Consider the following 144,179-nt stretch of genomic DNA (forward strand, 5'->3'; position numbering starts at 1 on the left):
CTACCTGTTGGTGGTCAGGAATTTCCAAGTGTTGGTGGCTTTTGACCTAGAAGGAACTTCTGTAGAGAAGTGGCAGCCACAAAGGCAAGCACAAGTCAGGCAGAACCAATGTAGGGTCAGGACAGAGTACTGTCTGTCCAGAATTTCATTCTGGACCGTCTAAATGGAGAGTTCAGTAATGGGGTGCAGGGTGCAACTGAAGAACTACAGCGGCCAAGAACAGGGCAGTAGAGATGTCTGGGTGCAGATGGCCTAGGTAGGACTAGAGCAAGGGCCTGAGTTCAGAAAGGGCTGATATGGGATCAGTGAGACGCACGAACTCGGTCCATACCCCTCAATCCCTGGAGTTGGCAAGTCATTTTAATTACTTCCCATTTTCTCCCTCTCTGAGTGTTGTAGGCGAGAGGTAAAAGTTATCTCTTCCCTTTTGGTTAAAGGAATTCTTCCTTTAATAACTGTATTTCATGTTTATGATGTTTGAAATGGTTATATATTTTTAAAAAACAAAACCTAGATGGCCATCTAAAATAAGTTTGTCTGACTATGAATGAGTAAATCAAGTTTATGAAAAGCCAAACCCAACATGAGAGGAAATTTTTCCCAGTCTAGGCTGGGTGAGGGACAGAGTCATCAAGAGAGCATTTGTTATTAATATCAATTTTCCAGAGTGCATTAATATAAGTGCAGCTCATAAGCCAAATCTTTTCCTTTTGAACTTGGAGAGAGAGAAAGGCTTAAAAGAAAGCTGAAAAGTCATGTACTGTGGGGGGATGGTGAAGTTTTTGCCTGAAGGTGTCTTGGCACTAATTTGGCCCTGGCTGCTATTAGCAACACTTGGTGTTGACCCCTGGTACATGCATTTGTAATGTGGCCCCTTTCTCATAAGTCTTAACCCATTCGAGGCATCCTCTACCCCGACCTGGGACTGAAGGAGGCATTCAGTAACCATCCTTTTAATAATAGGTATTAAAATATTGCAAAGATTTGAAATCGAGCTAACTGGCCTATAGTTTATAGGATTCATCCTTCACTCTCTGCAGTGAGGAACTGGAGGATGTATAATGCTAGCCTATTCTTTACATTTTCTGTTCTTTCACAGGTAGTTTTCATTCTCTTACTCCATGAACGCTTGTACATTTGATATTTGCCTGCTGTTGCCTGATTCATTTTCTTAGCACCTGTCTTAACTTTATTTTAAGATATTCTCAGTGCTTCTACTTCTAAGGAAGCTTTGAATTTTACCCTTCTAAAAAAATGACTTTCCTGGAGCCTTTTCTTTGATTGTCTTTCAAGTTTGCATTTTTCCTGTTTCTTTCAAGTTTTATAGTACTGCATGTTGCTCATTCTTTAACTTTTTGGATAGTGTCCAATCCTAGGTTTGCACTGGAAAGAATGCAATTAATATTTTATTAATAAAAGGAGAACTACTTGCCAATTGTGTTGCTTTTTTAAGAAAAAATTATAAAGGACACAATGATAAAGTTAGATTTCCCAAACCCAAGTCATATATAAAATATCTAATGAAGCTGAAATATATAACTGTACATACTATCTTGAACCAAGAGTCTTAGGTTTCTGGAGATGTCATCAGCAAAGCAGAAACTCTTACAGGTTTTATCTAGCTGGAAAGGTTACACATTTTTATTATGAACTAGAGAATCATCAGCAAATATGAACATTTGTATATACAAACAAGGCCAGAAACAGAGGATTGTACATGAAACTATGATTTCTTGAATATAGCTTGTTTTTATACATATGTGTCTATATATGTATATGTAGGCATATATACACCTGTACAGAGGTTGCATTTAACTTGACAACCCAACATTACCTTACTTATCTCTGTTCCCTTCCAAACTTCCTTCTGGTTTCTTGTGTATTTTTAAAATGTTTCATTGATAACAGTTTTATTTCTTACCCTACTATTTTTTGCATCATGGTCCCTTCCTCTCCTCTCCCTTCAGTATCCTCCAAGACAAATAAAAGCCTTCTCTAATAACAAGTATAGTCAAGTAAAACCATTTTGTTTTGTATTGATCTTGTTTGAAAATGTTATTTCACATTCTGCACTGAGAGTATACTACCTTTCTACCAAGAGGTGGAGTCTAGACTTGGCACAGGGAGCCTTTGCAATGTCTTGATGGGTGTTCAACTTAACTAAAGTGCTCCTTTAGGAAGATTAATCTGATGAACATGATTATTAATTGACACTATTAATTAATACTCATTATAATCATAGCTGACATCTATATAGCAACCCTTTCTAAGTTTATAAAATGTTTTTCTCACAATAATCTTTGAGGCAAGTGGCGCAAACACCATTCTACAAATGAGGAACCTTGATCTGAGGGAGGCCATAAAAATCTCCTCACTTAGAAAGAATTTTTACGTTCTTGCAGAAGTAAGAGGTGAGGGGAGGTATCTGGTGACAACTTGACTATAGTTCCAGATGGCTGCAGTATTTTTTCTTTCATGTGGGAGTTCTAAACTCTGGACAAGTCACCTAATCCGTTTGTCTCAGTTTGCTCATCTATAAAGTACAGATCATAACAGCACCTCCCTCCCAGGGTTGTTGTGAGGATCGAATGAGAGAATAATTGTGAAATGCTTAGGATGGTGCTTGGCACACAGTAAGTTATATATAAATGTTAGCTATTATTATTATTTCACAGGTGAGGTAATTAAGTACCAGAGACTGACCTGTTAATGGTCATGTGGACAGCAACTGATTGTTTGAAGCTGTATTAGATCCCAAGTGTCTGGATTCCAATCCTAGTAATCCATCATCATTATGTCATAATTGAAGCTTATGTCCCAGCAGATGATGTAGAGAAATTCTATAGAGAATTTGCCAAAGTAATAATAGCTGACATTTACATAGTGCAAATTTGGCTGTGATGCAAGGGAAAATTTCCTAACAATTAGAGACATCTTGAAGTGGAATGAGCTGCCCAGGGAGGTGGAGGGTCTTCAAGCAAAGGCTTGATGCTACCACTTGTTGGGCATGTTATGGAAGGACTTTGTTATTCAGGACTAGGTCAGCCTTGTCCTCTGCAGTCCTTCCCAAGCTTGAGATTCACACGATTCTTCAAAAGACTCTTTGAACAGGAATATAAAACACACTCTCTTTCTCTCTCTCTATATATATGCATATATATGTATAAAATATATAAATATATATGTGCACAAATACATACACACATGTACATGTATCTTTCCTAATTTTCTGCTTCCCTTCTAATCTCTGTTGCATTGACTTTGTATAAAAACTTTTCAATTTAACATAATCAAAATTATCCATTTTGTGTTTTGTAATGCTATTTCTTGGTTGGTTATCAATTCTTCCCTTCTCTGTCTGACAGGTAAACTATTCCTTGCTCTCCACAATTGCTTAAAGTATCAGTTTTTATACCTAAATTGTGAATCCATTTTGACTTTACTTTAGTATACAGTGTAAGATATTGGTCTATGCACAGTTTCTGCCATACTATTTTCCAGTTTTCCAGAAGTTTTTGTGAAATAGTGAATTCTTAACCCAGAAGCTGGACTTAACCAAGAAGCTGGACTTTGCTATAGTCATTGACACTGTATCTTATGTACCCAACCTATTCCACTGATCCACTACTCTATTCCTTAGCTGGTACCAAGTAGTTTTGATGACTGCTACTTTATAATACAGTTTAATATGGCTAGGCTCCTTTCCCTAGCATTTCTTTCATTAATTCCTTTGATGTTCTGGACCTTTTGTTCTTCCAGATGAATTGTGTTATTTTATCCAGCTCTATAATTTTTTGGTAGTTTGATTGGTATGGCACTGAATAAGTAAATTAATTTAGGTAAAATTGTCATTTTTATCATATTAGCTTGGCCTAACCATGAGTAATTGATGTTTTTCCATTTATTTAGATCTGACTTTATTAGTGTGAAAAGTATTTTGTAATCGTGTTCATATAGATCCTGGGTTTGTCTTGGCATGAGCCCAGAATTCTTAATAAAACTCACATGAGTATGGTGTGTAAAATGACATATCACTGGATACTTTCTCAATCTGAGCCCTCAATATCCACTCTATAGTCCCTGTAAAGAAACCTCTTTATATTTAATTTATTAGTATGTAAACTTGTGTCAGTCTGTCCATCCATTCATATAGACAGCCAAGTATCTCGTAAGAACAGCTAATTTGAGTGAAGCTACAGGGTCGTAATGGAAGGTGAAAGGAATTTATATAGAGATACAAAAATTTCAGGGAATTCTCTTCTCATGGGAACTAACTATGACTATTGGTTTGACTCACAAAAGAGCTAAAATAACTCTGAGATTATAGAACAGGCTCCCCGAAAGGCCTATCAACATTCTCATGTGCAGAAGAGGGAAAATAGAGGCATCAGTTTGCTGGAAAACCAGGATACGGAAACAGCAATTCAGTGGAGAAGTAGTAAAGGGCAAAGCACTGCAGAGGCAGCAACCCAGCCACGGACTTCAGCAGCTCACTGGAGAATGCACCCCAGCAGGTGACAGCAGGAGACATTTAGATGATAGCACAGTGCCTGACAAATCATAGGTGCTTAATCAATGTTTATTTCCTTCTTCTCTTCCTTCCTTCCAGTTCAAGCTCTCCTACTCTATAACCTTGGGACTTTTGGGACCCCCGCTACTGCCCGTAGCAAAGAAGAAAATACTCTCAATAAAACAGCAATAACAAAAATGTTTATATAATGTTTAAAGTTGATAAAGTGTTTCACAGACATCTCATTTTGTTCATCGAACCCTCTGCCATAGTGCTTGGTGTGGTACTTAAAGAAAAAGCAACAAAAAATTCTTCTGGTTTGCTTATCATCTTTTGCTGCACAATTAAGGAAGTGAGCACACATTGCCATGCAGAACACCTGGGCCTGGTCTCAACTTTACTATTAACTGTGTGTCCTTGGGTAAATAACCTGTGGGGAACTCAGTTTGCTCATCTGTAAAGAGCAGGGAATGATCTCTATGTTTCTTCTCTTTCTAAAATATTAATTTAGTTACAGTAAAACATGGAAGGGCTATTCTAGTCTACCTTGAAAAAGAGAACAAAACAGGATGACATTTACCTTATCCTTCCTCTTATTTCCTACTTCCTCTTATCAGTAACCACTGGTCTCTCTCACATATGTACTTCAAATAAAGGGAGGAGGACTTAATAAAATTGGGAAATGGCCCATTTTTGATGCTCAGTCATCCATCCACTTTAACACCCCTACACCACCTCAGTACTCCATCCTATGGGCCATCCCAAGAAATGTGGTAATAGCAACAAGCCAGGTAGGAAGCAGGAAACCTGTGTTGTAGCCCTAATTATGCCATTAACTACCTATGCAACCTTGGACAAGGCAAGGAAATCTGTGGGTCTTTTTTTTTTTACTTGGGTAGTAGCCATTGCCAAGAAGGAAAGTCCCTGAATAGGGAAGATTCTAAAACCATGACAGGAAGTGATGAAGGCATAGCTGCCTTCTAAGGCCATGTCATCAGCATACCAAGCATATGAGATTCTCAGATTTACCTTTCTTGGTGAGTCTTAAAGAGCAAGTGCAGATATACACTATATATAGCACAAAGGGGAAATAATCAACAGAGGGCCCCCCTTCATTCTCTTCTTTTCTTTATAGCTACGAGTGAGGAAGTTCTGCTTTGAGTGGCTCCTCACAGTGAGGTGGGAGAAAGGATGCTGCCCTATATTTACTGAGGCATGGTGGTTGTGGGCACATGAGCATCTCCACCACTTTGGATTTGTTCTTTCTGATCTGAGTTAAACAAATATCTCAAGATGGTAGTGGGCAGGAAGTCATCTGGTCACCTTGGAAAGCTCTGGAAGTCTGCAGCTATGGTGGTGGTAGCAGTATCAACAGGCATGGTGGTGGCTGATTGCAGAATTGTCTGAACTGGGAGTAGCGAGACACCCCAAGGACTGACAGATTCAGGAAGGATGACTCATTGAGGTAGAGAATTGTGGGCTCTAATCTTAAGAAAGGCCTAGGTCCTGGGCGCCTGGCTGAATAACCCATCTTGCCAAGAGGAACGTTCACCTAAGTAGGCCTTCAGGAGGACTCCAAGAAGGGAGAAAAGGACTTCAGGGTAAAGAGTTGGGAGATGCTCCTTTGCCATATGTGTTCTCTCTTCCTCTTCCTCACTCCAGTTTTACTGTGAGGTTGAGCCCACCCTCTCATGGACATTCTCTACGTGGGAGATTGCTCTCTGGACTTTGGGGGGTACGGAGTATGTTTTGTACCAACCATTCTTATTACACTATCTTGGTCTTTTCTAAAAACTAATGGAGGCTGCTACTGGCTGACTATTGATAGGGAGCATACTGGTGGGGACTCTGGAAATATCATGTAAAGAGGATACATAGCACTGGATTATCCCTGGAACCCAAGGCAGCAATTATCTAGCTGAGAACCCAATCTGCCAAGGTGACTGTAGATTTGGGGGAGTGGCCCCAGAGGGAATGCTTTATCAGCAGTGGGAGAACTGAGGTGGGTAACAAGGGAGAGAATATCATCTTAGAGCTAAAGAATGAAATATCCAGCACTTTTTCACAGCACAAGAACTGGTCAATTTAGTCAAACTATTTAAAAAAATCAAACTATTGTAGAAAAGAATCACCAAACTGATACATTTGTGTTCATTAGTATTAACCAAATAAATCTATATTATTAATTATTGTTTTATTAACTAATACCAGATGCTAGGAGTTAGGTCTGGCAGGCAGAAACTTAATCCCTCCCATTACTCAAAGTTACATTGGGAAGGTGACTTTTCAGAATTCTTGCTTTCCTTTGAGGCTCAGAAGCCACCTCCTCTATTGAGACTTCCCTAGACTCTCCAATCCCTTCATCAGCCCTGCTGTGGGTGCTAGGAGAGTTATAACTACCTGAGCGGCTAACGTCTATCAAAAGGGGGAGAGGTTAGAATCTTGCACAGGGCAGGAAAACAGATGATTGGGAGAACATTCAAGGATAAGGGAAAGTGTACTATTGGAAACAAGGATTGTCGATTGCAGGGAGCTTGGCTGACCACACACTGGTTGGGCCATGTACCTCCTTTTGGAGATCCCTGTTCTAAAGTTCTTCTTTGTGAATGACATTATAATGATTTCATCAAGCCCTACAATACTGCAGAGCGTTTCCACTAATATCCAGGATCATCTGTAAATGATCAAAGCAAACGCATCAGTTTCCAATATTTCAGAACACCTAATAAGTTAGTCTGTCAATAAGCATACTTTGGATAGTTTTTCAGATGAATTATGGGTGATCCTATCCATCTTCTCAGGGAAGAGACCTTCTTAATTGTCCCTTTAAAATCACTTTGTAATTACTTTTATAACATTTGAATGCTGGGAGGGGTAGCCTGAAGACCCACAATGCAATGACTTCTGAATGGCTGAGAGACCTGAGCCCATGACATTGCACATCGCATACAGGAAGGAGATGTGAACTACTGATTTGTGCAGTGACTTTAGATTCAGAGGAGAGAGAAACGGAGTTGAGTCCCTGCTCTCAAGGAGGTTACATTCATCCATAGGGAAGAATGTAATGGATATTTGCATTTACAGCTGGGTAGAAATCTTAACTGCTAGGATAATTAACTTATTTGTCTTACCCAATCTTCTCCATGATAGCCTGTTAGGTGGGCTAGAAGGCAAATGAAAACATTGGCACTGAAAAGATGTTGTGGGTATGAGTTTATTAACTATTGTAGCTATCTGACATGAAACAATTACTTACAGTGCTTAAGAATGAGATGCAGTTAGTCATAGCCTGGCTTTTCTGTCAGATGACAGAAATGAAAAATCTGATGACATTAAACAAAATCTGCTATGTAGCTTTCAGGTATGTGCATTTTGTTTTTCTTTTTAACATGGAGCTCTACCTTTGAGGTAAGCTAAGGAGAAATGTGGCAATGGTTTACAGAGAACAGGAAATTTGATTCTGAAGCAATCTGTTTAGATCTGCTATGTGCAAATCCAAACACTGATATTTCTTAGTCTTTCAATCTAGATTGTTGGGAATTGGAGTGCTAATCTTCCTGGGTCAACACTAGTATCATCTGGTAGCCCCAAGAAATCTAAAAGATGAATCCTCAAGTTCAGTACTGGGGAAAAAGAGTCTGTTCCCTTCTCTGTCCTGAGGGTTATTTTCCTCACTCTAATAAGCACACTTCCTTGAAAGAAAGCAAAATATGGTGCAGCTGGGCCTGTGCAGTGATGGACATGATATTCCTTTAGCTCTGGTTAATGATTTGCACCTGCAAAGCATGTTTTATTAATGGAGGGAGGTGAATGCATTTTACACCCAATAATAAAGTTTAAGATTAACTGAAACAAACACAATGAGACCAGCGTGCTAAATAATATCACAATAGAAACTGTGCATTAATCTTCCAAAGCTGACGTCCAAAATGAGCACTGAGAAAGGGGCTTAAACTCATCTGAACTGAATAGCAGTACTATGCCCCTAAAGTGAAATACCGTACATAGGGTAGCGCCTGAAAGAGTTGTTCAGTCAAAAACCAAACAATGAAAAGGAGAAAGAGCCTTGTAACTTTAGACATCCCAATCACAAACGTGTGAAAATGAATTGAAATTGTTTTAATTGGGCCATTCGCATTATACAGTAGGCAGCTTGTTTGTAGTAGTTTGCATGATGTCTCCCCTTTTAGTTTGTAAGCTGAGTGCAGGGCTGTTTCTAGCCTTTCTTTGCATCTTCAGTGCTTAGCACGGCGCCTGGCACACTGTGGGTGCTTAATAAATGCTTCTTGTCTCCAAAGGGAGGCTAGCAGCGCCTTACCTCCAGGATGATCTCGGCTTTAACCTGCCTACATCACCTGTATGTACATAGCTGTTTGCACGGGAGCAGGGGCTGTCTGGCCTGTTTTTACATCCTCAGTGCTTAGAACTGCACCTGGTACACAGTAAGCGCTTAATAAATGCTTCTTGCCTTGGTCTGGTAATCAGGCCACTGCAGCCACTTTAACCCGACATTTAATGGGATTAAAGGGTGGACGGAGGCTGAGGGGGCCGGGCAGACGGGGGCTGCGCATCGACTTTCCCGAACGGTTTAGGATTCGGTCCGCTCACGGGGTGTGCGTAAGTTGAGGGGAGCTCCGTCAGGTAAGCCGACCCTTCCCGCAGCCCATCGCAGCTGCGGCAGCATCTCTCGGACCTGACCCATCTGTGGCCATCAGGGAGGCCGGGGAGCCGTTCTCCTCCACGGCCCTTCCGCCCCAGGCTCGCCTCGGCAGGGACTGCGGTAAACAGTTCGCAGTAAAAATAGATGGCGGGGTGATCTCAGCTCTGCCTCTCCCCCCTCCCTCTCCAGGCGCGCGTACACCCCGCAATGCTTGCAAACAACCGGAAGGTCGGTGTGTGTGGTGGGGCGGGAGGCGGGGTCGGGCCGCCGCTCTGCCTGGCGCGCAGGCGCAGCCCCGCTCTCAGCCCGTGCGCAGGCGCGGCACCGCCCCCGGCCGAGCCACGGGGGCGTGCCCGGTTCCCGCCAGCCCCTCCACGTCAATCAGCCCTCCTTCTCCCACACTCGGCACCTTGTTGTTAATCTCCATCCGCAGCTCGCGCTGGGGTCGCCTCGTCTCTTTCCCCCGGTCTGAGGGCTCGGAACGTGGGCGGCGTGCGAGCGACAGAGAGCACCGGAAGGCGGCGGGCGCCGAGGCCGCGGCCTCAGTGAGCAGGCGAAGCCCAGCACCGCCGGGCCCAGGCCGGAGCCGCGGAGCCGAGCCCCGCGGAGCCGCCTCCGCGAGCCCCTGGAAGCGGGGCCGCCCCGCTGCGGCCTCTGCCTCGGCCCTCCCCACGGCCCGGCCCGGCCCGGCCCGGCCACCCCGCGCCCCCCCCGGCCGGTGCCTGTCCCCGCCGGCGGGCTGCCTGCATGTCTTGGCTGCCCTCAGCCCCGCCGCCCCCGCCGTCCCCGCCGCCACCGCCGCGCCGCCTCCCCCGCTTGCCCCGCCGCCGCCGCCGCTGCCGCCGCCCGGAGCCCGGCGCGCTGAATGCAGGTGAGGCGAGGGCGAGGGCGGGGGAGGGGAGCGGGGCGGGGAGCGCGCGCTCCCGCCCTTCCGTGGCCGGCGCGGGGCTTGGCGCTCCTGGCAGCCAGGGAGGAGGGCGTGAGGTACGACGGGGCCGCGGGGGGCGGGGGAGGGGGAGGTGTGCGGTGTGCGTGCGTGTGTGCGCGGGGGGAGGGGCCGTTTCCCGCGGACCGGCGGGGGAGTGTACGTGTGGGAGGCTCCTCGAGTGTGCGTGGGTGTGTAATGTAGGCGGTGGCCTACTGTCTATTTACACCCCCTGCCCCCGCGTGCGTGCGTGCGGATGTGTGTGGCGCGCGGATGCGCAGGTATCTTCAGCCTGAGGTGCGGACTGCGTCCGTCGTGGTCCCCGTGCGCGCGTGTCAGCGGCCCACGCGCGCCGTGTCCGGACTCCCTCCGCGTCTTGGGGAGTGGGCCGGACCCTGCCGGCAGCGAGGCCCAACCGCCCGCGGGGACGCGGCCCTGGGGTGGGGGCGCCCGGGGCAGACCCCCTGCCCCCAGCTGGGGGGGGCGGTGAAAGGGAGCGGAAAAGCGGGTCCAGTCCCCCATGGACTGCGTGGGGGCGCGGGAGGTGGGTCCGCTCGGGTGGGGGTGCTCCGTGAAGGCCCCGGTGTGGATGCTCAGGAGCCGCCGGCTCCTTCTTCCCTGGCCGGGCTCGGGGGGCGGAGCTGAGGCTGCGGGGGGGTTGGCCCGCACCGACCCTGGGTGATGGAGCTGCTGCCCGAAGGCAGAATATCATAATAGACTTCATATCATAATAGAAGTGTTTTGGGTCTTTAAAGACCCACTCGCGTCCCTGCCTCGCACCTTCCCTGGTGGCTGCCTTTGGCTCCTCGGGGGGAAAGCATTTTTCTAATGACCCGACCTCGGTTTCCCAGATCTGCGGGCAGTTTATCTCCGATGAGCAGAGATCGCACCCCCAGCCTGGCTTTAAAAGTCCTGTGCTCTCTAGAAGGACAGGGAGGGAATCTATTTACTACCGGAGACACCGGGATTGTTCTGAGCCCTGAACTTGTGGACGAAACCGCGTTATTGGGACGGATAGCGAAACGCTTCTGTTAGTGATTTCAGCGTGTGTGGCTCCAGGTTACAAAACCAGGATAGAAGAGCTGTATTCTTAAAAGTCTACCCCCAAAACGGCCTTCTTAACATTTGCTGGTTATATTTATTGAGTCAGGTTGTCTTTATGGGGGGAGGGAGGGAGATATACATTTATATATATAGCACGTACTATATGCCCAGCGCTTTACAGATGCACTCTCATTTGAACCTCCCGATAACCCTTCAAATAGTTGCTGGTATTGTCTTGATTTTACAGTTAAGGTAGTGAGAGGTTAGGGCACTTACCTGGACACGGCCTCCAGCCTCTCTTCCATTATATTATATCGTGTAATGTCAATATTAGTATTAGAGCCTGTTGCATACTAAGTGTTAAAACTTTATATCCGTTTTAATTTATTTGGTTGTGAAGCGGTAGAAATTTTGGGGGGAAACCCCTGGTGTATTGATTGAGTTGTGAAGCAATATGTGAATTAGCATTTATTTTTCTGTGATTTTAACTTTTTTAGAAGGTCTAGTGTAAAGTCTTTAAGTACGGTTTTAGTCTATTGTAACAGTTTTTTCCTGACGAACAACAAAAGTCTGTTTTAAAGATTTATGTATTTTTGGAGCCCTGTTTCTTGGTTTGGTTATTTTTACAATTTTTTTGTGAAGAAGTTGATTTTAACCAGGACTCAGGGGTTCTTGAAACTCTTTCAGGAGGTCCATGATGTCAAAACTTTTCACTGCAATACTGAGGTGTTTATCAATACGTACAACTCGCGTAAACAATAGTTCTTTGTGGGGAAGTTCCTTAATATTTAAGAGAGTAAAGAGGTCTTAGGACCAAAACATTGGAAAACTGCTGCCCTTAAGGTATAGGGACAGAACCTGTGATTTTACCTATGTTGAAAACTCCCAGGTGAAGAAATTCCCTCCTACCAATGCAGATCAGGTGCCTTACCTGCAGCTTACTCTTAGAGCCACAATTGTCTGTCGCTGGGAGAGCTTTAAGTGACTTCTGGGTCGCCTCTAGTTTGTCAGAGGTTGAACTAAGACCAGATCTTCCACTATATAGTGCTGCCTGATTAAAATTTTAAATAATTTATTTTTACATACCCATAATGTACTGGCACCAAGGAAATAGTGTAGGTGATTCCATTATTTCACTTTCACAGTCATTGAGTCAGAAAATCCTTGAAGATTTTGGTTTGTATGAAAATATACTATCATTCAGTTAGGAGAGGCATAGGTGGTGAGGGGTTAGAGTATTGGGCCTAGAATCAGAAGACCCGAGTTCAAATGTGGCCCCAGACACTAGCTGTGTGACCTTGGCCTAGGTCTCTTAACCTCTCTGCCTCAGTTTCCTCATTGTAGAATGGGGATAACAGCAGGGTAGTTGGAAGGAGCTGCAAAGTGGCAAAGTGTGGATAGAGTATCCTGGGCCTGGAGTAGGAAGACTCATTTAGCTGTGTGACTAGCAAGTCACTTAACCCTGTTTGCCTCAGTTTCCTCGTTTGTAAAATGTACTGGAGAAGGAAATGGCAAACCACTACAAACTTTCCACAAGAAAACCCTAAATGCGGTCACGAAGTACATGACTGAAAAACAACTGTACAACACCAAAAGTTGAGATGGAAGTGTGATAATATTCGCAAAAAGTGCTTAGCATGCACAGTACCTGGCACGTGGTAGGTAACTAATAGATGCTTACTCCTTTTCCCTTTCCTGCTCCCCTTTACCTACCTAATCAGCAGTGCTAAAAAGTGACTTGTCCCTTTTGGTTATGTGTACCCTAAGAAATGGTATGGACGTGAATAGTTTATAAATTGTTAGAAGAGCTGAGTTGAATTAGCTGAATTTCAATGGAGGGGAAATGTAAAGAGATTATTGTGGAAGTTTGGAATTGCCAATGATTTTCAAAACAAGGCTAGACCTTAGTAACATTAACATTGAAGGGGCAGCTAGGTGGTGCAGTGAGTAGAGCACCAGCCCTGGAGTCAGGAAGACCTGAGTTCAAGTGTGGCCTCAGACACTTGACATACGACACACTAGCTGTGTGATCTTGGGCAAGTCACTTAGCCCCAACTGCCCTGCCTTCCCCCTCAAAAAAATATTAAAAAAAAATTAACATTGATATTTTTGTCAATCCAGGAAACCATTGAGGTTTCAACTTGTCATTTATGTGTGCACATTGTGACGAGGACTAGAACAGCTTTGTTCGTTACAAAATGCAACAGGCTTCTGTTAGGGACAGAACCTAATTTTTAAAAAATTAACTGGTATACAGGAGATTCTGAATTGAGAATCCTTACTCAAAACCATTAGTGACAAAGGTATAACAATCATTAAAGGAACATAATTTTTTGATCTTAGAATTAATTTTTGATAAGACAAGTCTTTATTAAATAAGCTATTTCAGTTACGTTCTGTAAATGCTTATTTTCCCCCTTACATTTTTGGGTAGCATATTTCATTGTAGTTGCTGTAAATCTAGAAGACAAAAATATTTAAATTTTGGGAAAGGGAAATTCACTACACTTATGATGTTAGTGTTACTGAAGAACCCTGCGGCAACACAAAAAACAGCTATCTATGAGAAAAATGTCTTATAAATGTTTTATAATGCTAATGTGGACATCAGACACTTTTGTTAGAAATTGGCCAGGTGGTGGAGTCCCTCCAAAAACTCTAGCTCTAGTTCTGAATCTTGCCAGTGAACCAGCTGGGTCACCTAAGGCAATCATTTAATCTCTCTGAGCTTTCCTTTTCCTAGAAAATGGGTGTCTGCTCTTCCCTACCTCAAAGGGTTGTTGTAAGGATCAAATGGAGTCCTAAAAATCAGCAGTTCAGCATGATGGGGTGGGGTCCCCCAAATACCATACAAGGGGGTCTGAGGTCAAAATGATTTTTCATGATAGTACTAAAATCTTCTAATTTGGAATATATGTAACCCATATAAAAGCCCTCTCAGTATTTAAGAGGGTAAAGTGATTTCTGAGACCAAAAAGTTTGAGAAATGCTGATCTAGTCTAACCACTTTATTTTGTTGATGATGAAACTGGTCCAGAGAAGGTAAGTAACCAGGGTTCCAGTAAGAGTGAGATTTGCATTTTCTCTGACTTCAAATCTTATTTTTCCCCTATTTCTTTTTTTTTTTTTGAAGATAATGACCTATATTTGAAAAAAGAAACAAACAACCAAATATTTAGTACTAGTCTTAATTATTTCATTTAGAAATGTTTTTCTGTGGAATTTTGATCAGCAAAGAATGAATTTCTTTAGTTCTGAGAGTTTTCAAAGACAAATGGAGTGAAGCTCTTCCTTAGACATGTTTGTTATACAGAATTTTCAGTTATATGTACTGTAGGCTGTTTATTTTCTTGTAATGGAACCTAGGTAAGAATATTTTTTTGCAGTTTCCTGGACCCTGTTATTATTTAAGACTTTGAATTAAGAAAATTTGGAGTTTCAAATGTTAAGGATCAGGAGTTTTTTCCAGAGATCCAAAAGCTTAAATTTTTTTTCTTGCAACACAGCATGAATCTTTGAGTCCAGTGTAAGCCTCTCATTTTGGGTTGACCTTTTCACCTGTTGCTGTTTGCTGTTGCTGTTACCATTCTAAAATAGTAGCCTGTGGGCCTCATGCTAGAAAGGATCATTTTTTAAAAAAGATCAGATAAAATATAACAAACACTACTTTGACTTCTGTCTCTAGTCTCTCTCACTCTCTCCTTCTCCTCCTCCTCATTTACCAGATACTATTATATATAGGACTCTGGGATGGAAGACTAGGAGATGGTTAAAGTCTCGATAATAGTAATACAGTGGTGACAGTACAGTTAGAAAAGGGGGAATGGATGAGAGAGAATTGAATCAATTGGAATCTAGAACTTGATTGGATTTGCCCGGGATCACACAGCCTGATCCCAAGGCCAGTGTTTTCTTTTTTCATTTTTACCATACTAGCTTGTGTCTAGAGTATTTCTGTTGGATGGAACATATACATGCACATGGTATGGTAGTAAGAGTATAGACTAAGATAAACCCTAATTTTTCCAAGCATAGCTCAGGGTGCCGTGTTCCTCCTTACTACTGTCTTTTCCTTGTGAATTTACTTTGTATAATTTTGTGTATACTTTGTATTTGTGTGCATGTCGTATTTCCCTTTCCCCTAGTAGAATGTAAACTCTGAGGACAGACTGGTAGAGTCAGAGGACCTGAGTTCTTTTACCAGTCAGTAAGCATTTTTTAAAATGCCTCCTATGTGGGCAGCTAGGTGGTGCAGTGAATAGAGCACGGGCCCTGGAGTCAGGAGGACCTGAGTTCAAATGTGGCCTCAGACACTTGACACGTACTAGCTGTGTGATCTTGTGCAAGTCACTTAACCCCAATTGCCCTGCCAAAAAGCCAAAAAAAAAATGCCTCCTATGTGCTGGACACTGTGCCAAGTGCAGGAGAATTCAAAGAAAGTTGGAAGACAGTCCCTGCTGTCAAGGAGCTCACAAACTAAGGAAGCAGACAAACATACAAACAAGCGATATACAGGATAAATACAAGATAATGAAAGGGGAGGCACTGGAGGTGAGAGGAGTTGGTAGAAGCTTCCTGTAGAAGGTACCTTTTTAGCTTCGACTTGAAGGAAGCCAGGGAAGCAGGGAGGTGGAGATGAGGAGGGGGAGCACTCTGGCTGTGGGAGACAGCCAGGGAAAATTTCTGCAGCCAAGACTTAGTGTCTTAGTGTTAGGGTGACCTTTGACTTAGGAAAATTACTTTGGTGGCAAATCAAGGATGGCCTGGAGTAGGCCAGGCAGACCAAGCAGCCAAAGGTTGCAGTAGTCCATGTGTGAAGAGACGGGTCTGCACCAGAGTGGTGGCATCATCAGAACAGAAGGTGGCATATTGCAGAGATGCTGCAAAGGTGAAATCCATAGGTCTCAAAACCAGATCAGATGGGGTGGGGGCGAAGAGGATGAGAGAGAATGAGATATTGAGGATGACACTTAGGTTGTGAACCTGAGTGACTGGAAGAATGGTAGTGCTCTCTACCGTAATAGGGAAGTTTGGAAGGGGGAACGATACCAGTTTCAGTTTTGGACGTATTTACAGGGCATCCACTTGGAAATAAGCTATAGGTGGTGGGAGATGTGAGCCTGTGGGTCAGGAATGATGCTTCATAGATCTGTGAATTCTCAGCATTAATACTTGTGAATCCATGGAAACCAGTGAGATGCCAAATGAAGGCCTGGAACAAAAACATTAGTAGGCCTAAGTGTAACTTGTACAGGGAGACTTGTACAGGAGAGATTAATATCCCCCAAAAAAGGGAATATGAAGAACAGCTAGGTGGCACAGTGGAGCACCAGGCCTGAAGTCAGGAAGACTTGTCTTTTTGAGTTCAAATCTGGCCTGAGACACTTCCTAGCTGTGTGACCCTGGGCAAGTCACTAAACCCTGCTTACGTCAGTTTGCTCATCTGTAAATTGAACTGGAGAAGGAAATGGCAAGCCACTCCAGTATCTTTGCCAGGAAAATGTGGAATGGGGACACAGAGTCCGACACCACCGAAAAACAACAGAAACTAGAAGAGGGTGATTTGACGATGTCAAAGGCTGCAGAGAGGACAAGAAGGAAGGATGAGGATTGAGAAAAGGCAGTGTATTTGGCATTTATTACCTTTAACTCTTCTCAGCCTCCATTTCCTTAACTGTAAAATTAGAAATTGGCCAAATGGTGGGTTCTCTTTGAAGCTCTGAATCTAAGGTTCTGTGATTTTTCATTTTCCTGCCTTTGAATCTGTGGCTCCTAGTACAATGTCATGCACACATAGGCATTTAATAGGTGTTTGTTCAGTTGAAATTGTTGGAGAGGAAGATTGGTATTATCTGACAACTGTTTTTAATTGTCAAGTTCAGTGACCTTTAATTAGGAAGTATAGAAGGTGAGAAAATAAAACACATGGGAGGTAATAAGCTCAAAGTAACATAAGCTACTTACATAAATGCAGAGAAGAAAATGTAAAGGAGTGAGTAGAGTGGGGATTGGGTTAGGCAAGGAAGACCTTAAAAAGATGAGCCTTTTAAGTCATGGTCATGGGGTAGAGGTGAGGGCAGGAGGAAACATGTGATGCGTGGATGACAAAAATTAGCTTGTTGCTGTAGAGGGCTAGATTATGGAGTAATTTAGGATGGTGAGCAGGAAAACCTTTGCTGATGAATTCGATCAAACAAGATGTTTTAGCTTCTTATGCTGGGAAAATCAGTGAAAATGATCATTGAGGAGCATCTGATTATAGATGAACAAGACAAGCAACTAACTAGCTGTTAAAGGAGTCCAGGTGAGGAGAGGTTGGGCCCAAGAAATTATGTTCTTAGTCTTTAAAAAAAAATTAAATATCTTACCCAACTAATCTATTCAATGCCATCCCAGTTAAATTACTAAAACATTTTCTGAGTTAGAAAAAATCATAACAAAGTTCATTTGGAAGAACAAAAGGAAAAGAATTTTCAAAGAAACTGGGAGATTGAGCAGTATTGTAAAAAGGATAATATCAATTATTTTAAATTAAAAATTTCTTGTAAAACCAGTATAGCAAAGAATAGAAGGAATGCAGAAAATTTGGAAAAAAACTTTCATGGACAAATCTCTCAGATAGGTTGTGAATATGCTGAAATACTGCTGTGATATAGGAAATGATGAGCTGGTGGATTTAGAAAACCATGGAAACACTGGAATCTGTGAAGGAAGATGCTGTCTACCTTCAGAGAAACATGACAAATGGAAATAATGCATTGTATGGCCTTACATATATGGGTATGAGTATATGTGTATTAGATATCTGTGTATGTATCTATCCATTTTCAATTGTAGCAAAATCTTGGTGGGGAGAAGGAGGGGGAGGGAAAAATAAAGCACACAGCAGAGAAAAAAATTTACAGGAAGCAAAGAAAGGCTGGGTAACTTTGAAAACAACGTAGTATTATTATAGGTTTTTTTAAATGGAAATTTATTGTTTTATATTGTTCTGCTGAGTACATGGAAATGCCCATTTTTTGGTTTTGTATTTAAGTTTAAAATGAATAAAAATTTACAATAACAACAAATTCCTCCCCTTACCCTCCTTTTTAAAGCCCCAGTCATTTTCTGATAAGTAGCTAGGTGGCCTTAGACCATTGTACTTTTTTTTTCCTTTTTAAAATAGTTGTTTTATTTATTTATATTTAATTATTTCAAAATATTTGTATTTATTTTGTTAAATATTTCTCAATTACATTTTAAAATTTTTTTAAATTTTTTTTTTATTTTTAGTTTACCACACACGGTTCTACATAATTTTGAGTTCCAGATTTTCTTCCCTCTCTCCCCCCTCCCTCCCCAAGATGGCGTGGAATCTCATATAACTACCATGTATAACTTCGCATTGAATTAATTTATACACTAGTCAAGTTGTGGAGAATTATGACCAATGGAATGAATCATGAGAAAGAAGAAACAGAACCAAAAAAAAAACCCCAAAAACAAAAACAGAAGAAAAAAGGCGAGCATGTAGTGTGCCTCAACCTGCATTCAAACTTCACAGCTCTTTCTCTGGATGAAGATAGCATTTCTCCATCGTGAGTCCCCTGGAGTTGTCCTTGCACCTTGCGTTGCTGAGAAGAGCGAAGTCTGTCAGGGTTGGTCCTCACGGAATCCATATATCTGTGGTTGTGTACAGTGTTCTCCTGGCTCTGCTCCGCTCACTCAGCATTATGTCATGTAGGTTTTTCCAGGTTGTTACGAAGTCCGTATCATCCCCATTTCTTAGGCACAATAGTATTCCATTAACTTCATATACCACAGCTTGTTCAGCCATTCCCCAATTGCTGGGTATCCCTTTGATTTCCAATTCTTGGCTACCACAAAGAGAGCTGCTATAAATATCTTTGTACATATGGGTCCCTTTCCCTAGACCATTATACTTTGAAACAAGAAAACCAGAGTTTAAATTTCTTAGTTACTAGCCCACCATGACCCTGGGCAAGTCCTGTATGTTCTCAGAGCTTCAGTTTCTTCATCCCATAAAGGAGGGATAATAATAATAGCACCTCACAGTAGATTTTGAGAATTAAATGACATAAACGTGCACATCACTTTGCAAACCTTAAAAATGCTAAATTTTAGAGACTATTAATGGATGATGGGATGCCCTTCACTGAGCCCTCCATTGGAACAAAAGTAGAGAGGGAGTAAACAAATATTTAAGTGCCTGCAATATGCCAGGCAGGTGCTTTGCTGAGCACTATAGGAACATTATCTCTCTTGAGCCTCACAACAGCCAGACTGTTATTCACATTTTACAACCAGAGAAACTGAGGCAAACAGGTTCAGTGACTTGTCCAGGGTCACACTAGAGCTAGCAAGTCTCAGGGCTTATTTGAACTCAGGTTTCTTGACTCCAGACACCCCCCACCCCCATACTTAATCCACCTAACCATATAGTAGCCTCAAAAAAAAACCCGGTTGACAAAGCAACCACATTTGATAACTAACGTTCTCTACCTGTAGTGTCCCACTTTTCCGTAGATAGAGGAGGTACATTTGTATTGTGGCTTTCTACTCTCAACCAGCACTGTTTATGGCCAGTTAGAAAGTTTAGCCTTTTTAGTGTTGTTTTTGTTTACTGAGGCTGCTTTTGGTTCGTATATATCCAGTGCCTGGCTTTTTATTTCTGTAGTCACTTAGCAGATGTTTATTAATTGATAAGAGTGCTCTTTTGGTAACTGTTTTACTGTTTATCATAGCAGAGATTTAAAGATGGAAGGGACTTGGGGATATATATATATATATATATACACACACACACACACATGTATATGGGGTGGGTGCCCCCCATTTTATAGCTGAAGGTATCTTTGCATGTTTCCCAGAGTTTCCCATTCCCAGTGTTTTATTACATATGTAACTTATAATATACATGGATATGGGTGTGTGGATGCATGCACCCACAAAACCTTGTTGATGACATCTTTGAGAAATATACCTTAGAGTGGAATCATAAGGTCAAATGTAGAACACTTTAGTGACTTCATTGGAAAAATTTGAAATTTTTCAGAAAATTTGAATCAATTTGCAGATCTGCCAAAAGTGTTCTTGATTTCTTACAGCCTCTCCAGATTTTCATCTTTTAGCTTCTTTGCTGATTTGAGTGTGAGAGAAGAAATCAAAGTTTTGATTTGCATTTTTAGTGATTTGGAGAATTTTTCTGTGTGTGTGTTGATCATTCCCATGTTTTCTTCTGAAAATTCTCCATCTCCTTTGACCACTTAAATACTGGCAAAATGTTGGCTTATAGAATTCTAAAGGAAGGAACAAAACTGAAATGTTGGGGAAAATTAGTCATAGTGGGGAATTCCATATTAAGTTTAACATTAAGAATCTTTCAGGTGACTGTTTTCTCCTCAAATATCCAAAGCTGTTTTTTTTATAACTTGAGGCTACTAAAAATAAAATTTTCTTTGAATCATCCTGCTAAACAAGAAATTTAGGAAAGGAGATGCCAGTCTTTCTCCTTGTAAATTTTTGTTTGAGCCTTTAATTGTGTTTTGGAACTACACATTTAGGTTCTGAGTCTACTGAGTATTTTTTTTTTTGTTTAGTTTCTTCTCTGACCATCAGGACGGAAGCTTCAGAGGCTAAAATAAAGTTCTGATAATTTAAGAATAGACTTGTTGAAGGCAAATTTGGAAAATGGGAATGAGGTTTTTTGCATGATATTAGCTTTCATAACCTTTTAGAGTCCTGACTGCTTGAGAATTTCATTACAGATTATATTTATAAATTTGTTTGAAGGAGCTAAATCAGTTATTTAATTTGCTTAAGCTTTGCCCATCCTTCAGTAAAAAGAGAAATCTGATTGTTTTATACTATCACAATTTTTTAGTTATATGAGGTTGGCCTACATTATGGCTCTTTATTTTTCCTTTCTTAGAGAGATGGATGTTCACACTATTTTCATTTTCCCAGGCACTGTGCTGAGTTTACTTTGTCACCTCATTGCTTAAGTAGATACCATTTTATATGTTACCTTTAAAAGAAGTTAGAAATCTAAGATTAAAGACCAGTTTTGTTTATTTATATGAAAAGTGCTTGGGTCTAGTCATTTATAATCAAAGCTAATCTCATTGCATTATGACTTAATTTAGAAAATTTATACATTATCATGGGCTCACTAGAGATTTAACTCTAATAGGACCTTACCATTTACCTCTATATTTATTGTCCTGAAGGATAAGAGACACAGTGGGATAAAAAAAAGATCGAATTAAGTAACGAATTGGGTAAGCAATTATTAAGGGTAAGGCCCTATGCTAGGTCCTCTGGGAGAGTCAAAAAGTATAAAACTTCAGTGTCTATTGTATAGTTGGAAGGAGTAAGATGGTAGACTCCAATAGAAGACAGCTTTTATCACATAAATGTTAAATGAGTTTACAGTTGATTGAAGAATTGTGAGTAAGAAGAGATCACTTGTTTACAATTTGGGGTCATTCCTTCTCGGGAGAAATGAGGGATATTCAGTTGCTCCAGGGATAACTAAGCCCACTAAAAAACCCCTTGATGTAGAACAGAATTTCCTGTCTGGAAGATTTTGTGCTTCTGAGGTTGCTGGAATTGTTTCATTGCAGAGATTAGACCAAGGGAAGTTTGTCCTATTGTTTGTGGTTGGTTCCAGGGCTGTATTTTAGGAAAGACAAGGTACATGCTTGAGTTTCCATAGAACAAGATGAGTTGGAGACTGGAGGCTAGTTCTTAGATGAAGGGAATATTCAATCTGGGATGGTAGATTTAGGGCTTACCAAAGTTGTATCTTCTAGTATCTGAAAGATGATGCTGAGGGAAGTTACTGAGAGAGGTGAATTTAGGTTCTGTGTATTGAAACTTATATCTCCCCACCACCACTGTTTTCTTAAACATTGCCCTGTTATAGCTTTGGGTTGGGAGTGGGGGGAGGAACATATACTATTCTCTCCCATTAGAAAGTAATTTCCTGCAGAGACTGTCTTCCTTTTATTTGTATCCCTTGTGCTAAGCATAGCACTTAGATATGGTAAATGCTTAATAAATGATGTTTTTGTCATATATACATTCAATACCTACCCATGTATACGCTCAATATGTTCAAAATATTGCCCAAGTCCCTGTCAGGACTTTATGGAAGAGGTAGAATTTAAGTTGCATTGTGAAACACAGTAGTACAGTGTTAGTACTACTATTGCTTGCCCATCTTTCCTATTTTTTTATAATATCTGGAGCCCAAGGCATTCAATATGTTTTCAGATGTCTCTTTGATAACTAAAATATCTACATTAACCATAAATATCAATTAGCTCTGAGCCCCCAGTTTGTTAAATAGAAACTTTTTCCAATAAGCTTCCACTTATCTACATCAAAACCCCTAATTTCCTAAGCTGTACAATTTATCAGTTTAACAAACGATAAAACACATAAATAATTATATCATCAGCTGTGAGAAAGATCACAGCCAGAATCACCACTATCACTGTCACTGCTGACTTCTCAATTCTGAATACACAGGTCCAGCTCCCTGGGGATGCCACTTAAAGTCTCTTCAAAGTTCTGAGATAAGCTTTTTGTTGTTACAAAGTACTGGAAACAAAACTTGGGGGGAAAAATCCATGGAGGACTAGCTGAATAAATTGTGGCATATGAACACAATGGGATTTTATTTCACCAAAAGAAATGAGGAATATGACAAATTCTGAGAAATATGGAAAGGCTTATATGAATTGATACAGAGTGAAGTGAGCAGAACAATTTGGACTCTGTATATACAGGTCCTATCCTTTCTTCCTGACCTTTCAGATAAAAGGGCATATATATAATTTTAGTTGACCTGACCTTCTTTGGTATAGTTTTAAAATAGTTTTCCAGAACACTTGAACAAATTCTTGGCTCTTTAAATAGGTATAGTTTTAAAATAGTTTTCCAGAACACTTGAACAAATTCTTGGCTCTTTAAATAGTAAACTCAACCACCTGTCTTCCACCAAGTGCTCTAATGGTTATTATTTTTTTTGTCATCTTTGCTTAATATGATAAGTGTAAACTGGAACCTTAGAAGAGTTTTGATCTTATTTGGAACATTTCTTCACCTAAGAAGAAATGCTTGTTTATATTGATCACTAATCTATTGAGGAATGGCTCTTTTTCTTATAAATTTTTTGTGTATCTGGGATATTAGACCCTTGTTTAGATGCTTGTTGAAGATTTTTTCCAAATGGTTTCCCTTGTGATTGTAACTGAATTTAACTTTCTTGTGCAGAAGCTTTTAAATTGTAATTTAAATAGTTCATCTTCTCATTTCTGATCATTTTTTAATCCCCTATTTAGGTATGGGTAGGTCCCTCTACCCATAGTTGCAAAAGGCGGTGCTTTCTTCAGTTCTTTTACTTTTTAAGTGCTGAACACTTAACTCATTTGATCCTTACTACAACCGTATGAGATGAGTGCTATTTTCCTTTTACAGTAGAAGAAGCCAAGGCAATCAGAGGTTAAGTGATTGCCCAGTTCACACAGCTAGAAAGTATTTAAGACAACAAATGTTTTTTGATTAAAGTGTCTTAGTCCAAATTTGGATTTAGATTTACTAATTTCAGGCCCAGATCTCTACTTCATCGCTAGCTAGCTAGCTACCTTGCTACCTTTGGTGCTTATATGACACCAAGTTTTTGAGTCAAGAAATCTGTGAGTTTTTATGAGTTCATTAAAGTTTCACTTAATTTTTAGTTGACTCTGCAGAGTTCCATAGGTTAACCATTATATCATGACTAAATAGTGGTATTTTTGTTTCCTCTGGATTTCTCTTTATTTGTTTAATGCAATAGCTTGTATTTCCAAAACTATTTAGTAATAGCGGTGAGTGGGCAGTCTTTCAAACTCTAATCTTGTGGGAAAGGCCTAGTGTTTTTGCTAATTCTTGGTTTTTATCAGTAGAGATTACTGTTTTGAGGAAAGTTTGCTAGTGTTTTTTATTTTAGAGACATTGTCCCTATCTCAGTCCAGGTTGGAAGTACAGGAGCCACCTATAGGCCCTATTCCAGTACTAATTGACACAGAGAAGTTTTGACCTCCTCTTTCAGCATTGCACCAATTCAGCTCTTAAGTAGCTTGGTGGCCTTCTTCTCAGAGGGTCACCATTTTGGTGCTAGTGTACCAGTTGGCTATTTCAACTTCTAATGCCCAACTCAAGCAAAACATCAGCCTTAGTTTCACCATTAACTGGGGTCAGAAGCATGAGCTACATGCCTGATTTTTTTTTAAACATAAATGAGTATTATATATGTTTTTGTAGCCTCTTGGCTAATATTTTATTCAATATTTTTCCATTAATGTTATTAGATATTGTTCTATAGTTTTCTTTTTCTTCCTTATTGCTCTCTATGGTTTATGAACTGTATTTCAAGAATTTGGAAAGCTCTTTCTGTATTCGCAAAAATTTGGTATAAAAATTTGTTTCTGTATTGACTAGGCTTTTATTTTCACTCCTCAATTCAGTAATTTTTAATAAGATTTAATTATATGTATACTCCAAATCTCCTAGACTTAAACTTGTCAATTCCTTACTATATAATTTATTAACAACGGAAAACGTACTAAAACAAAGACATCAATAATTATTTACAGTACCCTATGAGAAAGATCACTGTCAGAATTATTTTCAACCTTCACTACTACTGTTTCTCAATTCTGAAAATCGGGCCCACCATTCAGCTGTCTCAGGATTCAAATTAAAGCCTCTTCTCAAGAATTTTCTTAATGTTTCTTTGTAATATGAGTTAAAACAGTTCTCATAGGAAAGATGTTCACTTTTTACCCACCACAGTTAAGTATCTTTAGAATGACAGTTAAACAGTCAGTTTTTCGAGATTCTGTTCCCTCTTAAAGGTGGATTAATAGTATCTGTTTCTGTGGGAAAGGCTATTGATAGAAAGATGAAGTATTTATTAAGTGCTTATTATGTGTCAAATATTGCGCTAAGCTCTAGGGATAAAAATAAAAGAGGGACTGTTCAATCTCTGTCTTCTCTAATGTGACAAGGGGAATTGGACTGATCTGGGTCATTGAAGGCAGAATGGTAGTAGCATAGAAGCCTGGAATCAAGGGATGATGTCAAATGTCAGGGTGTTTGTAGGAGTGGAATCCATGGAGTTAAATGGAGACTGAATCATGTATGGGGATGTCTGGGAAGTACTTAAGCTGGTGTTAGTTTTTTTGTTTTTTGGGGGGGGGATCTTCTATCCATTGTTTAGTTAAGGATTCCCTTCCTCCCATCGTTGGCAAACACCCCTTTGTTTTCCCTATTTAACTTGATTTCTATATGATGTAGCCTTCTTTATGTAAATGTACTATGTTTTTAGAATTTATGGTGGCATATGGTGTAAGATGATGGTCTATGCCTGCCTTTTGCCAAAATGATTTCCAGTGTCTCCAGAAATTCTTGTGAAATAGGGAGTCCTTTACCAAGTAATTTTATGTTCTGGGGTCGAATCCTACTTTCTTACTAAGTTACTGAGTTTGATTATTTCTGATTCTTATTTAGTGTGCTCCAGTGATAAACTTTTCCATTTTAACTAGTACTGAGTTACTTTTATGATTATTGCTGTATATGTAACATAGTTTGGTGTTTGGATATTTTATAGTACCACTTTATTTCTACTTGTTTTTCTCTCCCACTCCCCTTCTGAGCCTAGAATTTTCATTTTTCCAAATAAGTTTTTAACTAACTATAAAATAATTATATGGTTATTAATTAGAATAGCATAAAATCTGTAAATTAATGTTATATTGATGTTTTAATTTAGTGTAATTTATAGGTAAAAGATGCATTTGAGAAGATCCCTAAAGAAGTTATTAGTATTGGCTAATTAGTTGGAGAGAGAGGGCTTCATTTATAATAAAAATTTAAAGTAAGTGGTGTCCTGTTTCCATTTCAGAGGGTCCTGAATAAATACCGATGATGAGATAGCATTGCATTTTTTTCTCATTTCTTGGCTCTCTGCTTAAAAGTTATTCAATGGGTTGTTAAAGGAGATGTAGACTCCATTCCTTAAAACTGGGGCAACAGTTACTGTCAGCTTGGAGGCCTGAGAAGAAGCAAATGTGGCAGTTAGCTTGAGACTTTAAGGGGTTTAAGTTTACAAGAAAATCTACTCCTTTGTGGACTTGAAGTTGTTTGTTTGGTAGTTTGGTTAAGGATTGAAATACACATGGGTAGCTATATTTCACAGTTATTGTTTTATGCTTTCGAATGAACCAAAAACATCCTTTTGCTATGGACCAAACTTAGTTTATAGCTTTTTAAATTTTTTATCTTTTTATGCAATTATTATATTTTCAGCCCTATTTTTAGGAGGACAACTTTTCTGCTCAATATATAGCACATCATATTTTTGGTAGTTGAATGCTTGTGTAGAACAGTTAATGTTTCAAGGCCTAATTCATGCCTAAAAGTTAGTCAACTGAATGTGCTCAATGCTGGCCCTTGCTCTTTTTCAAATTCTTTTATAATTCAGCTTTTGGAACTCCCCAACCTTTTCCTAGATGGAGCTCCCTTTCAGATTTGGTCTCTGCTCATTTACTAAGGTTTATCTGATTTCCTTGTGTATTTTACTGAAATAGGAAAGCTTCTAGTTAGCATTTATATAACCCTTAAAGGCTTACAAAGCACTTTACATGCATTATGTCAGTTGATTCTTACAAGCCTGCGTAGAAGATGAGCCACTGAGGCTGAGAGAGGCGAAGTAATTTGCCTAGGATCACACAACTGAGGCCTTCCTGATCCCAAGTTAAACATGCTATTCATAAACTGCCCATGTATGTTTCTAGGTACAATGAATTCTGAACTCTGTAGTTCTTTCACTTGATCTCATCAGCTTCTATGGGTTCCAATTATCACCTCTGTGCTGATTCTCAAATACATTTATGCCACCCTAACCTCTTTGCTGACGACCATACTCACATATTAGACTACCCTTTGGGCATCTTGAACTGGATGTTTCCCGTAGACATCTTAAACTCATCTTTCTCCAAGAGACACTTTCTTCTTCCTAACTTCATGTTATCTTTCAAGGTACTGCCATCCTCCCAATTATCCATTCTCATAAACTAGGTATGTCCCCATCAAGTCTTTATCGTACCTCCTCCTCCCCACATATCTAATATTTTGCCAAGGGCTGTTATTTTATTTTTGTAACATCACCCCTTTGTCTCCTGCCTTAGCCATCACCCTGGTGTAGGCTCTTATCACCTAATGTTTGGACTACTGCAATGATCTGTTGCCGGGTCTGTCTGCTGCAAGTCTGTCCCCATTCCATTCTACCCTCTGTTCATCCTCACTTTCCTTTTCACTTAACTCCAATGGTTCCAGTATGTAATACAAACCCCCCCCTTTTCGAGTTCAAAGCCCTTCATAGTCTAGCTGTTTCCTCCTCCCCACCATCCCATCCTAATGTATGTTATACCCCCATGTACTATGCAGTTCAGTGACTTGCTCCATGCTGTTCCATGAACACTTCCCAACTTCGGTTTTCACTGGCTATTTCCCCTGACTGGAATGTCCTTCCTTATATCCACTTCCTGGCTTTTTTTCAAGTCCCAGATAAAATCCACCTTCTGCAGAAAGTCTTTCCTGATCCCTCTTAATTCTAGGCCTTTTCATCTGTTGATTATTTCCTATTTATTCTGTATATAGCTTGTTTGTATACAACTTCCTGCATTTTGTCCTCCTCACTAGACTGAGCTCCTTGAGGGCAGGGACTGTCTTTTTATCTTAAGCATGTAGTGATTGCTTAATAAATATTTATTGACTGACTCATTAAAACAAAGCTAGTTTACCAAAATTCATCTTATTTACAATTTATTTCATGTGTTTCTCTCTGGTCTCTTGAGCTTTTGCTGTTGGCAGTTTGATTTTAGTTTAGGCTAAAGGGAAGGAAAATATTTATGGCTATTTTAAGATTGTTTTACTTCAAAATTGGTTTTCCTCAGCATAGCATTACATGGTTAGAGGTTATCCTGGAGGTCTTTGGTATAGAAAGTCCTTTGTATTTAACATTTTTATTAATTTATTCACCAAGGAATAGAATAGTTGAGTTTGTCATGGTTGTGATCTTTTTCTTAAAGAATTACTGAAAGTGTTAGTATTCTATAATATATAGAAGAGGGACCAAGCAATATTTGGAACCTTGTTTATATGTTAAATATTGTTAAAATTCATTCTTAGATTTCTACACGTGTGTGATATTTCTGCTCCCTTAAGCAAAGTATAAGCTTTTTATTCTCCAGATTATAAAGCAGATTATATATACAGCGAAGTTTTGAAGTTTAAAGGGGAGAAAAAGGATTTAGGATGGTTATGGGAAATGGTTTCCCCCCCTTAATAGTATTTCATTTTTTTCCAATTACATGTAAAGACTGTTTTCAACATTCATCTTTGTATGATTTTGAGTTTCAAATTTTTCTCCTTCCCTCCCTTCTCTTCCCTCTCCCCAAGACAGCAAGTAATCTGATAGAGGTTATACATGCACAATCATGTTAAACATATTTCCATATTAGTCATGTTGTTTTAGAAGAATCAGAACAAAAGGCAAAAACCATGAGAAAGAACAGAACAAAAATCCAAAAACAAAGTGAAAATAGTATGCTTCAATCTGCATTCTGACTCCATCGTTCTTTCTCTGGATGTAGTTAGCATTTTTCATCAGGAGTGGAGTCTTTTGGAGTTGTCTTGAATCACTGTATTGCAGAGAAGAGCCAAGTCTGTTATAGTTGATCATCTCACAGTGTTGCTGTTACTGTGTACAATGTTCTCTTGGTCCTGCTTACTTCACTCAGCATAAGTTCATGTAAGTCTTTGCAGATTTTTCTGAGATCTGCCTGCTTATCATTTCTTATAGAATGTTAATGTAACATTCCATTACATTCTTAAACCACACATTTCCCCAGTTGATGGGCATTCCCTCAATTCCCAATTTTTTGCCATCACAAAAAGAGCTGCTATAAATATTTTTGTACGTGTGGGTCCTTTTCCCTTTTTTATGATCTCTTTGGGTTACAGACCTACTAGTGGTACACTGGATCAAAGGATATGCACAGTTTTATAGCCCTTTGGACATAGTCCCAGATTGCTCTCCAGAATGGTTGGATCAGTTCACAACTCCCCCAATAATACCTTAGTGTTCCAATTTGGGGTATATTTTTAAAAAGTAACTTAGTTTTTTTCACAGTTTAATTTTAATGCCTATTCCATTTTTTCTAGTGGATTTTTCTTTTTTACTGTTTATGAACTTTCACACTTGATGACTTTTGCTCTAAATCATCTGTGATAATTCTACAGTTGCCCTTGCAACTTGTATCAGTGAGCTTTATTTATTTACTCTCTCTTTAGTTTAGAGCAACAAAAATTTTTCATTTCTGCTTGAAAACATTTGTACTGTATGTTCTTGTTTGCTCACCATTAATACATATTACTTTCATTTGGGAGAAAAGGGGTACCATTTGTCTAAAGTTTTTTCATTTGGCTACAGTTAAGATGTTTGAGAAGGATAATTTCATAAGATTTTGAATATCTTATTAGATTATAGGCAAACATGGGAATAATTTTAACGTTCTTGCTCAAGTTTCTTCCCCTTGACCTGAGGCCTCTCTTTCTGTTGTTGGATACGCTACAATGGGGAAGAAAGAATTTATTTGAGCAGTCAGATGTGACTTTGTGATTAGTGTTTCAAGACAAGTCATGAAGATTTTTTACCTCTTTTTTCCTATAAAAGGTTTTTTTTTTTTTTTTTTACTATTAGGCATTTACCTCAAAGACATGGCTGCTTTGGGGCAGTTCCATAAAAGTTGAAGTGTAGAAAGAAAGAGAAACTGTCCTTGCAGTTTTCTGTCAGCTGGCATTGCTTGGTATAATTTCTGCTCTGAACTAGGCTTGAGTCGAACCTAGGTTCTGAACCTGTGGTAGGTGTGTATTCTCTTTTCTGTGTATTCCAATAAGTAGAGAGAAGAGAGCCTCTAGAGGCAGAGCCAGCTCTGGGAGCTTTTCTGAGTCTTCTTTAATCTTAGTGCCTTCTTGCTAAGATTTTCTACAGTTCATATATCTTGTATATATCTTGTTTGTATAAAGTAGTTGTATTCATGCCTTTCCTTCATTCCTTGTGTTATGCACGCAGTAGGCATTTACTGTAGCCTGTTGACTAGTCGGATGGATTTCCTGGAAACCCCCTCTACTAATTGCTCCCCTTAGTGATTTCTAGCCTTGCAAGGTTCCTGGCTTATCACACTACCTTTGTAATGGGCTCATAATTTTGTAGACTGTATATTTATTGGACTTAATGTGAGGAGGAAGTAAGTCCTTCCCCAACTTTTAAAGTAACTATAACCAGAGAACATATCAAGGTACAGTCCAGGTTTGATAACAGTAAAGCTCAGCTGTCCTCCGCCCTTTCCTCTGATCTCCCAAAAGCCTAAAACTTACCAGTATGGCCTCTATTTGTAAAAACAAAAGACCTAGAGATTAATGTCAAGCGCTTAAAATTTACATTCATCTAAAAATGGGGTTGGTGTAGTTGATCTCAAAGATCTCCAACTGTAAAATTTTACAATCTTCTTTTATCGTGGCAGTATCAAAGCAAAAATCTTAATGTCTTTCAAGTAAATCAAAAATTCCACCTTACTGGATATATGTGGTTTAAACTGTGAACCTGCTATACGAATTTAAGCTCTTCTCCAGCTTCAGGTATATACTCTTGTACATTTGTAAGGTCCAGAATTCCACTGGCTTGGGAACCCTGTACCTCCTTCATAACTTTGGGGTGTTCTTTTTATACCAAAGGAAGAGACCAAGTATTTTTTTTTTTATTGTGGCCTAGTAACAACCAGTTGTTTAATTTCTTAATGTTCTTTTTGGGGGGGAGGCCAATTAAGAGAATTCTTTTTTTTCCTCTGGTACCTGTCACCCATACCTTTTTGCATGTTGTAGTGGAAGGAGCACTGTGCTTAGAAGACCCAGGCCAGCCCAATTACTCTCTGATCCTCAGCGCCCTCATCTGTCAAATTGGGAATGATAATACTTCTGTGAGAAAAGCACATTGTATGTAACCTTATATTAGATTGCTTGCTGTCTTGGGGAGGGGTCAGGGAAGGGAGGGAGAAGAATTTGGAGCTCAAAGTTTTACAGGGGTGAATGTTGAGAGCTGTTCTTTACAAGTAATGAAAAAAAAACACTCTTAAAGAAAAAAAGAGAAGCACATCATAGGGGAGGTGAGCTGTTAATAAGATGCTGAAGTTCACAAACAACGTAGAGTAGGATAGACCTGAGAACTCTAGAACACAGATTCACCAAAAAGGTGTTAGTTGTAAGACACCTATCTTCAGCACTCAGAAATTGAGAATAATATCTTTGTGTTTTAAGAGTAAAATTGAAATTTATCAAGCACTAGTGAATCTTGTTTTGTTTTTCTTTAAGCCTATTTAGGAATCCTAGAAAAATGTAACTGTATTACCATCCCAAAAAGTGGGATCCCATCGATAACTACTGATCTGTAGTCCTACTTTCTTGTCTGTAGTATTTTAATGATAATCTTATGTATCAGGAACATCCCTGGTTAAGGTATTAGATGGTGAACAGGCAAGCTTTCCTAAGCGATATTCCACAGTTATACATCTTTACCATTCTCTGACTGAAATGTATAGAGAATACAAGATCCTCTTGTATTTGAGGATTTTAGAAACAACACTTGATTAGATAGAGCAGTAGTGTAGGTGGGCGAAAATTAGGCCCAGAATTAAACAAGAATTGAATGGCCTTTAGGAAATTGCAAAGTTCTTTCAGTGACCTCAAACCTCTTTGAAAAAGTTGGCTTATTTTTAATATTAAATAGTCTTCTAGTGGTAGCTAGGTAGTGTAGAAGATAGAACATTGGATTTGGACTAACCCTAACTCAACCACAACCTTAATTGTCCCAGAAGATCTGAGTTCAAACCCTGCCTCCAGCACTGAAGTACCCCTTGGTGGGGTACCTGAGGCCTGGTGGCCTTCTAGATCCTTGGGCGTGGCCCTTTGATTGAATAGGAACTTTACTCCAGGAACAAATCACCTTAATAAATGAATTTGTTTGAATCCAAATTTCAGAGAACAAATCCCCTTAATAAAAGGATTTGTTCAGTAAACAAATGGCCATGCTTGGCCTCAAGGTTTGTGGATCAGATAAGATAACCTGTTGTTATCTGCTATTATTTTTACTAGTACTATTAATATTTCTTAATGACTTAAAGTTGAGGCTTACCCCTTGGGCAGTGTAGAGGGGTATGGTGGGTGTGAGCAGCCACCAATAAGGAATTAACAAGGGGAGTGCAAAAAATTATCCTCAAAGAGAAACCATCGTGGGAAAAATGCTGGATTGTTAATGGGCTTGTGATTATCATGATGTCATGAATAAGGCTTGCAGTATGTTGAATGGTTTTCCCCTAAGGTTAAATTTTAAAAGTAAAAAAGTATTACACATGGTCCGGTATGGGTCATTGGAAGGAATACTTAAAAGCTATTACAACATTATCTTTTGGAAAATTGAATGATGGAAAAAGAACAAGTTTTTTTGTATTCTTAGTAAGCATTTAGAGTATGCCAGACAACACTGTACTAAGCTCTAGGGATCCAAGAGAAAAAAGATAGTGTTTTCAAGTAGCTCACACCAATAGAGGGGCCTATAGCACTGAAGGAACAGTCTGGAAGTTCTAAAGATACATGATATTGGGTGAATGGCAAGGGCCAGGGGTCCTTGGGGAATATGTCTTTATACAAAGAATTTTTGTGTCAATCAATGTCATTTCTAAATTTCTACTAATTATAATCAGGATGTAATCATCTGTTTTAACATTTTTCTGAGCTTATTTTAATGTAGCATGTTAATTTTTCTATGAGTAGCTGCTGTCTTGCATGCCACGTGTGTTTGCATTTATTGGTGCATAGAAACCATTTCCTAGTGCTATATTGTAGCTTGTTCATCAGCAGTGTCCTTATGATTTCTTAAGCATTAATATTCTTGTATCCTCTTTAGATTATTTCAGAAGTGATTTACTAAAATTTATGCTATATAGTATTTAGTCAAGTTTATCAATATCCAAAAGGTATTTTTTTCCAGGTTGTAAATCATGAGCTCTTGCCTCTTTTTTCCTCTTAGCTCTTTTATCAGGGTTAGTTAGAAGTGGAATTAGGGTTAGATTGGGATATTTAGCCTGGAAAAATGAAATATAAAGGAATAGAGGAATTCTCAAGATAGACTTGTTTCCTTTGCACAAGAAGGTCAACTAGTCAATAGAAGAAAAATCTTTATTCACGGTAAGGGGGAATTTTCATAGCCAAGGCAGAGTTTTGGAGATAGTAAGAACTATCTCACAGCCCTGGTTGAGTTCAGGTATGATAGCTACATTTTTAGTGATGATTGGAAAGACTGGAGAAGGGGAGGTGCTACAGGATTTGTGAAAAGCAAAGAAAGAAGGAAAGAAACTCAAGCCTGCAAAATCATAGGCTTAGTGCCTTACAGATGGCTAATAAACATTTAGGGGAAGGTAGGTAGCTGTGGTAAATGGCTTTTGATTCATTTCTGTAAAGTAGAAGGTGATATCTGCTTAGAGGGAAGGGAGGAAAGGTGATGTGTAGGTGTCTTGAGGTGATTAGAAATTGTTTGTAATAGTTGATTTGGGAGTGTGATAGTCAATCAGGGTCTAATAAACAAGTTATTGCAGTGAGGATACATCTGAGACTGGAATTAAAATATTTGAAGCAAACCCTGTGGGTACAGTTTTATGTCTTCAGAAGAATAGGAGCCAGAATAGGTGGGAGTAATCCTGGTTTGGTATGATTCAGAAAGTTCTTTGCAATCTCGAGTGTCGGGTTAAATGAAATAAATAATACTTGGTTTTAAAAAAAAAATTAACTTGTACAAGATGTTGGGAGGCATTGTTAGCTCATTGGGAGAAAAACCTAGAAGTTACAGACATCTGTAACCAGTGTGACATGGCAACCACAAAAAGTGAATACAACCTTGAATTGCATTAGAGGGGAATAGCTTATCTACAGTCATGAAAAAGTCCTCTAAATCAACAGTAATTGTTGTTCAGTCATTTGTTATGTCTGACTCTTCGTGACCCCATTTGGAGTTACCTTGATAAGGATACTGGAGTGGTTTGCCACTTCCTTCTCCAGCTCATTTCACAAATGAGGAAATTGAGGCAAAGAAGGTCAAGTGACTTGCCCAGGGTCACAGAGCTCATAAATGTGTCTGAGTCTGTATGATCCCAGGCCTAGCACTCTATCCATTGTGCCACCCTAGCTGCCCTATCACTAATAATTGGAGAAATGCAAATTAAAACAATTCTAAAGTATTCACCTCACACCAATCACAATGACTAACATGTCAGAAAAAGGAAATGACATACTTGAGAGAATGTGGAAAAATTGGGACACTAATGCATTGTTAGTGTAGTTGGTGTCCAGCTGTTTTAGAGAACAGTTTGGACCTGTGTCCAAAGGCTATAAAATTGTACGTGCCCTTTGACCCAGCAATACTACTACTAGGTTTGTATCCTAGAGAGATCAAAGAAAAAGGAAAAGGACCTATATCTACAAAAATATTTATAGCAGCTCATTTAGTGATGGCCAAGAATTAATTGAGGGGATGCCATCAATTGGGGAATGGCTGAACAAGTTGTGGTATATGATTATGATGAAATACTGTTGTTAGAAGAAATAACAAAGGGGCATGGTTTCAGAAAAAACCCCAGAAGACTTACGTGAACTGATGCAAAGCCAGGTGGGTAGAACAAGGAAAACATTGTACAATGTTCTGATTAAATGCAATAATCCCAGTTACTTCTGAAGGACTAATGCTGAAAAATGCTGTCTACTTGTAGAGAGAGAACTGATAAACTGTGAGTGCAGATTAAAATAAAATGTTTTTCACTTTGTCTTTCATCATGGCTTAATAAGGAAATCTGTTTGCGTGATTCCATATGTATAATTGCTATATTGCCTGCCCTTTCGATGGAGAGGGAAGGGGCGGACAAGAGGGAGAGACTTCTGAACTCAATTTAAAACACACTAAAAATAACCAATTTATTTAAAAAGAAAGGGAATAGCTTTTCAGAGCATGGAAATGATTAGTCCTTATGTACTCTGTACCGGTCAGACTTTTGCTCTGGTTCTAATAAATTCGGCGGTTTTCATTTAATATATTTTGAAATAGTGTCTTAGTCTTTTTTTTTTTTTAAATCATTGTTTTTAGGGAGTCCAAATAATCCTTAAATTTATCTCTCCTTGACCTGATTTCTAGTTCATTTCTTATTATATCAAATAGTTACATTTTCTCTTTTTACCTCAGCCTTTGGGTTTTGTACTAATACTTCTTGCTGTCTCATGGATGATTGATTTCTGTTTGGTCTGTTCTAGTTTTGGAGAATCTATTATTTGGGTCAGGTTGGCCACTTTCTAAATGGCTTTCTTTTCCTTCCAATTCTTCTTTTCCCCCAAGTTATCTATATAGTCCTTGTGGAAAATCCATGTTTTCCTTTGAGTCTCTCCTGGCAGTTGTTGTGAAATCATATTTTACTTCTGCTTTAAAAAAAAAACCTATTGTATCTTTTGTTTATATATGACCAAGTTTTCTCTCAGTATCTCTTCCTTTTGCAGCCTAGAGAGCCGTTTCACGTAACAAAGAATTTTTTAGAGAAAAAGAGGAAATAATTGATAGAACTGATCAATACATTGAGGAATATTGAAAATGTATGCAATGTTTTGCTTTGTAACTTTACTGTGTCTTCTCATATCTCTGGTGTCATGCTTGCTCTTTGTAGGTGTTTTTTCCTTATGTTGTAGTCATCTTTTCATGCTTCTGTATAGATCTTATTCTCTAGTTATAGCACAGTAATATTCCAAGGGAATGACTAGATTTACAATAATTTTTGATAGTGGTTGGGGTTTTATGTGGTTTATTCATCTCTCCAGCTTTAATTCCTGAAGCGTTGCGCTAGGGCTAGGCTATACCATTTGCTGTGCTGGATGGAGGTGTTCTTGGTCTTGCCCAGGCTCACTTCATTTCCTGGGGTTAGGCCCCCTGAATATTTGAATTTGAGAGTGTTGCATTACATTTTTTATATGATTCATACGTTCTTTTAGGAAATTTTACTAATGAAATATAGAATAATACTGAAAAATTTAAAAGATCTGATTCTTTTAGGAATGGAGGTCTTATAAGAAAAGACTCAGGATTGCTCATTCTAAGACACAGTGCATTTTAGCTATTTAAAAAAAAATCCAAACACAACAAAACCAGCTTGTCCAAGTGCTGTTCCCTTCTCTGTTTCCCTTTTTTCTGAATGAGGAATGCGTGAAGATAGTGCCTATTTGTAAGCTCTAAGAACTGCATTATATAGTGCCTAGCATGTGCTGGGCACTGTTAAGAGCTGTACAGATATTTAACTCCTTTGTCTTCCTAACATCCTCAGCAGGTGCTATAATTATTCCTATTTTACAGTTGAGGCAACTGAGGCAGTGAGATTAATGAACTTGCTTAAGGAAGGGTCTGAGGCCAATTTAGAACTTCTAATCCCAGGCCCAGGGCACTCTCCACACTGCACTGCCTGGTTACTCTAAAGCCCAATTCAAAATGCAGGCTTGACTTTAGACTTTTCAAGCTCTAGGAAGGAACTCTTCCAGCATTCAGATCTCTGCCCAAGTTTGCTTCTGCAAGATGCTATTGAAATAATAGCTTTGTAGAAAATTAATTTGCATGACCATTGATTTATGTTTTATGGTCTGAGCCTGCTGAGTTAGAAGTTCAATTTATCAAAGATTCTTTGATTGTTTCAGTCTCTTAAATTGCTGGCTTAGAGCAGCTTTCATGATTTAGTTATTTTAATTACATTATGTGTTGGTGAAGAAGTGTCACTGGAGGTCAAAAGTGACCTGTGTTTTAACTTTCCTTATGCTTCCATTCAAATGGGTGTGCAGAAGGGCAAGTTACTATCCCTCTCTGAAGGGTCTCAGCTTCTTTATTTGTAAGAAGAGACTGTCTGATCCACCCATCTCTGAAATTCTGTTTTATTTACTTAGGTAACTTGTTTTTCCCAATGGAATACAAAGAATTTAAATTTGTGCATGAATTTTTGTTGGGCATGGGTGTGTGTGCGAGTGCTGGTAGCAATATTGCAACTCAATCAGAGATTCTGATAATTTTAAAATTTAAATTACCCAAATTTTGCTTATCTAAGCTACATCATGTAGCCTGCTACAGATGACCTTAATTTATGGAACATCCATCCTTAAGTCCCAATGTCTACTTAATTTTTTATACTCCTAACCCCTTTTCCTCTACTCTAGTATTTGATCCCCCAGCCCTGGCTACACAGTGTTACCCCACATGTTCCGTTTCAAGTTGTGGCAGTCATAATTTTGTATTTCCCTTGTGGTATACTCTTAAAACCTGTCGTGAAGTACAGATCTTAGAGTATATAGCTGAAAAAAAAGGTTTGATAAATAAATCTAGGCTTTTTTTTTTGATCACAGCTTTCAGGTAGTCCCATAATTTTAAAATTATGTCTGCTGGATCTATTCTCCAGGTCAGTGGTTTTTCCAATGAGATATTTCACATTGTCTTCCATTTTTTTCTTTCCTTTGGTTCTGTTTTATAATATCTTGATTTCTCATAAAGTCACTAGCTTCCACTTGCTCCGATCTAATTTTTAAGGTGGTATTTTCTTCAGTGGTCTTTTGGACCTCCTTTTCCATTTGGCTAATTCTGCCTTTCAAGGCATTCTCCTCCTCATTGACTTTTTGGAGCTCTTTTGCCATTTGAGGTAGTCTATTTTTTAAGATGCTATTTTCTTCAGTATTTTTTTGGGTCTCCTTTAGCAAGTCATTGACTTGTTTTTCATGGTTTTCTTGCATCACTCTCATTTCTCTTCCCAATTTTTCCTCTACTTCTCTTACTTGCTTTTCCAAATCCTTTTTGAGCTCTTCCATGGCCTGAGACCAGTGCATGTTTTTCTTGGAGGCTTTTGATGTAGGCCCTTTGACTGGGTTGACTTCTTCTGACTGTATGTTTTGATCTTCTTTGTCATCAAAAAAAGATTTTAGCATCTGAGTCTCAGTCTGTGTCATTTTTTGCTGCCTGGCCATGCTCCCAGCCAACTAATTGACCTTTGAGGTTTTTGTCAGGGTATGACTGCTTGTAGAGAGTGCTGTTTTCAGAGCTATTTCTAGTCCACTGTCACTGCAAGCTTTGCCATAGCAGCCCTCCTCCTCCCCTAAGAACTGCCAACCAGGATTGCCACCCAGATCCAAGCAGGACAAAGTAAGCCCTGCATTCCCACTCCAATCTGCTGCTAGATTCCTCCCACTGTGTGAGCCAGGGACTCTGAAAACAGCCGCAGGAGCTTCCTGCTGCTGCTCCTGTCACCACCGTGCCACCTCTGCCATTCCCGGGGCTGGGGCCTGACCACTTTCTAACCTGATCTAGCAGTTTTCCCACTAACCTTCTCCATGGTCCTTGGTGTTTATGTTTTGAGAAGTCTGGTAACTGCCACAGCTCCGTGATTCATGGCCCTAAGCCCTGCTCCAGGCATACTCCCAGTCTGATCTGTCCTGGCGTGGCCTACCCTGGGCTGTGCTCCACTCCCAGCACCGTGCGATAGACCCTTCCCAGCGACCATCCAGGCTGTCCTGGGCTGGAGACCTGTGTCCCTCTGCTATTTCGTGGTTTCCACAGCTCTAGAATTTGTTCAGAGCCGTTTTTTACAGTTGTTTGGAGGGATTTGGAGGAGAGCCAGCTGTCATGTTGGTTCTGCCCCCTTATTTTTTTTTTAAAGGAAATTTTTTTAATTCAAGTAATATATGTACTGGGAGACTTTGTCCATTCACCTTGTGGATCTTATCAGAATGTACTAAACAAAGTAAAAGGGGAATGAGTTGGAGGTGTTTTAAGCAACCTGTGTAGTCTTAGGAGTGCCATGTTGAATTACTTTCCAAGGGTGCTGCCCTAGAATTGAAGGTTGGAAAGTTATGCATGCAGGTTGTTAGAAAGAATTTTAATTTGGATCAGTATGTGGGTGCCGGTAAAACAAGTTTTTTCCTGCCATCTTATGTCTGTATTGTTTTCTGACAAATGAGAATCAATATGTTTTACCAGGATGGAGAATGCAAATCATCTGCTTGAACTGGATAAATTATGTATGAATACTCCCGTCTAGCATAACACAGTTCACAAATTTTAGTCAACAAGAAAACTCCCTAATTCTTTGACTGCTACTATTCACTGTTTCCTCCAGACTATTCTTTATTAGAAGGTATTCTCTATTAGAAGGACTACTGGAAACTAAAAGAGAATTCAAATATAAACAGCAAGCACTATTAAATTTCCCTTAAAGCTTTGTCCATCTGCTCACAATTCCTCAGCACTCAGTTTTCACCTTGGGGTGGGGGAAGGCTACTTAATACTTAAGGCAATTTGCCATCCATGAGTGTAAATCATATCCAAGAACGCAATTTCAGAATATGAATGTGTGATGAATGTCATGGGTTAAAAACCTGACACCAGCATTTCAAGGTTAGGACTACTCTTTCTATATATTTGGAGTGAGGTTTCCAATCAATTGACTCAAATATAAAATTTGACGTTCTGGACCAGGAAATTATACCTGACGATACTGAAAAGTAACAGATGTGTTCACTGACCTACTTGGCCATGAATTTTAAGAAGCTAGGTTCTATGTAAGTAGAGACATACCAGTAAATATACTGCAAATGTTGCAGTGGTAAGCATGACATCTACCAATAATTAGTAGAAGTTAGTAAATAGTAAGGGAAAAGATCACTGGTAACTAACTTTGGTCCACAAATCATGGTAGATTTATTTCTGAAAGGTTTGAGAGACAGATAAATCAGGCATGTGTTCTAATGCCTTCTATGTCTTGATTTCAGCAGGGCATCTCAGAAAGTCTCTCATATTATCTCTGTGACAACAGTGGAGACCTGTGGGCAATAGGATATTATTTCATGGGTCCAGAAGTAGTTTAACTGTACAGCAAATAAGTTAAGTGGTGGATCAGTGGTAACCTTGAGGAATGCTCCAGGTCTCTCACATTTATTGAACATTTTCCCCTATGATTTAAATAAAGGCAGCCTCAATATGCCTTTTTTTTTTTCAAAAAAGCTTGTTAAATTGAATTTTTAAACAAATGAAACTGGAAGTGAGATTTGAGGAAGAAAAAATTTGTAAAGAGAATAAGTATCTTGGGGCAGCTAGGTGGTACAGTGAATAGAGCACCAGCCCTGGAGTCAGGGGGACCTGAGTTCAATTCCGGCCTAAGAGACTTGACACACTTAGTAGCTGGGTGACCTTGGGCAAGTCACTTAACCCCAATTGCCCTGCCTTCCCCCCCTGCAAAAAAAACAAAAAAAAAATCTTAAATCATGAAGCAAAACAACCCAGATGGATGAGTCATAAAAAGTGAAATTGGAAAGAATTGCCTCTTAAATGAATCCCTTCCCCCAACACTCAGTTTTGTCCTATTCAGAAATCTAGAGCTTCTAATTCAAAGAAAAAAGATGTTATGATCAGCAAAAAAAGAGGGCAAGCAACAAATAAATGGTTAGAATCACATAAGACTTTAGCCTTCATGATGATAGAGGAGAAAGTCTTGGAATATTTCAAAAGAAAAAGACAATTGTCTTGTATCCAATACCCATTTATCCATCAATACCAAGAATAATCCTAAAGAACTGTCAAATGTTCCTGATAAAAATTAGAGCTTTGTAGAAACTTTGAAACTCCAAAAGAAATGTAGACATTCTAACAATGAATGGTTAAGGGTATAGCATTCAAATGGGGGAAGAAACAAGTATCTCTTCAGAATCCTAATGTCTTCAGGAGGGACAGGTAAATAAAGCAAAATTCATTTAATTTTGTAAGAATTTAACGTTGTATAAATGTGACATGTAAGAAGGGTATGCAGGTGTGGTGGAGGAAAGTGTGGTTGGAATGAACATCGCATGACCTCGCTGTTAACTGAACTGATTGAAATTGAAAAAGGATTGAAATCAACCCCCTCCCCCCAAGACAACTGAAATGTAATAATAGTTTGAAACCTTTTAATAGTCTTTAAGTTTTTTCAATTACATATTTTCTCACCTCTCCTCTCCCAAAGACAGTAAGCAATTTGATAGAGGTTATATCTATGTAATTATGTAAAAAAATATTCAAGGAAAGTCTTATTGCAAGGTTAATCGAGCAATATATTGGGGCCTTGACTAGAATTTTACTAAAGTTAACTATGCTAGATCTTTGATAACTGAATGAGACTAGATAGGAGTGAGTATATATGTATTTCTCAGAAACACTATATACAAAACTTGGCATTGCATTTTTAAAACAAGTAATCTTATTGGTTACAGAGGAAAGCAAATAATTGATGGTAGAAATGAAAATAATTTGCTAGCAATAAAAAGGAAATAAAGGAAATTTTGTCCAATTATGTGCCAGTTAAAAAATAAATGAAACTTTTTGCAAATATAAAACAACTCAGGTTATAAGAACAGAATTTAAGTAACCCATCTCAGAAAAAGACATTTAGAACAACCTAGGACCAGATGGATTTGCAATTAAATCCAATTTCATAAAAATTTTTTTTGTAAAACCAAGGAAAGATAATGTCCTTTGAGACAGATATGGTCCTGATACTTGAATCAGGGAGAGAGAAGTAAAGAACTCTATAAATGGATTTTCTAATGAATGTTGATACAAAATATTGAAGATAATACTAGCACATATAGCAACACATTAAAAATATGAGGCATGCAGTCTTGATTCAGTATTAGGAATATTAATATTCATTAATATCAATAAAATGGTGGTTATATAGATGGATTTTTAAAAAAGCTTTTGTGCAAATGGAAACTAAAGGAACAAATAGACACATAGAAATATGTGGTAAGCAGTAATATAGAAATGCTGGCGAGCTTTCCAGTAAGATTAGGTGTTGCAAGCATGTCCATTGTTACATACAATAATTAGCAAGAATTCTAGAATATGAAATTGAAAATATTGTGCATAAAGAAGCAGTGCAGCTAATTTGGAAAAGTTAAGTTAACCAGGGGGAAATATTAGCAATAAATTTCTTCTAAGGTTTGATAAGCTATATAAGGGAACTGATCAGATATATAAATAAGAACAATAGCCATTCTCTAGTAGATAAATATTCAATATTAAGCTACCATTTGCCACAGGAAAAAAGATCTTCAAAATTACTAATTGTAAGGTAAATTAAAATAGCCCTTAGTTCCCATTCTGTTATATTTGCAAAGATTAAAAAAAATGATAATTATGGGAATTCTAAGGGGCCTAAAGGCACACTGTTGCAGAACAATTCTGAAAAGCAGTGAGTGTATATCTCCTGAAGTTAACAAACTCCACAACACCCTTTGATCCAATTATAGTGCCATTCCTAGCATCTATGTTAAATACATTAGAAGTAGGAAAGGGCCTTATATGAACTAAAAATTGCAGCAGCACTGTTTGTCTTGAGGGGGAAAAACCTCTACAAAAGAGAGACAACAAATCAAAGAAGGGCTTAAGCATGGAACTAAATAACCCTAGGAAAACCAGCAGGTCAAAATACCCTAATAAACACAAAAGGGAATAGGAAATGTGTGTGGATACTCATCAGTTGGAGAACAGTTCAGGAAGTTAGCATAAAGATGTTATTGAATAGTCTTGCACTGTAATGTGACATTTATGACAGGATGTCAGAGAAGCTGTGGCGAGGGGTACTGAAGGCACTAAGAGTGTTTAGCCTTAGGAAAGGAGGTCTAAGTGGGGGGCATGATAACTTTACCAAGAGTTAGACCTGGATTGTTTAGGCTGGAGGTCTGAGTTAGTAGCAATGGGGGAAGAGGTGAATTTAGTTTTGATTTCAGGGAAAAAAACTTCGTGAACATTTAGACTTGTTGGGCTGACCAGAGGAGGAAAGCGTCTGAGTCTCACTTGTTGGTTATGAGTTAAGGCATTCCTTTTGTGTGAGGCCTAGAATAGATGGCCTCTGAGCTTTCTTTTATACCTCATTCTTTGATTCTGTGACTTGTAGGAAGTGAGGCCTTGTGAAGTCTGTAGTAACAGGAGAATAGTTTATAAACTAAGATGACCACATCCTAATGGAAGCTACTCAAAAAGATTTGAGAACTTGGATCAGTCATGGCTTGATTATACTTGTTACAAAGCAAGTCTTGATTATTCAGGAAGAGAGTGGGATTATAGTGAAAGTACTCTCAGTTAAAAAGCACCAGTGGAACACTGAAAATAGAGAAAAGAGAAGAAAAGGAACTTCTGAAGGGGACATAGACAACACTCTTAGCAGTACTGTTACTATGTTTTTAATAAAAAGAAGCTATATGGAGCCCAGTTATACATGCAGTTCTTTTTCTGATCTTTTTGAATAAGGAAATTTTCATCAGTGTTATTGGTGTTTTTGATGAAATGTTAGGTGATTTTCTAATTTGTAATTTAAAAAATTGAAAGCCTAGTGCATTAGTGTGGCTGCCCTTTTGCAGCTCCATCACGTGTTGTTTTCCTTTAGTCATCATTGCTAATCTTATGGGTATGAAGTGTGTGACCTTAGAGGGATTTTCATTTTTTTCACCTAATTTAAAGAGTTTTTTCTCCTTATGGTTGATAGTTTGCATTTCTCCTCAAACTGACTTCATATTTTTGGACCTTTTACTTACTAGGAGCATGGCTCTTATGTCACTTAGGTGTCTGCGATAGCAGATATTTGCTGCAAAGATTTTTGCCTATTATTCTCTTTTATAGAGTATGTATAATTCTACATAATATTTATTTTATGCTGTATTTACACCTAATCTCTGCCAGGTGGCTTTCCAACTTTCCCTTCCTCTTTTTTCAGCATAGTGTTAATAAAATCAAGGGCTAGGGTGAGGATTCACTAACACTGTGCTATTGTTTTCAGTGGCTTCAATATCTGTTCCACTTACTAACAGTTCTATTTCTTTTTTGTTGAGTCTTTTCAGTCACATCTGACTCATTGTGACCCCATTGGGGCTTCCTTGGCCAAGATACTGGAGTGGTTTGCAATTTTCTTCTCCAACTCATTTTACATATGAGGAAACAGAGGCAAGCAAGGTTAAGTGACTTGCTCAGGTGTTTCAACAATCTGGCTAGCAGCTGTTGTGGGGGTGAAAGACCAACACAAGCCCAACAACAAGCATGGTACCAGCACACTACTAGCATGCTGCAAAAGCCCAAGTTCTTTTGATCTGCTTTAGTAAGGAAAGCAACCTTAAGGGATTGACAAGTTTACTTTAAATTCAGCATACAAATACCACTCACTTAATTCAGGGGAAAATGCCAGCACCCTGAACTTTGGAGCAAATACAAATTACAAACAGACAGACACAATAAAATCCATAGTTTACCATTACCAACATCTGGGTTCAGCCGGGAACTCATAACAAGGGCTGGCCTAGAGTCACGCGAGCCATCATGGCTGTGGGTAAGAGCTCTGAAAAAGAGAAAGCCAACCCCTGGTTTTATATCTTTTTAAGGGTCAAGTGCAACTCACCCACATGACCTAGAATCGTCACAAAGAGGTGACTTCTACCCACGTGGTCTAAAAGCCTCTGATGTCCTAAACATGTCACTCAAACTCATGTGTAAACTAGACCCTCCCCTGAGGCAAGGAGGTCACCAAGGACACCCAAATCTAAGCAAGGAAACAAAGGTCAAACTCTTCAAGGGCACTTGATTGAACTGTGCTAAGAGCCCATTTTGATTACCAACACACCAGGGCAGGTAGTAAGTGTATAAGGCCAATTTCGAACTGGGGACAGATGAGTCTCACTGCTTCCAGACCCTACCCACTATCTGCTGCAGTGCCACCTAGCAGCCACATTTCTTAACCAGTACCAAATCATTTGTAATGCAATTTGAGATCTGGTACTAGTCCTTTCCTTTCCACCTTTCCCTCTTTATTTTCTTTTAGGTTCACATATCTTCAGTTAGTCAGTTATTTCAGTGCAGGAGAGGAACCAGGGGCAAAAGATGTGAAGGAACTTGCTGCCAGATGCCACGTGGGCAGCCACAGAACCAGTACTCCTTGGATCTGAGGCCCTTTGGCTCTTGATGGCTGATCCAGTGTACTTTATAATAGACCCTGCTGTGCTGTGCTCCTTCCATTTCCTCATCTAATGTAGACAGAGTAATGTTTGCAGTCATAGTGTCACGTGGTCATTGTGAGAAAAAACACATTAAATCTTAAGCAGCTTCGGGTTACTTTTAGGATAAAATACATTTTCTTTTCAAAATCTGTCACTTGGGGTCCAGTGTGCTTTTCCCATTGTTCCTCTCAATTCAGCCTGTTTTCTAGCCGAGCAGGGCTACTTGCTGTCTCCAAAACTAGCATAAAATCCCATGCTGCTGAAAATTTGTTAGAATCACCTTTTTTGTTGTTGGTGCTTTCTTACTCTGCTCTACCTGTGTACATGTTACACACTGTGTCCAGAGAAGACAAGTAACTTGAAGGGAGTGACTGCTTTTACATTCTCGTCTTTGAATCCACACCAGGGTACAAGGTATAGCTGCACCTTGCTTTATAAGTAGGTGCATATTTTCAGTTTTGCAAACAGCAATTGTTTGAAATCGGCGTTGCTGTAGGTAATGGAATTTGTGAGTCTTTGGAACTGGATCCATTTAATTTGGCTATGCTTGTGTAGAATTTAGTTCTTGTAGCATGCAAAGCACTCAGAAGAGCTGTGTGCTTTATAGTTCACAAAACAGCTGAACATTTTATCCATAACTGAACATTTAAAAAAAAAGTGGTGATAGAAAGTGAGTTTCCTCTACATGGAAAGGGGATGGGGGGGAGGGAAGTGAACAAGCATTTTATGTAGCCCTTGGGATGCCAGGTGTACTGTGCTTTACAAATAGGCTACAGCTTGTACACTTATGGCAGGTACAATTTGGTTTTGGCATTTATCCATATTAGATGGTGAGTTATAGTTGGAATCAGAGTTTTAAACATATAAACGAATAGCTGTGAAACAAAGACTTGGATCTGGAAAACTACCCCATTGGCCCTTTAAGGAAAAGGGAGGAAACTACTCTTTTCCCTTGAATATTTCCAACTTGTGTTGGAATACTTGGCTAGATTACTACTGTTTTCTTTGATTAATTGATGATATAAGGGATTAGTTCTGTTCTTGATACTTCTATATGGCATTCATACAGTCATTTTAGAGCAATCTAAAATTTTACCAATTTGAATACTACCATGTAGGGTACACTTTGTGAGCAGTTGCAATTTGTAATTTGTCTTCTGTTACATGCCTTTTGGTGTGTTGGCTTTTCATTAGGACTGTAATTTGTAGGGAATTCATCTTCCTTTCCATTTTACCTGAAGTGTCGTTTTTAAGTATGCATTCAGTGTAATTCATCAAATACTTTTGTGTCTACTTTGTTCAAGGCACTGCATTCAGCAGAAAATTAATAAAATAGAATGAAATATTTGCTTCCTTTAAGGAACTAGTTAAGTTCTTTGTCCCAGAACACGTGTGTGTGTGTGTGTGTAGCTGTTCACAAAAGAGGGGTTAGGAGACAGGTATCACAAAAGACTTCAGAATAGCAGGTGGCACCTGATAGAAACATTGGGGAAAGGTGGAGATTCTAAAAGGTGGGGGAATGTAGTAGGGACCAAGGATGGACTCTGTAAAGACATAAAGGAGGGAGATGGAATTCCTGGGCATTAAGATCCTGTCTACCTGGAACAGAAAGTGCATGAAAGGGGAAGTAGTGTAAAGTAAGTCAGGAAAAGTGATCTGGAGCCAGATTGTGGAATGTGAAAAGACCCATCAGCTCTGATGTCACCAGTGGCCTCTATGGTAGAATGGTTAAATTTTTTCTTTCTGAACCAGTTTCTGATTGACAGTTGCTGTCATCCCTCCTTGTGAGTTTCTTGGTAAGCCTTTCGCTCACTGAGTATTGTTTTTTGAGAACTCTATGTTGTCCTCTGGCAGGCCATTGTCACTACCTCTTAAAATCCCTGGTTTAGCACCAATTAAATCCTAGGGTAGCAAAGGCAGTCTACTTGTGTGTGGACTAATGGCATATCAAATGACTATATTGCTTTAAGGTTTTCCAAATGCTTTGACATATATTTCTTCTAATTTTTTTTTATACTTTTATTTTGATAGAATACAAAAATCACTTCAGACGGAAGAAAGTTTCGTTTCCTTTTTCTTTTGTTGGTACTTTGAGAGGAAAAGCGTTTGTTTTATAGTGTATGTTGTAATAATCTCTTCCCATCTTTTCAGACTAACAGGGATGCCAAAAGAAAAATATGATCCCCCAGATCCTCGCAGAATTTACACCATCATGTCAGCAGAAGAGGTAGCCAACGGAAAGAAATCTCACTGGACAGAATTAGAAATCTCTGGTGAGTCAAATCTAAAGGATTAAAAAAGCTCCCAAACATTGGCAATCTAAGAAATAAGTATATGTATTTATTCCCATACATTCAATCAGAGGGACTATTCAGTAGAAATTTAATTCTGAAATGCATACATTTGCCTGGAATTGTCAGTCTCTGCCTTATAATTAAATAGCTCATTCTGCCATTTTTTAGAGTTGGAGTAAAAAACCTGAGTTATAGCGGGCTATCTGGAAATCTAGGATGCCCAAGTATTGTCTTTTCATAGAACAAATATTTTATTCAATTTTTATAAAAGAATTACTGGGATTTGTTCCCAAACCAAACTGTTCTCATGCCTCTAATAACTCAGTGTTAATATATGAAACCCAGAGACTTCTCTTACCTATGAAAAGTAATTGTGTGATTTATCTTTCCATTAATTATTTTGGGTCTTAAGTTTGTGAAATAATACATAGTATTAGCATCTTATGTTACTTAGTGTGCCATGTTTTGGTACTGTAGGGTGATCAACCTTGTTGTCTGTATTTAGCTTCCATTTTGCCCTTCCAAGCATGTTACCTGCTTTCCTTTTGTGTTTCCCCCTCTACTTTCCACCGCTGTACCATCCTGCTTCAGCTTCCCTTCACCTTCATTAAAATCTATCCTCAGGAGAAGAATATGACCGTGTGTGACATTTCTACTTTCTCCCTCAGTCATTTGCATTTTAATCAGAGATAAAGCCTGAAGAGAAATGCCTTCTTAGTTTCCCTGAAATTATAACAGAAAACCATGAGTCCCTCAAAATTGCATCAAATCTGTTTTGACCAGAAAAAAGTTCAGATTTATCTCTTATTCTGGAAATGATGAAGTTAGATTTCAGAAATGTAGTGGACACCCTTTGCCATGATTGTGTGGTAAAGTCAAGTGGTGTTTTGTGCCGGGGTCATTCTGTTCCATTGTCACTTGTGTGTTTCAAAGTAGGAGACTAGAATGTTTAAGGGGTTCAGAGTTTTTATAGCTATGCAGTCCATTGTGTGTCTCCACAACTTCACTTCCAGACAAACATATTATTCATGTGGATATTGTACCTGAAGATTTATTTATCTTTTAACATTTTGCTTTTTAGGTAGAGTGCGGAGCCTAAGTCCATCACTTTGGTCATTGACGCACTTGACAGCTCTGCACCTAAATGACAATTATCTTACTCGCATTCCACCTGATATTGCCAAGCTTCATAATCTGGTTTACTTGGATTTGTCATCCAATAAACTCAGAAGTTTACCAGCAGAACTAGGAAACATGGTGTCTCTCAGGTGAGTAAACATACAGGTATGATCTACTGGCTAAAAATTGGAATTCATAAAATGGTAAGGGGGGTATAAGGGAAAATATTGAATATGCTTTACAGTTAAGTATATTTTTATTATATGGCCTGAATGCTTTATTGGATCTTAATCCAGTATTCAAATTAAATTTTATTTCTACTGCTTGTTTATTGGTATACTTTTAAGATTTCTGTTATCTACGAAAATTCTGCAAATAATTTTGATTCTAATGACACAATATCTACATCAACCCTGAATGAAGACAGAAGAATTGAATTACTAGTTTTAACTTTTTCAGTCATACTCGGGAAACAATAAGTAGAGTTTAAATGTTTAAGATTTTACATGTTTAACTTGCAAAAAAATTACTCAGTTTTAGAAAACTTACTGTTTAAAATTTTTATTATTCATAATGATTAGTTCTTCTCTATCCCAGATTCTAAAATAGGAATTCATCATTTCATTTTTCTTCTCCAGTATTTTATTTTATTGGTTGTAATATAGAATTAAGTTTCTTGTGTTTTTTTCTAAAGGTCACGTAAACCGTTTGTTTCTGTTAATAGGGAATTGCTTTTAAATAACAATCTGTTACGGGTTTTGCCTTATGAACTTGGTCGGCTCTTCCAGCTACAAACGTTAGGTTTGAAAGGTGAGTAGTTTCTGTTTTCCTTTTAAATAGTGGGGTTTTGTGTGTGTGGTGTTAGGGTTGGTGGTGTGGGGAATGGAAGGTTGATCCTCTCGGGGCTGGGGTAAGCTTTTGGGTATGAAGTTGAGAATTTGTTTAGTTACTCCTGTCAAATAAGTGAATTGCCTGAAGGCTGATGGTTTTATCATGGGACCATTAGTGTGTCTCAGAATTTGTTTGAAAAATTTTCATAGTTTTCTAACTTCCTAATAGGATTATAAAATTTCCCTAGGTGATATGTTCTGAATCGTTCCAGTTTTTTGTTTTGTTTTTTTTTTTTTTTTTGATTGGGGAATATTTATTGAAAAATATAAAAAATGTATCTAAAAAGATCACAGACAGAGCCTTTACAGTAATTCCTACAACATTCTTTCAGGTCTCTGGTATATAGTTTCGTATACTGAAATAAGCTCACTAAGTGCAGAGAGGTGTTATCCAGAATGATTGTAGCTATTCACAGCTTCACCAACAGTTCATCAATATGCCTATTTTCCCATAGTACCTCCAGCATTTGTCATTTCTTTTTTGTCCTCCTAGAAATCTGATCGTGTCCAGTTTTTAAAATTACTCACATTATCTGGGTTTTTTTTTTTTTTTTTGCAGAGTTCTACATAGAACTCTCATGCACTATTCAGTAAGAACTGTTAGAGAAAATATTTTTCAAAATCAATTTATCATTAGGTCACCCTAAGGAATAGAATTTCATTAGATTTTTGAATAAATCTGGTTAATCTGTCTATAATAAGCTGAATATAAATGACTAAGTTAAAAATGACTCAGGGAGAATCATTTTTATCTTGCTCTGGAGCTAAATATTTCAAGAGTTCCTGTGAACAAATAAGATTCAGTGCCTCTGAAGATTGAATTGATGTGAATATTAGACCTGTCCTTGTAAATTTCCTTTTGATTCAAAGACTGTTTTAGTCTCTAAAAAACAGTCCTGTTAACTAATAATGGGAAATGAAGGAAAAGCCCTCACAGCAGAACAGTGCAGTTATGAACAATAGATTTTCTCTGAAAATTAGCTAAAAGCAAAAATTGCAGAAGTCAAGTTATTCTATATGGTAGTCTTTAGTTGGTAGCCATGTGGGGGCCCAGGTTTCCAGCCTTATTGAAGCACTCTCTTAACACCTGAATATATTTCAGAAAAAGAAACAGGTTCGAATGGTGAAAACCATGTGTTGAAATTGAAGCACTGGAATCTCAACCATAGCATTTGAAATGTAGACCTTGTACTATTGTATATACTACTTTTAATAAAAATACCCTTCATTTTACTGGTGCGCCTTGTTAGAATTTTGTTTAAAAATGAAACACACCCAAGGTTAATCATTTAAAATCCTCATAGCCTATTGAGTTTGTTATTTTATTCTAATTATTATGCGTATCTCCCACCCCCACCCCACCCCCAACTTGCTTAGATCCTAAATTGTTTCTTGTTGAGTGTCAACCAAGGTAGCTGATAAATTAGCCTGTGTTACTGCTGTGCATTATGATAGAGAATGAATTTTCTAATCTCTAACATAGCATAATGCTGGAGTGCTGTGGCACGGACAAGTTAGGTTGTAAGTTCCTTAAGTACATACCTTTTTAAAGTTTTAAATAGACTTCTTTTAAAAAATTTCCAACTTCCAAATTCTCTCCTTCCCAGCCCCTCCCCATCCATTGAGAAGGTGAGCAATATAGCAATTATACAACATAGTTCCTAAAAGTTCTTAACTTTGGGGTCTCAAGGAAAATACCCTGGGTTTAAGGTAGGCAGATCAGAACCATCTCTGTACCATTCATCATTAGCTCACGTCCATATGTTGGCCTTTACTAGCCTGCCAAAGAGAGGAACAACATTGTTCAAAGCAACAAATATCCAAACACGCATGTGGAGTGACTCTGGAAGGCTGTCGAGGCTACAGGAATCACTAGGATGCCTTCATGGAGGGGTTTGACCAGGCCATCCATGGAGAGTCAAGTTTTGATCGATGCTGCTAGACTACTAGATAGAGGCCTGGTCTAAGTCTGGGTCACAGGGCTCTTTCCACTGCCTCTCTTTCTTCTTTATCTTCAGTATTTTTTTTATATTCAGTATTTTCAGATAAATTTGAGATGGAGATTCATCTCTTGTTCATTTTCTAGGAAAAGTGAATAATTACACCAGTGAATGATTTTTGTATTCTGCAACCTGTTTCAGGTTTCTCTTGTTGAATTTAAGCCATTTTGCCACGTGTTCAGCTAATTTTTCTCTTTTTAAACGTCAGGATTTTTAGAGGGACGTTATCAGCTTGTGACCTTCTTTTAAAACAAGTTTTTATTGATATTTTCAGTTTTCCTGTATCATCATAGTTCTCTGTTATCCCCAACCTTCCTTAGAACCATCCCACATGGCAAATACCTTTGTAGAGAGGAAAAATCATCCGTACAATTGATCAATACATTGAAAAAGTTTGGAAAAAAAATGTGCAACTTTGGTAGGAATTGAAACAAAAAGGGAAAAGTTTTAAGCTTTTATTTGTGACCAGCTTAATGAAATGTTTTTTCTTTTGTTCTTATATGCTGAGTTTAAACAGTCATTTGGCATTCAGTTGTTTAGCTTTTTCCTTTGTCTATTCCAAGCCTTTGTAAGTTATGTTGTTTTGTTCTTACTCTTTTGTTTCAGGCAATCCTTTATCACAGGATATTCTCAGCTTATACCAGGACCCAGATGGAACCCGAAAGCTACTGAACTACATGCTTGACAATCTAGCAGGTGACTTAACCCTGTCTTTTTTCTGCCTATTCTTGGGTTTTATGAAGATACACCCCTCTGGTCCTCTGCTGCATGTTCCTTTAGCCTTTAAATCAAAGCATTCCTCAAGCTTCTGTTCTTCAGTTCATTTCTCATATTTCTCCAGTCTTTTCTATGGCAACATCAAATGGCTTCTACCTCCCTCTTTTCATTTATACCTCCTGCCATGATCTCCCTCTCGAGCCATCAGAACTACTGCATCTCTCCAGTTAAATGTCCTCTTGATATACAAGGCCACGTTCAACTTTAGGGGCATGACAGAGTTGATGAGTGATGGATTCAGAGTCAGGAAGACTTGGGTTCATCTCCTGTTTCATATCCTTACTAATAGCAACTCTGGGCAAGTCACTTGGCCTCCATTCTTCATGTCTGTGAACCTGCGTTACCTTGATCTTTTCAAGTTCTTCTGATACCCTGGCTATGGCACCAGCATTCTCTTACTCATACATGGAAGGCAAGGCTATAAGAACTTAGTAAGCACTTAGTGTGTGCTGGATATGGTGCTGAGCCTGGGGGTATTAATACATTCCCTGCCCCGTCCCTAATTAGATTATGTTGGTCATTTTCCGAATGGATTCCACATCAGTAATATCTCTTACGTTCATTTCTACCTCTCTGTTCTATTTCCCACCTTAATTTTTGCATTAGTCTCATAATCACTTGTCTGTGTTTATGTTGTCCCCAATTCAAGTTTCAACTATAGTCAGTTCTGCTATAACATGATAAATGTCTTTCTTACATTTTATCACAGCAGTAGTCAAAGGGGAAAAGGAATTGAAACACTCAAATGAAAAATCAGTGACATGTCAAAAGGCATCCAGTGAAAGCAGTAGACAATTTTATGCATGTTAAATGGTATATAAATAAATACAAATACAGAAATATACATGTATATATAAAAAGGTCAACTTAAAGTAGGATGCAGAATCCTGTAGTGAAAGGGTGTGTACGTGGGTACAAAAGAGTTACATGAGGCATATGAAATTGTGAGTATAAAACATTTTTTAGTGAGCGATAGATTTGATTGAGTAGATTTAATAAGGCAAAGAGTTGGCAATATGTGAGTCTATAGAAATAAAATCTATGTGTATGTCATATATCACTGGCCAGCGCTGTGCAGAGAACCAGTGGGTCTTTCCATGCTTTACATATTGCTGCTTATTTACATCTGTGGTGTTTATATTTTTCTGTTTGTGTGTGTGTGTTTGCCAAGAAGCTTCTTGATTTAAGTGAGTTTTGGTGAAATTGAATATGATGACCTTGTTGATAGCAAGTTTGTTGAGTCATTCTTCAGTCATGTCTGACTCTTCCCCCATTTGAGGTTTTCTCGGCAAGTATACTGGAATAGTTTGCTGTTTCTTTCTCCGGCTCATTGTACTGATGAGGAAACTGAGACAAACAGGGTTATGACTAGTTAAGGGTCAGACAGCTAGTAAGTCTGAGGCTGGCTTTGAACCCAGGTCTTCCTGCTGCCAGGCCTTGCAGTTTATCCACTGAAGCACCTAGCTGCCCCCCATAGCCAATTAGATCACCACTATTGAGAGGGATGCCAAGGCTGTCAAAATGTTAAATCAAGGTCCTTAGCTGGTATCTTCATTTTTGAAGAATTAATTGCTGAAACTTTGTTTATATAGTACCTTTTTTTGTTTGTTTGTTTGTTTTTTTTTTTTTTTGGCAGTGCAATTGGGATTAAGTGACTTGCCCAAGATCACACAGCTGATACATGTGTCAAGTGTCTGAGGCCGGATTTGAACTCAGGTCCTCCTGACTCCAGGGCTGGCGCTCTACTCACTGTGCCACCTGGCTGCCCCAAGTACCTTAATTTTTGAATATGTTTTTCCCCCTCTCCCATCCATCTCTTGTATCAGGGAGAAGGGAAAATAAGTGAGTTTAGCAAAACTAAGCAGTGTATATGCTGTGACTGACTATATGTAGTATTTTTATGCCCATGGTCCCTCACCTCTGCACCATTTCCATCCCACTTATATTATGTTACTTTTGTATAATTCTAGTAATTTTTTTCACTCTGAATTAGTTCATATATGTCTAACTGCATTTCTGAATTCACATTTACAATTGATTATGGTCCTGCAAAATATTATATGATACTAGAACAGAGAATCTAGAATATTGAACTAAATCCACTATGGTTAAATCAAATAGGAATAAATACAGAGTTTTATAGTTGGGTTAAAAAAATTGACCTCACCAGTATCATGAGAATGAAGCTTTGGAGGTGGGATTTTAATCTAGTTCTTAAGGTAACCTCCTATGATAGTGGGCTTCCTCTCACTGGAAGGCTTCAAGCAAGAGTTGGATGACAACATATCTGGTATGTTGTAGTGCAGAGTCTTGTTCATGTCTGGGTGTGAACAGAGGTCCTGTCTCAAGTCCCTTTGAACTTTGAGTCTTTTTTCAAAATAAATATTTTATTTAGGAAATTGAATAAATACTATGTCCTTACTCTGTTTAGAACACTGTAGTAGATGGGGGGAAGATAGGTTAGTAGACTTTGTATTAAAACTAGTTTCCTGAATTCCCAATTACATTTTACTTGGTGTTTGCTGGTGAATGCCCGTGTGTTTGAATTTACTACTTTACCACTTGTAAAACATCTTTAAAAGATTTTTAAAGTAAGGGTAAATATACTGGTAGAGTCAATATGTGCTTTGTTGTATGACGTTATCTTCATTGATGTTTCAAGTGAGAAGATGATATTTTGCATCTTTAAATGTTAGAAGGAATGTAAGGAAGTAATTTTATTTACAGTTCGAGGCCTGAATTAAAAAAAAATATTCTTAGTGTGTTAAAAGTGTATGGAAAAAAGTCATATTTCTTGGTTGGCATTAAGCTGATTAATTGAAGGAAGGCATTTGATGTAATGAAAAGTTATTGAAGACCTATTACAGGGATGTCTCCTCCCTTAAATTTGCCTGTGTTTTTAAAGCCTCATTGAATTTTGACACCCAAATTTTAAAGTTACCCTATTGTATGGAGGAGGTTGTGTTCAAGTAGGAAATGAGAATCAATTTGATCTTGTAGCTGTCATTTGCACCAGAATGTATTATATTTAAATAACAATGTGTATCCATTTATCTTTCAGTTCATCCAGAGCAGCTTCCTCCGAGGCCATGGATTACACTAAAAGAACGAGACCAAATTCTACCCTCAGGTAAAGATTTTATTGTCTCTCCTCACCTTCTAAAACACGTGACATTCTGTATGGTCTTTGTGCCTTTTCTTTTTCTCTGGGCCTTTCATTAGCAATCATATCACAGCTTCACTGACTTAGGCTTCTCATAACTAGGCCATTCATAGATTCCCAAAAGAAAATATGTCTTACTCTATAGTGTTGCGTTAATGATGAGTACCTGCTTAGGTAACCAGTGCACAGTGTCAATAAGATAAATAATAGAGATTACACTGGTTTTTAAAAAAGTTTAGTGTAGAATTTTTAAGTATTAAGGCAGCAAGGTGATGCAATGAGTAGAGTACTGTGCTTTTATTCAGGAAGACCTGGGTTCAGAACCTGCCTCAGACACTTATCTGTGTGACCTTGTGTGAATCACTTAACCCTGTTTCCTTAACCATTTCCTCATCTGTAAAATGAGCTAGAGAAGGAAATGGTAAACCACTCCAGTACCTTTGTGAAGAAAACCCCAGAAGGGGTCATGAAGAGTCAGGTACAACTGAAAAATGACTAAAAAATAACTTTTTAGTATTCTCCCCAAAATATGAATTGTTAATTTGATTGTGAGCTAATGATTTGGCAATAAAGCACAATATGTAGCTGGCTAAGCAACTTCAAGTTATGTTTTAATTTTTTTGTTCCTTGTGGTATTTTTGAGAGCATTATAATATTCTTGGTGACCTCATGTTCTGGGGGCTGGGACTGATTTGATAATTGTGCTTGCAATTAAGTATCCTTTTAAAGAAAAGCTTTAATAAATATCATTTCTCCAAAGTTCGAGATGATTGGGACATGATTTTTTTGGTCTCGATAAGGACTTATCAAACATCTAATGCTACTTTTTCAATAAATTATCTTTGTGGTGTAGAGGACAGAGATCGGAATTTGGAGTCAGGAAGAGCCGAAATCAAATTCTTCCCAAGATGCTTGCTGTCTGTGTGACTCTGGAAAAGCCAGAACTTTTCCTAGCCTTGCGTTTCCTAATCTACAAAATTGGGATAGCAATAGCATCTATTTCTCAGGGTTTTTTTTGAGGATCAAACGAGCAAGGATTTGCATTTTAGTCTTGTATAAGTATTAGATAGTATTAGTTTTATGTGTAGTTATTATGAAACCTTCTGTTCTCAAAAGGTGGCTTTGTGTTTAAGAGTGAGAATTCTCAAAAATGAGTAATTTTGCCTTGGTAGTTGGAGGTGGTAGGTGTTCTGAGGGTCGAAATTCCATCAACCATTTACCCTTTTGCTCCTTCTAAAAAACACATCTGTGCCTCAACTTGAGTATTAATATGGAATTTCATTGTATAGTATCATTAAAATTGTTAATCAGTAGGATTGTGTCCCTGTAAGCCCTGCGTTATGGGGAGGTCAGTTTCCAGAACTGCAGGTGCGGTAATGATCTGTACCAAACATAGATTCTGATGATTTCCTAAAAAGCACTTAAGTGAATTCAATGTATTCAACGTTTTATAGAATCTAATTCTTCTCTACTTGTTTCTTTGTTTGTTTTTTTTTTCTTTAAACGTGGGAGGGAAACTTTTCTATTCCAAGCAGTTCTTTTTTGAGGTATTAGAATATTGTGCACCTCAGGTTTCTTGGCCTGTAGAGGTCTTGAGTTACCTCTTTTTCATTAAGAATTAGAACAGCAGGAACAACAATACTTGTTGACTTCAGAAATAGTCATGTTCTTGATATTTCCTGTTGAAGAGCTTGTGATACTTTTGTTTTTCTTCTGTGGTCATGTTCGTTAGTGGACCATAGACATTTGTGATAAAATCTTGTTCTATGAATGTGAAGAGTTTATTGACACTTGAGATGGGTAAAGATCACTGTTTGTTCATATTTCCCTTTGTGTTATATAATACTTTTTTTTTAAAGTATTTTTTAAAGAAACAGTTATTGCTAAAGTTTAGAGCATTGTGTATGTCTATGGAATAAGGCTAAAAGCCAACTGACCTTCTGAGGGATAAAATCCATCATATAGTAAGATGAGAGACGTAGTTATTTAAGAGTTCTCTAATCAGGAAGATATAAGTGTATATCGTCTTGGGAACCTGTAGGTATCCACAGTGATCAGAGCTGCTTTAGGATTGACCTAGCCAACATCTGATGCCTTTCCCTCTTCCACCTTGGACCACCACAGCCTTTAGGCCTAGCGTGGGGAAGACAGAGGCAAGCTGTATTTGTCTGCCTCCCATGATTATAAAGTAAATATATGATTTTTAGCATAATAGGTTTGGCTGTACTTTTCATGGAAATTATTGTTTAACTTAGAAGCTAGTATCAGGAAATTAGTCTCGAGATTAGATTTTGTGCATCAAACAGTTTATCTCTTGATTTCAGACCTCTAAAACTAAGGTTTATGGACTTATTCTTTAGAGTCTTCTACTGAAAGGGAGAAGGGAAGATTAGTGACTTTTGGGTGAGAAAAGGGCTTTTCAGTTTCTGCAAAAATTATACTTAACCTTACATGGGAAACTTTGGATAAGAAAATGAGTCATAGAAATATAATTTTATGGGGAATATTTAAACTACTTCAGTTTACAAACATTTATTCTGCCAAAAATAAAATGTATTTTTATTTAAGAAACTACTATAGGCTGAGCTTTGTTAGTCTAGTTCTAGATTGGTAGTTAAAAAAAAAAAAGAGAATTCCTTTAACAAACCTCTATAATTCAGACTTTTTACAAAATCATTGTGTCCCATTAGGTTTACATAGTTTTTTAGTGTATTTGAGCTAACAAAAAATCTTGTTCCAGGCATTTCTCAGTTGACAATGAAATTCTTGGTTTTTCCTTGGGGAATGAATTCTTGTACGTATATGTATGTGCTTAGTGTATGTACATATATGTGCATTTACATGATATTTCTTCATAAACAAGCTGCCTAATTTTCTCCTTTTTGTCCCTTGTTTTTTCTCCTCTTTCTCCCTAGCATCATTCACGGTTATGTGCTATAATGTGCTCTGTGATAAGTACGCCACCCGGCAGCTCTATGGCTACTGCCCATCCTGGGCATTAAACTGGGAATACAGGAAAAAGGGGATTATGGAAGAGATTGTTAACTGGGATGCAGATATCATTAGTCTTCAGGTAACAGCAGAGATTACATTGTCTTTCACTGAAAGACAAACTGGTTAAAAAATTAGCAAAACTTCAGAACAAGTACTTTATTCTTAAAAGTAAACCATACATAAAGTACTTTTTTCCACTTTCCCTTTTTTTAAACTGATTAGCGAACCTTTTCATACCAATACAAGATTTTTCAGCTCTCCGATAGACATTTTGGCTTTTCTTGATAGTGTTTTACTTTGAGGCTGAGTCATTCTCATTTGTCATATATTTAAGCAGTTAAGTTTAGGAACAAATCATTGATAAATTTGCCAAAACAGATAATTATGACATAATTTATTGCTATAAGTGTGAATAATTATAAGCAAGCTCATGTTTTAAAGTGGCGCTTGGAGGGAAAGTGGAATTTCTCCACAGTGGAGTTGTTCTCTATTGCTTCTCCTTAGTACTCTTTCAGCTGAGCATTAGAATCTCCCTTGTTATGCCATACTTTGTTAAATTTAATTGAAATAAAACTGCATTGTTGTATGATGGCCCCTCTTTTCCTTGCTATTTTCTCCAGAGTTTATAGTCATATAGTTATTTGTAAGCAAATTCTTTTCTTCTTGGTCAGGTTTTTGCCCATGATTAAATGCAAGAGGTTCGAAGGTATTTTAAAAATTGTCTGCAGCCATAAATTCCCACATAAGTTCTCTGAAGATAGGCCATAAATGCAGAGGAAAAAGGCAATTTTAAGTTGCCATTGTATTTCTTATATTTTCTTTTAACCTCCTTCTTACTGTTCATGTGTACACCTGGGGCACAACAAGTACCATGGGATGAAATTCTGCTTTTGAAAGCCAGATATTCTGAAAAGAACAGAGGCAGGGAAAGCAAAATAAGTCACAGTTAAATGATGTGTTTTCAATTACAGAAGAATCAGTACTCAGAATCAGAAATCAGAATCAAAGTCACTGAGAACCCAGTGATTTGAATGAGCATATAATTAGTAAAGATAATTTCTGATATGTATTAGTTGCCTATAAATTAAATCCTTCCCTTTTTTCTAGAAGAAAGCATCTGTTCTGTAAATGTCTAGGTTATTTTTAAAAAGCTTTCATTTAATAAAATGCAGCTTAGACAGGGCCTGGAGTCATAGGAGAGGGCAATATGTATCTAGTGCCTGGTAGCAGCAAGACCTGAGCTGAAATCCTGTTACTAGTTGTGTGAACCTGAGCAAGTCCCTCAGTCTCCTTCTTTCTTAGTTTCTTCATTTAAGATTTTCTTTGGTCAGTGGGTGAGACTGGAAAATGAGAAGTAATTATTTATAATTTTAAAAAATTCTCCCTTTACCTTGAAATATGTTATTCATTAAACACCTCCTCTGTAATATGATTTTTTAAAATTTTTAATGGCCATTTTTGAATGTACCTTAGATTTTAGTTGGTAAAAACCTATTTGGTGAGGGGACCCTTCTTTATTTTAAATTAACCATTCCTCTCTGATATCTCTCTTAGATTTTCCTCATTGTCTTGTGGATGATGACTCTTCTCTTTTCTCAGGAAGTGGAAACAGAGCAATACTTCACCCTCTTTCTGCCGGCATTAAAGGAGCGTGGATATGATGGATTTTTTTCTCCAAAGTCACGTGCCAAAATCATGTCTGAGCAGGAGAGAAAACATGTGGACGGTTGTGCAATATTCTTCAAAACAGAAAAGTGAGTAAAAGGAACAAACCATAGTGACCCAGACACAGTTTCTTACTTCTCACCTACTTGAAATCCCTGGGGTAATAGAGAAGGCTGCTCAGTCAGTTAAGCTCAATAGTTGACCTGGGGCTCTTCTGTGGCTTTCCTGCCTGCCCCTAGTGGTCTACGCTTCTTGGGCCTGTCTTCACAGGCTCTATTACCTTGGATGATGGCAGTGAGGCTGGTGCTCTGCTGGATGCTCTGGAGTGCAGTGCCCTTGGGTATATCCATCATGGTATGAGGGGCAGTCCTAGTTAAGGTTGTCATGGTAGTTGTGGGAAGTAAATATTACCCAGCATTCAGAGAGTGAGTTGGTATTTGAGCTGCTAATAATCCTGTGGAGAGTACAGAGCAGGATATGTAGCCCAAAGCAAGAGGGTTGTCTATTAGAAACAATAATAGACATTTGCACAAAATCCTATGTTCACAATGATTCTGTGGTGTTGATGGTATATTATTACCCCATTTTTATTATCCTATTCCTCATGCAAGAAGAAATATGAAGATCACAGGTATATCCTGATCCTCCCTCCTGAGTCTGGAAGTCTTCCTCTGAGAGCAGTCTCTCTCAATACAGACACCTTCACTCAGATTAGTAGTTATTTTAGTCTGAGATGCAGTCTGTGCCTCGTACATACTAAGGAAAGGCTTGGGATAGACTGGAGGCTTGAAGGGGGAAAGGAGAATCCAGATAGGCTTTTTAGGCCTATCTGCATAGGGTCTCTAAACTAATTTGAGTCTCTTTCCCAACCAACCTTATTTAAATATCCTTACCAATAATTTTCTGAAGCAAATTATGCTATTAATGATGGCTTTCTTATTTGGACTGAGGCATTTCACGTGTTGTTACACTTTCCTGTTGTGCTGTCTTTTTTATTAGTGTCCTGCTCAATTTTCACTTTTTCTTTTTAAAGCCTTAAAACATTGATTCTTAATTTGGTATCTGTGATCTTGTGTTTTAATTTAACTTTATTCAAGTGTTATCTGTTGAGTTAGTTTCATCTTTAATCCTCTATTTTAGACCTTTTAAAACATTCTGAGGAATTGTCCATAGACTTGCGCACATGGGACAAGAAAGGTTAACAGTCCCTTCTTTAGAGACATACACATACCTCTCCACTCACCTCTTGTATTAGATTCTCCTAATATCTCTTCTCCTACTTCCGTAATATCTCACATTTCTCTACACCTAGATTTATTTCAGTTGTGTGTTTGTGTGGTGTTTGGCCTCTTTTCTGAATTCAATTTCCCTATCATGGAGGGACAGAGACTTCTCTTTTGTTCCCTTGAACAGTACTCTGCACACCATGGGCATTTAAGTGAATGTTGAATAGAATAGAATCTGATTTGGACCATCGTTGAAGGCCATCCTGAGTAAAATAGCCATTGTCTGTCAGTACAACTTGAATAGAGAATAGGATATAGAAAGTCTTCAAGCTCATGATTAGAAACGTGTTGGTATTCAGTGAGCTTAGCAGCCACTGAAAAAAATGGTCATTGCCATGCTTTACTTCAGTAGTGCCATGCCGCTGCTTTCCTTCAGATCCTGATGTAACTGTTCATTCTTCTCATCTACCGAGTGTAGTAGAAAGAGCCCGAGATTTGAAGCTTTGAATTTGTACTTGCTCTACCTCCATGAGTTGGGCAAGTAACATGACCTCTCTGGGTCCCAGTTTCCTCATTGGTTAAATCACAGGATTGTACTAACATACTGTTAAGTATGTTAGAGTTTAAATCTAATTGTCCTATAATTTCCTCAGGCAAACCTCTCATCTTCATCCCCCCCTTCCAAAAAGCAATCCACAAAAAAAGTCTACTAATCTAGTAAGGTCATTTTTTAAAATTTGCAACCTTTACTCTTACCTCTGTTCTTTTTGAAGAGGACATTGCTATTGAGGTATAGTATAAGTCAGCAGTCCAGAGAAGAGGGTAATGTTAATTGAGATAGCACAAAAGTTTTAGGGTAGGCAAAATTATAGTTTCAACAGCATTTTTGCTCTCCTAGCCGCTAACGAAGAATTTATTTGCTAAAAGGAGAGCATCTATTAAATTTCTTGACTTGTCTTTCTGATAATTTCACATTTCAAAAGGTTAAGGAAATTCCAATTCTGGAATTAATTCTGACCAATGAGGAAGAAGGGGTCAGTCAAGTAAAAGGAGCTTTTGGGCAGATAATGATCATTGTCTTGGATTTTGTATAGCGAGGGAAGAAAATGTACATACAACCAGATAAACTATTTGGCTTTGGCTTAGAAGAAGTAGATTTCATAAAATAAATTCAGACCACAGTTGGACCCAATTCCATTGCTAAAGACTCTGAACGTCGTAAGATTTAAGACATTCTGAGCATATAATCTGAAATTAAACACCCAGTGTGTGCTTAGTGCTGTGAGTTGTTAGTTATAAAATTTTCTCAAGAGGTTTATAAGAATCTCTCCTCCTCTCCCTCTCTCTGTTAAGCATAGCGAAACCAAAGCTCGCTTTGCCATGGTGAGTACTTTTGTGGGATACCTGGTGTTAAGTCATTTGTTGACAACCTGTTGGTTTCATTATATGCCAGAGTGACTTTTCTATTTGGGTCAAAAATACAAGAAAACATTAACATTTTAAAAAGATTTAAATAAAGTAATGTGCCTATCTGAACAATATTTTGACTTGAACTTAGAAAAAGGACACTTATAAAAAATTAATGGAGCAGGAATATTTGTAGTTCAGGCATTTCAGTCATGTTCCCATTTGGGGCTTTCTTGGGAAAGGTACTGGAGTGGTTTGCTCCTTCCTTCTCCAGCTCATTTTACAGATGAAGAATCAGAGGCATATGAGGTTAAATGACTTGACTAGGGTCATACAGCAAGTAAGTGCCTGAAACTGACCTTCCTTACTCCTGGCCTGACACTCTATCCACTGTGCCACCTAGCTGCTCCCAGAAGGAATATAACTAGTAGTAAATACAGTGGAAAGAGCCCTCTAAAGGATATCAATAAGGTAAAAAAAAAATTCCCAGAATGCTCTGAGCCTTACCTCTTAAAAAAGAAAAAAAATGTGAAGCCACATTGTTTAAAAAGCCATGTTTGGGAGCAATGGAAGCGGTAGGATGTAAGCTCCTTATTGAAATTTTGTCCCTTTCTCTTCAGTGATTAACACCGTGCCTCAGATACAGAAAATATCTAGTTGATGTTTGTTGAAGAAATAATCTGTTAAGACAGATGGTTAAATACCAATAGACAACAGAGAGGAGTCTTACCCAGCTCTTAGTTTGCTTCCGTCTTGTATGGAGCAGGAGAGCAGAAGTGAGGGATTCAGCCCCTGAGGTCTGCAGGGTTGAATGAATTTTCTCCCAAGGAAATGAAGACCCTCCCACATGTAGGAGGATGCAGTGACAGGCTGTGTGGATACAAATAGGAAATTGTCTGCATTCACAGTCCTTGCTCTTGAGCTTATTTGTGGAAAGGAGCTGATATATACCAATGAAACCACCTTATAATTAGGCAGAAATGCAAATGAGAGGGTCATGAACAGTGGTGTAAGAATCCAAAGCGGGAAAGATCACCTTCAGGTTTGAGATTAGGGATTGTTTATTGAAGAAAGTAAAATCTTAGCTTTGAAGAAAGGGAAGGAATTCATCATGGATTGGAAGTGGAGTGGGAGGTAGGGTTAAAAAGACCATTCCAGACAAAGAATCGTGGGAGAAAACGAATGGCTATGGCCAAGTGCTTACCAAGAAACAGTATATATCAAACACTATAAAGAACTTTGTCAAATTATAAGAATATGAGTTGTTCCTCAATTGATAAATGGTCAAAGGATATAAACAGGCAGTTTTCTAATGAAGAAATCAAAACAATTTATAGTCTTAGAAGATTGGTGAAAGACTATTATGGTTTCCTCCATTACACTGTTATATAATAGGAGAAAAATAAATTCATTTGGAGTTCTCTATGTAAAAAAAAAAACAGCAGCAGTAATTGATTGATAAAATTGTTGGACAGAAATGGTCTGGAAAGCTGGAAAGAAGAAAGTTTAGGTTATACTGTTGAAAGCCTTGAATGACAAGTCAAAGAGTCTATATTTTATAGAGAGCTACTAAAGGTTTTTGAATAGATGAAATGGAGAGTGATTTATACATTTACATACATAGGCAGTGGCATGAAGGGTAGACTGGAATCAGGGAAGACCAGTGTTTATTCTGTTAGTATTGAGGGCCAAAGCTAGAGCAGTGATACCTTGAGAGAGAGACTTCCTGGGTAGCTTTGAGAAGATAGGATGTACAAAATACTGAGATTGGGTAAATGTTCCAGGTTTCCACAAGGTTTGTTTTACCCAATTGTAGGTCATCCAGTGTTGATTGATGTTTGTGAGCCTGCATCTAGAATGTATTCATTAGAAACCAATTCTGTCAAGCCAATCTTATTCCTTACCTGTTCTAATAGTCGTTAGATCATCACACCACAGAACTGGAGTTGGAATCCATCATTGAGAACTTTTGAGACCCTCCCTTCATAGTTCTTGGGAACAAGATGCAGAAACAGTTGGGGAGAGGAAAACTACCCCCAGCAACGTTTGTATCAAATTCATGTTCACCCACACAGCTTTCATTTTTGTTAATAATTGGGAAATTAACCATCGCAGTCGTTCTATTAGATGGTATTTAGGGGAGAATGTGAGCGTGTGCTAATTGTGTAAGAACAAAACAGTTCACTAAAAGAACTAGAGGGTAAAACAGATATGAACATGCCAGAATAAATGAGGTATAATGCGCACCGGTGCATGCACCTCCCCCCAACCCGCTCCACTCAAGGTGAGTGAGTTTGGGTGGCACAGTGAATGTAATGTTTCTTGTTAATTTTTCTAACAAGGCATGATAAAATTTGCCCTGGATAAGTCATAAAGTGAGGTTGTTGAACGAGACTGCTTCTGAGTTCCATTACAGTCCAGTGTCTGTGATGCAAGCATTCTATAATTCTAATTGAACTGTCCATGTTCTGCATGTGCATGGTTCTCTGGTGGTTTGCTGAAGGAGGTCTTCAGTATTTGACCCACTTCTGTTCAACATTTTTATCAGTCATTAAAATGGAAGGAGTAGCTAATACATTGGGATAATTGTATCAGAAATTTTAAGAAGAAATAGTAAATTGTGCATCAGCCACACCAGAGACAGGGCACATACGCCTGTTGACCCTGAGAAAGTCAAACGGTTGAAACTCAGTGACTCAGCACTCAGACCCGCACTGCCCAGGCTCAGTGGCTCTGAGCTTCATCATTCTGTGTCCTGAGATGGAGGAGAAGGCCCAGACAGGAAACAAGAGGACCCTGGGAAGAAACCAAATAGAGCTTCAGAGAAGGTGCTTGACAGAATTGGATAGAGAATAAATAACTTAGAACAGAAAGTAATATGTTATTGAAGAACAGATTCCCTGAAATCTAGCATATGCCAAATAGATATCAGTGATTCTGTGAGGCAGCAAGAAATATTAGAACAACGTCAAAAATTGAAAAAGTAGGACAAAAATATAAGATTTGCTAACTCACCCTGGAGAGAGGTCAAGAAGTGATAATTAAGAAGCATTGTTTGATGCTTCTTTGATGGATTCTTTGAAAACCAAGGTTTTGGAAGAAAATCTGTATACTATTTTCAAGAATTTACAAATGAGAGAATTCTGGAAGAAAGCTGAGTAAGTTAAAAAACTTACGATTCTCCAAATTTTCTCCACAAAAAAGACAGAACATCACTTTAGAGCAGCAGAAATGAACACTGGGTTAAAGCAGTTGTCCTCTTAAAGATAACTTGAGAAGACCTCAGGAAGACCCAGTGAAGTTCCGAGGTACAAACACCTCCAGGCCCACTACAGCAGGATCAACAAACCATAAGCCCTAGGGGTAGCTGGGTTGAGAAGCAGCCTCAGTCTGAGAAACATTCCTCTCACATTCAATGTGTGTAGGTGTGGGTGGGGGGTGAGAGAGGAGTGGGAGTGGGGAAGGGGTGTCTGACAGCTGAGTAGGAAAAGATTGAGGGACACCAAGCACAGCTGCACTGACCAGAGTGTCTGGGCCTATGGCTGTGGGGAGAAAAACCTAACACACATTTTGTTAGTGCATTAGCATGGGGCAGCAACCCTCTTGGCTGTGGGCACTTGAAGGAGATCAGTGTCTCTGGTTTCAGTTCTGGGGCAGAGAGGACAGCTGTGGTTTGTAACCACCAGAGGAATGGGACCACAGGGAGCAATGTCATTTGCGGAACAGTGGGCTGTGGCCCCAAGATAACAGTAAGAAGGACCTGAGGCTTGTGTCGTCATTCCCCATACTTCTGGCCTAGAACTTGATTACACTAACAGCTGCTAAAAACAAATGAAACAAAAAATAAAATGAGTAATCAAAGGAGAAAGATCCCAACCATACATAGTTATCATGGGGATAGGGAGAAGATCTGGTTTCATATTCAGAGGAAGATGATGGAGCTGAAAAAGCTACTTCTTTTTCAGTGAGAAGTGTTAGATGGTCTCAAGCACAAAGAGTTCTTGGAAGAACTGAAAAAGAACTTTAAAAATGAGAGAGATCGGGGCAGCTAGGTGGCGCAGTGAGTAGAGCACTGGCCCTGGAGTCAGGAGAACCTGAGTTCAAATCCTGCCTCAGACATTCGACACATGTACTAGCTGTGTGACCTTGGGCAAGTCACTTAACCCCAATTGCCTTGCCTTCCCCCCTCAAAAAAAAAAGAGAAAGAAAAAATGAGAGAGATTGAGGAAAAATTAGGAAAAAATAGACCAATCCAAGGAAATTGTGAAAAGTCAACCAACTAGAAATAGAGAGCATCAAAAACTTAAGGAAGAAAATAATTCCTTGAAAACTGCAGTTGGGCAGTTGAAAGCTGATGGTGTTCTAAGACACTGAGAAATCATAAAATCAAAAGAATGAAAAAATAAAAGAAAGTGAAACATTTCATCAGAGAAGCAACCGATCTGGAGAACAGATTGAGGAGAAATGTTAGTCGGACTACCTGAAAATTATGATTAAAAAAAGAAATCCTTCGTTCCAGAAAACATAAGTATTAACTTTTCTACCTTGCTTTAGCTAGGTGGAGGCCAGAATGCCTTTTAAAAGGAAAAATCTTGTGTTGAGAGCTGGCTGAGAGATAGTATTCAATTGAGTGTATTTTTTTTTTGCGTGCCCACAAATACAGAGTGCTGTAATGAGTATTGTGGAAAACAGAAAGGAATCCTGTGTAAGGGAATGCTTACATTTAGGATAAAACCAAAAAATACAAAGCTGTGCAGCTCCTAGGAATGCAAATGAGGGAGATGCCACAATGAAAAGGGCTAGTCAAGGAAGATCTTTTGGAGGAGGTGATATTTGAGCTGAGCCTTGTATGTTGGGTAAAGAGATAAATTGTTCTCCTCGTACTACCCCTGATACAGTTGTGTATTGGGATCCCATAAAATCTTATAGCAGTTCATCATGGCTTCTTAGAGAGCTTGTTTTGAAGAGAAATTTTAATAAAGCTGCATAAGTAGGTAAAATTTAATTGATAAGGCAAGAAATCTGATTTGTAAAATCATGGATAGACAGGAAAAGATCATCCCTCTTTTTGTTGGTTGTAGGACACAGTATCTATGTGGCAGATGACTTTCCTACTTTATATTTGCTGTGACTCCTCACCCAGCACTCTGCCCCCTTCTTGTGCACACATTTATGTATCATCCCTAGAAGTGAACCCTATAATTATACAAACCTTCCCTTATAGTTGTTGTGTAAAGCAGTACTGATGAGACCCGGATGGCTTAGCCTGGTGTTTCAGACCTGCCACAAGCAGATTGCTGGAGGCAAGGAAAAGGGAGGAATTTGCATTCAGTGAGGCAGTTGAAAGAATATAAACATTTTCCTCTCCTAGGACACCCTCTGTCTCAGATGTTTGTGGACCCTTTTGGCAGTCTGGTGATGCCTGTGGACCTCATCTTAAAATAATATTTTTAAATGCACATAATAAGATACTTAGGCTTCCAAAGAAAACCAACTATACTGAAATTTAGTCAACACAAATGACCCTTGGTGAAAATCTATTCTATCCCTAAAGCACTTTTCTCTGGAGTGGCTGTGAGACTTGACATAGTTATTGTCCCCCCTGAGCACCGATCATCTCAATGCCTTTCACGTGTTATTGTGCCTTCCAGATTTACATTGGTGCAGAAACACACGGTGGAATTTAACCAGGTGGCCATGGCGAATTCCGATGGATCAGAAGCCATGCTGAACAGAGTCATGACGAAGGATAACATTGGCGTTGCTGTGGTTTTAGAGGTCCACAAAGAATTGTTTGGAGCAGGTGAGCACCCCTGGGGTCGCTGGACTTCAGGGGACATCACAGCTTATTTGTTCCTCAACTTAAATTTCATTTTGGTGATTAGATGTCTGGTGAGAATAAAATGTGACACTTTATGAAGGAATACATGTCTGGCTAACAAGTGTGAGTGGTGCTTTAGTTTGTCCTTCTAAAATAACCTTTGAAAACAGGAAATGTTTTGATCAGACTGAAATTAGAAAACACGAGGATTCCTTTTTCTAACTACGTTAGCTTAGGTTTTTAAGTTTAACCCATATATTCAACTGTTGTTTTTGGTGAGTCACTGCTTACATCTTTCCCTTACTAATTCTTCTGAACCTAGTGTTTACACAGAACTGGTTACTGTATTCTTCCTTCCTGCTACCTACCTTGTGCACATTTTTAATGATCCCTGGTAAAGGTTGGGCAGGAGCAGAGAAAAGAGATGATTCCTATCAATCGATTACTTTTGTTGTTTATAAGTGGCAAGTTGAAACGTCTCATGACCCTCCCTGTCCGACATTAGCCTATCTCTTAGATTAGATTAGATTAGATTCGAGGGTTCAGACTTTGTTTCAAGTTATGTTTTTTTGTTGAGTATTCTTTTTTTTTGGAGGGGGGAAGGCAGAGCAATTGGGATTAAGTGACTTGCCCAAGGTCACACAGCTAGGAAGTGTGTCTGAGGTCAGATTTGAACTCAGATCCTCCTGACCCCAGAGCCAGTTCTCTACTCACTGAGCCACCTAGCTGCCCCTTGTTGAGTATTCTTTATGTAAAATTCCACACTCTTAAGTCTTTCAGGTTTTTTAAGAAGAGTAAGCATGATGCATGTGAATTACTGGACCTTTGGTCATTGCATTTAATCTTAACTGTTTCCATTGCAGGAGTTGTATTCTCTTAGTTTTGCTTTCTTTACTCCATACTAGTTGATATCAATCATAGGTTTCTTTGAATTCTTGATACTCATTTTCCAGCACAATGTGTTAGGCACTTGCTTCCATATACCTGTTTTTTCACGCATTTGGCAGTAAGTAGGTAGGTCAAGCTCCCATTCACTTTTATCAGGACGTGGATTTGAGCTGTAATGGATTATGAAAGTTGCCTGGCTGAACCCTTTCATTTTATAGATAAGGGAATGGAGGCCCAGCTACGTCAGAACACTTAAATTCACATAGATGGGGCAAAACAGAACTTTGTCCTTTAGAGTAATGACCACCTACCTATTCCCACACACCAAGCTCCCTTAACCCCTTCTGAGTGATTTTCACTTCTACAAAAGGTGCTGCTGTGAATGTTTGTTTCTGGGACTGTTTTTTCCTGTTGACCTAGAGTCCCCAGTGTTGGAGTTTCTGGGTTAAAGGACGTAAGCATGCTACGTAGTAGAGGAAACCTCAAATTAACTACTCTTAATTGTCATATTGTATGACTGGATGAACTTCAGTATCATTAGCCATGGAGGACAGTTTGTATTCTCATCCTTTTCTTTTATCACAGAATCTGTATTAAAAATTCCTTTTTTTTTTACCTAGATTATTAGTGATTGTATGTCCAAGGACTTTATAGAGACCCTGTATATTGGAATTCTGACATATCTATATATGCTTATTTGTATATAGAGATGTATAGATATAATTTAAGCCAATAAAGTGATATAAATACATTTGCCAGTGGAGTTTTATAATTGAAGATGAATGCTTTATCCCTCCATTTTTTACAATGGAATATGTGGAACCTTTTTATTGTGGAGTATGTATTCTTTTGCAAGCACAATTTAGTATTTCAAGACATACGTTGACTACATATTAATGTATAATATCCAGTCTGACTGTGGTTTCACTTTATTGTATGATTGGGGGGTGTGGATTCTGTTACTTCTGAAAGTTAACTTTGAGTCCTAAGATGCCATAAATAATAATTTAAGTAATTTGCTGTCTTTGGTTTTCAGAGCGTTATTTTCCCAAGCAAAATCCCCTGGCATTCAATAGTTCTGAGCAGAGACATCCAAAAGATTTCATTAGATGTTTTTGAGAGACAATCTTTGGCTATAGATACTGTGTGATTAATTGTCCATAGGGATTTTGACATTTTTGTTTCTTTCTTTTTCTAACAATTGAATTTAGGTATGAAACCTATTCATGCTGTAGAAAAACAGCTACTTATTGTGGCAAATGCCCATATGCATTGGGATCCAGAATATTCTGATGTGAAACTCATTCAAACTATGATGTTTGTCTCAGAAGTAAAAAACATCTTGGAGAAAGCCTCTAGTAGGCCTGGTAGCCCATCTACAGATCCTAATTCCATCCCGCTGGTGCTATGTGCGGATCTTAACTCATTGCCGGATTCAGGTATTTAAGAAATGCCTTACTTTTTTTTTAAAATGTTGCCTTTACTTTTAGTTGAAACATAGATAGAGGTATGTCTGTATCTGGAGAGAGAGTTTCATTTTCCAGATCATTTAGCTCTGAGGAGTAATGTTAATAACATTTGTGAATTTTTAAATCAGAGTGCTATTTATTGAGAATTTTGTGCTAGGGTAATAAAAATTTTCTGTTTATCTAAAGTATTTTTGAAGCCTTTAAATAATTTGACTAGATCCTTTGAATACATCAGTTATTTTTTAAAAATTTTATTTGTTTTTAGTTTTCAACATTCGCTTTTATAAAATTTTGAGTTCTGAATTTTTACCCCTCCTCAAGACAGCATGCAATCTGGAATACATCATTTATTTTAAGAATTAAATTTTAAATGTAAAAATTTTAACCCTGAATGTTTTGGTGAATAACATGATTGAAATTTATTTCTAGTATCACTGTGTTTATGTCAGTACTTTGACATAAAAGTAGTACTCAACAATAAATAACAAAATTACTTGACTATCTATTATTTTGTATTTATTGAATGTTAGAGCCAGATATGGTACCAGTTCCCTTGTACCTCAGGGGTATGTTTAAAAAATCTTGGAGAACAGCTAGGTGGCACAGTGAATAGAGCACCCACTCTGGAGTCAGGAGAAACTGACACTTGGCACTTACTAGGTGTGTGTCCTTGGGCAAGTCACTTAACCCCAATTACCTTGCCTTTCCCCCTCCAAAATTTTCTTTTCATTTAATACTTTATTTTTCCCCAATTACATGTAAAAATAATTTTTAACATTCTTTTCTTTATACTTTGAATTCTAAGAAACTTAGTTTTTGAGAAATTCCAAATTCTTTCACTCCCCTTCTTCACTCCCTCACCCCACCCCCCTTCTGAAGGCAGTTTGTAAAACATTTTTAAATTAGTAAAACATTTTCATATTGGTCATATTGTGAAAGAAAACATGGAACAAAAAAAGACCCTCAAGAAACATAAAGGAAACAAAGCATGCTGTGATCTGCATTCAAGCTTCATCAGTTGTTTTTCTGGAAATGGGTAGCATTTTTTCATCATGAGTCCTTGGGAATTATCTTAGATTGTTGCATTGCTAAGAGTAGCTAAGTCATTCACAGTTGATTGAGGTGCAGTATTGCTGTTACTGCATACACTGTTCTCCTGGTTCTGTTCAATTCACTTTGCATCAGTTCATGTAAGTCTTTCCAGGTTTTTCTGAGGGCATCCTGCTCATCCTTTCTTGATAGCACAATAGTGTTCCATCACAATCTTATACCACAACTTGTTCAGTCATCCCCCCAGTTGATGGGCACTCCCTCAGAAAAGAGCTGCTATAAATAAATGTGTACATGCAGGTGCTTCTTGTTTTTTAAAAATCTCTTTGGGATAGAGACCTAGTAGTGGTATTGCTAGGTCAAAGGGCCCTTTTCATAGCCCTTTGGACATGGTTCCAAATTGATCTCCAGAGTGATTGAAATCATTCACAATTCCACCAACAGTGCATCAGTGTTCTAATTTCTACACATTCCCTCCAACATCTCAGCAGGAGAATATATAAACCATCTGTAACAGCCTGTTTCCGTGGATGTGGATTCTATATCAGAGTCAAAGTAAAAATAGTCATCTATTCCCCTAATTTTTGATTTTGTTTTTTTTTTTATTTTAATTTTTTTAAACTTAATTTTATTTAATTTATTTACTATATTTAGTTTTCAGCATTGATTTTTCACAAGAGTTTGAATTATGAATTTTCTCCCCGTTTCTATCCTCCCGCCCACTCCAAGATGGCATATATTCTGGTTGCCCCATTCCCCAGTCAGCCCTCCCTTCTGTCAGCCCACTCCCCTCCTGGCCCCTTTCCCTTCTCTTGTAGGGTTAGATAAATTTCTATACCCCATTGCCTGTGTATCTTATTCCCTAGTTGCATGCAAAAACTTTTTTTTTTGTTTTTGAACGTCTGTTTTTAAAAACGTTGAGTTCCAAATTTTCTCCCCTCTTCCCTCCCCGTCCACCCTCCCTAACAAGGCAAGCAATTCAACATAGGCCATATGACTATCATTATGTAAAACCCTTCCACAGTACTCATGTTGTGAAAGATTAACTTATGTTTTGCTCTTTCCTAACCTATCCCCCTTTATTGAATTTTCTCCCTTGACCCTGTCCCTTTTCAAAAGTGTTTTGTTTTTGATTACCTCCTCCCCCTGTCTGCCTTCTCTTCTATCATCCTCCCATTTTTATCTTCTTCCTCCTTCTTTACTGTGGGGTAAGATACCCAATTGAGTGTGTATGGTATTCCCTCCATAGGTCAAATCTGGTGAGAGCAAGATTTACCCATTCCTCCTCACCTGCCCCCTCTTCCCTTCCTACAGAACTGCTTTTTCTTGCCACTTTTATGCGAGATAATTTACCCCATTCTATCTTTCCCTTTCTCCCTCTCTCAATATATTCCTCTCTTATCCCTTAATTTGATTTTATTTTTTTAGATATCATCCCTTCAAATTCAACTCACCCTGTGCCTTCTGTCCAAATATACACACACGCATGCACACATATGTACATATGTACAGCTACATACCTACATACATAGACACACACGTGTGTGTATATATACACACATACATATATATGTATATCTATCTATATCTGTATCTATATCCATATATGTGTGTGTGTATACATATATATACATATACACATGTACACTTATACACACACATATACATATATATATATGTATATATATATATGTATGTATGTATGCATACTCCTTTCAGCTACTCTAATACTGAGGTCTCATGAATCATATACATCATCTTTCCATGTCGGAATGTAAACAAAACAGTTCAACTTTAGTAAGTCCCTTATGATTTCTCTTTCTTGTTTACATTTTCATACTTCTCTTGATTCTTGTGTTTGAAAGTCAGATTTTCTATTCAGCTCTGGTCTTTTCACTGAGAAAGCTTGAAAGTCCTCTATTTTACTGAAAGTCCATATTTTGCCTTGGAGCATGATACTCAGTTTTGCTGGGTAGGTGATTCTTGGTTTTAATCCTAGCTCCATTGACCTCTGGAATATCATATTCCAAGCCCTTCGGTCCCTTAATGTGGAAGCTGCTAGATCCTGTGTTGTCCTGATTGTTTTTCCACAATACTCAAATTGTTTCTTTCTGGCTGCTTGCAGTATTTTCTCCTTGACCTGGGATCTCTGGAATTTGGTGACAATATTCCTGGGAGTTTTCTTTTTGGGATCTTTTTCAGGAGGTGATCTGTGGATTCTTTCAGTTTCTATTTTACCCTCTGGCTCTAGAATATCAGGGCAGTTCTCCTTGATAATTTCTTGAAAGATGGTGTCTAGGCTCTTTTTTTGATCATGGCTTTCAGGTAGTCCAGTAATTTTTAAATTATCTCTCCTGGATCTATTTTCCAGGTCAGTGGTTTTTCCAATGAGATATTTGACATTGTCTTCCACTTTTTCATTCCTTTTGTTCTGTTTGATAATATCTTGATTTCTCATCAAGTCACTAGCTTCCACCTGCTGCAGTCTAATTTTTAAAGTAGTATTTTCTTCAGTGGTCTTTTGGACCTCCTTTTCCATTTGGCTAATTCTGCCTTTCAAGGCATTCTTCTCCTCATTGGCTTTTTGGAGCTCTTTTGCCATTTGAGGTAGTCTATTTTTTAAGGTGCTGTTTTCTTCAATATTTTTTTCGGTATTTTTTTGGGTCTCCTTTAGCAAGTCATTGACTTGTTTTTCATGGTTTTCTCCCATCATTCTCATTTCTCTCCCCAATTTTTCCTCTACTTCTCTAACTTGCTTTTCCAAATCCTTTTTGAGCTCTTCCATGGCCTGAGACCAGTGCATGTTTTTCTTGGAGGCTTTTGATGTAGGCTCTTTGACTTTGTTGACTTCTTCTGTCTGTATGTTTTGTTCTTCTTTGTCACCAAAGAAAGATTCCAAAGTCTGAGACTGAATGAGTGTGTTTTCACTGCCTGGCCATATTCCCAGCCAACTTACTTGACCCCTGAGTTTTTCAGCAGGGTGTGACTGCTTGTAAAGAGTACTTTGTTTCAAGCTTGATGGGATGCACTGTTGATTTCAGAGCTATTTCTATACAGCCAGCTCTGCCATGCCAGCACTCCTCCTTCCCCAAGAACCACCACCCCGGACCTTCAGCAGGCTCTGCACTCCTGCTCAGATCTGCCACTTAATTCCTCCCACCAGGTGGGCCTGGGGCCAGAAGCAACTGCAGCTGTAGTTCTGTAGCTACACCACCTCCGCCGCCCCCGGGGTGGTGGCAAAACTGTGAACTCCTTCACTCTGTCCCCTGCAGCTTTTCCCACTAACCTTCTCTGTTGTCTTTGGTGTTTGTGGGTTGAGAAGCCTGGTAACTGCCACAGCTCACTGATTCAGGGTGCTAGGGCCTGTTCTGCCTGGCTCCTGTCTGGTTGGTCCTCCCGCCACCCACGCTAGGCTCTGCTCCGCACGACTTCGCTCCCACCTCCACGCGTGATAGAGCTCATCCAGCAACCATCTCGGCTGGCCTGTGCTGGATCCCTGCTTCCCTCTGCTATTTTGTGGGTTCTGCAGTTTTAGAATTTGTTCAGAGCCGTTTTTTATAGGTTTTTGGAGGGACCTGGTGGGAAGCTCACGCAAGTCCCCGCTTTCCAGCTGCCATCTTGGCTCTGCCCCTAATTTTTGATTTTGAGAAGGCTGTTCTTGTGTTGAATCACTGAATTCTCCTAATATTATTTTAAGGTCCCCCCCTTAATTTGGCTTTTTGTGAATATTAGGTCTCAGCTTATAGTTTTTGAGGGAAATGTTGAGTTCTAGTTAATTTGTAGTTTCCTAAGCAGGCCTGGTCTGTAAAATTGCCCATATAATGGATGATTAAATAAATGTTGCCAGCTAACCTGAGTGTTAAAATGAAGGCTGGCTTCTCAGCCTTCAAGAGAAAAAAGAACCCATTCTTCCTTGCTGTAGAATTTTTTGAATAGATGATTTTCAGTTGTATTCTGTAGTTTACATTTCACTTCCACAGGTGTTCAGTGACAGAATACAAGTGAGGGAATTCAAAGCACACCCCACCATCCCTCCCACCCCCCAATCCCTAGGCTGACCAAAAACCACTCTGAACCAAGTATGCTCATCCTGCTCACTCTGAGACCTCCTATGAGATATGTAGTCTCTTGTAAAAGGTCAAAAAAAAATGAGAAATGGCAGCCTTTCTTTGTTCCTTCCTTCTACCAGGTGTCGTGGAATACCTGAGCAGTGGAGGAGTGGCTGATAACCATAAGGATTTTAAGGAATTGCGCTATAATGAGTGTCTCATGAACTTCAGCTGCAGTGGGAAAAATGGTACCTCAGAAGGAAGAATCACGCATGGCTTCCAGCTCCAGAGCGCCTATGAAAATAACTTGATGCCTTACACAAATTATACCTTTGACTTCAAAGTGAGTGACAGCTTTGAGTTGGGCATGCAAATTCCGTATTACAGCAATAAGCACGTTTCTTGAAAGCCAGTACTTTGCATCTTAAAACTTGATATACTGTGTTTGGCCAGATAGTATGTTATAAACTTCAGGAAATTAACTATCTTTACGAGTCTGGCCAAGGCTGTAGCTATAATTACAAGGGGTGACTTTGACAGTATTTTGAAGCTTTCTTTGACCCTTCAGTTGCTCAAATTCAAAATAATTCCCACCCCGATGGGACAGTGGAAACCTCCAAATTGAGTAATGAGTGGCTTGGCAATAAATCTTGACATAGCCTCAGGAATGCCTGGATATGTCCCTTTTTCCGTTTAGCTTTTGCACATCCTGACAGAATTTGGGAACCCACAGTCCCCGGTTCCCCGACTTTTTCCCCCTTTGCCCAACCCTTCTGCTATCAAATTTGCTCAAATGAAAAGGACAAAAAACATTTAAGAAAGCTAGACTGGACTCAACTGTTTCTAGATAGTTTCTCCTTCCTTGAAATGTCAGATTTTTACTTCTGATTATTTTTCAACTAAAACAAGAGTGATAGCAGATTATTTCAGATGCAGTTTTTAGAATGTATTCATTTGGGGTGGGGGGACCCAACAAATAAAATGCTTATTTCTTCTAGAAGAGATCATAGCACAGATAATATTCTTGGGTAATGAACGTTTATCATATGTACATTGTTCTTTATTCTCTCCAGCCCTGAAATCCTCCTTGCCAGCACACTTCCTAACTCCCAAGAGAGACTTAGAGAACAATCTCAGTCACGGTCTCTCCATAATTTTTATTAAACTTCTAGTAGGCCTACTGGGAAAGCCCCAATCTGGTAGATATGGGTTAAAAGTAAATGATTTTTGAGTTGAGTCATATAGAGGTCTCTCTTAATGTCTGCTTTTTAGCTGTTTTATTATTTACTATTCGTTCTCCCATGCTCAGAAGGATATCAGGTTCATACCTGTCCTTATTGTTTCTTTCAACTTTATAATCCTCCATGTTCGAGATCAGCCCTATGAAAGGGTTGATGACAAAGACAGACATTGACCCATAGTATAATTGAATGAATTAAGGAAAGAATTTTCCTTTTGGAGGAATTGTGGATATCATTCATTGAAAGCTGTGCATTATTTTCAAATCATATAAAATATACTTTACTGGTCTGAAAACAGTCAATTAAGAAGCAAATTAAGCACCAAATATCATCTCTGTTGATAAGCAGCTAGTACAGACAAAACAAGATTCTGTACTCCCCAATGAGATTGTTTTTGTGTGTTTTGTCCCCTTCTTAGATTTTAGAAAATCCTTAGTTCTCCCTCCCTCCCTCCTTTTAAAACATCCACTTAAAATGGATATGACTTCTGGTAAGTTGAGGGGAGGAAACAGATAGGAAAGCTTAGAGCAATAGTCACTCAAATGCATTAATAGAAGCTGATACTGTTCTCTCCCCTCATTCAGTAGATTTAGCAGCTGATGGAGAATGAGGTAACTCTTAGTGATAAGGTGATTTTTCTACCAGAGGTGTAATCTCCACAGGGCATTTGGTGGTTTCAAGTTTGAGTAAGGTGGTTCTTAATGCATCTCAAGATGGACTAAGTGAAGGGAAAGTGTTGCCTGTATTGCAATTTACCTCTGGATTCTGATGCCTATTTTGAAGCAGACCTCAGGATTTAGATCTAAAAAGAGCGCCCTAGCCCACTGGACATTTCATGTTTTGGATTTTATGGGACCTCATTTTAGAGATAAACTGAATCCTAGGGAGTTGAACTGACTGAGGATCCCACAGGTGATCTGATTCCAAATCCAGTGCCCTTTGATCTACTAGCTGATGGGATCTTGCTGAGTAGTAACTGAGTTCAGACGTTTCCTAGCTGTGTGACCCTGGGCAAGTCACTTCACCCTGTTTGATTCAGTTTCCTCATCTGTACAATGAGCTGGAGAAGGAACTGACAAGTCACTCTGGTGCCTTTGCCAAGAAAACCCCAAATGGGGTCATGAAGAATAGGACACAACTGAAAATGACTGAGCACGAACAACAAAACAGGAGGCTTCTTTTTAACTAAAGCAGCTGCCCACCCTGTTTTAAGCAAGTTCTTTTTTTTTTTAATTTTTAAATTTTGCATATGTCCTTAGCACTTGGTGAACACTCCAGCATGATGTATATATGTGTCTTAGGGCCCAGTCTGATAGCCAGCCACAGTTAAATACCCAATTCTGTGCCCACTTGCTATGTTGGAACCAGGAGGTCCCATGCACATTGGGCTGATTTGTATTCATAGCTGTTAAATCCAGAGGTTCTTGGATCCTTTGATTGTCATAGACATTACGGCCGATTTCCCCAAGCCAATCTGTAATGTCTGACCCAGGTTTGAGATCTGAAGGGACCCACCTATACATCTTAGGGAATTAAACTCATTACATAGCATTGGTTAGGTCTCACTTTTTAATTTTATACATACATACATGCATACATTTTCAAACCCACATATTCACAGTTGTGTCTTTCTCTGTTTTTAAACTGATTTGAAACAGTTTGATAAATGATTTCACTCTTTGTTTTGTTGGTAAAGTGGGTAAGATGCTGAATTGGATGTCAGGACAAGGTTTAAACCTCCCTCCATGTGACATTGGGCAGCTGACTCTTAGCCTCCCAAACCCTGAATAGCCTTGTCTGCATAGTAGGAGGGAGCTAGACTGGATAGGTCCTTTCGGGTCTAGATCTATGATCCAGTCTAATTTTTTAGAATTAGAAATTATACATATTTCCTAGGTAGCAGCTTGTTCCTTTTTTGTTAATTTTTAAAAACAAATGTACTAGTTTCTCTAGCCAAGCTTGTCAGGTGTAGATATACTTATCTTGATATGCTCGGTTTCTGAAGAAGTTTGGACCAGGTGTAAAGCATTGTGGTTATGAATTCGGTGTTATTCTGCAAAAACAAAAACAAAAACATGGCTCCACAGATATTTGCCATAACTTTGTGGGTCCCAAATAGATGCCATAAATTCTTCTTCCTCTATTAATAGACTTTTAAGAAATGTGTGTTATTTTTGTTTGTATCTTACATGGTTTTTAAAGCCTGTTTTTGTCTCCCCCACCCCTTCTCCCAATCTCTTCACAGGGTGTGATTGACTACATTTTCTATTCCAAGACTCATATGAACGTGCTTGGTGTCCTGGGGCCTTTAGATCCTCAGTGGCTGGTTGAGAACAACATCACTGGGTGTCCACACCCACACATCCCTTCAGACCACTTCTCACTGTTAACACAACTTGAACTCCACCCTCCACTCCTGCCTCTCGTCAATGGTGTTCACTTGCCCAGTAGGAGGTAGTGGAGTCCAGCCCCGCCGAGGCGGGATCTGTTGCTATGGACCTGTACAGTTGTAAATCAAAGTATGTAGGAGTGAAGTATGGCCATCCTTAAGCTGCTTCTTCAGGCTCCTTTCATTCTGTGTTTGCTGTAAGATTGTGCACATTTTGGTGCATCTTGGTATCATTTGGCACTAGGGCTGGAACCAAAGTATTGCTCCCTTTCCGTGTTTTTAATTTAGTGTGTTTTAAATATTGGACCTGTTTCTTATTCAGAGTTAGCTTTGGTAGTGGAGAAATGATCAGTTGAAGGTCCAACAATATGTATTTATTGCTCCAAGACGCATTTTCTGCCTAATTATATAAAAATGAGCTATCCATCTTTTAAAATAAAATGTTTTCTTTTAATTACATTAAGAAAATTTAAAAATTGAACAGTTTATCTTGCAAGGAAATGCTTGTTCTCCTTTACTACAAACTGGTTTGCCTCTCCAGATCACACTGCACATTAGTAAATCATACATCCATGAATACATCTCTGTATGTGTGTATGTATCTATGTGTATCACTGTAGATCTATACACACATATACACGCTTTGGAAATAAAGCGCCTAATAGTACAGTGTTTTGTTGGGCAAACATTCTCACATTTTGGGAGGAACACAAACAAGACCCAGATCCCCTTATCAGTTCTGTATTTGTAGATCTTAGGTTATTGGTGAGACCTTGAAGAGCTGTCTCTCCACCTTATTACTGGGAAAACAGTGGGAAATACACATTGCCATATAGCTTGAAATTTGATCTATTTGAAGATGGAGTGCATACTTCTATAGATGGCTATTTTTGTCAAGTCCCCTCCAGTTGCTTTCCTCCTTGCTTTGCTTCATAGTAGACCTTGAATAACAAAAGTGTTGCCAATTGACCTATAGGTCATCTCCCTGACGTAGCCAGAGACCCCAGGTTCAAGAGGAGACAGGATACAGTCACAGGAATGCTAGGCATGTCCCAGGGTGTGTATATAATAATGCAGTAGCTGCCAGGTGACCTCTTGGGTTAAGAAGGATTTGGGGAGATTTTCAACAGGGAGTAAGTAGCTCAATACCATTCCTTGGATTATTTTTCCTGACCCTAGCTGCCAAATAGCCATCATATGCTTTTACTCCTTGTTTCTGTTCTCTTGTCAGGGTTGAATTAAGAAGCTGCTGGTTCATTCCCAACTATTGATGCTCTTTAAATGTGTTATTTTATGCCCAGACGGGGCCAGTGCAAAAAACCTGTGCCTCAGGAGGCAGTAAACATAATGCAATTTTCTGGGGGTGGGGGGGCGGAAATTAGTTGGCTGCTTGATGTTAATTATGGCACAGTAATAGGAAAAGGTCGTGTCTGTGTTTTTAAGTTTTTCTTTATTCTGCTTTTTTGCTGCTATAAGAGTTTCCTGAAATTTATATTTTAAACTTTTCATGCACTTTACTGTTTCTAGTCTCAAAATGTGATATTTTTATTAAACAGAAAAATTTCCATTATGTGAGTGAAACTTTAAAATAGCCTATATTTGTCTCTCCGTATACAAACACACAAGTCAATTTAAATTAATTGGTTTTAAATATATACAATTTATTTCTTCCAGATCTGATCTCTTAGGCTGTTTTATTAGTCTTGAAATGATGCATTTCCTTTGTTTTATAGTAATTTCATCCATAGTAAATTAATCAGGCTACATAAAATATTATTCCCTGATGGGTTTATTTTTGTGGGAGGAGGGTTGGTGGGATTATGTGATGTCATCTGTGGGATTGCATTGGATGGTTTTACTGAAGTCTAAACTCCCCTTTCAAAAGTGCCTAGTGATAGAGGCGTTGTCTGTCATCTATTAAAATTGGACATCATTGTAGTTGAGTGAAGTTTGATGTAAATAAAATATTATTTTAAAAACGTTATAGCACCAAAAAAAAAACCTTAAGATAACAGATTTTCCAGGTATCCCTTCTTATATACCTCAAGCATTCAACATCTTAGCCATGCAGATAATTTGAGAGTAACTAAAGTATAGTACTGGAAAGTAGAATAGCATGAAAAACTTAATTTTGTGGACATTGCCTTTTTAATCAGCTCCTGTATCTCGTACTTTGTTTTGGGTGGCTTTTCTGCTCGGGAGGTATGCACTAACAAAACATTTTCCTCCTTTCATATACGCATGTTAATTAGCAGTGTGAGCAATATTTCCTACCATACTTCACTCCCAATATTTTTGAGATGTTTGTATAAAATGGAATTTATCGTTCACCTATGATTGTATATGAACCACAGAGGAGCCCATTTATTAATAATAAACTTTTTTAATAGTTAAATGTTATGGGGAAAATAATAAAAAAAACTGGGAAACATTGTAAACAGTTTAAGTTTATTTTGTGTATGACCGAGGCACTCTGTTGCAGGAAGGTGTGTAATTGGGTTCTCTCTGCTTCCAAATGCACTCATTCAAACCATTTATTATCCTGTGTAGTTTTTACATGGTTTGAGTAGATGTGTAGCAACTCATGTTGAAATGGGTAAATTGTGTTATGTTTTTGGTGGCACACATGCCCTTGGGACCTGCTATCTCAAGCTTCATGTGTATGGTTTCCCTTCAGCCCACTCTCTACCCCAAATCCACCAACCCCCTTTGTCCTAATAAATTCCCTTTGTAAAAGGAGTAGTATCTGTTTTGAGCTCCCTGTTCAGGTGATCAGAAATGCTGCTGTCCTCAGTGTTGTCTTACTAAAATAAAATGTAGGCCCTTTGGATCTTTGCAAGTTCCTAGCGTAAAAGAAGAGACTGACAAAAGGTGTATATTTTCTAGAAGTAAAATATACACCCTTATGCTTTCCAGTTTTTCGAATAAATGAGCTTTATGCCATGGAGCTACATATCTTCTGAAGAGACGAAAAATTGGGGCATTTTTAGTTTGTGATTTATGCTTTTTTAAGTTGTCAGATGTGACTTCAAAGTATATCTAATAGAACGCAGTGTTCTTTAAAACGGTTTAAAGCAGTGTTTGGGGGAGGGAAAATTGTACCATTTGCCATCATTGGTCATTCAAGAGCATGTAGCATCACCTAATCTATTGGGCATCACTGCCCATCTCATAGCTTTACTCCTTGTAATGGGGAATACTGCAGCATCCTCAGGACTGACATCTGAAAAAGGCTCAAGTCCTTATACTGCTCCTTGCTTGTTGACTTTGTTTTTTAAAAATGTGCCTGGTGTCAACTTTTAAGCAACAGCACTGCCTAAAAGCAAGCAGAGAAAGGAATCCCAACACCATTCTATATAGGCAACTTTTTAAAATTCGATAGAGAAAATCTGTTAAAGATTTACAATGTTTTATGTAAAAAACAATTTTGTATGAAGTAGCTAAATATTTTCATTTCATTATTTTGATGTAAGGAAGGGTGAGCATTTGATATCACACATTGAAGTCAGGTATGGCACAATGCGTTCTGAGACCAGCTCCTTCACCCCCTCGACCCAATTTGCCTTGTTCTAAGCTTCTCTTTTTAAAATTATTTTCACAAGCAGATATTTAATTTTACTAATAAGCTTCCTTTATAACTGTTTTAGAAGCCACTGTGTGTTTGTGTTTTAGTTTTAAGAAATATAAAGGCCCACTTCTTGGCCCCGACTCCTAAAAATCTTAAATCACAAATGAACATGGAATGGAAGATAATGAAGGGCTCATATCACTTGGTTCCATAGTGGCTTTGTTACGTAGAAGATGTGGAACATAAAACCGGAAAGCTTATTAAAAAAAAAAGTTCCATTTAAAAATGACATCTAGTAAATTTATGTTACTAGATGAGTAAAATTTGAAATTAACACTCCCAGGATTTGAGAAATCACTAATAGATCACATACACTTTGAAGAATCAAATAGTTGTGGAAGGGGGATTAGCATAGAAAACAATAGATGGGATGGTGTTAATTAAATGCATAGAAAGTGATGTTAATCAAATCATGCCTAATGAAAGGTCAGCTTTTTGTGTTTTTTTGCTTTTACTTTTTAAGGCAGTATAATTTACAGTTATTTAGATGTTTCATCTAAAGTCTGAACTGTTAATAGCAGTTTTTCAGAGTAGGCTAATGATCGAGTAGCATAATCACAGGAATCAGCCATGACAGTTTCTGATGGTTTGAACACATGGATACTACTAGAGTAAAGAAAGAGCTTTCAAAAATTAGGTGGAAATGACCCTAGTGAATGTTTAACAGATAAGAACTCTTACATATGCCTCCCTCTTTGTTTATCGCTTTTCTGATAATTGAAGATACACATTTTTTTCCAGAGATAAGTTGGAAACATCAGATGGTGACATAATTTTATTCAATTTATTGGTATATCCATCTCATATCTGACTAAATACTAACATAAAGAAAAAACCTTAGCTTGTGAGGCCTTCTTGTTCAGTTAGTTATTTAGACAGTTCTAAAAACAGCATGATAAAGTGAAAACATAGGTTTCATTTGAACTTGATTTTTCTAGCTCTGATCATCCAGTTTTTAAAATTAGAAATAATTAAATTGATGCCTCTTTAAGTTGGTCCTGTCCAGAAACTTTGATCTGTTTTAAAGGAATCAGAGGAATATTCTGCCTTCTAATTTGATTTGATAATGCTCATACTAAGGGTTCTTTTCTTGCCTATCTTAATTTAATTTGAGTTTTTAGAAATAAAAATACAGAAAGAGGGAAGGATGAAAGATCCCTTTTGGCCAGGTATGGCCGCGATGAAGAACAGTTCTTTTTGCCCTTGTTTATGCCAACCTATTATCTAGGAGTGAATTATCTATTAAGTAGGTATTTCAGAAGAATAGTGGAAAAATGAGAGTACCGAAGAGTCACGCTAGATATAGGTGGTGGTTCCTCAATTTCATTAGTAAGTATTGTTGGTCTCAATATAAGACTTCAATAAGCTTGAGTATGTAGAAATAATCCTATCAGTCACTGAACATTTCTGAGAGCAAAACCAGTTTCTTTTTCAAAATTAATTACCAAGACCATTTGTGCCTAGCAGCATATATGACACAATGCAAAAAGCACCTGCAGTTTAACAAATGTTAAATTCAGGTGGGAATGGTTGGGGTATCCATTTATATCTTAGGAGTCTTTAGCAATGGCAAAATGTGCCAAGTGATATGATTCTATGAGTTATATTGCGTGTAATCTTACAGAATTGTTCAGAAGTCAGAATAGTTCCAGCTTCTAGTATTTTGTTATTGGTGTTAAATAATTCCCAAGCTTTTAAAATAATAACCTGCTTTGCATCTCTGTGTTCTCTTTCTAAAAAGTAAGGATCATGGTGGCCCTTTCTAAAAGTGACACTTGTTGCTTAGCCTTTTTTGCCTTTTAAAGAACTTTTAATCAACAGCGTGGGTTTTTCTTTCAGCAGTTAGTGTGGTTTTGTGCCATGCTTCCTTAATTTGTGATTTTCTGAATTTATAAGGTTGGCGGTGGTGATATGTTAATAGCTTTGGCTTTGCTTCTTACTGAGCAGTCTTGATACATCGTTATTAGTTTGTGTGCGAAACAGTGTCTGGTTTGTATTCACTGGAAACCTCACTATCCGTTCTTGCTTTACTTGCTAAAAATCTATGTCTTACCTGTGAAATCCCTAAGCAGCGCTTTGCTGGCTGGGGGGGTGGGGGGGGTGTAGCCCTGCATCTGGACTCCTACGTTACTGCACACTGGGACCCGAGATTGTTCAGTGTTGTGAGTGGCAAATTCTTCAACACCAGCAGCACCGAGAAGTGCACTATGGGCATTCGTACAGTTGTCCAAATGCAGGCTGTCTTCTTGCATTCAGGAGAAGCCGAAGATTAGATTTTCGTAGGGATTATTGGTAGATTTTTGAAAGCAGTAAATCTTTTTTTTTTTTAAATTATTGTTTTCTTTTTACTTTTTTTTTTTTTTGGCATGAGTATGTATTTTTCTTGCTGAAAAGGCCAGGCACTGGAAAAACATAACCATGAATCAACTCTTTTCCTCCATTGTGATCTTTTCCAACTCTTATCCAAAAAAAGTGCCAACAGATTGTCCTCATGAAGCCAGCTGGCCTCTCCAACTTCTTACCATTTGGTGTGAGGGGAAAGGGGACCTTTCTTTTTCATTGCCTAGCATTGAAGAATTCATGTTGTGCACAATCGAGTCATTTTTGTGGATTGTAAAGTGTTGTGTTACTATGGTTAGCTAATGGTTGGAAAGCCAAGCACAGAAGTTTAGAACTGAGTAAAGTTTTCAAAGCACTTGCAGATTCTGCTGACCTAGTACTCCAAAATAAGTTCTAGAGGATTTTAAAAGTTATTCTTTATTTTTCAGGGAAAAGAAAAGCCCCAATTTGTGATAAAATGTTCCAGTAATCTGTTTTAAATGTTAGCTTTTCTTTAAAAAAAAAAGTGGAAATAAAGTTGAATTAAGTGCCATGTAAAATTGTAGCTTGCTATTTTTCTCTGTTAAACAGAATGGTTCTGTGGGGTTATCATTTCAGTACTTGGTGTCAACTCTGGAGGAACAGTTTCTATTTTTTTGTTGAACACTCAGACTAAATCACCAGCTGCTTTATTTTTCTATTTATTACGTTTATCCAGTTGATGAGGTCTTGAAATTATTGACCACACTGCTCAGCCAAGGTATTTTTCACAGTGGACACTGTACAACATGTACATGCAAGAGGACACAGTTGGGTGTTGGGTATTTTTTATTAATGTGAAAAATGACTAAACAAAGCAGTCCTGCCTTTTCAATCTTGTGGCAGCTCAGAAGGGAGGTGCTTACGAACCTTAACTACTATGTCAGACGACAAAATACTTTTTTTTTTTTTTCCATTTTGGAGATTGGGTACTGCTCACACATGATGTATAGGGCTAAATATCTGCTTGTTTCCTCGCACCTGTGTACTTTGCCCTTCTGTCCCTGCCCTCCTCTCACCCTGTAGGCAATAAATGGCCATTTTGCAACTGCACACTCTGGGTCTTCATTTTTTGCTTCTCTGTTTCTGTGTTGGTTTCTGTTCCTGTATAGGCCATGATCCAAGCCTCTTGAAAAATTCTAAGTGGAGAGCCTGCAAAAAAACCAGGGGTTGGAACAGTGTCATGGTCAAAAATCTGTTTCTGATTGCAATCTGGGGCAGAGCTGGTGAGCCAGGAGAGGGAAGGGACTATGCTAGGTTCTGGGGGACTGGCTCTCTGTCACATTAGGGATTCATTCCTTCATTTCAGGTAGGCATTTTTCTTACCATAAGGGCAAATCACATTGGTTATTTTTCAATAAGCTGTGCAGATTGAATAAGTGAAAGAAGTAGCTAGGTGCATAACAGTTAATGAAGTGCTAGACTTGGAGCCTTGGAAACCTGGAGTGAAGTCCAGTCTCAAGTACTCAGCAAATTGCGCCCCTCAGTAAGTCACTCCAGTCTCCCTCATAAAATGGACCTAGTTGACAATTATTCTGAAAAAAAAAAATTGCATAAAGTCCTTTGCAAAACTAAACTGCTCTGTTAGGTATTTTTGTGAATTGTCATAATTACTCCTTAATGCTTTATTAAATTGATGCAGAGTAGTAATGAAACAAATTACCAAATGATTCCTTGAAAAAAAATCTCAACACTGCAGGGGAGGAAATTAACCTTTGTTGCCACTCCTAACACATACTGTGACAGACAAGCAACACGGTTCTTCAAAAATAACATGCGGTAGAAGAAAATAGTGACCATGGGCTATGAAAGCACCAGTGCTACAGCTACCTGCATTGGCTTGTCAGATACAGCAGAACTGGCACCTTGGACAAGAGGCCAGTCCGAGTCAGGAACAGGTCCTAAGTGTGGGTTGTCTTCTACCATGAGCTTTATCTGACATTTTTGGGGGTGTTACTGTTGAGGGAGTGTTTATATAAGTTCGGGCCAAGCCCTTGCTTTCCAGACTTACAGCTTAAAAGCCCTACAAGCATCACCCCAGAGCCATGAGCATGATGCTTTCTGTAATCCTAGGACCTTGGAAGGGAATGGCCTAAACCAAAATGGCTGGCCAATTTCTATCTGCTTTTCTGACCTTAGAGTGCAATTGGCAAACATCTCCTTTTCCTCTTCTCTCTTTCCCAGTATTCTTGTTACCAAAACCTACCCCTTTCTTGCTTCTTACTTGGTCCCCATCATACAGTGGGGAGAACATTCGTTTCTTCCTGATGTTTTGTGTTAAACTGTGAGGGCCTTGGGAGCATCCTCTTGGGTGCCTATGGGGTCTCTTCTAGTCTTAGGTCTTTGATTTTATGATGTTTCACTTTTACCTCTCACTGACTCTCCTGACTATGAGGGTGAGCATGCTTCTCGTTCTCCGCTGCCACTTCTCAACAACTATTCTTCCAGGCTAGCCTGTCTTTCATACAATGTAGAACTTTCACTTTTTAACTTTCTCAACCGGTTAGGAATCTGCCTGGCCCATCCATCCAAAGCCCTGTCCTCATACTTGAGTGTACATGTTGGTACCCCTCACATACCCTTCTTCACTGCCTTGGTTTGCATCTCACCATCTACTCTGTGTATCTTGGTTATCCAGTTACATGTCTTTCCCAATAAAGTGTGAGCTTCTTAAGGGGCGATTTTTACTTTTATACATGCAATTCATTATAATACATATAATACACAAATGCTTATTGACTGAAATAATAGGAAATTCTCTTCTTAACAATACTCCTGCCCTTCCACCTTTCCAATTCCTAGATCTCACTGTTCTCAGCTACTATCCTGTCTCTCTAACCCTTCCTGTTCTCTTAGGCTGACCCCTTAGATCTTTATTTTCTGCGTTGTCAACCCTGTAGTAACTCACCAAGCTTTTGTTAAGTCCTTATGGTACGTCAGGCACCATGCTGTTTGGTGAAGAGACCATGGAAATCAAAGCAATAGAAGTAAAAAATTAGTTAAACAGGTTACGTACCCTTGTACCGCTGCTGTTCATGCCTTGACAGTCTTTAGCTCCTTGTTTCATTGTCCTGAGCTGTTAACTGCTAGATGTCACCCCGCATGCAGAATGGATTCTCACAGAATTCCATGTCACGAAATCCTGCTTAGAACCTTACTGCTGTTGCAAGGCACAAAAACTCATTTCTTTGTTGACTTTCTCTCCTCCTCAGCAGATATTCCAGGCCCACTTTTCTTCTTCTAACACCTCCTTTGGTCTTCCTCTTAGCAGATGTCCTTCCTTCCCGCTTTATTGAGAAATTAAAGACCATCCACCTTTATTTTCTCATCCTGAATCCGTATCAAAACCCATCTATCCTCATTCTCGCCTTCTGAGTAGGAGGTAACTGCTTTTTTCTGTAGGTAATCTTATCTGCTTTTCCTCCCAATCCCAACCTCACAAAGTTCACACCATCATTCCTCTTCCTGCGTCCTTTACTCTTTCCCTCCCCTTAGCTTTTCCTCCTCGTCCCTTTTCTTCTTCCTTCTCTGCATTCACCAGTCTATTCTTTCCCCACTGCCCCATCCTCACTTGATCCTGTCATTCCTCAAGCCACCATCCTCTATCATTCATCCTTTTCACTGGCAACCTTGTAGACTTAAAAAAGAATTGGTAATGCTTGTTGTCGCTACTTTCTCACCACCCATTCATTTCACAATTTCCTTTGGTTTCACCATTTGACTGAAAGTGCTTTCACAGAGAGTTACTAGTGTTCTCTAAATTGGCAAATGTTAGGGCCAATCTCTGCAAAAGAACGCTCCCCTTGCTTGCCTCCATGGCCCTGCTTCTAGAACATCCTATTTGAGTCACTACTCAGCCTTCTTTTCTGGATCATCATGTATTGACTACCTTCAGCATGGCTATTTGCCTGGCCTCTTTGTTACTTTTTCTTTTTAGGTATTTGATTAGCTCTTTTGGCTTCAGGTTTCATCTCTAGGTAGGTGACTCCTGAGGCTATGTGTCTATATACACTTAAATGTATATGTGTGTGTGTGTGTGTGCATATGCATATGTGTGTGTTTATATAGCTATGTCCCTAATTTATCTCTTGAAATCTCATCATTCCTTGTCATCCTTCTGTGAGATGTCTTTGGATATCCTTTAGGCATCTCAAACCCAACAAGGCCAAAACATCGTTCATGGCTCCCAGGCTCTGCCTTCCCTTCCCACACCCCAAACCTGCAATTCCTGCAAACTTCTCTGTTAAGGGCAACAGTACCCTCCTAGTCACTGGGACGTCTTTGCTTGGAGTTTCTTCCATCACTACCCATATTTTTATTTTGTTTTGTTTAAATTATACATATTTTTAATGAAAATCTGCCCTCTCCCACCCATCTCCATTGAGAAATAGAGGGTAACAAAGTCCCCCTTACAAAAATGTGTAGTCAAACAAAACAAATTGACTTCTTTGACCATATTGGGAGATAGGCTTAATGTGTCTTCATGAGTCCTGGATTCACTACTGGTCTTTTTTTTATTGATCAAAGTTATTTGTCTGTACAATATTATTATTGTAGAAATTATCTACCCAGTTCTGCCCACATCAGTTCATACAAGTGTTACTAGGTTTCTATGAAAACCTCATCTTCATTAATTCTTACAGCTTAACAATATTCTATCACATTCATACACCATAATTTGTTCTGATTTTTCCCAGTTGATGGGTACCTCCTCAGTTTCCAAATCTCTCCCACCTCAAAAAGAGGTACAATATGTACATCCTTAGAATTTGTTTTTGCTGAGGACTAATCTGTCCTTAATCCCCCTTAATCTACCTTCTTTCTTCTCTCTTCTCTTCACTTGTTAAGTGAAAGGTATTTTTGTAACCAATTCTTATTTTCTCTACTCGTTCAGATGAGAGTGACATCATGCGTCATACTTTCCCCACACTTTTGTTTAGAATTCTAATTATGTAGAATAACTTTCCTCATCCTTCCTTACTCCCCTTCTTTTCTTTTCACCTCCCTTTCCATCCTTTTACGATCATCAAAGTAGAAGAGAACCGCTTTGATGCCCTCTGTCTAATTAGACCTGCTGATGAGATAGGGTCCTGAGGGAATATGTCATTTCCTCATATCAGAATGTGGGAAGATACGTCCATGATGATTATTTTTTCATTTTTAACAAGTTTTCATTGATATGTTTCTTATAGCACCATAGTTATGCCTCTCTGTCCCAGAGAGCTATCCCATATAAGAAACCGTATTTTTTAAAGAGGGAAAATAAACACAACTGATGAATACATTGAAAAAGTCAGAAAAGGTGCCTGCCATGTGTAGCACCTGTTGCCCTAAGGGCAAATCAAATTGGTTATTTTTCAATAAGCTGTGCTGATTGAATAAGTGAAAGAAGTAGCTAGGTGTGTGACAGTGGATGAAGTGCTGTTGACCTCCCATTTCTGAAGGATTAGGTTTTGGGGTGTCTGCTCATATCTCTTTTGAGTCCTGCATGGTCTTTACTATTTTGTTACATTCATTTTTAAATTTCTTGGTGTGTAATTGTGCTTTCTGTTTACATTGTTATGATTGTGTTTATTGTTTTATTGGTTCTGCTTACTTCCCTCAGTCCGTTCAGGTAGATCTTTCCATGCATCTCAGCATCCATCATACATATCATTTCTTACAGCACAGTAATATTCCATCATTTTCAGATATTACAATTTCTTTAACCATTCCCACTGTCAATAGAGACATATTTTGGTGCATATGGCAACTTTCTTCTTTTTGATGACTTCCTTGGGTTATAAACCCAGTAATCAAGCCTCTGGTTCAAAGGGTATTGATAGCTTAGCCCTTTAATTGCATAATTCCAAATTGTTCTCTGAAATGGTTGTAGCATCTCACAACTCCACTAGCAATATGTGCCTGTCAATCCTTGACCCCTTCGACATTGACTGTTGCCATTTTTTTTGTCATTTTGTGTGGTTGTGAATACTTTGTAGTCCTTTTTGAGAACTATCAACTTTGAACTGTTAAATTATTTGTTCATGTATCTTGACCACTTAATCTATTAAGGTATGTATGTAATCTAAGTGTTATATATTGTATATATGCATATGCATGCCTGTGTGTATGTGTTTGTATATACACTGTATGTTTGTGTGTATGTGTGTATACAGAGAGAATGGAAATGTGTTCATGTGTCTCAGGTTTAAAACCCTTATCAGAGATATTTGATAGAAGGTTTCCTTACCATTTGACCCACTTTTTATAAGACAAATGTAGTCCTAATACTTGAACCAGGGAAAGAGGAAGCACAGAAGACAAATTATAGGCCAATATCATTAATGAATATTGACTCAAATTGAACAGTATCCTGTCAGACTACAGAGATTTATCCAAGAAATCATTATGAACAAATGAGATTAATACCAGGCATGCAAAGATGGTTCAACATTAGGAAACAATCAACATAATCACATTAGAATTCAAAACATTCAAGATCACATGATCATTTCAATAGATGCTGACAAAGCCTTTGGCAACAAATATAGTATGTTCTTTTATGCTAAAAACCCTATAGAATATGTGTATGGAGGGACCCTTATGATTGTTTGCTCATGGTTACCTTTTTTAAAAAGTTTGTCTCATTAATTCTCCAATGCATTTACTATTTATAAGAGACAAAAATTCTTTGTTCAGTGGAGGCACCTTGGACTGTTAGGGAGAAAATGATGAATTCCCAAGTGAGACCAATAATGAGAGGAAAAGTCCCTACTCTTTTTCTCAACTTGCACAGCTGGCCTTGAGAAAAGGTGTCATCTAGGGTGACTGGATTGACAGGATATTCCTGGTAGGGGCCAGTGTCAGAGGTCAAAGTGCTGGCTATCCTAGTGACGTATCCATCTCTCCCATATCCAGGACCTCTGCCTTTAGGTCCATAATCAATCTCCCACTCTCTTCCCCTCCCCCCTCCCCACATCAGAAGAACAATGATAGCTTCTCCATAGTTGGACAAACCCTTCCCAGCATAAGTCCAGAACAGAATGTACCATTTATCCTTTAAATCAAATGTGATGCCTTTGTAAATAGATAAGTGGGTAGACAGAGAGATGGAAAAAATGAGATTTTCACTGAGCTGCACTGGAGGAAAACAGACTTTTATCACAGCTGCTGCTGCTGCTATCTCATGATTGCCCGGGGCATTACCATGACAACAGCTAACAATGGCACTGGCAGCATGGTAACCGGGATGCTACTAGGTTTCCCTTCTCCATGCAAGAGGCCATTCTGCTCCTGGACCTTGTGTTGTACTTTCAGTGTTAGGGCCAAACCAGCATTTCAGAAAAGGTGCCCTTAGGGCACCCTGATGTAGCAGATCCTCAAGTTTTGGTCATTTACCTGGGCTCCATTGATCAAATAATCTACCCTTACATTCTTGCTTTACTCAGGGCACTGGGTTTTTCTGACCTGATTTCCTCATGTGTTCACAGGACCATAAGAAAAGAATGCAGAACTGCTCTTCCTGGTTTACCTTTTAATGTTTTTCTTGACTTCTTGTGTTTGCATTTCAGAATTTCTGTGTAGTTTTGGTATTTTCATCCAGGATGCTTTGAAATCTGTTTTATTAAAGATCCATTTCTCCCCCTGTAGGGTTTCATTTAATTTTGCTGAATAAGTTATTCTTGGTTGTAAGCCTAGATCTCTGCTTTCTGGAATATTGTATTGCAATTCTTCATTCCTCTATACTGGTGGCTGCTAAATCATTTGTTATCCTGATTCACACATGATCTAGCATATAATTCAGTTCTTTCTTTCTGACTGTTTACAGTATTTTTTCTTTAACCTGGAAGGTCTGGATTTTGACTGTAATGTTCTTAGGTCTGATGAGAATTTGATGGTAGTACTTGAATTTGTTTCTTTCTGGCTGCTTCAGATATTTTCCCCCTCATTTGGGAGCTCCGTTCTTTGGGCTGTAATTTTCCTAGGAGTTTTCATTTCTATTTCCACTTTTTTTTCCACAAGTTCTAAAAGATCTGGGCCGTTCTTGAAGTAGGATGTCTTGTCCCTCCTTTTTTGGGTTTTGGCTTTCCAGTTGTCCAATGATTCTTCATTTATTTCTCTTCAATCTGTTTTGTAGTTCTAATTGTTTTTGCATTTTATTCTATTTTATAGCCTCTTTGTTTTAGTTTTTTTTTTCTCTTTGAGTCATTAACTGGGTGGCACAGTGGATAGAGTGCTGGGCCTGGAGTCAGGAAGACCTGAGTTCAAGTCCAGTTTGCATCTTGAGTGTCCCTGTTACATTAATAGCTTTTTGTGTTGAGATTATTTTTCTATTTGTTCATTTTTCCAGTCTACTTCCTGATTTTGGATTTTACATTAAGGCTGGGCTATCTATATGTATGGAAGGAATGCATCAATTGGTCCTGTTGCTGCTCTCTTGAGATATTGAGTGTTGTGTTCTTCTAGGATCTTAAGGCTAGTTCAGGCTGGGAACAGCTTTCACTATTCCCGAAGGGGTCCGATCCAGCAAAGTCTGCTGCCCCTTGGTCTTATGTCTATAAGTTCATGATCTGGGTTTTGGTCTGATCAAGAGGGCTGTGGGACTTCCCTGCTTATAGTTTGAGCACGCTATTCTTGGACTCAGCTAGCTACTATCCTCCAGCCAGAAAACACTACAGGTTCAAAGTGATAGCACCACGGGTTCCCCTTTTGTGTGGGATGCCTGTCCCACTGATACCCCACTCCATTCCTGGAGTCAGAGCCACCGGTTTGCTTCTTGCTGACACATCTGCTAACTTCTCACTGTGGAATACTCCCTGGGCAGAAGTTTCTCCTCCTCTCCCTCCTGTGTGACCCCCAAGCTCTGAATCAGTAACCCAGAACTGAGCAGTGAGTAATCAAGCCGCCAGTTGTCACTTATTCTTGTACCCAGCTTATGTTTATGCTCCTCCGTGCTATTTTGGGGACCTCTTCTTCCATTGGCACCCAGCCTCTCCCTAGACTGGAATGCGGCCGTTCCTGGCCAAACCCTGACCCCTGTGTCAGTAGTTCTCTTCCTCACTTTGCTGACCTAGTCTGGAGTGTCCCACCATGATATTTTTTTCCCCTTGGATTTCCTGTTCAGGATTCAGGCTGGTGTGTTTTCCAGATCTGTGTGGAAGAAGTACTTGGCTGTCTTTCTGCTATTCTTGGATTTGTCCAAGTTTAGTCAATGGTCCACAGTATATCCCACATCCCCCCTCCTTCCACTTGAGCAGCACCATTCTAGGTTTTCCATATTTCCTTACCTGGACTAATATATCAATAGCCTTCTAATTTATTTTCTTATTTCCAGCCTCTACCCCCTTTCAAGCCATCTTCTATGCAAGTTGTCAAAAGAATGTTCCTGAATTACATCACCTCAAAAATCTTAAACAATTCCGCATTGCCCACTTTGTAAAATACACATAGAAATTTAAGCACTTCCATGATACCCATCCCACGTAGTCAGCCTATTTCATAGTACCCCTTCTACCACTTAACCTTTTAATCAATCTGAACTACTCTTAATTCTCTCCCTTAAGATGCCATGCCCTGCCCCCCCCAAACACCTGGAATGTGCTCCCCCATTTCTGGCTCAGGCACCAACTCTAAAGCCTTTCCTGATACCCCCGATGTTAAGGCTTTCTTTTTTCTTAACTTTCCTTGTGATATAATTGCCATCCACACTGTATCCTACTTTCCCTCTCCTTGCCCACCTTCTCACTTCACCCCCAAATGTAAGGTCCTTTAGTGCAGGGACTGTTTGGTTTGTCTTTGTATCAACAGTAATTTTCAAATACTGTGTGCTCCATAATTGTTGAGTTGAGTTGAGGGTCTCTGGGTAGAACAAAATGAGTCTGAGATTAAATTTCATACCAGTGACCTAGAGATAAGTACACAGGGTGCTGGGTTTTTTACAAATGTATTTTGAGGCTCTGAATGTATATGGCACCAGGGCAATCCTAAGTAACACTATTTTACATGCTATCTAATAAAGCTCATAACTTACTAAGAATTTCCTCTCTGACCTATATCCAGGGTAGCATGATACCATAGAAAGAACACTTACTAAGTATGAAGACCAGGGTTTAAATCTTTGCTCTCATACTGTGTGGCCTTGGGCAATTCACTTAGTTTCCTTTGACCTCATCTGTATGGTAGAGGGTGGGTTGGGACTAGATTACCTCTGAGATTATTTTTGGTTCTAGATCTCTGATTCTAAGTAGCCATCCGGGCAGCTAGATGGTGCAATGGATAGAACATCAGGAAGTCTCATCTTCAAATGAGTTTAAATCTGGCCTTAGATACTTACTAGCTGTGTTACCCTGGATAAGTCATTTAAGCCTGTTTTGCCTTGGTTTCCTCATCTATAAAATAAGCTGGAGAAGGAAATGGCAAACCACCCCTGCATCTCTGCCAAGAAAACCCCAAATGGGATCACAAAGAGTCAGACACAACTGAAAATGACTCAACAGCTAGTGGCCATCTCGTCTTTGCTTGAAGACTTGTCACGTAAAGAGCTTGGAGACCTCACTAGCCACCAAGTTCCCATTTCCGTCCACTGATCCACATGTCGTACAGTCTTGAGGCCTTTCACCATTCTATGGATGCTTTATGGATTCTTGGTGTTCATCAGCCTCAAACTGAACACCTGACTAGGCACTGTATCTAGTGGGACAGTCGCCTTCCTTAGCTCTGGGTACCACACCACAATTCAATCTAAAAATCACATTGGCTCTTTTGGCTTTCGTATCATTTATGGATGTTTTTCCCAGAAATTTATTTTTCCTAGTGTGAAACTGATTTTCAAAAAGAACCCACAAACTTTTATCCATATTGTAGCTCAGTGGTGTTGTGATTAGGTTCTTGGAGTTGGAGTAAGAAATGTGTTCAGATTCTGCCTCACATAACTTATTAGTTGTGGGCAATTCACTATCAGCCTCAGTTTCCTTTCTGTAAAATATGCATAATAATAGAAGATACCTAATAGGATTGTTTTGAGGGTCCAACGAGATGGGATGTGTTATGTAAACCTTAAAAAACTATATGTAAGTGTTTAGTGTGTGAATCTTTGTGTGTTAACCTGCCTATCCTCTTTTTAAAAAATCATGTACAAGTTTGATAAACATGCCATCCGTAGCTTTATCCAAGTTACTCCTAATAATATTAGATGCCACAGAACCAAATGGATCCCAGGACTACACCACTGGAGACATTAAACCATCAATGACTATTCTTTGGGTATAGCCATTCAACTGGTGTCGAATCCACTCGACTATACTCCTCTCTAGCTAATATCCCCAACCAAAACATGATAGACTTTGTCAAATGCTTTGCTAAAATTTGAGCTAACATATATGCACATAATTTCCTTGATCTGCCATCCTAGTCCGTATAGAGACTGAGCCTGTGAGTTCATTGAAATAAGGGAACACCCAAAGAAGAAAACTCTCTGATTATACTCTCCAACTTTAGAACATTAGAAGGCTGCCTAGGGCCATGATGTGCCAGAGACAGTCTCCCAGCCTAATGATCCTGTCCAAAAACAGGTTGGTTTGACCAGCCCTATCAAGATGATGCCATGCTGGCCCTTTGTAACTCACTAATCATTTTTTATAATACATTCTAGGGTTTTGATAGGAATCAAAATCAAGCTCAGTGTCAGAGCAACGTTTGCCCTATGTGCCCGTAACACTTCACTCATCCAGCAGTCTTTCAGATGTCAATGAAAATGGCTTAATAATTTCATCTAGGACATCATGTGAACAAAGGAGATAGAGCACTATACATTTCCTGATGCCCCCATTATTTTTTTCTGTTTCTGTCTCTGTCTTCTCATCTCACTCTGTGATTTACCATCTTTGTGCCAGATTTAATATGGACACTTTAACCCGACTGTAGCTCAGAACTCTTGAGCTCAAGTGATTCACTAGCCTCAGCCTCTCTAATAGTAGAGATTACATGCACAACCATTCCTGGCTTTTTTTTTTTCCTTTTTAAAGGAAAAAGGATCACCCTCTAGAAATAGATCAATTATAGCTGAATCCACAAGACAAGAAAGCAAGATGTATGTACATCAAGGCAACAACATTCTAATGCTTAAGGCATTTACAGAGTACCCCTCCCTCAACAATCTGCTTAATTTGTTGGTGCCCACACTGACTCACAGGTTTGTACCTTGGGACCCATGTAGGAAATACTCCTACTGTAAAAATTCTATTGGGGCCCCACCCCAATACAAGTATTCTGGGATCCATATAACACTTCCTATCCTATTATAGAGACTCTATAAGGATCCCACCCATTTTCAACCAGCAGCAGACATTGACTGCCCATCAGTGTGGAGGGGGAAGAATTGGTGGGGGAGTTGCAGAAATTAGTCTTCAGTTTCCTTCTGCCTGTTGGTAGTCCCTGGGATAGGGACCTTAAGACTTCAGAGATGTGCAGAACACATTGTCACACCCAGTCTTGCACAAAATGTTGGATTCTGATTCAAATGAGCCAGAGAAGTAAAGGACAGATGGAACTGGGGCAGTGTGCATGACTATACCAGATCTGAAGAGGGGACTGACATCTAGTGGGTCCAAGTCTTGTTCTCCCAGAAGGCACCTGGAGTAGGGATCAGGACTATCAAAAAGTAAGTTCCCCACCATGGAAGAATGTTGGGCAATGTTGTGGTCTAGTCCTGAGAATATGCCTACCATTAATGGGACAGGAATCAAAACCATAAATGAAAGAGTTAAATATAAAGAAAAAGGCAAAACTCCGCAAATTTAAGGAGGAATAAAATTCACTTAACCTAGACTGCAAAAAGACAATGCAACAGAGAGGATACTAAAATTAGAACAACATATAAGTACTTTGACCTCAAAAAGAGCTCAAATTTCATTTAAAAATTCATGACAAATGAAACTGAACCAGTGTATGGTGAAATGAGAAATTCCGTGGAATCTGAAAAGCATGGAACCATGAGGAAATGTTTCACAATAGTTAAAAAAAATGGAAGCCAGAAGAAAATACATTAGAAAGAAACAAAATATGATTTTATGTTCTTGAAGAACAAAATAATAAGCAGAATAAGAACTCATGTACAGTAGCGAACCTATCCAAAGATATGAAATAGAAACAACAGTTTTGCAATGTAAATAAAGACAATGTAGAAGAAGAGTAAAATAAAAACACATCTCTATACAAGTAAATGCCATTGACCTTAAAGACATGATGCATTAAAACAAATTAAAGATCATAGGTCTTGAAGAATATGATAAATTGAAAAATCTGAATACTACAGTGCTTACAAGAAAATTAGCCACTACTTCTTAATACATGAAATTATACTGATTTTTTTTAAAAAATCCAGATTGTCACCAGGAAGAAAAGTCCTAAGCTTCAAATTCCAAAATACAGACTCATTAAATTAAATAATTTCGGTGCCAAAGTATCAATTAATTGAATACATTTGTAAAAATTAACTGTCAGGTAAATCCAAAGCAAGTTAATTTGAGAAAAATCTTGAAGATTAGAGGAAAAATAGATAGAATGGAAATCAAAAAGAGCATACAACTGATACAACTAAAAGCTAATTCTTTGAAAGAACAAACAAATTTGATAAACTTTTGGTCATCCTGATTATAAAAGACGGCAGCAGGAAATCAAAGCAAGTAAATAAAAAATATGTTAAAATCCCAAGGGCAGAAGACATAGTTAATAGAACTTACCCTCCAAAATTACATGCCAACAAATCTTAGATAATGGTGGCTTAGCTTCAAAAATTGTGTCCATCGATTCTCTCTGTCTACTGGAATGCATTTTGTCTGGGCCTTGTGACTTGAACCTGCCCAATGTGATTAACTACATTCTTCTAATTAGTTCTTACTATCTCCCTACTTTTCTTATGTTTCATTCCCCTGTTAGCTTTTCTATTCTACTTTACAATTCAAAAAGGATTCTCCTTTGCAAAGAACAAAAAAAAATCAAGTTGTTCTGCCTTTGTTATATGTTAATATGTGAGTCTTCGCAGTAGTTTTTATGTACCTTTATTTTGAGGCACCTATTGTGTTATATGGTTTAAAAATCCTTTTATCCCCTTAACTTTCCAGTCTGTTTATTCTGTCTTAGTTTATATGACCATGTCACATTTTAATATCCATCGTCTGTTGTCTTCCCTGGTTTCCATCTTTTTTGTCTTTTTCAAAAAATCTAAGTTGGTGAATTTCTTGTGCATCCACATCAGTCTCTTTACTAAGGGTGCAGGGCAGGAGAATGCCATAGAGTCTGCTTTAGGTCCTCCGGGACTGGAGCCTGCTCTGGACCCATTCGAAAGAAGTGGATTTGGGGGGTGACTTAGAAAATAGGGGTGAGGCAGGATACCCAGAAGGACATATAGGTTTTCCAAAATTGAAGGAGTCCAATAACTTCCATTATTGTATTTCTGAACACTGGACTGAGCTGGGTGCACTCTGGGTTTTCTTAGATTTGGTGTCCCATGCTTTGCCTTTCCTACGGACCATGTGATCTAGGGCCTTTGCCTCTGTGGTTTTGTTCATTCCAGTCAACTTGATATCATTGACATAGTGGACATTAATGACCTCAGGGAATGAGGCCTCTTTCAGATCTTAGCCTAATAAGAGAAAGACTAGGTAGTTCTGAGGTATCCTGGAGTCCTTCCCCTGTGAAAGAGGATTATGGCTGTTCTCCCACAGTAATAGAGAAAAATTCATTAGTGAATAAGATTACCTCATATTGTTGGTTCTTAAAGTGGCTCAACCACTTCCAAGGGTTTCTATCTTGCCTTACACACAAATTACTGACATTGATTGTCACATGCAGGTACTGACTCCCAAGATCCTATGATGTCCATTCCCATAATACCCTTACCCTAATTGACCACAGCTGTGACCTAGATTGGCAGGGTGGTCTTTGATCCTCTGCCACCTGATTGAGGATGTCCTTCTGTGGATCTGTCCTCCCAGCCTCCCAGTAGAAATTGGTGTGCCCCAAGGAGCCTGTTGGGATGAAGAATTTCTTGGTTCGATAGTAACCTTTTTGCCAGTGTCCAAAATCCTCTTATATATTTGGTCACTGGCCACCATGACTCAGACAGATGGCCGCTGATCTCCATCATGGTCTTGCAGTTAGAATGACCCAGTCTTAAGAGAAATCTTACCCTTCTCTCAAAGGCCACTCATTCTGAAAGTCCCTCAAGTATGGATACAGAGGTTTGAGTGGCTCAGGATTGCCAAATGGGGTAGAACTGCCCATGTCTAGGTATAATTTTATTAGCATACCCTTGACCATAGATTTTAATTCCATGTTTCAGGAGCCATAGCAAGAGCTCTTTACAGGGAAGTGTTATCGAGTGGTGTCCTAGTAAATGTTTAACAACCTGCACTTTGAAAAAAAACATATGTGACACATTTTTGAGTTTAATTTACATGAACATTTTCTTCTTCACTTTCTTAAATCTAGATCAATAAAACAAGTCCTAATCTGTAGCAGATGCCAATTTCCAATGTATAAATGCTCACACTGAAAATTTAACTTTCAGTACTAGAGAGTCAGCTGCACCTCGCTGCAGCACCACCCTGGCATCGGCCTCCTCCCTCCTAATGGGGCGACTGTGCTCTGCTTTATCTCACCCCCATTAAAGCCTTATTTGTGCAGACAGCTGCTGCAACTGTGCTAGTCTCCCAATTAAACCCTGCCTCCACCCACCCTCCCAGGGTATAGCCTGATGTCACTTGTATGGAGTTCTGTCCAAAAGGATGGATATAACTGGTTCCTTTGTCGCCCCTTGGGGAACCATGATTGTATATGCTCAAGGGTGCTTCATCGCTGGGGAGGAGTCCCATTTTCCTTTCTCAGTCTCCCTCCCTTTTTTTTCCCTTATAGCTCTGACATCAGTGGAGTTCAACACATTTTCTAAAGAGATATCTGAATCAGAAACCATGCTGTCCAATCCCCACCCCCATCAGCCCTGACTCTTTTATTCGTAGTTACCTATTGTCTAAAAGTTAACCTCTCTATTTTCAAAGCATAGCTCTTAAAGACTAAGCATATTGATGATCATTTCTAATTGCTGAATGTGTGTTAATGGGTTTGTTCCTTTTTTTTTAGTTCCTTACACTGGCAACCCATAGCCAGGGCATGCTGGCCCATCAGTATGCTTATTCTTTGTGTCAACCTCCATTAGCTTAAACTTCGAATTTCTTTTACTATCTGATTAGATCTTGGCCCGGCTACATCTCTGAGAAGGATTTCCCACACTGGTTGATTTCTGGATGAGGAAGTAGGAAAGGGGAAAACCCTTGTTTCTGATTTAATAATTAATTATTAATACGAGAGAAATAATCATTTCTCACACTATCATGGTTCTTGACCTAAGTAGTGTTAGTAGTAATGCTGGTAGCTAACATAGAGTACTTTAAGGTTTACAGAGTATGTTGTCCCCACAAAGTCAGGGGAGGCAGCCTCCAGAAAGGTGGGATGACGTAATGGAAAGGCCTTGTTCCCTGAATCAGAGCCTGCTTTTCAAGTAGGGCTTGCTCCAGCTTTGCATCCTGCATGTTTGTTTATATGGTCTAGCCTTGGCTATCCCCCATTATAGTCACACTGTTTCTCATTTGAACACTGCAACAACTCCCTGCTATTATTACACCTAATTACAAATGGGGAAACTGAGTGACTAGGCTACCTCAGGACATACTGCTAGTATTTGAGGCAGGATTTGAACTCAGGTTTTCTCAGTACTGCATCCACTATGCCATTGCTACTTCCTCATAACTGATGCCCCAACCTCAGTCTCTATACAAATGATTCCCAGATCTATATATCCAGCCCTCATCTTTCTCCCAAGTCTTACTTCATCAACTGCTTTGGGGAGACCTTGAATTGAATTCCCCATAGACCCAATTAACTCATCATTCCAAAACAAAATTTATGATTTTTTCCTCCCAAACTTGTGAAATTCCCTCCATTGAGAGTACCACCATTCTCCTAGTCTCAGGTTCATTGCCTCACAGTTATTCTTGACTCCTTTCGCCTTTTTACTTCCTATTCCCAACCAGTTGCTAATAATGCTTATCAATTCTCCCTCCACCAATGTGGTATCTTTCATCTGTCCCTTCTCTTCCCTTATGACCACTATCATACCTCAGGCTCTCATCACCTCTTTCTTAGCATATTGTAATAGACTTCTAATTGGTCTACCTTCTTCAAGTCTCTTCCTTTGATAATTCATTCTCCACAGAACTGACAAGGTAATTTTCCTAAAGCATAAGGCTGACCATATCACTTCCCTGCTCAAGAAACTTGAGTGGTTTTTTCCAATCACCATTAGGATAAAATCTAAACTCCTCACTTGGTCATTTAAATTCCTTCGCAATCTGGCTCAGGCCACCTTTCTAGGCTTATCGAACATTGTCCTCGTTTATGCACTCTGCATTTCAACTAATCTCGCCTGATTGCTGCTCTTCCTACAAAGGGTCCTATCTCCTCTCTCTGTACCCTCACATTCATGGTTTCCATGACTGCAATGAACTTCCTTCTCATTTCTTCCTCTTAGAATTCCTAACTTTCTTCAAAGATCAGCTCAAGTACTTTTAGGAAGTCTTTCTTGCTACTGTTTTCCCCACTAATTCATATATATATACACACACACATACACACGCACACACATACATATGTGTGTGTGTGTATGTGTGTGTGTATACATACCATGTTTGCTCATGTGTATAAGTGTTATTTTCCCTGATAGAGTGAGGTCAGGGAATGTTTCATTTCTGTTTTTCTGCCACCAGTACCAGGCATATAGGTGCTTCAAAAACTTATTGATTGATTAATTTCTATCTGTTTCTCTTAATACTTCATGACAGTGTTTAGGGGCAGCTAGGTTGGTACAGTGCTGCATCTGGAGTCAGGAAGACTCATTTTCCTGAGTTCAAATCTGGCCCCAGACATTAGCTGTGTAACCCTGGGCAAGTCACTAATGTCACTTGCCTCAGAGGTTCACTCATCTGTAAAATGAGCTGGAGAAGGAAGTGGCAAACCACTCCAGTATCTTTGCCAAGATACTAGAGGTTTGCTAACCCCCAGTGGGGTCACAAAGAGTCAGACATGACTGAAAATGACTGAATAGCAACAACAGATGGAAATTCAGGTGATTTCCTGGGTTTATCTTGAGTTCTGCTACTTTACTCAAAATATTTATTTTCACCATTATTTATTTGTTGTTGGCTTTCTTGGGTTTTATAAGTATGCAGTCTTCTGCAGAGAAATCTTTTATCTTTGTAATTGCTGATAATTATCCCTTATGTATTCTCCCTAGTGGTCTCCTTTACATCATGTTCAATAGATATTCCCAGGAAAGCTCATGAAAACCTCACCATTCAGAGCATGCCCACATATCCTCTGACTTCTTCCAGACTCTAGGATTAATATTGTGCTGATGATGTGGAGGGTTACATGGGGAGGAAGAAGAGGCAGATTCTGGCTGATCTTCTGGAGGTAGCTCTCACAAAGATACTATGAGACTCCATTTAGGCAGTGGGTGAAGGAAAAGTCCTTTCTTGCGCTGAACCCCTGCTACCCATGTGGAGTGTGAATTCAACTGGCCAGTCTTGTACAGGAGACTCTGACCATCTTTCATCTCCTGTGTTTTTTTTTCCTTCTAACATTTGCCAGGACCATCAAATAATCCTGGATGGCTTGTATATGTCATCAAGAGGGAACGAGCAGTTGTGATTGCTGCAGGGTTGGACTTGGGACAAAGGAAAACAGTGGCATTAGAGGAGGCCCTTGGAAAAGGTCGCATTTGATGTGTGTTTGATTGGACTGTAATCAGTGGAGATGGAATGTGAACAAGCTAATTAGCAGGCACTTACAAACTATGTGCCAAAAAGCTTAAATTTTGGCATCTCAACTGACCGTATTAATAGTAATATGTTACTAGATTCTCATCTAATAGTCCTGATTTTTTTTAAATAACTGTATACTCTCTTTGTGGGAATAAAATACCTGTTCTATACTTGACTCATGTTTGTATGCTGGGCGCCATTTTTAGCCCATAACTAGTTCTGTAATTAGCAACCCTATATAAGTAGGAACTTTCCATAGAACAGCTGTGGTGGGGATGAAGAGCCAACAAGTGGGGGAATTGGAGAGCCTTCCTCTATTGAGAAGGCAGGCCACATAAGAGTAATGAACCCAATGCAAACCTCAATGGCAGGTAAAGAACAAAGATTGGCACAGGTTGCCAGCGTCTGTGGTTTCAGCTGATCAGTGTTTATCTCTGACCACTGTGCCGGATTTTAATTTCTTTTTCATGCCTTATTCCTATTGCTACAATTTCTAAACCTTCTTTATTTTGTGTTAAATAGAAACAGTAAGAGTGGATATCCTTCTGTAACATCTGTTTTTAGTGGAAATGATTCAAAAGTTTTTCCATTGTATATAATGTTAAGTTGTCATGCCCAATATAAACTTATTATCATGGTAATATGGGATATGCTAAGTGATGCAGTGTTTTCCAGGTGCACTCAGGGATAACCACACCAACCTCCATCTCTCTCCACTTTGGCTTGTCTCTCTTTTTAGTTCTCCCTCCCAGGTTCAAAGGCAGTCTCATATATATGTTCTGGATTATTCTTGGTAAGTTACCCAAATTAGCAAAACTCTCCAATTGCCTCATCCCCAGACCCAAAGTAAAATCAGGGAAATCTATTCTCCTATGTCCTAGTTTCCTCTCTCTTTCAACTGTGAATTTATAGGTTTACACAAAATCCTTGCTAATGAACATGAAATTATACATAAAAACACAAATGAACATTCACACATGGACTAAAAGGCTGTAGTTAGACTCATAACTAGTATTATCTCTTCCTCTCCTCTTACATTCTCCTCCCAGCCGCTCACTGGAGGATTTCCAAAGAACAGAACTGAGATTTAAAATCCTAGGTGGAAAGTTTTCCTAGCAATCTGTCATAAGAAAAGAAGGGGAAAGAATGAATATGTAACATTTGTATGAGCCATACAAATGTGAAAGATTGCTGGCACACATGAAACATTGATAGATACATGATCTGAGACTTGATTCTCTAAGGGAATTTATGATTTCTGCCTTTTGAGAGGAACCAGAAGAGGGTCATGGTAGGCACTGTTGCTTTCCTAGCATGTCTCCAAAAAGGATGTTGAGATAGAATTTTATTGTTGCACTGTATCTCTAATATTTATTAAGGGCAGATATATAGTACTTTGTTGGGGAGGAACACATGCTGCTCTCTCTGTTTTCAAGAGGAGGGTGATAGATTAATAGCACTATCTTCTCTCCCTCCTACCAAATGATGGTTACACAATAGAAAGAAAACACATTTATCCAAGGAAAAGAATAAACAAGTAGGAGTTGTTATACAGATCGGAACAAAGAATACATAAAAATAAAGACCCTCTTTAGCTGGGAGCAGGATAAAACATCTCCATTTAATCGAGGAGAGGGAATAATCCCACTAAGGGGAGTCCACTCTCATTGCTGGCTAGGGTTGTAAGCATCAAGTCTAGGGATACGCTGTGGGCTGTCTTGCCCACATGCCTGTGGCTTTGGAGGCTCTCCTTCTCTTAATTGGTCTCTTCTCAAGTCCTCCCAAGGGCTTTCCACAATCTACCATAGACAGATAATCAGTATCAAGCTCTGCATTCTTTCAGCCAATTAGAAGTCAAGTCTCTCTCCATTTAGATTCCCACAAGGGCTTTTCTTTAGGAAAAATGACCCACCTTGTCTGGGTGGAAGGGAGCGTTCAGACAAGGTTAAAAATACATGAAAAAAACCCTTAAAAATGTAAATTTTTAATTGACAAGTATTTATTTTCTCCTAATTAAAAAAGAAAAGAAAATCTCTTGTAAAAAATATACATGTAACAGTGACTACCCTGGCCCCCAGAGCCCAAAGGCTAGGTGTGGTACATTTTACCCCTCTTGGACTTTGACACCCAGGGAATTCAATTCATCATTTCTCATCTGGCTGCTTTCCTGGACTTAATGATCTCCAGAAACTCATCTCTCTTCCAGATGAAATAAATCAACTCTGAAACTTGTACCTCCTTAGCACCCCTCCCTCCCTCTGGTTAGAGAGGGTGGAGGGAAGATTGTAGAGAGTCCCTCCCTTTAAGGAGGGTGCCTAGGACATTCACCTTATCAATTACTAACCATTTGCACTCCTGGGCTTCATGATTTCCTGAGACTCATCATCCTGCAGAGTGAAATCAGCTCTGTAATGCACACCTCCTCAGATCGTTTCCCACCTCAGCTGCATGCCTTCATAAGGATCAGTCCCCTGAGCTGGGTACCAGCCCCATCCCCCCACTTTTCAGCTTCTTTTTATGTGTTGTCTTCCTCCATAAGCTTCTTGAGGACAGGGACTGTCTTATGCTTGTCTTTGTTTCCTGAGTGCTTAGCACATAGTAGACACTTAATAAATATTTGACTCTTAACTTTTATAGATGAAGAAACTGAGGGTCAGACAGGAAGTGACTCACCCAAAGTCACGTCAAGCATGTGGAAGAGCTGAGATCTGAACCTAGATCCTCTGACTTCACAGCCAGTGATCTTTCCACTACTCTAGTGTTAGCCTGGGTAAAGAACCACTCATGTTACTTAGAGTTTGTTCCCCTGAATCAAGAGAATTGGCATCTACCCTTGCTTTCAAAATGTGTTTGAACATTAGTTAAAAAAAAATCAAAGTTTTACTTTTAATTTCAGAAATGACAAGTTCAATGTTCTTTCCATTACGTGACAGTTTTCTCATTTTGGGAAGCATTCCCAAAATGACAGATTCCTTAACTGGTATCAAGGTCTTTTATGTATGTAATCTAGGAAAAGTAATTTATTATGAGCTGCACAAGGTCATAAAGAGTCTTCAAAACAACCCACAAAGAAAAGATTATATAATATAAATTAGTGGTGGATCAAGTACACTGTGTATGTGTGTGAGTGTGTGTGTGTGTGTGTGTGTGTGTGTGTGTGTGTGTGTGTAGGTGTAATTTGCAGTAGACCTAGTCCACCCCTTATAAATCTTGCATGTGTCTTGGTCATTGGGCAAGTCACTTAACCTTGTTTACCTCAGTTTCCTCATCTGTAAAGTACGAAATGGCAAATCCACTCTAGTGTCTTTGCCAAGAAACTTCCAAATGGGGTCACAAAGAGTTGGACATGACTGAAAAACAACTAAGCAACAACATGTGTCTTGGTAATTAGTTCTCAAATAACTGATATATTTTATAGTTATTTTGAATGGTTTTTAAAAATAATTCCTTCCTAGGTTTTGTAAATATTGCGTAGAAATGCTAATGATTTTTGTGGATATATTTTGTAGCAGTATTCTATAATAAAACTGTTATCTCCATTAGTTCAGTCTTTAAGGTTTTCTAAATAAGCTGTCATGTCACTTGTAAATAGTGTTAATTTTATCTCTTTGTCTATGCTTAACTTTCCAGTGATTTTATTAGTAATCTCATTTTCACTTTAGAATTGGCAACCATGCACATTCACTGCTATGTGCAGTAGAGAAAAATCAGGAGAGGGAAGGTGGTGGAGTACATCGGAAAATTTCAAGCTCTCAAAATTTTCTTCCACAAAAGAGATGAAATAGCACTTCTGGGTGAACATAGAGTGGTGAAAATAAGAGTAGAGGCAGAATAGTGGTCCTCGAGACAATCCCCCAGGATGAGATTTCCCCCTGTGAAGAGTAAAGCCCTGGGGATAGCTAGGTTGGGAGGATGTCTCACCCTGTAACCTTTTACCCCCAGGATAGTGAGGGGAGTTGGGCATCTTACCTGGAGAAGATCAAGGGGAACTCTGCTACAGGAGGTTGGAGGTCTTGGTTTGAGTTCAGGGTTAGAGGGGAGAACTGAAGAGGATCAGCGGTCAGAGGCACTATTCTCCATACCCCAGGACTAGAGGTGGCTGTAAAAACTAAATTATTACCAAAAAAAAAATATGCACAGGCAAAGGAGAAAGAATCCAACCACAGAGAAGTACTAAGCACTAAGACCAGGGTTCATCTTCAGAGGAGGATACTGAAGCAAAGAAACTCTCTTCTACACCAATTAGAAAAGGAGATCCAAAATCTTAAGGAAGAAAATGACTCTTTGAAAATCAGAATTGGGCAAGGGGAAGCCAGTGATGTTATAAGAGATGAAGTAAAAAAACAAAATGTAAAGAATGAAAAAAAATAGAAGAGAATGTGAAACATCTCATAAAGAAAAACAACAGATCTAGAGAACAGATTAAGAAGATAAAACATAAGAATAATTGGACTACCTGAAAGTTCTGGTCAAAAAAAGATTCTTGGTACAAAAATACAAGAAATAATTAAAGAAAGTTGTCCTGAAACGTTAGAACAAGAGGGGAAAGTAGAAATAGAAAAAAAATCTACCTGAAAGATCCTATGAGGAAAACATATGTAAATTGTTTTTTTTTTCTTGTTGCTCTTAATATTTTGTCATTGATCTGGGGGTTTTGGAATTTAACCATAGTATTTCTGTGAGTTTTCCATTACGTTTTGATTCTATTAAACAAAGACCTTCCAGTCTATGCTTTTTAGGGTCTTTAATATAACTGAGTGCTATTATTTTGTCAGGAGCTTCTAATGTATTTTTAGAAACACTTGTGCAATTTTTGTTGTCTTTTTTGTCATGTTTTTTTTTTGCCATGAACTAACTTCAAGAATTGTTATATACTGCAAGTTGTCTGATTTTAAATGGAATTAAATCCTCTATTATCTGTTCATTTTTGGGGGGGAATTTAATCCATTCACATTAAAGGTAATAATTAAGTTGGTCTTTTTTCCATCAATCATACACACACACACACATACATACAGAATTCCCTTTTAAGTCTGCACAACACTTCTGTAATTTGTTTTGCTTATTCTCATCTGATCATGGTCTACCACTACACACATTATTCCTATTACCTGATCCTTGAGTTTTCCTTGACTTTGCTTTTATTGCTATTCTTGTTTTTATTTTTGTTTGTTTTATATGTTATTTTCCTAGCTCAGATAAGAATGTGGTATACTGAATCTTCACCATTTCCTCCCTAGTCCACTTCATTTGATATTAAGCTATCCATGACCCATTCCTACCCTTCCTCTCCATTCAAACATTTCTGAGCTCCTATCCCTAAGGTGTCCCCACCTTCTTCCACATTTCCTTTCTTCTACTGGCAGTGTGAAGAAGAATGATCCCAGCTTATAGAAGCTGGTCTTCTGAAGTTTTTTAACCTTTTCCTCACTTCCAACAAGAGAGCTGATTGTAAGATCCCTGTCACACCCACTCCCATCTCTGTTGGATTCCTTTGCAGTGAAGCCAGTGTTCCCTTTCTGCTAATAGAAGCCAGCTTCTATTCTGCCCTCAATTGTCTACACTATAACATTCTATCTCTACCACAAAATCAAAGACAGGAGGAGGAATTGAAAACCTTTTGTCTCTTTTCTCTCAAATGCTGAACAATTTTTTCCTAATCTTCCTATTCCTGTTTTCCCTGCTTAAGAGGAATTACTCTTTGTTATCCCTTACCAATAATATTGATTTACTAATGAGAAAATGCATTTTTACTTCTGAAATACTAATTTCTTTCTTTCTCCTCTTTTCCTGATCCTCCAATCTTCCTTAATCTTTTGGTCCCTAGATTCTTTAATCAAATGATGCTCTTTGTTTTCTTAATATTTCTCAGATTTTATCCATCCATCTAAATCTATATCTATTTATCTATCGAGAGAGGAAAAGAGGGTGAGTAGGGGGAGAGAGAGAGGAGAGAGAGGGAGAGAGAGAATAAGAGAGATGAAGAGAATGGAGAGGAAGAGAGAGAGAGGAAAAGAGAGAGGAAGAGGAGGAAGAGAAAAAGAGAGAGAAAAATAAAAAGCCTTCTACCTCCATACTCACAGCTTAGGAACATGAAAACATTTTGATTCACTTCTACCTGAACACATTTAACTTTCTAATTTTTAGTCAGTTTTCATGTTGGATATTCTAATTGGTGGGACTGACTCAGGAAGGTGTCCTGTTAGTTTAGATTCCATATTGTAATGAAATTAGACACATGTAAGTCATACCAGCAGTTAATAAAAAGAGATTTACTTAGCCATAGCACAGAAAAAGGATGTCCCAATAAAGACACCTCAGCACTTGGCTTAGGCAGACATGTCCTTCCTCTCCTCCATAAGAAAACTCATCAGGTCAGCTGTCAGTTAATAGCCATTTATGAAGTGCCTCCTATGTGCCAGGCATTGTGCTAAGCACTGGAGGTACAAAGACAGGCAATGTAGGGTAGAATTTCTTGGATGGGCTCAGAGTATCCACCAAGTCTGAAGGATCCAGACTCCATGTGAATGGGCCTTTTTACACCCTTCTATGACCAGGAAGCCATCTCACTATAGTCTGAGACCAACAGGAAGCTGCATCAATGGAGACCTGGCTTGTACCTTGGCCTCCTGGGCCAATCAAATTTTTGGGCCAGTTTTAATAAAAGAACCAGCCCAACCCTTCATTATTTCTTGTAGCACAGTAGTATTCTATCACACACATAAAACATATCTTGTTCAGCTATCCCTCAGTTGATATGTGCCCTCGCTTTCCAAATCTTTGCCACCACAAATAGAGCTGTATAAATATTTTTGTGCGTATGAGTCCTTTCCCTCTTTCTTTAATCTCTTTTAGGCTATAAACCTAGTAGCAGTATCACTGGATGAAAGCATATGCGCAGTTTAATGACTTTTTGGGCATAGTTCCAAATTGCTTTCTAGAATGGCTGGATCTGTTCACGGCTCTCCCAACAGTACATTAAAGCATCTGATATTCCACAGTTCCTCCAGCATTTGTCATTTTCCTTTTTTGGTCAACTTTACCATTCTTACGACTATGAGGCAGGACCTCAAGTTGTTTTAATGTGCATTACTCTAATTATTAGTGTTTTAGAGCATTCTTTCACAAAGCTATTAATAGTTTGGATTTCTTCCTCTGAATGCTGGCTATTCATATCCTTTGTCCATTTATCAATTGGAGAATGACTCATTAAAAATTTGACTCAGGCCCCTATGTATCTTAGAAATAAGACCTTTATCAGAGAAATTTGCTACAAAGATCTCCCTACCCGCCCCCACCCCCAGCTTCCTGCTTTTCTTCTAATTTTAGCCACTTTGATTTTGTTTATGCAAAAATCTTTTATGTAATCATTATCCATTTTACTTCCTGTGGACCTCTCCAACTGTGACTTCCATTTGTACCAACATGACTTCCCACTCTGCATGAGATTTCCACCTCCTACTGCACAGATTTGATCTCTAGTCTCAGGGGGAAAGAGAAGTGACCTTCCTCTCACCACAAGCCTTCTGTTTACTGCCAAGTGTGTCCATTGAGGGAAGATAGCAAGGGTCCAGCTGACTTCTATCATTGCTTACATAACTTCTTCCTGAGCAACTTCCACCTGCAAGTCTGATCTCCTGCCTTCCCTAATGTGGAGACTCCAGTATGAAGATGAGCTACCTTCTCTCTGATCTCAGGCCCTTTATCTCCTGTTGGACTCATCTCCCGAGGGAAGGTGAAGAGGCAAGTCATTGAGTGGTGGGAATTCTATCTCTTGTGTAATCTCCAGCCTTCATTCAGAGAAGAGAGAAGTGAAAGGGCGCCTTTCATCCTACCATGTGCTTTCCATCTAATGCTATGCATCTCTTCTGCCTGATCTCCAGTTTCCTCTGGAAGTAGGAGTGGCATTTTCTACCTGGTGATGAATATTCTTATACCTGATCATACCCTACACATCCCAGTGATTCAGAACCTCTGTATGTCATCATCCATTCCCCATCCCAATTCCTTATTCATATCCTCCTCAACCTTCCTGCCTTCCAATCTCATCCATTCATTGTGCGCTCTGGAATGCCTGTTCCATAGGCAACAAGCTTCCCTTCATCCTAAGTCTTTTCTTCTCCCATTCCTTCAATCTTCTAGCAATTACTGAGACCTGGCTATTCCTGATGATACAGCCTACCTGGCCACCTTTTTCAGGCCTAGAAGTATTTTTATTCATTCCCTTTGTTACTTCCAGGTTCTTCCCTCATTACCATCTCTCTTTTCCTGTGAGGGTCATGCAATTTGTATCTACCACTTAATCAAAATCCACAGACCTCCAGGTCACTCCTTTTCCTTCCTCAAGAAGTCCAGTATCTGGCTCACTATTTTTCTCTTTTCCCCAACTCCTACCCTCTTAATAAAGGACTTTGACATACATATTGCTCTCCTTTAAAAGCCCTAACCCCTCAGTTCTTTAATCTACTCACTTCCCATGACCCACCCCTCCTCAGCCTCATGCAAAGACATGCATACCCTTGATCTTGCCAATAGCCATAAATGCACCACCTCCATATTTAAGAATTCTGAAATCCCCTGATCTGACCATAAACTACTGGTTTTTCACCTTCAACTAGTCTTGTTCATTAGTTTTTTGAAATTTCATATTTTGGGCGCACCTTTCCAAAAAGGATTTCTCTCACTTTCTTCATTATCCATCCTCTCTCCACTCTAGACTCTCATTCTCTGATTCATAACCTCTATAGTTATTTAGACTTTCTCTTTTCTCTGCATTCCTCATGCAATCAAAGCTTCCGAGGGATCCATTTTAGGCTCTCCACTCTGGGCGGTTTCTGCCCCTGCCTTGTAGAGTTTGCTCCGTCTGTGATTTCCCCTTTTCCACTGTGTCTTACCTCAAAATAATGCCAATTATTGCAGGTGTCAGGATACTATGCCACGATAAGGCACTCCCCCAGCATGTCCCTGATTATACAGCCAACTGCCGATCTATCTCTCCCTCTGGTTACCTTCCCCCCACCCCCCATTTGCCTCAAAATCCTCTACCTGGGTCTATGCCGTCTCACTTCCCCAGGAATTCCAATTTCCCTCTTCTTGAAGAAGGATTAGTAGACTTTAAATTCCAAATTCCCCAGGCCACACCCAGCACAAAGTCCTCATCTCCTTTCACAGACCATCTCTCTTCACCCATAGGAGCATTCCTCAGTGGAGCCTCCTCCTGCCACCAAAGCCAGGCCTTCTTTCTTCCTCACCTCTCCCCTCACCTACTCCTCTGTAGGCTCTTCTCTTTCTGAAACCAAGGGGTCACCTTCCTCAGTCCTAGCCCTTGACTTCACTCTAGCATATCTCACTTTTTTTTTTCTGTCTTCCTGTTCCTGTCCCTCTTTCATGTACCCTCCCATCTTTTAGTGTAATCCTCTCAGAATCAGTGAATCACCTGCAGGCGGTGTGTCATGAGATTCTGTACATAATGTCCCATGCCCCTGTTATCTCCACTAAACTTCCAGTTTTATCCTTATCTCCTTGTGTACATTTAGAAAGAAGTTTCTCAATGTTTTCTTTATAGTCACTTTGTTGCCATTGCTGCTGTCCTTGCCTGCTACATTTATTCATTCACTCCTGTATCTCTGTTGTTTGGGGTGTTTGAGATACAACGAATCTCTTCAGTTCTAGTTTTCTTTCTAAAAATGTTTCAAATGCCCATCTATTATTGAATAGCCATCTTTTTTGTGTGTGTGATTAAGCTCAGATATTCATGGTCACCATGGTCTGCATCCTGAGTTTTCTCATTCTTTGGAACCTATTATTCCATTCCCTTCTACATTTTGTGGTAGGTGCAGAATAGTCTTGCATTGTTCAAATTTCCTTTCCTTTGTATTTGAAAGTCTTTCTCCTGATTTCTTGCAGAACTTGTTTCTGAATTGAATTGTTAAATTTAACCTTTATGTGTCTTCCAGTTTGCAGACTTGAGTTTATTTGTTGTTTTTCTGGAGGTGATCTGTGGTTTCTTTCAATTGCTATTTCATTTTCTATATTCTGAAGTTCTGGGAAATTCTCTTCTATTATTTCTTGCATTATGGTATTAAGGTTTTTTTTGTCCTGTATTGTTTTTTGGCAGACCTATGATCAATAGGTTGTCTCCATACATCCCATCTTCAGGATCAGCATGTTTTGCTTGCATTAGGAGTATATTTTGATGTTCTTATTTTTTGCTTCTCTTCTAGATTGTTCTTTATTTCTGTACATTTGCATTTATGATCTATTGTTCGTACTTTTGTTTCTTTGGTGAGACTTGCTATCACATATTTCAGGTTTTTTTATTTTTGGCTGTATAGTCCATAAATTCTATTCTTATAATTCTCATAATTGAACAACTTAGGAACAGCATATTGTGGTTCCATGTTCTTATCATTTTCCTTTGTGCTATTTCTTTATAGATGCTTGAACTAGTTTACTAGGTCTGGAGGCCATATTTCCTTCTGTTGTTAATGTTTTTCCTGCTGATTTATCTATTTATGTTCAAGGTATTTGAATTTTCTTTTTCCCCAGATCTTTGGTAATTTTATTATTTTCTTTTCTCCCTGATTTTCCCCTATTCACTTTCTAACTGTGTCCCCTCTGATGGTTCTTTCCTTGGAGGCTGGATCTCAAAGACTCTCAGCCTCCTTCTATGTTGTGCATGAATACAAGTGACTTGGGCAGTCAGAACTGGCCACACCTGGAAGCTGTGCTCTTTCCCTCAGGCTTAGAGGAGTACTGCCCACCCCACCCCACAGGGTGTCCTGCCCTGGTATCCTGTCTTGTTCCCTCTTTTTCTCAGTTCTCTGGGCCAGCACAGGCAATGTATAGCTTTTCAGTGTTAATGCTTCAGGGGTATCTGCCATAGCACTAGCTGAAAGTCTGCAATCTGGAGCTGGGGTTTCTATGGCGATGAAAGCAGAGAGGGATGAGTGGGTGAGGGGGTGGGTGTTGTCACAAGACTATGTGTAGGGCCCTTGGTTCTGCTCGTGTGGCCTCACTCATTGACAGAAACATGGGAGGTAGCGGAGGGGAGCTCAGTGAACTTAGCATCAGTCCATGGATTTTGTTTGGTGGGTTTTTTTTTAAACGTTTTAGATCCATGGGTGTAATAGACCATAGAGATGGGTGAGGTTGCTTTTTCTTTCATGAATAATTTCTGTTTTTAAAGAAGTCTGAGAGGTCATGGGTATCAAAGAGCATGTCTAATCTTCTATGTTGTTGCTCATGTGACTGCACTTAATGTTTATCGACTATCTATTGATTGGTCATTAATTCTTCCCCTTTCAATGGATACAAAATGAGGTAAGCAGAACCAGGAGAACATTATACACAACAATAGCAATATTGTATACAATGATCAACTATAACAGACTTAGCTCTTCTCAGCAGCGCAGTGATCTAAGACAATTGCAAAGGACTCAGGATGAAAAATGCCATCCACATCCAGAGAAAGAACTTGGAACCTGAACATTGACTAAGACATAGTATTTTTCACTTTTGTTGTGTGTGTGTGTGTGTGTTTGTGTGTGTTGTGTGTGTGTGTTTTGGTCTGTGCCTTCTTTCACAACATGATTAATATAGAAATATATTTTCATGATCACACACGTGTAACATATCAAGTTGTTTTCTGTCTCAGGGAGGGAAGGAAAAGATGGAGGGAGAGAATTTGGAACTTACCATTTAAAAAAATTAATGTTAAAATCCTTTTTACATGTAATTAGGAAAAATACAATATTTGAAAAACCCCACGTCTTCCCCTTTCCATCAATCTGGCAGGTACTTTGTTCCATGCTCCTTTAATTCGCTTACAATGTCACCCTTCATGTCAAAATCATATACCCATTTGGAGCTTGTCTTGGTATGTGGTGTGAGGTATTGGTCTATGCCTTGTTTCCATCATATTTCTTTCAATTTTTCCAACATTTTTTGTTGAGTGAGCTTTTGCCCCAATCTTGAGATCAAACACCTGGCTGGGTGCTTGTTTGCATCTTTTTTTTTTTGTGCCTGATCTGTTCCACTGATTAACCCCTCTCTTATCTAGTATCAAATTATTTTGATGATTACAGCTTTGTAGTAAAATACTATCTTTTTCAACTATAAAATAAGATTAGGCTAGATTGCTTTTGAAACTTTGAGGAAATAAAATCTCTTTTTAAACTACAGACTCAATATTTTAGAGCCAGTTAATTTAATTAATGCCTATGTGACTTTGGAGAACAGGTCTAGGGAAGGTGGCTCACCACCATCTCAGGTGAATTCTGGAGGGTAAATTAAACCACTGATGATGAATCATGCTTCCTACCTCTTGACAAAGAGGTGGTGGACTAGAGGTATAGAAAGAGACACGTTTCAGATGTTAAAATGTTTGAAAAAATGTACATTTGTTTTGCTTATACTGTACTTTACTTGATTTAACTTGTCTTTGAAAACATTTTCTCTTTATATGGAAACTACAATTTATTGTAACTGCTTTGAGTAATTGCATATCTATAAATTAAGGACACAGGATGCTAACAAATAGTTTGGTTTACACACAACAAAAATAGGTCAGAGAATTAAACCTTTGTTCAAAATTCCACGAACTCCTATCTGAAGGCAGGCTAATTGTGAGAGAACCTTGTGGTGATGTTTATTAATCAGTTTATTAGTTCTTAATAGCAGAGAGACCCATTTTACCCCTGGGCCAAAATAAATCTTTGTTGTAATAAGATGCAGGTACTTGGGTGCCTCAGGGAAAAAAACTTTTGCAACCTTTGACATGAAGGTCAAGGCTACCCACAGGGAGGAAGGCATATCCTGGAAGAATGGCCACTCTTTCTTGGGAGTTCAGTCTTGGAACTAAACTTCTAATAAGAGCAGAGAAAGGAGAGAAAGAATCCGTGTCTCTTTTTGTGTTTCCCTTATAAAGCCAAACCTTGCCTTATAGCAGCTAGGGATTACATGGGTATTTTTTCAGTCAAATTCATGCTGTCATGCATTTATTATTATATGTTATAATAATATTATTTATATTATATGTAGTATATTTGTGTGATCATATATTATATAATTTATGATAATATGTAATTTATTATTTATTGGCACCTACTATGGGCCAGGCAATGTGCTAAGCTCTGGGGATAAAACAAAAAGCAAAAGCAGTCTGCTATTAGGGAGCTCACAGTCAAAAGGGTGAGACAACATGCAAACAACTATGTACAAATGATATGTATAGGATAAATTGGAGCTAACCACTGATAGAAGGTTCTAGTTTTACAAGGGATCAGGAAAGGCTTCTTCTGGAAAGTTGGATTTTATCTTGGACTTGAAAGAAATCAGGGAGGGAAGATGAGATGAGAAGGGAGAACATTCCATACATGTGGACAGCCGGTGATAATGCTCAGTCAGGAGATGGAGTGTCTTTTGCAAGGAATGGCATTGACACCAGTGTCCTGGATCACAGAGGACAGGGATGGAAGAAGACTGGAGGGAGCCAGTTGAAGAAGGATTTCATATTCGATTGTGGAAGTAATAAGGAGTTTATTGAATAGGGAGGGAGAGACATTGTCAGACCTGCGCTTCAGAAAAATAACTTTTGGTAGCTGAGTGGAAGGAAGACTAGTGAGACCAGAGACTTGAAGCAGGGAAATCAACCAGCCGGCTATTGCAATAGTCCAGGTGTAGGAGGTGATGAGGATCTGCATGGGGGTGGGGGAGTGGGGGGACGTTGGGGGGGCAGGGGAGGTGGTGGTGTCAGTAGAGAGAAGGGGCCCTAAACAAGAGATGTTACAAAGGAAGAATCACAAAGACTTGGCAACTGATTGGATGTAAGGGCTGAGGGAGAATGAGGAATCCAAGGTAGCATCTAGAGCCTGGATGACCTGGAGGATGGTAGTGTCCTCACTGATGGTAGGAAAGTTAGGAAGAGGGCAAGCCTTGGGGAGTGGAGATAATGAATTCCTTTTTTTTGGTTGGTTATCTTTTATTTTACCTCAACTTAATTTCTAAATTTCTACTTGTCTTCTATTGTACTAAAAAGCCATACCTTTTAACAAAGAATCAGAAAGACAGAAAAGAAGTTCAGAAAACTATTCATATCAACTAAGTTTGAGGGTATGTGTGGTATTCCATACCCATAGTCATCTACATTTGAAGATGGAAAGAAATGTATTTTCTCAACTGTTCTTCAGTGCCAAACTTCATCATTATAATTACAAAGCATGAAATTTACATGATAATTTTATTGCGTACTCGAAAGGAACAGCAAGTTATACATGGCAGATTTACAGTTTCATGTACAATCATCTTTTTAATTATACTATATTATAGAAATACTTGTTTTATTCCATAAATTAAAAAGAAATATTAAAAAAAGTAAATGCAATTTCTTTAACTTTGAAAAGAAAAAAATAATTACAAAGCATTCAGTTTTTTAAAAAAATTCATCCTTCTCACTTGCATTGTTGCAGTCACTGTATACATTGAGTTCTTCACTTTGCATCCATTCATGTAATGCATCCCTGAATACTCCACTCATCATTTCTCTGGGTGCAGTAAAATTCCCTTACTTTCCTGTGGGCACCACAGTTCATGTAGCCATTCCGCAAATGATGATCATCTCTTGTTTCCATTTCTTTTCTCCTACAAAAAGTGCTGCTAAATATTTTTGTTATCCATCTTTTAAATTCCATACTTTGGAAGTGTACCCACCCAGAGTCTGTGCTGGGTGGTGATACCACTTTTTAGGTCCTATGCATAGGCTTCTGGGAGGTTTATTCAAAAAAGAATTTCCTCAAATGAGCAAAGCTTTTTCAGCCTTAAACACTGTGGAATATTGGGACTGTGCACATAAACATGTGCCATAGAACTCATCTGCCATTTGGTTTTCAAATTATTTTTTATCCACCTTCCTGCACAGCTATGAAGGTAACTGATTGTCACCCAAGTAGGGAATAGAGAATATATTCAGTCTGGCTAGTAAATACTTTACACATACTTTATAGTAAATTGAATTTGTAATTTACCCCAATCAGCAGATCCAGGAAGCGTGGGGTTAAATCTCCATCAGGCTGATAGTGATGCGTTCGGCTAAGCATCCATAGAAGCTTTAACTGGGTTCATATATGGTCTATATATGGAAGACAGCTGGTCTGCTGGGATATTCAAAGTCAAAAGGTTAGCAGATTTTCCTTACTGACAGTGGTATCAACTTTGTTGCCTTCAGTAAAAGGAAAAGAAAAGACAGCTGGTGCTGAGGTGCTATTTAAAGGAGCAACTGAAGCTGTGCTTTGTCCAGCACTAGAGCAGAGATACACAAGGAGCTAACTGGTGGGGGAAAGAAGAAAGTGAAGATTATAGGGACAGTAGCTGCTTCTGTCTCCTCCTTGTGTCAAAAAGAGAAAAGCCCCAATCACGCTGCAAACAGCTAGATGGCATGGTGGGTAAGCATTGGGCGTGGAGTCAGGAAGACCAGAGGAGTGAAAAATCTTACCGGCTGTGTGACCCTGGGTAAGGGTCACACTGTTTAACCTCATCTGTAAAATGGGGATAATAGTAGTACCTACTTAGTAGTACCAACAGCCAGGGTTGTTGTGAAGATTAAATGACACATTTGGAAAGCTCTTAGCACAGTGCCTGGCACACGGTAGGCGCTTAATAAAAGCTTGTTTGCTTCCTGTATTCCCACTGCCATCCCCCCTTCCACCTGAGGCACTAGAATGTGAATCCAAGTTGGGGCAGTCTGCGTGATGCCTTTAAGGAGGCTTCATAACTAGTCATTAAACATCTGGTTTGACTTTGTCACCCTGACTCAAGGGTGAAAGAAGACAATATTAATTGTCACACCAGAGTCCTCCTAGTAAAGAGCCAATACCCTTCTTCTACAATTGGGGAGGCTGAGGCTTAGAAATGACTTAACCAACATCACATTAATAGTGCAGGGGGGAAGCCTGGACTAGAAGCCAGGTTTTCAACTCTGAGTACTACCCTGAGATTCTTTTCTTTTGTCTGAAAGAGACAAAAGAGATTTCTCCAAGACAGTGGCTGTCATGGGAAACACATGATTCCTCTCCGAAAATGCTCTTCCCCTTCCCCTTTGCCTTTCAGTACTCTAAAGGATGTCTTTGGTCATCCAATGGTCAACCTAACACCAACTGCATAAAGAGAAGGTACTTCTCCTTTAGTAGCACCAGAGGGCGACATTATTCCATTTTCAGGTCGAAGCTTTACTGCTATGTGGGCTTTCTGAAAGGCGTTTCTGAGCCATAGAAGGAATGAATAATCTTAAAGGCTTAGGGATGGAAAGGAATGGAATGTTTTAGACAGCTGTGCTGCAGTATGTGAAGGCGATAGGAAAGGGGAGACCAGATAAACCCTGAAATGGTTCCCAGTTATATGTTGTTACCATGGTCAGCAGGTGTGGGTGCCATCCTAGGCATCAATATAATAATCCCACTGACTATCTTTGTGTGGAAAATCCACCAAAGCAAGGGAGAGGAATCTGCTTCTAATTTAGCAGGGGAATTTGACACCAGGCATCTTGCCCCACCAGTGAACCGGGCTGTGCATGCCATACAACCTTAAGATGCCTGTTGGAATTTTTAGCAAGACTAAAAGCCATAAGCTACTTGGCAAAAAGTTAGGATCACACCAATAGACATCATTTTTTGTCACTACCAATGAACCACAAGATGGCAGCTTGTATCATAATACAACAGGGGAATTCAGTGAACCCAAGTGACTATCTCCCCTCCCCGCCTTTAGATAGATCTGTGTTATCACCTTTGTTACTAGGCAGATAATGATGCACATTTCCAAAACATTTTCCTCTCACCTTATTTTGAGGTACGTAGTACAAGGATTATTGACTGAGATTCTTCCTTGTGCCTTTGATATTGTGAATGTGAATCTTGAGAGACTCTCCACCGTTACCAATCTCAATCCATTCACAATTTCTCATTTTATATGATTCTTATCTCTATCCTCCTACATGTCTTCAATTGAGGATCCACCCAATGCCCTGGAGACCTTCCTTGAAGGTTTTTTTTTTAATATTTCATAGATGTCAAGGCAATTGTCTAAGCTATTATCTCTTACTCTCTCTACACAGGATTATGACCAGCCCACATTCTCTGGTCATACACATTTATACTCTCTATTCAACTCGAAAATTGGTTCTGCAGCCAGGAAGACCTGGGTAAAAGTCTCCCCTTTGATAGACCTGGGTACAAGTCTCCCCTTTGATACTTCCTGGCTGTGTGACCCTAAGCAAATCACTGAACTTCCTTGTGCCTCAGTTTCTCATATAGAAAATAAAAGGTTTTTACTACATGAATAAATGAAAGAAAAATCCTTTATGAAGTGTTCTTCATTTCTCCTCCTGGCTGTACTACTGACTTCCTGGATTTTAATGCTACTCGTCAGAGGCAATCTCCTTCTGAAACCTCCCTCAGCACCCAGAGTTTACTCTGTCTGGAATATCCATAGATCCCTGCAGCTTCTTATAGTGGAACATCCTGCCACCTTTCTGGGCCTCTTCTCCCACTGGTGAGTTCCTCCTAAGGGCCTCCATTTTGGGGAAGGACCCTGGCTGACCTAACTGGCTGTGCTTTTGACTTTAATGCCAAACCTCCCTGCTGTGGTACCTTCACCCAATCCTTTGCTTTGATCTCTTTCTTGTGTGCTATTTCCCCTCATTAGAATGTAAACCCCCCCAAGGGAAGGACTTCTTGCTTGTATTTGGATCTTCAGTGCTTAGCATAGTGCTTGGCACATCACTAAGTGCTTGATGTGCTTAAAATGCTTGCCATCTTGTCTTTTTGCCTAGCTGGACCAGAACACAGAGTGCTTGGTTCAATGAAGGAGGAAATTCCTGTGCTCTCTCTGAAATCTGGCCACATTCAGATATATCTCTGCCTTTCTAAGGGAGTTACTCTCATAAATTCTCACTGCAGAATGTCACACAGGATTCCCTGTTTATAAAGAGAAAGTAGGTGAGGACAGAAGATCCTGTTTCAACTTTCATCTGGGAAGTCCAGAAACCTTCCTGGTTGGTGCAGTGACCTGTTCCTGAGGCTTGTGGTACAGTGAACCAAACAGGAAGTCAGAGAGAAGTAGGCATGTTCCCTGCCTGGCGGCACTGCTTCTCATGTTGAGATCCTGGTGGTAGAGTACACACCCACCCACCCACCCACCCATACATGCAAACACATGTGTGTATATATATATATATATATGTATATATAGATAGCTAGATATAGATGTAGATACATAGATATAGATATATAGATAGCTAGAGGTACATAGATATATAGATAGAGATGCATATAGATAGATATAGAGATAGAGATAGAGATAGGTATAGATATACATACATACATAGAGATAGATATAGATACATATATATACATATATACACACATTATAATGCATATGAGGTACAATATAATTGTACATAATATAATTATATAATATATATCTATATCTATCCATCTCTCTATCTTTGATTTTTATGGCACCTTAATTTCCTAATATATCCTTCCTTTCTGCCTGAACCACCAAGCCATTTCTTATAACAAAGACTAATAAAAAAGAAAGAAAGCCTTCTGGTGAATTACCCCAAAACACATGAGCTGAGTTGGAGAGTCCATGCATGTTTCATACTTTTCAGATTGAGGAATAGCCTTAAGACAGGCATTCTTGTGTCATACCCCTTGGCAGCAGTGTGGTGAAACCCATGGCTCCCTTCTCACAATAATTTTTTTAATACCTAAAAGGAAATCATTGTAGCTAGCATTTATCTGAAGTTTTAAGGTTTGCAAAGTGCTTTACAAATATCCCATTTGATCTCCAGGACAACGGAGGCAGGGAGAGGGATAGGTGTTGTTATCCCCATTTTCCAAATGAGGAAACTAAGGCAGACAGAAGTTAATTGATTTTCCCAAAGTCCATGTCTGATCATGCCACCCCCACTCAATAAAGTCCAATGGTTCCCTATTGCCTCTAGGATCAAATGTAAATCCTCTGCTTGGCATTCAAGGCCCCTCATAACCTAGCCCCACTCCTACCTTTCCAGTCTTCTTACACCTTACTCTCCAATATCTATTCTTTAATCCAGTAACACTGGCCTCCTGGTTGTTCCACAAACAAGACACTCTATCTCTCTGCTCTAAGCATTTCCTCTGGCTATCCCTCATGCCTGGAGCATTCTTCCACCTCCTCTTTGACTACTGACCTCCCTGGCTTTTCTTAAGTCCCAACTAAAATCCCATCTTTTACAGGAAGCCTTCCTCAACTCCTCTTAATTCTAGTGCCCTTCCTCTGTTTATTATTTCCTACTTACCTTGTATATAGCTTTCTTTGTATATATTTATTTGCATGTTGTCTCCCTCATTAGACTGTAAGTTCCTTGAGGGCAGGTACTGTCTTTTGCCTCTTTTTGTATCTCCAGTACTTAGTACAGTGCCTGGCACATAGTAGGGCCTTAATAAAAAAATTTTTTTTTATTGATTGCTCAGGGTTATATAGCTAGTAAGTGATTTGAACTTATGGCTTTGTGAGTCCAGGTTCAGTACTGTACGACTTCTGATAGGATGACAAAAGAAGCCAATTATATTGAAATGCTTTTATCAAGATTCTTTTTAAAAACAAGATTGTGGACCCCAAGTTAAGAGGAACTAGATACAGAAATCTGATTGGTGTGAATTCAGGGGCTTGTAAAGGCTTCCGTCCTCCAGCCCTTCTTCCCTCCCACCCCACCTTCCCATCAGGTATCAGATGGCTGAAATTTTCCCCTCGAAGATTCTTTCTTTTAGGTTTTTGTTTTAAACAGGATATTCTAGAAAACTGAAGACCTTTCAGACCCAAATACCTCTGGGAGGGGTAATGCATTTAATGTAACTTTATGTGTATGTATCTGTGAGAGATAGTTTTGTAGAACTGAACTACACATAAACACCTGAGGGAACCTGAGAGAGATAGACAGAGAGACAGAGAGACAGAGTGAGGCAGAGAGAGAGAGAGAAAGAGAGAGACAGAGACAGAGACAGAGAGAGAGACAGAGAGACAGAGACAGACAGACACAGAGACAGACAGACAGAGACAGAGAGAGTAAGGGAGAGAGAGACAAAAGAAGGCAATTATATTGAAATGCATTTATCAAGATACTTTTTAAAAACAAGTTTATGGACCCCAATCGAGAGACAGAGGCAGAGAGACAGAGAGAAAGATAGAGACATAGAGAGACAGAGATGAGAGAAAGAGTGAGATGAGAGAGAAAAGAGAGAGAGAGAAGGGAAGAGAGAGAAAGAAAGAGAGGGAAGGAGAGAGAAACAGACAGAGACAGAGAGTAAGGGAGAGAGAGAAAGACAGAGACAGAGAGAGAGAGAGATGAGAGAGACAGAGAGAAACAGAGAGACAGAAGGAGACAGAGAGAAGGAGAGAGGGAGAGAGAGAGAGAGAAAGAGAGAGAGAGGAGAAAAATGAGAGAGAGAGGAGAGGGAGAAAGACAGAGAGAGATAGAGACAGAGAGAGACAGAGTCAGAGAGACAGAGAGAGAAAGAAAAGGAGAGAAACAGAGACAGAGACACAGAGAGAGACACAGAGAGAGAGAGACAGAGGGACAAAGAGAGACAGAGAGACACATAGACAGAGAGAGAGACAGAGAGAGGCAGAGAGACACTAGGCACAGAGATACACAAAGAGAGACTGAGGCACAGAGAGAGACAGAGACAGAGAGGTGGGGGAGAAGGTTGAGGAGATGAGCACTACATGTGTAGAGGAGGGTTGAATAAGAATCATTAGGGGCAGAATTTAGCCTATTTCCCAGGGTTGTTTTTTGGTGGGGAGGTGGGGATTGAGGTTGCCTAGTTTCTGTTCTGAGTGTTGACTTCCCACCTTCCCAAACACACGGCATTCCCCTTGGTACTTGAACATTTCTACTAGGTAAGCAAAGTAACAGGAACCTTGGTCTCTCCCTTAGTGCTTGTTTTGACTGCATTTGGATCAAACAATGACCTGTCCAGGTCTCTTGGCTATTTCACCTTCTTCTTTATAGATCAAATAAAAAGTGTGGGGAAGAAGCCTGGCCTTGAAGCTCAAAGAACCTTTTGGGGTGAAATTGTTCAGCCTGAACCAGGGACTTTCCAGGGGGAAATGATGGAGCATAAACTGTTTATTTGGCCAAATCCCAGTAGACCGGGCTAAGTGCTGTAAGGCCTCATTATTAACTCCTAGCAGGGATCTACCTGCCAATTGCTTCTAAATATTAAGCTGAAGAGGAATTCTTGAAGTAGAGAGGACTGGTTTGCATTGCCTGGCTTCCATGCCATTAGAGGCAGTTTCTTTGGTCTTGTTGCTGTGCCACAGACATAGCCTCGCTGCAGGGAAATGGGGTCACTTGTGGAATCTTTTTTCCTTTTCTGCCCTCTCTTGAAAGGCCTCATGGTGTGGTAGAAAGAATGCTATTAGCGGAGTCAAGAGACCTGGCTTGTACTCTTGGTTCCCTCACTAACTCTGTGATCCTAGAGGTCACTTAACTTCTTCATCTGCTAAATGAAGATATAGGACTAAATGATTTCTGAAACCCTGAGTTTTAGAACATATTGTGAAAAGTGGCATAAAGTATTGGTCTAAACCTAATTTCTGCTGGACTGTTTTCTAATTCTCTTCACAGTTTAAAAAAATCCAATAAAGCTTTCTTTCCTAAGTTCTCTGTTTTCCAATTTATCTAACATTGGATTGTTGAATTGCACAGTTTCTGATGATTGATCCCGTTTCTATTCTGTTCATTGATCTACTTCTCTTTTGGCCAGCACCAGATGTTTTTGATGACTGCTGCTTTATACTATAATTTGAGGTTTGGAATTGATATTTCCTCTTTGTCCCTATTTCTTTTCATTATTTCCTTTGATATTCAAGGTCTTTTATTTTTCCGAATGAATTTTGATATTATTTTATCAAATTCTGTAAAGTACCCCTTTGATAATTTGATTGTTATAACATTAAAATTGCAAATTCACTTCAACAGTATTGGCATTTTATTATATTGGAATAGCCCGGCCATGAACGTACAGCCTTTCTCTGGCTGTTTAAGGTATTCTTTTTTTAAAAATTCATTTATTTATTTTTAGTTTTCAACATTTACTTCCATAAGTTTTGAATTTTTCCCCCTCCCTCGGCCCTTTCTCCCTAAGATGGCATGCAATCTTCTATGGGTTCTACACATACATTCCTATTATTTTCACTATAGACATGTTGCAGAAGAATTATAACAAATGGGAGAAACCATGAGAAAGAAAAACAAAATAAAACAAAAAAATAGTCTGATTCACTCTGCCTTCCAACTCCATAGTTCTTTCTTTGGATGTGGAGGGCATTTTCCATCATGAGTCCTTTGGAATTGTTTTAGGTCCTCGCATTGCTGAGAAGGGCTAAGTCTATCAAACTCAGTCATACCACACTGCAGGTTTATTTTGTAGTGCTCAACTTTGTTGAAGCTCTTGTTTCAATTTTTATCTTTGTTGATTCCTTAGGATTTTCTAAGTAAACTATCATATCATCAGCAAATGGAAAATTTTACCTCCTTATTCCTTTAATTTCTTTCTTTTTTCTTATGAGTATTGCTAATATTTCCAGAACCATATCAAATAATAGAGGGGAGAGAGGATATCCTTGCTTTACTCATGCATTTATTGCATAAGATGCTTGCTTTTGGTTTTAGATAGATATTTTTGTGACACTAAAAAAAGTCCTTCTATATGTATTCTTTGTAGGGTTCTTAGCACAAATAAGTGCTGTAGGCTTTTTCTGAGATAATCATATGGTTTGGGACATTTTCGGTTTTATTATGATTGCGTTTATTGCTTTCCTAATATTGAGTCATATCTATATCCCTGGTATAAATTCAACTTGGTCATGATGAATGATTTCATGGATGAAATGCTGTGGTCTATTTGTGAGGAATTTATTTAAAATTTTTTGAATTGGTACATATTAGTGTTATAGGTCTATATTTCTCCTATGCTTTATCCTTTCCCGGTTTATGCATTAGGGCTATATTTGTCTCATAAAAGAAATCTGAAAAGGTGCCTTCTTTCTCAATTTTGGATAATAGTTTTTTTAGTATTCGTATTAATTATTTTTTAAAAGTTTGATAGAATTCTACTGTGAATCCATCAGGACCAGGATTTTTTTTCTTTCACCTTTGGTAGGTTTTTTTTTTACATTTAATTTTATTTCTTTTTCTGAGATTGGATTATTCAAGGTCTCTATTTGATCTTCTGTTACTTTGTACTTTCAAAGGTGTTCTTTTCTTGGTTTTGTTAGTATATAACTGTATAATAGGTTCTGATGATTCTCTTCATTTCATCTGATTTTGTTGTGATTTCACCTTGTTTGTTTGCTATTTTGTTTATTTGATTTTTTTGCTTCTTTTTAATCAGATTGGATAAAGGACTTTTTATTAGTCTTTTCTAAGAATCAGTTTTTAATTTTATTTAACATTTCTGCAGGGTTTTTAAATTTTTAATTTATCTATTTCTCCTCTAATTTTTAGCATCTCTTCTTTTATGCTTATTCTCCTTATTTGTTGGCTTTCTGATTTCTTAGGTGCATATTTGTTCTTTAGTTCTCTCTTTTCTTATTTTGTTAATGTATTTTTGTAGAGGTATGATTTTTCCTTTAAGCACTGCTTTAGCCATATCCGAGAACTTTTGGTATTTTTGTATCATCATTATAGCAGCTAGATAACACTGCAATGGATAGAGTGTCAGCCTGGAGTCAGGAAGATTCATCTTCCTGAGTTCCAATCTGGCCTCAGACATTTACTAGCTCTGTGACCCTGGGCAAGTCACTTAACCCTATTTGCCTTAGTTCTTATCTTTAAAATGAGCTGGAGAAGGAAATGGCAAACCACTCCGGTATCTTTGCCAAGAAAATCCCAAATGGGGTCACCAAGAGTTGGACATGAGTTGGACAAAAAATGACCAACAACAAATCATAACTTTCTTGTCTCTATGATTTGTTCTTTGAACCACTTATTATTTAGGACTTTATTTTTAAATCTCTCTTTGGATCTCTGTCTTTTTTTTATATCCTCTGAACTGGTTAATAATGATAATAATGACAGTTAAGATTTACATAGTTCTTACTGTATGCCAAGCACTGTGTTAAGTGCTATATAATTATTATCCTATTTGAAACTCACAACAACCCAGGGAAATCAGTGTTATTATTATCTCCATCTTGCAGTTGAGGAAATTGGAGCACAAACAGAGGTTAAATGACTTGTCCAGGGTCATGCAGTAAGTGTCTAAGGTTGGATTTGAACTCAAATCTTCTTGACTCCAGGCCTGACACTCTATCTACTTACTGTACCATCTGACTGAATAATGATTAGCATTAGCATTTTTAATTTCCTTATGGTCTGTAAAGGATATATTTACTATTTCAGCCTTTTCACAAATGTTTGCAATATCTCAGTGTTCTAATACATGGTCACTTTTTTTAAAGTAAAAGATACATATGTTTCTGAGAAATATGTATGTTCTGTAGCAATCCCATTGAAAAGATGTCATAAGTTGTTTACCTCTAGTTTCTCCAATCATTCATTCAATTCTATATTTTCTCTTTTTTTAGACTTAGATTGTTGTCTGGTTTCTTTCAGTGAAATGTAGTCATCTTATTTATCCTTTATATTGTGAATGTTTATTTTCCTTTGTCTTGGTAGCATTACTGCAACTCTTATTTTTTTTTGGATTCATCTGATGTAAATAAATTTTTTTCTAGCTCCTCATTTTTATTCTAGGCATGTTTTTTGAATATGTATCTTGTTACCAAATATTTTGGAGTTTTATTTTCTTGTCCAATCTGTCATTCTTTTCTTTTTTATTGGATTTTTAATCACTTAACATCTAAAGCTAAGAGAGTTAGGTTTATTTTCCTCCATTTGTCTCTAAGATTAGTTTCTTTTCCAAATTAGGATTTCTTTCCCTCTTCCTTTATACATGTAGTACTTTGTCTCTTCAGTTATTTTAGTTTGATGTACTTTAAATTAGCCCTATTCCCATTGGCTCTCTTCCTTCTCCTCCTCAACCATCCTTTCCTATTTGCTACCCTTTCCCCTAGTTTTGACGGTTTACTCATTTGTCCTTTTTTTTCTTCTTCTCCTCTTAGCTAAATGGTCATGAAAAATTCCCCTTTCTCTCCTTACTTTTACCTTGTGTGTTGTTTTTTATTAAAAAATTAATTTTCCTTGTTTACTGTCTCAGAGAGATGGATAAAATTTGGAACTTGAAATTTTTTAAAAAACAAATGTTAAAAGTTGTCTTTACATGCAATTGGGGAAAAATAAAATATTATTTAAAAAAAGAACTGAGTCACAAAAATCATAGCAAGCTATTTGAGAAATGAGGGAAATGGAAAAATAATTAAATTCTTGATATTAGACAATTGCCTACATTGAATGTTATAATGGACATCAAGTAACTGAGTTAGTTTTGGCAGATCAAAACTTAGGTGTCTGGTCACCTCGCTCACAAGTTCATAAACATCTCTAAATTTGCAGGGAAGTAATAGGACTAAATGACAGCATCAAGGAAAGACAGTACCAATAAGTCACAAAAGTCTCTATGAGGTAAAACTTGACATCTCTATGGGTCTCAGTTTCAAAATCTGCTTTGCTCTGTTCAGAAATAGATTTGTTTCCCTTATTCCCTCCATTATTTATCTTGCTTTTCTGTCTATTTTCAACTTTTATTCTTTGATCCATGGCCCTTTTTAATCCTTCTTTACTCTCTACATTCCTCATGGAATTAAAGCTTCTAAGCATCCTCTTTTGTGTTCTCCTCTAAATAGCTTCTTTCACATTGCCTTATAGATCTTACCTCCTGGCCCCCTTTTTCTGATGTGCTTCACTCTTAGAAATACAAATTCCTATAGGTAATAGAGAGGATATTATCCCATAGTAGGAGTTTTCCTATGTTCCTGATTCTAAAGTCCACCTTTTCCCTCCTCATAGTCATCCTCCTGCCCCATTTGCCATGAAATTTCTTCCCTGGGTTCTTTTTTCCCCCTTCCCTTCTGGGTGTCAGAGTCACCTTCCCACCCAGGAATTCTGATTACCCTTCTCCTGGAGCAGGACTTTTCTCTTAGCACCAAATTGGCACAGACTCTGATCGTTGTAAGATCTCTATCCTTCTTTATAGAATATTCCTTTATCCTATTGGGAGAATTCATCAGTAGGACTCTATCTGGCCATTGAAACCAGATTTCCTCCTTTCTTTTCTCCTCTTTCCTTTTGCCTCTTCACCTATTCTCCTATAGGTTTTCTTCTTTCTGAGAGACTACAGGTGTTTTTTCCCCTTCATTGTTTTCTTTAAATTCAGTTTTATTTTCTGCTTTAAATTTTCTGCTTCTCATTTCCTCCTTACCTCATCCTCTTTGTGAGAACAAGAAAAACAAAACTCATTAAAGCTCCCATATTAGCCAGATTAAAAAAAATTTAATCTATACTCTGAGTCTATCACCTCTATATCTAGAGTTGGGTGGCATGTCTTGTCACATGTCCTCTGGAACTTTAGTTGGTCATTGTGTTGACAACTTTTAAAAAAAGCATTTCTATATATGTTATGGAACAGGAAAATGTCATACATGGAAGCAGGCAAGTTCTTATGTAGTGCTTGCTTTTCTTTTCTTTTTTAAAACATTTTTGGGTTTTTTTTTTGCAGGAGGAAGGCAGGGCAATTGGGGTTAAGTGACTTGCCCAAGGTCACATAGCTAGTAAGTGTGTCAGGTGTCTGAGGCTGTATTTGAACTCAGGTCCTTCTGATTCTAGGGCTGATGCTCTACTCACTGTGCCACCTAGCTGCCCCTTGCTTTTCTTTTGAATGATAGAATAGATAAATAATAGAAAAAGAGAGGAATAGGCATTTATTAAGCACCTACTATGTGCCTGGCACTGCGCTAAGAATTGGGAATAAAAATATAAGCAATCAAAATAGTTCTTGCCCTCAAGGAACTTAGATTCTGATAGAAGACAACCCATGAAGTCAATCAGTCAAGAGTCAGTCAGCAAGTATTACTAAGTAGCCATTACCTGTTAAGGACTGACAACACAAAAGGCAAAGAAGATTCTCTGCAGTCAAGAGTTCCCATCTAAGGGGAGACAAAAAGCAAACCACCATGACATAAAACACAGACAAAGGCAAGAAGGTCTTTTGTCTTCTGCTCCCATTGACCAGATGTGGACTTTGTGAACTGCAGAGGGTCAGAAAATCTGGGTTTCTCATTGACACTGGTGATTTTGTTCACTGGAGATGGTGGTAGTGTCTTCTAAAGCATCAGTAAATGGCCAATTGGCAGAGTCTGCATCCAGCGCTGAGAGGCACACTGAAAACAAAACACATAAATCAAGGAAAGGCAGCTTTAGAACTCTACGGGAACACCAACATTCAGAGCATAGCACAGAGTGACCAGGAAAGGGAGGAGTCCTGAGGACTCCATAGAAGGAAGGTCTGCTGGTAGCCAGAAGCTCTGTTCTGTGTTGCCACATGTTTTCTCTACATTTGTTTCTCATCACCCATTATACTCTAAATTTAGGGCTATTTGTCCCAGGAACTGATTGTGTTTAAGGGAGAGAATGTGCCTTCAGTTGGGGGAAATACTTTCTACCGATCATCTTACTGTGCATTAGTAAAGACCCTTTTCTAAAAGTGAATTCAGTCTGGCTGGATAATAATCAATGAGAAATATACCAGATTGGGGCATGAGAGCAATATCACTGGCAATCCTAGCCCATTAGTGTTATACCTTGAACCCTGCCCTCCAGGGAACCAGACCACTGACTCAAGTGGAAGTTGGGGAAATAGCTCTGATGGGGGGGATCGCTATGAAATAAGGACCTATTAAAACGTTTTAAGCAGAGGAATGATATGATTAGATCTTTACCTAATAGAAGATGACTCTGTGAGCACTGCAAAAATGGGCAGCAGGGAGAAGATGGAGGTGGGTGAGTTAGTAACCATTTGTAACTGATAATGGTAATTCTAGGAAATTAAATCTTTTTTTTGTTTGTTTTATGTTTGCAGGAAGAAATCGGAACTGTAGCTTATTCTTTGTTCTCTATTTACTTTAGCGTTGCCAAAATCACCCAGACATTTGGCTAATGTCTCCCCAAAGTTACACAAACATTCTCTTTTGATTAGGCCTGTTGGCCTTAAGTCAACTTGTGGCTAATCAAGTCACTTCCTCATCAGAGAATAAGAACACTCACTAGGCACCTTCTTCAACTTGAATATTCTTTGAAACTTTAGATTTTGCTAGTGGAATCTGTCTGGTACTTTTGTCTGTGATGAAAGAAGCTTTGTAGAAACTTTATGGTAGAGGGAAGGCATAGAGTCAGTCAGGCAATGCTAGTCACTTTGGGGGTAGGTCTGGGAGGGTTAAGTGGATAGGAGACACAACCATTCAGGCAGGATATATTTCTAGGTGGCAGAGCAAAGATGAAGCTTTCCTCCTTCACTGAGGTCTCAGGTAGCCTTTTCTTGAGCTTTCCTCTTGCCTAGGTCTCCAGAATTTGCTTAAGACCCTCACCATTAGTAAAAATGATGACAGGATGGAGGGTGAAAAGCAGGAACTAGCATGAGCTCCCCGCCGAGTCCCTCCAAAAACCTATAAAAATGGCTCTGAACCAATTTTAGAACTGCAGAACCCACAAAAGAGCAGAGGGGAGCAGGGATCCAGCCCAGGACAGCCTGGATGGTCTCTGGGTGAGGTCTGCCCTGCATGGAGCTGGGAGCGGAGTGGAGCAGAGCCCAGCGTGGGCAGCGTGGACCAACCAGACCAGGAGCTGGGCGGAGCATGCCCTAGCGCCCTGAATCAGTGAGCTGCAGCAGTTACCAGACTTCTTAACCCACAAACACCAAAGACAACAGAGAAGGTTAGTGGGAAAAGCTGTGGGAGTGGAAGGAGTTTGTGGTATAGAACTACAGCTGCAGTTGCTTCCTGCCCCAGGCCCACCTGGTGGGGGGAATTCAGTGGCAGATCAGAGCAGGAGTGCAGAGCCTGCTGAAGATCTAAGTCCAGTCCTGGTTGCGGTTTCTTGGGGAAGGAGGAGTGCTGGTATGCCAGAGTTGGCACATCCCCCCAAGCTTGGAACATAGAACTCTTTAGTCTACAAGCAGTCATACCCCGCTGAAAAACTCAAGGGTCAAGTTAGTTGGTTAGGAATTGTAACCAGAATTGTCTTTGTTTTCTCTGAGTGACTCAATTTATCTCAGTGAGCTTTACTAGGTGCTAAGCCCCAGGCCCAAACCCCATTAGGTGTTAATGTAATCCACGTGGATGTGAACATCCCAGGGTCCTAAGGGGAGGGGCCAACTCAAGAACCAATCACCAGAGCCTGAGCTCTGGTGATTCAGATGATGTCTGATGATGTCTAAAGCCCTATAAGAAGGGAGGACAGAGCTATTGGTGCGGGGCTCTGGAGATGGTGTTGATGAGGAGACTCCGGGCAGCTGTAGCTAAGGAGCCCTCCAGCTTGTAAACCCGGATGTTGAAACTTTGTTGAACTGTGGTAACTATCTGTTGGGACTTGAATCAGACAAAGTCTATTGATGTCTGTAATTTGCATTTTGTTTTGAAGTTCAGGGTGCTGGTTTTTTTCCCCTGAACTAACTGAATGATATTTGAATTAAAAGTAAGCTTGTCAACCCCTTCACCTTGCTTTCCTTAATTAAGCAGATCAAAAGAACCTGTGCTGTTGGCAGCTTTCTGGGTGTTGGCTGTGGGTGAATCTTATACCCCCACAGAAGCTGCCAGCCGGGTTGTTGACACAGGAATATGGTCAGGCAGCAAAAATGCACCCAGATTCAGTCTCAGACTTTGGAATCTTTCTTTGGTGACAAAGAAGACCAAAACATACAGCCAGAAGAAGTCAACAAAGTCAAAGAGCCTACATCAAAAGCCTCCAAGAAAAACATGAACTGGTCTCAGGCCATGGAAGAGCTCAAAAAGGATTTGGAAAAGCAAGTTAGAGAAGTAGAGGAAAAATTGGGAAGAGAAATGAGAAGGATGTGAGAAAACCATGAAAAACAAGTCAATGACTTGCTAAAGGAGACCCCAAAAAATGCTGAAAAATACACTGAAGAAAACAACACCTTAAAAAATAGACTAACTCAAATGGCAAAAGAGCTCCAAAAAGCCAATGAGGAGAAGAATGCCTTGAAAGGCAGAATTAGCCAAATGGAAAAGAAGGTCCAAAAGACCACTGAAGAAAATACTACCTTAAAAATTAGATTAGAGCAAGTGGAAGCTAGTGACTTTATGAGAAATCAAGATATTATAAAACAGAACCAAAGGAATGAAAAAATGATAGACAATGTAAAATATCTCATTGGAAAAACCACTGACCTGGAAAATAGATCCAGGAGAGATAATTTAAAAATTATTGGACTACCTGAAAGCCATGATCAAAAAAGAGCCTAGATATCATCTTTCAAGAAATTATCAAGGAGAACTGCCCTGATATTCTAGAGCCACAGGGCAAAATAGAAATTGAAAGAATCCACTGACTGCCTCCTCAAATAGATCCCCAAAAGAAAACTCCTAGGAATATTGTTGCCAAATTCCAGAGCTCCCAGATCAAGGAGAAAATACTGCAAGCAGCCAGAAAGAAACAATTTGAGTATTGTGGAAACCCAATCAGAATAATCCAAGATCTAGCAGCTTCTACATTAAGAGATCGAAGGGCTTGGAATATGATATTCCGGAGGTCAATGGAGCTAGGATTAAAACCAAGAATCACCTACCCAGCAAAACTGAGTATCATGCTCCAAGGCAAAATATGGATTTTCAATAAAATAGAGGACTTTCAAGCTTTCTCAGTGAAAAGACCAGAGCTGAATAGAAAATTTGACTTTCAAACACAAGAATCAAGAGAAGCATGAAAAGGTAATCAAGAAACGGAAATTGCAAGGGACTTACTAAAGTTGAACTGTTTTGTTTACATTCCGACATGGAAAGATGATGTGTGTGGTTCATGAGACCTAAGTATTAGGGTAGCTGAAGGGAATATGCATATATATATATATGTATAAGTGAATATGTATGTATATATGTGTATGTATACATATATATATATATATATATATATATACAGAGAGAGAGAGAGAGAGAGAGAGAGCAGGCACAGGGTGAGTTGAAGATGAAGGGAAGATATTTAAAAGAAATGAAATCAAATTAAGGGATGAGAGAGGAACATATTGAGAGAGGGAGATAGGGAGAGATAGAATGGGGTAAATTATCTCGCATAAAAGTGGCAAGAAAAAGCAGTTCTGTAGGAAGAGAAGAGAAGGCAGTTGAGGGGGAATGAGTGAATCTTGCTTTCATCAGATTTGACCTGAGGAGGGAATACCATACATACTCAGTTGGGTATCTTACCCCACAGCAAAAAAGAAGGAAGAAGATAAAAAAAAGGGGAGGATGATAGAAGGGAGGGCAGATGGGGGTGGAGGTAATCAAAAACAAACACTTTCAAAAAGGGACAGGGTTAAGGGAGAAAATTCAATAAAGGGGGATAGGTCAGGAAGGAGCAAAATATAGTGAGTCTTTCACAACGTGAGTATTGTGGAAGGGTTATACATAATGATACACATGTGGCCTATGTTGAATTTCTTGACTTCTTAGGGAGGGTGGGTGGGAAGGGAAGAGGGTAGAGAATTTGGAACTCAAAGTTTTAAAAACAGATGTTCAAAGACAAAAACAAAAAGTTTTTGCATGCAACTAGAAAATAATATGCACAGGCAATGGGGTGTAGAAATTTATCTTGCCCTACAAGAAAGGAAGGGAAAAGGGGATGGGAGGGGAGTGGGGTGACAGAAGGGAAGGCTGACTGAGGAACAGGGCAACCAGAATATAAGCCATCTTGGAGTGGGGGGAGGGTAGAAATGGGGAGAAAATTTGTAATTCAAAGTCTTGTGAAAATCAATGCTGAAAACTAAATATATTAAATAAAAAAAGAAGAAGAAAAAAAGAGTTACCTGAAGTATTTATCAAATACCTTTAGCCTCCCCAGTCCAGTGGCCAGCTGTCTGTCTAAAACTAGCAAAGTTACTGGAAATGGAAAGAACCTTTTGGCTCAATGGAAGTCTACTCTGCATTCATTGTATCTGTTATCTCCATTTGACCCTGATTAAATGCAACTTCATTGTTTCACTAAGTTTCTCAATCTGAAAATGTAAAAAAAAAATGCAATCTTGGATACATTTGCTGAATCCAGAGGAGTCTCATGTCATTGACCTCAGTAATAACCAGAACTCTTTTATTCAACCTCTTTGGGCTGGGACAGAGTGGCCAACAATGACCCCAGATTTTGGCCTCCTAAAGTCTAAATGGGCCTCAGAAAGCCTCAACCAGTGCCCGAAGAAGAATGTCCTCCACAGCAGCTCCGACAAAAGGCCCTTCGGCCTTTGCTCCAAGACCTCTCATGAAGGGGAGTTCGCTATCTCCTGAGGCACCAACGGCCAGCCACTCTTCAGGACAGCTCTCATTGGCTTGGAAGCTTTTCTGACATCAGGCTTAAATCTGCCTTCACCCACTGCTTCTGGTTCTGCTCACTGAGGCCAGATGGAAGAAGGCTAATATTTCTTTTGTGTTTAAGAATGTTTCAAATACTCATTTCTGTTCATTTCTACTAATGAGGAGAGTCTTAAGCAAATAGCTGGAGTCCTAGGCAGGAGGACGGCCAATGATATGGTTTGTTGATCCATCAAGAGAAAAAGGCTACCTGAGACCTCAGTAAAGAAGGAAAGCTTTATCTTGCTCTGCCACCTAGAAATAGATCCTGCCCACAATAGGGGTATCTAGTTAATCCTCCCAACAATAACCCCAAAGTGACTCGTGTTAGCATTGCCTGACCGAATCTATGGCTTTCCTTAGCATAAAGTTGCTACAAAGCTTCTTTCATCACAGATGAAAGTACCAGACAGATTCTTCTAGCAAAAACTAAATACAGCTATTATAGCTCCACTAATTTTTCTGCTTTCTAACCTATGGTATGATAATGATGATGATAATGGTGGTGGTGATGATGATGGTGGTGATAGTGGTGGTGGTGGTGATGGTGGTGATGATAATAGCATTTTGATAGCACTTTAAGGTTTGCAAAATTCTTTACATATATTATCTCATTTTGTCTTCATAACAATAAAGGGAGATAGAGGCTATTGTTATCCCTATTCTACAGTTGAGGAAACTGAGAATGACAATTACTTACCCAGGCTCACATAGCTAGTAAGTGTATGAGGCTGGATGTGAACCAGGTTCTTCTGACTCGGGGTCTAGAAAGTCCCCCCTCCCCCACCACCCCATCCTTTCCACTTTCTTTTATTATTTTCCTTGATATTATATACACTTCTTATTCTGCTAGATTGATTTTTTTATGATTTATTCTAGGTCTATAAAATAATTATTTGTTAGTTTGGTGTGGCACTGAATAAGTAAATTAATTTGGGTAATTTGTAATTTTTACAATATTGGTACAACCCAGCCATAAGCATGAATATTCCTCCACTTAATTAGGGCTGTATTTTTGTAAATAGTGTTTTGTAGTTGGATTCATATAGTTCCTATTCATGATTTCATAGACAGACCTCCAAATAATCATGAGAAATAGTCCTGCATTACTGGTATAAATTCAAACTGGTCATAAAATAAAATCTTTCTAATTTGTTGCTTTAGCTTTTTATTAATGTTTTATTTAAAATTTTTGCATCAATATTCATTAAGGATATTGACATGGTTTTATTGCTATGCTGTCTTTTCCTGGTTTGCATCTATATTCTATTTGTTCCATAGAAAGAATTTATTCTGTCCTACTAGTGTAAGCAGTTTATATAATCTATTCTTTGAAATTTTGATGGAATCCACTTGTAACTACAGATGGCCCTGGGATTTTTTCCTTCTTTTACAGCTTTCGTTTCTTTTTCTTCATTCTTTTCTTTCTTTCTTTCTTTCTTCCTTCCTTCCTTCCTTTCTTTCTTTCTTTCTTTCTTTCTTTCTTTCTTTCTTTCTTCCTTTCTTCCTTCCTTCCTTCCTTCCTTCCTTCCTTCCTTCCTTCCTTCCTTTCTTTCTTTCTTTCTTTCTTTCTTTCTTTCTTTCTTTCTTTCTTTCTTTCTTTCTTTCTTTCTTTCTTATTGAAAGTGAGGAGCCACAGATGACACCAGAGTTCTAAACCTGGGTGAGAAGAAGGACGGTGCTCTCAACCAATATAAGGATGTTCAGAAGAGCATGGGTTTGGGAGCAAAGATGAATCAGCGAGACCTGTGATACAGTTTATAACCCCATTTACACCTGTCTGTCCTGGGTGACTCACTCTGTCCTGCACAAAGTGAAACCAAGAAAGTTCTGAGCTTGCCCCAAGTGCAGGACCTCCTTCCAATGGACACAGAGCCAGCTGAGAGGGGCCTGCCATAGCCCCTGGTGATTTGGGTTGGGGTGGCTATTCTGGGGGACCATCTGTGTCATTGTTAGGTTATAACTGCATGGGTGGCTGGTGCCTGGTACAAAAGGGGTGTGTGTGTGTGTGTGTGTGTGTGTGTGTGTGTGTGTGTGTGTGTAGATTTTTGGAGTGTGCACAATAGTGAGAAAGTAGAGTGGGGGAGTCTTCAGTGATAATGGGTGAAGGATAGGTATGGTTGTATTGAAGACAAGTCCTACAATTGTCTATAACAAGAAGGGTGAAAAATAATTCATCTCTACTCTCTGAGTAGTTGATTACATACCCCTATAAGGTCCCTAAAATGGCTTCACTTTGCAGATCCCAGCCCTAAAAGCACAGGATTAATGAGTGGGAAGGAAAGCTAGGTGATGCAGTGGATAGAGTATGGGCCTGGAGTCAGGAAGATCTGACTTCAATTCTTGCCTCAGACACTTATTAGCTGTGTGACCCTGGGCAAGTCACTTAACCCCATTTGACTCAGTTCCTCATTCCTCTCCTCCAGAATGCTGGAGAAGGAAATGGCAAACCAGTAAAATTTGTCAAGAAAACCCCGTGGACAAAAGTCCATGAGCTCACATAGAGATACACAAGATAGAACAACCACAACCATCTCATTTTTAGGGCATCTATGTAGATCAGTGAATAGAGTGCTGGGTCTGGAGTCAGGAAGTTCCTGAGTTCAAATCTGGCCCCAGGCACTTATTAGCTGTGTGACCATGGTTAAGTCACTTAGTCCTCTTTCTCTCAGTTTCTCATCTGTAAAATGAGCAGGAAAAGGAAGTGGCAAACCACCCCAGTATCTTTCATAAGAAAACTCTAAATGGGCTCATGAAGAGTCAAACTGAACAACAACCACAAGTGGGAGTTGTAGAAATATATTTAAGCTTGATCTAAGAAAAAACTTCCTAACAATTAAAGCTATCTGATAGTGAAATTGGTTGGTAACTAGGCCTTACTTACCTCAGTTGGATGTCTTTGAACAAAAACTAGATGACCTCTTCTAGGAGAAACTACAAAAGTTATTCTTGCCCAGTTACAGATTGGAATTAGAGGTCTCTGAGGCCCTCTTCTGACTGCTTAACAGTTACTAAAAAGGGAGTAAGGAAAAATAGAAGTATGCTATGTTTAGAAGGGAACCTTCAGTTTCACAGAATCCCAGTGACACCCCAAAAGTGAGGAGGACATGTTGACACAGGCAATGACACTGAATGAATTGACCAACCCGTTGTTGTATAGTACTATAGATAACCCAATTTTGAGAATGAATTTTGTCTTGATTTGGACTAAGCTACGCAAGACAATAATTATGGGGATATGCTGAGATGTTGCATAAAACTAATAATCCAAACATAGATTTCAATTGAGATTTCTGCTTGATAATGCTATTTAGCCCAAGACAATATTCTCATGTGCTATTATGTGGAGCAATAAATTAAATTACTGCAGAATACCTAGTTTGACACTCCTTCTACTTTATCAGTGGCCATGCAGTAAGACATATACTCTTTTTAGGTTCTATCATCCTCATTCATTCCTGTTTCCTAAAATTTATTCCATAGTTCTTGCTTGGGAGTTTTCTACATTATCCCTTCCACCAATGGATGCCACTGTAGGACAGTGACAAATCTGAAAGGATTACATTGTTTACTTTTCCTTTGAATATGTGTTTAATAGGTTTCAACACCAACCTCTCAAAATTGAAAGGGTATTTGTAGCTCCCAGAGTGTGTAAACCTATAAGGCTAATTAATGCCTATTATGGTCAAAACACTACGTGACATACAAAGACATGTAAGATGCGGTCTTTGCCTCCAAGGATTTGACATGACAGTATGATTAAGAAAATAAGATAAATACCTGAATTATTACATAACAATCATTTAAAATATAATATATTACAATAGTTGACACAAAGCAATACAATTGCCAAATGAATAGTGCAGAAAATAAACGCTACAGCAATTCAGAGAAGGTCATGAGGGGTTTCTTTTTTCTGGATGAATGTTTTCAGGGGCAGAGGCAAGATGGCAGGATGAATCTTGGCAAAATTTTTGCTTAGCCCTCCCAACACTCTAAACATTTTTGCCTAGTTCTTCCAAGCTCTAAACAACTTTAAAAAGTATGTCAAACTGAATTTGGAATGGGAAAACTAACAAAAAGTCATGAGTCGTTTTTCTATCCCAGGGTAGCTTTGGAAGACACTGTGGACACTAGGGCGGGGTGCATGGCTTAGGGGAAGCAGCACTGGTTGGGGGCCATTGAGGTAGCAGCAGCAGCAGTAGTGACACTGGGATCTTCCAGTGCACAGTGATAGTAAGGGGACTGAACACCTGGTCAGAAAGACATTCAGGAGGATGTATGTACTACCATTTATCAGCTCCATCACCCATTATCCAGTTCCCATCACAGTTCCAGGGTGGAAAGGAAGAGTTGAGGTCACAAGGGACCAGGCACCCTACTGGGTGAGGACCAGAGGTCAGTCCAGTAGCTCAAATCTAACATAAAGTCCAAAGTCAAGAAGTAGGCTGGAAAAATGAGCAAGGAAGCAACAACAACAGAAGAACCGGATGAGAAAAAAATCCTATCATGACAGGGAAGCTGTAGACATAACTCAGAAGAAGACAATACATGAAAACATCTACAAGCAAAGCCTCAAAGAAAAATGCAGATTAGACATAAGCCCAAAGATAATTCCTAGAAGAGCCAAAGAGATTTAAAAATTTCAATAAAAATTATTTTCAAAACCAATAAGAGCAATAAAGGAAAACTTGGGAAAAGAAATGAGAACAAAGCAAAAAATCATGAAAAGAGAATTAAGAGCTTGGCAAAACAGGCACAAATTTTTTTTTAAAACCTTGAAAATCAATAAATCAGTCATTTAACATTTATTAAGTGCCCATTATATGCCAGACATTGTGCTAACTTTTGGAAAAATCAGATTTGGCCAAATGGTAAAAGAGGTACAAAATGTCAATGAAGAAAATAGCTTCTTCAAAATGAGAATTGGACAAGTGGAAGCTAATGGCTCCATGAGACATCAAGAAACAATAAATTGAAGTTAAAAGACTGAAAATATAGAAGAAAATGTGCAATATCCCATAGGAAAAATAACTGAGCTGGAAAATAAATCAAGGAGAGGTTAATATGAGAATTATTGGACAACTTGAAAGCTAAGATAAAAAAGACCCTCAATGTCATATTTCAAGAAATTATAAAGGAAGACTACCCCAGAAGGTAAATTGGAAAAAAAAAAGAATCTATTGTGCACCTCCTGAAAGAGATCACAAAAATTGAAAACTGACAGCCAAATTCTAAAGCTTCCAGGTAAAGAGAAAATAGTGCAAGCAGCCAGAAAGAAATTATTTGAGTAATTAAAATATTGTGGAACCACAATAAAACACAAGATTTAGCAGTTACCACTATAAAGGAGTGGGGGGCTTAGAATATGATATTCTGGAGGGCAAAGGAGCTAAAATTCCAACCAAGAATTGCTCACCCAGCAGAACTGAATATAAGCCTGAGAGGGAAAAATGTATATTTAATGAAATAGAGAACTTTCAAGCATTTCTGATGAAAGGACAAGAGCTGAATAGAAAACTTGGCAGTCAAACGTAAGACTCAAAAGAGCATAGAAAGGTAGACATGAAAGTGAAATCATAAGGGACTCAATAAGGTTAAATTGTTTATGTTCCTGCATGGGAAGATGAGAGCTGTAACCTCCAAGAATTTTATTACCAGTAAGACATTTAGAAGGAGTACTCAGATTCCATGGGTGTGAGTCTATTATGTTGAGGTGATCTCAAAAGAAAAATGGAAGGGTGAGAAAGAGAGATGCACTGAGAGAAGGGGAAGGGAAAGGCAGAATGGAGAAAATTGTCTTACATAAAAGGGGAATGCAAAGAAGAGTTTTTATAATGGAGGAGAAAACATGATGGGGGTGGGGTAAGGAGGAGAGTGGGCAATGCTTAAGCCTCAGTCTCATCTGAAATGGTTCAGAGGGAAGAATATATACACACATACAGTTGGGTATAGATATTCATTTTATTCAACAGGGAAATATGACAAGAAGGGGCTAAGATAAAGGGAGGAGGTGATAAGATGAAGGATAGATAAATGGAGGCAGTGGTCAGAAGCAAAACAGACTTTTGAAAAGTTTTAACATTTTATTTTTTTCCCAATTACATGTACAAATAAGTTTAATGTTCATTTCTTATACCTTTGAGTTCCAAATCCTCGTCTACCCTCTCTCCCCTCCCCCATCATCAAGAAGGCAAGAAATTTGGTAAAGGTTATACATGTATAGTAATGCAAAACATATTTCTGTTAGTCATGTTGTGAAAGAAAACAGAGACAACCCCCCAGCCTCCAAATAAAGTTAAAAAAACCCAGTATGCTTTGATCTGCACTCTGATTCCATCAGTTCTTTCTCTGGAGATGGAGAACATTTTCCATCATAGATCCTTCAGAATTGTCTTGGATTTTTGTATTCTAGGAATGGCTAAGTCATTTATAGCTGATTACTGTACAATATTACTGAATGTTGTGTACAATGTTCTCCTGGTTCTACTCACTTCATTTTGCATCAGTTCATGTAAATCTTCCCAGGTTTTTTTTATACCATTCTGCTTGTCATTTTTTCCCCTCCTAATAGTATTTTATTTTTTTTAATTGCACGTAAAGATAGTTTTCAACATTCATTTTTGTAAGATTTTGAGTTCTGAATTTTTCTCGCTCCCTCCCTTCCCTCTGTCCTCCCCAACACAGCAAGTAATCTGTTATAGGTTACACTTGTACAATCATGTTAAACATATTTCCACATTAGTCATGTTGTGAAAGAAGAATCAGAACAACAGGGAAAAATCAGGAGAAAGAAAAAACAACAAAAAAGTGAAAATAGTGTGCTTTGATCTGCATTCAGACTCCATAGTTCTTTCTCTGGATGTGGATAGCATTTTCTATCATAATTCTTTCGTAATTGTCTTGGATCATTGTATTGCCAAGAAGAGCTAAGTCTATTATAGTTGA

At 38.8% G+C, this 144,179-nt stretch overlaps 1 protein-coding gene across 1 annotated transcript; it reads left to right on the plus strand.

Annotated features, from left to right (window-relative positions):
* Positions 1-9,025: 9,025 nt before the first annotated feature.
* CNOT6L (CCR4-NOT transcription complex subunit 6 like) lies at positions 9,026-82,260 on the plus strand. Its single transcript, XM_036764966.1, has 13 exons — positions 9,026-9,127; positions 9,173-10,041; positions 47,530-47,651; positions 48,754-48,940; positions 49,516-49,601; positions 52,288-52,377; positions 55,520-55,588; positions 58,537-58,694; positions 60,215-60,369; positions 68,565-68,716; positions 70,834-71,061; positions 76,331-76,533; positions 79,677-82,260. The coding sequence occupies exons 1-13, from the start codon at positions 9,026-9,028 to the stop codon at positions 79,887-79,889; spliced, it is 2,634 nt and encodes an 877-aa protein (XP_036620861.1). The 3' UTR covers positions 79,890-82,260.
* Positions 82,261-144,179: the final 61,919 nt, after the last annotated feature.

The sequence above is a fragment of the Trichosurus vulpecula genome, chromosome 6, assembly GCF_011100635.1.
Source record: "Trichosurus vulpecula isolate mTriVul1 chromosome 6, mTriVul1.pri, whole genome shotgun sequence".
NCBI lineage: Eukaryota > Metazoa > Chordata > Mammalia > Diprotodontia > Phalangeridae > Trichosurus > Trichosurus vulpecula.

Coding starts and splice junctions, on each gene's coding strand:
- CNOT6L (XM_036764966.1), top strand. CDS start 9,026: ATGGGATTAAAGGGTGGACGGAGGCTGAGGGGGCCGGGCAGACGGGGG. Junction 9,128..9,172: donor GGTCCGCTCACGGGGTGTGC/GTAAGTTGAGGG, acceptor CCCTTCCCGCAG/CCCATCGCAGCTGCGGCAGC. Junction 47,652..48,753: donor GACAGAATTAGAAATCTCTG/GTGAGTCAAATC, acceptor TTTGCTTTTTAG/GTAGAGTGCGGAGCCTAAGT.